The following is a 131,434-nucleotide window of genomic DNA, read 5'->3' as shown; positions in this document are numbered from 1 at the left end:
TTATGTTGAACAAGAGGGATTCATCATCCCACTTATCCTAGTTGTTCATGTCCGCGGGAGGCAAGAGAGCTTCACCAACACTTTCAGCTACTTTAACCCTGTTGCCTTCCCTCCAAGGCTAAACCCTATCCGTGGCAGGGAGGGCAACCCCATCCACCATGAAGGTGTGGACATAAGCAAGAGCCCCCGTAGCATCAACCTAAGAATCCCTAAGGTTACTGGGGGAGGGGGGGAGTTTTTGGAGCCAGGAGCTATAGAGGATTGGCCTGCCCCCTTACAACGCTTCCGGTTAGCCCTAGTCTCCCAAGTAGGAGTTACAGCTGCTGTAGTGACGGGAGTCGTTTGAATGGTCATGGAGTATTGGCAATTGGAGCAAGAGGCGTTTGAGTTTTGGGCACGGTAGGAGTGGCCAAAAGTTGTGCAAGAGTCACCCCACTTCATTGAAATGTCATCTCAACTGGAGATTCATCTAAAGGATGGCTTCTTGAATGATAGATTTTTCTCAGGGGGGTGAAGGGTTGTAGGGAGAAGCATTGCCTTTTTTCTTCTTCTTTGCTAATGTCAAGGATGGTCAGTAGGAGCAACAATGGTTACTCCTAGATCCGTAAGAGTGAAAAGGGGAAGAGAGTTGCTACCGTACCTTCCTTCTTTTTGGCAGGCACATTCAGAATGGGATAAGATATATCCCTTGCTGCAAACGTCTATGTATGGGAGTAATGGGTGCCTTAGGGTAATGGCCTTTCCCACGGCTTGGAAGCTTCAATACACAGGGGAGTAACCGAGTATCAAGTAAGTTGCATGAAGTTGACCGTCAGTGTAGGGTTAAATGGGACGTCTTAGCAGCCTATTCAAATCCATGGAGTTTATTAACTGCCTTTTCTTCTTAAAGGCGTGTTTTTATAAAAAAGAAACAAGCGAAGGTTAGTCATGTAGAATATGAAATACAACTCAGAAAAGATACAATAATAATAATAATAATAACTTAGAAAATCCTATTAAGTCTACCCACCTACTTTACCTGCACTAGTGGGGCAATGGATTTCGCCAGGGTACCAGTTCCCGAGACGATCAAGTAATCTCCCTCTATTTCCTTGTCGGAATCCAAAAGGCCTAAGATAAGCCTCACCTCCCTGTGCCGGATCTTAAAATACTACCCAGAGGTTTTACTGTCTTGAAAGCTATAAACATAGTTGATGTTGTGCTCGGTAAGCTTCAATCTGAGCCTCTTATTAAGGGTGTCTACACTACTAAGGATCCTAAAGACATTAAGAATACATTGATCGAGACAGACCTTAAAATGGCATAGGAAGTTGGTAAGGGGTCAGTCATAGGGATCCTCACTCCCCCTATACAATGGCAACAAGTGGGATTACCACCCTACCTTCCCCCCTCGAAAGTATTGCCTCGGATTCCGAGCAATAACTTACTTCTACATCATCTGGTAAGTTATATTTCCTCCTAAACTCAGCTAGTCTCTTAGGGTGCCAGCCACAGATTTAAAGTTCTCCATTTTAAACAAAAAAATAAATTAAAAGAAAAATATAAAGATAAGACTAATCTAAAGGAAGAAAAGTTGACGGACTTACAACAAGAAAGAGAAGCAGAAGAAAGAAGGGTCGCTAAAGGCCACCTAAGGATAGCCAGAAAAGGAAATGATAGAGAGAAAAGAGAAAGAAATTTTTTCTTAGAGTACTGATATAATGATAACGAAGGAGCTTGAAGAAGGTTTTGGAGTCTCCCTTATACAGGACAAGTGAAGGAGAGGAAGGGACAAATAAAACCCTTCCTTTTCCTGCCATTTTCTGTTTTCCAAAGGGTCCATCTAGCCGTCCATTCTGCTACACGCACTGATGATCATGGGGTGAGAAGCATGGGCGTGTTTGTGGCATTTATTGCCTAACGCCACAACTGTTCATCAATGCTAGTTAATGATTGCTGCATTCCTCTCAAACCATGATCCCCACGTCAATTATGATGACCTGGAGATCGTGGAGGGCTATTGTGGGGAGTGGAATAGTCACCTCTCGAGCTAAAAGCCCAAGAAGCAATTGGGCCACAGGAAAGAATTAGGTCAAGCCTGTGTTTTGAAAGGAAGGCTCAATGGGTAATAAACGCTGAAAGAAGGAAAGTTGGGTCATCCTAAGTATTACGGAAAAAATAAGTGACACAAGAGATTAGTTTTAAGGTGCCACCTTACCCAGGGTAAGGTGCGCGGATGATCCATGTGTGATTTCCAGGAGATTCTTGGAACCACAGGAAAGTTCTGAAACATACAAGAAGTTTGAAAATCTTTACCTCTACATCAGTGATGGGGTTCTTACCTCACCTCTGCCACATTAAACACAAGGGAGATAGTCTAAATAGTAAAAACAACCCAAAAGTCAGAGTTCCGAGATAAGGGAAGGAAGAAATCTGATAAAGCTGAAAAAAAAATATATATCCTTGAGGCTCTGGCATACAACAGGATAGTTGTAATGATAAAAGTAAGGATTCTATAAAGATAAGAGGTTGGAAAAAAAGAGAAAGAAATGAACATAAAGAAGAAAAATTAGCTAGAGAGAGAGAGAGAGTAAAGTTAACACCATGGGAACATGAAATCAATTGCTTGAGTTTCCCATTGTAGAGTGTTTTTCTCTTGTTGTTTACTTATATGTATGTTGTTTGAGTAGTTTAAGTAAGAATCTGTGATGAACTCCACGGGGACTAGTTTTTACGTCCCCACAGAAATTATCTTTTTACATGAACTAAGCAAGGACTTATCTAGCAATCTGCATCAACTTCCAGCCAAATTTATTCTCATTCAAAAGATAGGTTTTTCAACCAAAAAAAAAAAAAAATCTTCATGAAAAAACCCCATCTTCATCTTCATTTTCTTCACTTTCTGATAATGAACAAATCTTCATATTTCAAGAAAATAAAGGCAATTTAAAAATTAAAAATTAAAAATTATAAATTAAAAAAATAAATTAAAAAAAAAAGAAGAAAAAGAAAAGAGAAAATTCTCAAAAAGCCTTCGGACGGGGCATTGGGTACTTAATTTGCTCTCAATAAAAAATTCAATCAAGATATTCAATTCTTTCCAAATTTTCAAAAAGCCTTGGGATAGGGGCATTCGGTTCTTAGTTTGCTTTCAAAAAAATAATTATTATTATCAATCAAGATTTTCAATTCTTTCAAAAAAAAATTCAAGATTTCCAAATCTTTCAAAAAGAAATTTCAAAAGTCCCAGGAAAAATCTTCATTAAATTCTTCTTCAAGAACCAAGAACAAAAAGTTATAATCCTCTTCCATATTCTCCAGTAGTGCAACATCAAGTCAACTATACACACTCAGCATTCATCAAAGCATTCAAGATGTCCCAAACTAGGGGCATTGGCCAGGTATGTCCAATTATTTTCAATGAATAGCTCTGGTATTAATTGGAAATATTTATTTTGTAGGAACTAAGGTACAAAACCCATACGCGTTGGCATGAATAACACCCTACAAGAAATTTTCGGACTACTGGGAAGCACATTCAAAATTCAAATCATCGAACCTCTAGGAAGCATGTCCAAATTTCAAATCCATGGACCTCTGGGAAGCATGTCCAAACATCAAATCATCAGACCTCTGGGAAGCACGTCCAAAATTCAAATTCAGCAAACCTCTAGGAAGCATGTCCAAAATTCAAATCCATGAACCTCTGAGAAGCACATCCAATGACTACAAGAAAGCTAATGACTACAAGAAAACTCTCTGCGTACTTTCTATTATGTATGGTTAGTGCCATCAAATAAAGGAGGTATAATTAAAGATTGTCCTCTATCCATGACAACAGGGGTCAATGGATCACACAGCAAAGATTAACCCTAATCAAAGTGTGCCTACTCTGATACCACTTGATAGGCCAAGAATGTATTGGCCCCTTTGGTAACTTAATCAATTAATTTAGCCAAATTAATTAATTAAGTCAATTAACATGCAATAAGTGTGGTAACACAAACAAATCACCAAATAAACTAAATGCAGGGGAAATTAAATTTGATACGGGTGATTTGTTTACGAATGGGGAAAACCACTGAGGCAAAACCCCACCGAGTAAATTTAAGATCATCACTCCCGAGAATCCACTATTATCAAAACAAGTGGTTACAAGTAAATGAATTTCAGTATCTTATACCAACCTACAGTTCAACCCTTACCCCAATACACAATTGGACTTGTAATGTAGTGATAATCTTTCCTTTTCAATGCACGGCTCCTAGTACATGACTAACCAATTGATGTACGGATCCAAGTACGTGACTAACACACCAACTTGAGAAGGATGTTGGTTGCAAAGTTCTTTAGTTCATCCACACGATGAAGATTAAGAAGCTCCTTGGTTACAAAACCCTACGGCATGCAGCAGCTTCTTCAAGAGAAAGATGAACTAGGGCAAATCGTCTCCAGTCACAATATGCTTGCAACAACCTTATGACGGCCCTTAAAAAAATCCTTATATATGTCTAAGGTTATGAGAGAAGAAAACCTAAACACATAGCTTGGATATGCGTGAAAAACAGTTCTGAAAAACTAATTTTTGTAATTCTCGATAAATACAGCTATCGAGCTTCACCTTTTAAATCTCGATAGATACATCTGTCAAGATATTTGTCAATCTATCAAGCTTTAAAGAACAGCACTTCTTCACTTGATTCTTGAACAGATTTACATGGCTTCAATACTTGGACTTGAACTCTTGTTCCTTGAAGTATTAAACACATACTAGATCTACCCAATTACAAGTAATGTGCATTTTGCCAAAGGATTAGCCAATTCTAAATGACATATGGTCTTAACATGTTCCATATATGTCCTAAAAGTTAATTTTTGAATAACCGAAATCCCATTTTCTCTTGACCTTTGGTAAGCATGTCTTGTACCCATTTTTTTTAATAATTAAAATAAAAAAAATAAAAAAATAAAAAAAAAGAGCTACGTGCATGAACTACATTTGGACCTAATCCTCTCACCAAGAGGTACGTAAGCAATCTCCCTTAAGATTTGGTTTACATTTTGATCTGCATTCATCATACATTCACCATGACTAAATACTAATTGCAAAGTTTGGTGTCTTTTTCAAACATTGACATTTGTTTTTCAAGCTCTATTAATGATGGGCATTCTATTGACACCTCATTTTGCAACCCGCATTCAACCTCATATGGAGGGTAAAAAAGGGTAATTTCACCTTAGAAATAGGTATCTTAATTGTGGCCATTAGATCCTTAATTTCATTTCATCAAAATGATCTTGATGTTGTAATGATCAAATCGACTAGTCATAAGCCCTAATCAGAACATCATATTGAAAGTTATCATCAAATCAAGTTTTAATGGCCGAAATGCACTATCACAAATTGAGTGCGACTATATGTGATTATGAACAATTAGTTATAATTATAATCAATTTGAACTTAACGATGTGTCATAATTTGATTGATTAGGACTACATCTTATGGTAAGGTTGCACACACATTAAATTCAACATGCAAATTGATTAATAACATATTAGATGATATGATATGAATGTTGGCTACCATAGTCTAAAAGACCGGTTTCACCGGGCAAGGTGCGTGCCTAACACCTTCCCACCTTATAACATAGCCTCCAAGCTTAGATCAAGGGTTGATAGATCAATGTTTATCCTTGTAATTTTCAATTTCTAGATTGTAACTATGAAACAAAGCCATGTATTTTATCTTAGATTGTATCTAGGACCAAAGCCGTGTAATTTCTTATGATCAATGTAAATTCATTTACAAATCAATAAAATGAGAAATTTTCCAATTTTGGTTTTCTTATTAATTCCAATAATTAAACAAGTGGCAACTCTATTGTAAAACCCTTAATCTTAAGGGGAAAATATAATCAGTCGAATCTCCATTTTGAGAGGCAATTACAGGACTCCACCCATTCACGTGGGTTTGGCCTAATGCCAAAAATGGGCCGAGCGTGCAGTCTCTCACATTGTGGGAGCCTTATTATGAGTGTAATCGTTGGTTACCTCTTAATAGCTCTCTTGGTTGTTTTGAGTAACGTCTACCTGAGCTTAAATGGAGATTTGGTTGACTCATGATTGGCTTTTCTAACCGTTGGAGCTCATCAGCTACGAAACCATTAATGACTGCACCAAAAATACTGCATGGTCGTCCTCTCGTGACGACCTTATAGGTTGTATGCTCGTCATCTAATGAGAAGAGCTTGTAGATGTAACATTTGTCTGCTGCATGAACTAGAAAATAATTTCAGTACTCGTCAAGATTCAATAGTTTTATTTGACATTAAGGAGACTTAAAGTAGTTCCCAAGTTAGAATTGTCTCAAAAACTAATAAAAATCTGCATAAAAAAAAACCAATTAAGTTGGAAATCGCAAGCCAAAGTTCCATTTGACACTTTGGGAAGACTTTCATTTCAAAATCTCAACTTCAAGCCCTCAATTTCAATTTTTAGTCATTTTCTTCAGTTTACCAGCACTTAAGCAAACTTCATGGAAGATAAAAATATGAAAATTCGAACCTTGAGAAGTCTATAATCAGTCAAACTCATCAACCGAGATCTTTTCCTCAATAAATATAGGCTAAAATGCAAAATACACTCTCTAAGTATGATTTGAATTCATTTTAATTCTTTAACTTTACTTTCATTCAATTGACAAAATTTGACAAAAGGCTTGAGAATTGAATAAATTTGAAATTTAGAAGACGCAATTGAACAAAAGTAAAGTTAGAGAACTGAAATAAACTTTAATCAAACTAAGAGGGTGTGATTTTCATGTTAGTCATAACTATAACAGCCCCAAAAGGACTAGTTTAGTCACAATTGAAACTCCATATAGTCGTTAATAAAGCCCAAATCAACTCAATATATGTACGATTTATTGAACTTATATCTCTGACATTCTCGTCAAGACCCACTTTATGGGGAAATGTCTTTGAGACCGCGTAGGGTTACTAGACTAACTCTGATACCATTTGTAACAACCTAAATTTTCTAGCCACATTTGCGCTATTCCAAAAAAGAACTAGTCTAATCACAAAGAGTCTTAATTGTTATTTGACTAGTTCACACTTCCAAGAGTCTAATCACAATTAAGACTCTTTGTGATTATTAATAAAGTCTAGATTAACCCAATATATGTTCGATGTGGGACTCAAAACAGATCCACACAAACACACACTCAATCAATATCCAATCAAATATGGAGTGTCACATTAAATAGAGGAAGAGTTCTCACTTCCAATGAGCAATCAAGAGAAAATATTTGAGAAAGATCATAAGGAGGCTTTAATCCTTTTAGTTAGTTCACAATTCAGCAATCTCATTAAATTCTTTGCTCACCAACCTTATAATAGTCTCAAAACACTACCTAATTTTTCATAAACAAAAAAATTTAACGTAAGGTTCATCCCTCCAATTCCTAGCTTATCATTAAGCCCTATGCATACATTTAAAATTTCGCAAACCAATGTGTGTTAGATCTAAATTATTGTGTTTCAATTGGTTAAAAACATTTTTTTTTATGACATGGGCATAATTAGTACCAAACTTGCTAGTTTAGAATTAGGGTTCATACATGTTATTATGCTGCTTAAATATTTTTTTTTTTTTTCAAAACCCTAGTTATTAGATCTTGTTTTCCTATTAACATGGTGTCTTTGTTTATGAAGTGTTTGGATGAATGCATTAGGCCAGATGGATGCTAACTGTAAGTTCTGTTATCCATACCCCATTTAGATGACATATCAGCATGTTGATTCCTTCTCGCAAAGGCAAGGTGCATAGCACTTAACCTCCCTCAAAGTGGTTTTAGACTCAAAGTCAGCGCGAGCCTAGGAGTATGTAGTGCCTCTTAAAAAGAGACATATGGAGTTGCCACCTGGTTATAGGTTCAGGAACTAAAACATGACTCCATAAAGTTCTACCTACCAGATTGGGTCTGGAGTTAAGATACACGATGGAAAGATGTTAGGCACCCTAAGCCTACCCAACCATAGCTGTCCTTCATATATTGTTACTGGATAGTGGATAAATGGTGTCTATCTTCATCTATGGATCATGTGAACAGATAAAGTAGAAAGCTGGAAAAAATTATGTGAAAGGCAATCAATTGTGTGAATGTTATGAAGATATAAGCATACGACATCTGATCATGTGAATATGGAAGCATGTGAAGATATGAACATCCAAGCATGTGTACATGTGAGCACATGAGCATCCAAACATGTGAGCATCCAAGCATGAAGACATATCATCCAAGTGAGGCGCATGTAAGCAACCAAGTATTTGAATATGGAAGCATCTAGGCATGTAAGCATGTAAGCACACAATTATGTGAACATGTAATCATCAAAGCATCTAAACATATGAGTATAAGGATATACAAGCATACAAGCATGTGAGCTTGAGGGCATACTAGCATGTGAATATCAATACAAGTGAGCATATGATCGTCAAAGCAAGTGAGCATGGGAGCATGTGATCATCAAAGCAAGTAGACATGTGAGTATACAAGCATATGGAAATGTGAGCATGTAAGCATACATGCATATGGGCACATACAAGCATGTGAGAATATATAAGCATGTGAACATCTAAACACGTACCTCTTACCACCCAATCACCTCAAAATTTAAGCACAATCATCAAAGCACATGAGTGCGTGAATGTCCATCTACATGATCACCTAAGCATCTAGACATATCATCATCCAAGTGTGTGCACACAGATACAAACAAAGGGTTGATGCTTAATGAGAATTAATGACTAAGTCTAATGTAGGAGTGACACTTAATTGGAATGGAGTCTTCATTATTGTTGAATGTCTTTCCTTTATTAAACTCAACATCAATTATTAAATATGTCCTTGATTTTTAAATGTGCTCTTGTCTTTTAATGTGCTCTTCAATTAATTGACTTTTATTGCCTTAGGAATCAAATTAGTTTATATTCAAACATCTAAACTTTTTAGGAAGGATCCTCAAATTAAATTAACCATCAATATTTTTGTAATTTCTTTATTAACCTTTAAATTCAAATTTAACTATCTCTAATATATTAGGCAATATGATCTCCTAATTGTCAACCATTAATGTTTGTCAACTATTTTGGAATTAAACCCTTAAGTCTTTTAGGAAAGATTAGAATTTAATAACTCATTAATCACTTGTCTTTACCTTGATTAAATTTTAGGTTTAAATTCAAATTAGTCATCTTTTATCATTAAAGCTTGATCATCACCAATTTAGAAAGATTTTAATCTTAAATTAGACTATTAAGACTTTTCTTGTAAAAGAGAATCATATTTAAATATTGGCATTTAAATCTAATTGATTATCATCTTTTATAGGAAATCTTTTAGTCTTCTGTGCATATATGACCATTATCTTTTAAGAAATATCTCAAAATTAATGTTTGATTACCTTTAATGATTATCTTTCAAATTTTATGACCCTTGACTAACCTTAAAAATTAAAGAGGATTAAAAAAGGAAAGAAGGCTAATTAAACAATTTTTAGATATTTTTGGTATTTTGAATATATTTGTTAGGTTCTAAAGACTTAGGATTTGATGTATTTAGAACTCTAATGTGTAATGTTGGCAAACCATGATCAAACAATATGTTTAGTCTTGTTTAGGCTTGCTCAAAGTTGTTTAATTTATGTAAAGTTGGAATCGAGAGGCTGCAGATGCATTGGTGCATTTCGGCCTGGCTCGATCAATCGAAAGTTAAACTCGATCAATCGAAAGTCGGCCAGAATGTTTTTCTGCAGAATTTCCAACTTAGCCCTATCTCATTAAACGTTTTGGGTTTTCTGTTTTTGCCCTAGGTATAAAAACAAAACCCTAGCCATGTTTTTGTGAGTTGCTCTGATTGTATTGTTGCTCATACTTTGCAGTTTATGTGAATCTCTTGTGAGATCATTGAGGAGCTTTCCTTCACATAAACTTAGGGTTTTCAAGGTAGAGATTACTTCAACATCTTGATGATCAACTCAGTTGCTACCATTGGAGCTTAAAGAATAACAAGTGTGGGTGCTTGTATCTTGTGGAAAACCCAAGAAAGAAGGAGTCCGTGGATTCGAAGCTTGCACGTGATCGTGTCAATAAATTCTACTGGTGGGGTAGCATTAGGAAGTCAAGCGGGGAGCTTGTAAGTCCTTTTGTATGAACTTCGATTCTTTCAAGATAGTGGATTCAAGTTTATCTTGAGGATAGCTAGGTCAAATCCTCCCCAGGTTTTTACCGTGTGGTTTCCTAGGTCATCATATCTTGTGTTATTTACTTTTCCGCTGCTTTATATTCTTGATATAATTGTTTGATTGTGATAATCTAGATTTGCATAATTTGACTAAATTAATCACTTGGCTAATTAACTAGGTTAATCTGGTTGGTTTAAGGGGTCTAAAAACCGTTCAATATTACATGAGATACAAAAGGAAACAAGCTTATGTTCAATCACTTGGCTAATTAACTAGGTTAATCTGGTTGGTTTAAGGGGTCTAAAAACCGTTCAATATTGATAGGTCACAATCTGAATGACCCCTTGTGATTAACCCTAATTAATCAGTTTAGCCAAGTAATTAATTAATCAATTAATCATGCAATTTTATGGAAGCACAAACAAATCACCAAAAACTAAGTATGCAGCGGAATTTAAATAACACGGTGATTTGTTTACGAATGGGGAAAACCCTAACGGCAAAAACCCCACCGGGTGATTTTCGGGTCACCACTCCCGAAACTCCACTATTATCAAATCAAGCGGTTACAAGTAAAGGAATCCCAAGTACCTTACCAACCTACAGTTGAACCCTTACCCCAATACCCAATTGGACTTGATCTGTAGTGACAGTCTCTACCTTTGATGCACGGCTCCCAAGTACGTGACTAACCAATGCGCGGATCCAAGTATGCGACTTCAGAACACCAACTGAGGAAGAATGGTTGGCTGCAAAGTTCTTCAGTTCATCCTTTATGATGAATAGCAGGAAGATGCTTGGTTACAAAACCCTATGGTGCAAATACACAGCAACTTCTTGATGGAAGATGAACTAGGTCAAGAACTTCGTCTGTTGATCACAATTTGCTTGAACAGAGATTGCTCAATGATAATGCAACTTGTGTCACCCTTGACGGCTCTTAAAATAATCCTTTTATATGTTTAGGGTTAGAAGAAAAGAAGGCCCAAAAACATATTCACGGATCCCAAGAAAATCAGATTGGAAATCTGAATTTTTAAATCTCGACAGATAGCAGGTGTCGAGGTAGCTGTCGAGCAGGTGTCGAGCTTTAAAAACTTTGCACTTCAGCTTGCTTTCTCTTGGACAGACTTGATGACTTCAACACTTGACCTTGAAACATTGTTTCTTGAAGTATTAAAAACACCTAGAACTACCCAATTACAAGTAGAGTGCGTTTTGTCAAAGTATTAGCCAATATACATAAATAAGTGACATATGTTCTTAAACAAGTTAAAACATATATGTCCTAACAAATATTACATAAGATACAAAAGGAAACAAGCTTATGTTCAATATCACTTGGCTAATTCAAGAAACTTACATGATTGCAAGCTTATGTTCTAGGAGATGTGAGAGTTATATGATGTAACTCTTTAGGTGATAGTCTCTTTTGAATTCTATGTGATGGATTTTGTAGACTTTGTGATTGATTACTATTCACATATCGTCTCGCATGTATCTCAAGCTTTTGTTAGTTGCACACACTACACAAGTTACTCTTTGCTAAACACTATACATGTTATTGTGTGTGTTTTTTTTCTGACCAACCAAGTTTGAAAAATACCTTGAGATTTATGCTCAACTACTTTGTTGCTTTAGAATTTAAAAGGAGAATGGCTGAATTTTTCTTTGAAAATCTGGGCTTAAAAATTAGGTTTTTGAAAAAGTATTTCATCTCATACTCATGCATTTTGTTCATCAATTTTAATGCTTTGAGGAGTTTGTGTCAAAAATGTGTTTATTCTTTTTCAAAACTGTGTTCTTTTAAAAAAAAAATTTAAGCCTCTGCCTATTTCGATCGATCCATTCTATTTTTCGATCAATCAAAAATGTGTTTAAAATCCTTTTAAAAGTCTCGGGTTAATTCGATCGATCGAATGTAATTTTTGATCAATCAAATATCACGAATCAAGTTTTTGAAATATCAGACTTTGACTTGTTCAGATCACTTTTCAAAAAGTTTCAAACCTTTTTCTTTCTCTCTCCGACTCGGCAGGGCTAAAACTTCTATTTTTTATCGTTTTTCTCTGAATCTTTTGCAAGGTTTTTGCCTTCTAAGGCCTGTATGTCCATTTTACCCCTCCTTTGTCTTTTATTTTCAAGTTTCATGCATTATTCATTGAGATTTTCAGACCTATTCTTTTTTGGGGATTTTCATGATTCAACCCTTTTTAAGTAAAATTGATCATTGGGTTTTTATTGGGATATGATATAAACTTGCTGTTGATGGTTTAATTTGATCAATTTTGTGAATTGTAAAAAATTGAAATTCTAGGGTTTGAAATTGATCCGAATTGGGGATTTTGTTCAATTGGGTTAAATTTGATGAAATTGGCTTGTTGTTTTGATGAACTTGATCATTCTAATCTGTTTTCTAGCATGTGTGATGATCAATCAGTCAAATTTTTTTAAAAATATTAACAAGTGATTTTCAATTTTGGGGTTTTTGTTAGAAACTCTATGCTCAAGCAAATTTTGTGAAATTGAACTTAAATTAAACTTAGTTTACTGCATTAGAACATGTATCATGACATTGAAATTATTCATGCATCATATAGATTTTTGTTCTATATTTTTTTTATGCTAACTTGCAGTCTGCCCTTGGTTTGTGTTCTTTTTGTGTTCTTTTGGTTCTATCTTTGTGTCTTTGTTCTTCCCTTAGTACTATGCCTAGGAAGACTAGAGCTCGTAGGTCTGTTCCCTCACCTTCTCCTCCCCCACCTTCTCCTCCCCTACCTTCTTTTGACAGTGAGAGGTTTCCGAGTGAGAAAAACCAAAAGATTTTTGAAATACTGAACCTTAAGAGAAAGATTTGGGCTGAGCGTTTTGTTGTGTTAGATAAGCTTGATCCTGCCATTAGGGCAAATTTTAAGCGTCGAGGCTAGTTACCTCTGTTGGATATTTCTAATCCTCCTCCTCCAGCTACCCTGATTAGAGAGTTCTTTTCGAACATCTCTATCCGCATCTATGATTTCAACACTTTAGTAAAGAGTTGGATACGAGGTGTAGAGTACACCATTACTCCTGCTGTAGTGGCTGATGCTCTAGGGGTACCTTTGGTCTAGCATCCTGTCTACCCTTATGATGAGTCTCCTCTTTTGAGTGATGTCATGTCTTACATCACTAGGTCTTCTATCCAGTGGGGTTCTAATCCTCGGATCACCACTACTGAGCTATCTAAGTTGCACTATCTCTTCTTTAGGATAGCATGACATTTTATTTGGCTCATTTCTCATCTTCACACCATTCCTCTCGAACGGTGTGTCTTTTTGTATGCTCTTGTTACTGATGCTCCTATCAAATTTCCTCATTTGTTCCTTCGTTCTTTGAACGAAGTTTATAGGAGTTCATCTTCCTCTCATGCTCTTGTCCATCCTATTTTTATTCATAGGATTTTGTTATATCTTGATCTTGGTGGTTTCCCTTCTTTTGAGCCCATACATGTTATTGCTCCCATAGGTGCGTCTTTTCTTAGACAGAGGGCTACTCATCTTCTAGTTGGCTCTAAACACCCTAGGTCTAAGCCTTCTGGTAGCGCACCTCCTTCTTCTTCTTCTACAAGTCCTGCTAGTGAGGATGTTCTTGATCCTGTTGGTGATGCTGCTACTGCTGATGTTCCTCCACCTCTTTCAGATGACTTTGATATACGTCGTATCTTGGAGACTGTCATGACCGTTCAGGCGGCTCGTGGTCAGATTTTGGTCGACTTGCTTTATGAGATTCGTGCTTTGCGAGCCGACTTAGTGCATCTTCGTTCACCCTCACCACCTCCTTTTGATGATGGCATGTGATTGTCCTCTAGCATTCCGTCACAAAAAGGGGGAGTAGAGTTTTGATACTGTAGAGAAGTTTTTGTAGTTAGGGGGAGTATTTCTTTTGTTTTGCGGAGCTAGTAGAGATATTAGATTGTATCTAGGTACTTCACTTTGTATATCATTTTTTTTGGGGCTATTCATGATAGGGGGAGTTACATTGTTTTTGATATACGTGATTCTTGTTTCTTGTGTTCACTGCTTATTAATTTATATTTATGAGTTATTCATTGATATATTTCTTTATTATGTGTTGTGTGGACCATACAAGAATGTCATATTTGTTTATTTACTGTTTTCTGTCACACATGCGTTTATGCGTTTGTTGAGTGTTTCAAGAATATACAGGTTGATTCAATTGAGCTGTTGTCTACACTTGCAACTGATGGATAGTAGTTAGGATTGAATTTGTATTTATGAGCATTATTTTTGTAGAGGGCTTTTATTTGTAAACTTTGAACTTTTAAGTTGTGTTTTGTCACAAATTGTCAAAGGGGGAGTTTGTTAGGTTCTAAAGACTTAGGATTTGATGTATTTAGAACTCTAATGTGTAATGTTGGCAAACCATGATCAAAAAAATATGTTTCGTCTTGTTTAGGCTTGCTCAAAGTTGTTTAATTTATGTAAAGTTGGAATTGAGAGGCTGCAGATGTATTGGTGCATTTCGGCCTAGCTCGATCGATCGAAAGTTAGACTCGATTGATCGAAAGTTAGCCAGAATGTTTTCCTACAGAATTTCCAACTCAGCCCTATCTCATTAAATGTTTTGGGTTTTCTGTTTTTGCCCTAGGTATAAAAACAAAACCCTAGCCACGTTTTTGTGAGTTGCTCTGGTTGTATTGTTGCTCATACTTTGCAGTTTATGTGAATCTCTTGTGAGATCATTGAGGAGCTTTCCTTCACATAAACTTAGGGTTTTCAAGGTAGAGAATACTTCAACATCTTGATGATCAACTCAATTGCTGCCATTGGAGCTTAAAGAATAACAAGCGTGGGTGCTTGTATCTTGTAGAGAATCCAAGAAAAAAAGAGTCCACGGATTCGGAGTTTGCACGTGATCGTGTCAGTAAGTTGTACTGGTAGGTAGCATTAGGAAGTCAAGCGGGGAGCTTGTAAGTCCTTTTGTATGAACTTCGATTCTTTCAAGATAGTGGATTCAAATTTACCTTGAGGATAGCTAGGTCAAATCCTCCCCAGGTTTTTACCATGTGGTTTCCTAAGTCATCATATCTTGTGTTATTTACTTTTCCACTGCTTTATATTCTTGATATGACTGTTTGATTGTGATAACCTAGATTTGCATAATTTGACTAAGTTAATCACTTGGCTAATTAACTAGGTTAATCTGGTTGGTTTAAGGGGTCTAAAAACCGTTCAATATTACATGAGATACAAAAGGAAACAAAACAAGACAGAATATATACTTAAAGTAGATTAGGCAAATTAAGGAAAGATAATAAAGCAGTATTAAAAGCAAATAAAAATAAGAAGGAAAGAAATATGGGTTTTGTCCAAATTCGCGTACGCCATAAGAAAGATGGGTATGCATCCTTCTACCGACATATGCACCTAGGCTTCAAGCTAGATTTCTAAGAAAGCAGCCAAACAAGAACCCTGACCGTCTAAAACATGCAAACACGTACGCATCTTATCCCATGCATACGCATCTTAAGGCAGATTCGGGTTGTAAAAAGTTTTTAGCATAATCAAGAAAATAAACCAAACCAAAGACACAAAACAGATTATGTACACATAAAATAACATATAAGACTTAAAAACAACAAGAAACATAAAAGAAACAAGAATCGAGGAGGAGAGCATGGATCATGGGAAAGATCCATATCTCCTCCTTACAGTGATGCTATTTTATCAATCCCTCAGCTGAAATCAACTACTGTAGCTTTGTGTTTGAATCTACAATTTGAACAAATGTTGATTTTTTTGGGGTTTTGATGAAGAAACCTAAGACTAACAAAATGGTGGTTGAAGGATCTTAAAAATGATAAGTGTAATTAAGAAATCATAAGGAAAATATTAGTTTTCTAACAATAAAAAGTTAGAAAACTCAATCAAGTGCTCATAAAAACTGTCCTTACACTATTTGAAACTCACTAAGTATATTGGAGTGATTCTGAAAGAACTTCCGCTATGGGTGAAAAGTTGGGATCCTTTTGGTGGTGGAAAGTAGGGGTATTTGTAGGCTTGGTGGAGGATAGGGTTTGGTGGGACATTTTAATCAATCAATGAGCTAGATTAATTGATCAAAAGTCCCACCAAAAAGGGGAAGAAAAAAAATATCAATTTTAGGCTTCTGACCAAATAGTACATATGCATTCACATTGGGTGCATATGCATCCATACACACTCGTGCACACTCTTTGTAAGCCTTTTGGAAGTTTGGGCTTAAAAATGGGTATTGGGCTTGAAAATGAAGATTGGGCTTAAACTTGGTTTCTTGGCTACATTTTGGGCTCTATTAAGTCATTGGGCTCCATACTCAATGTTGATCATTTTGGTAGTGAATTAATTTCTCGTTATTGGGACTAGGGGGCTCGGATATAGATCGGAATGAAATAGATAGTCTACACTAATACTTTCCCACTTTATAACTTAGTCCTAGATCTTAGATCAATGTTTCTAGATTAGGTCTTATCAATTTAATTTTACTTTTTAAATTTATCTTGTTAAATGTATTACCGTATAGGATACTAGCCTCACACGATTCCACCCTTCAGGCCTTCACCGCATATTGCCATGTATTTGTGTTAGACAGAACAACGATATCCTTTCGATCAGCACAACTTAGAGTGATGCCTAACAATAATACCAGCAATCAACTGCAATTTGTTTTTATATCAACTCTTCCCGATGTCAGTGACATTACAAAGCTTTTTTTGCCATTGAACTTCCAAGTGGTTAGTGGATAGACGAGGTACATGAATAGAACGTAGAAGGCGAGGTACATGAACAGAATATAGAAGGCTATGAATTAGATAACCTCTGTTTGCATATTTGAATAAGATTTATAACTTATTATATCAGATGAACTGTCCAAGAATTACGAAAGTTATGTGTTAAGATTGTGTATTAGCTCACTGCATTGTGATCAGATGCACTACGAAGAGAAGCAAGAGCTTCATTGGTTGCAGCAGTGGCATGACTCTCTGCCATGGCCAAGGAGTGCCGAGCTCTGATACCAAATGCAAGGGTTCAATTGAATTACCCTTGTGTTGTAGCTGAACTCAAGGACAGCTAGGCCTCCTTAGAATAGAGAGGGAGAGAGAGATGTTAAGAGAGTAGTGTATGAGTAAGAGCAGTCTTTATTTCTTAGCTTTACAGCAATACTACCAGACCCTTTATACAATCCGCAACTAACTGGTATAACCAACTAGCACAGATGCATAACTAACTCTTGCACAGCTGGCCAACCCTACTAACTACCCTTGTTAACTAACTCTAGCACAATGCAGTACGAGTATACAAATGTAAAGCTAATGCCATCAATAGCTAATAGAATCAGCAACCACAATGCACTCAATGCCACAGCAGCACACAATGCAGTGAGCTAATACACAATACTAACAATTCCCTCTCCCTTAAAGCATCTTGCTCATAAGATGAGGAACGGAATTATCACTCAGGTGTTGATGCGGTGGCAAGGTGAGAGCAAGGATGATGCCACTTGGAAAAATTTTGTTTGATCTTCAACAAAAATTTCCACACCTTATGGGCAAGGTGCTTTAAGGGAGAGGGAATTGTTAGGATTGTGTATTAGCTCACTGCATTGTGTGCTGCTGTAGCATTGAGTGCATTGTGGTATTACTGATTCTATTAGCTGTTGATGGCATTAGCTTTACATTTGTATACTTGTACTGCATTGTGCTAGAGTTAGTTAACAAGGGTAGTTAGTAGGGTTGGCCAGCTGTGCAATAGTTAGGCAGCTGTGCTAGTTGGTTATAGCAGTTAGTTGCAGATTGTCTAAAGGGTCTGGTAGTATCGTTGTAAAGCTAAGAAATAAAGACTACTCTTACTCATACTCTCTACTCTCTCAACATCTCTCTCTCCCTCTCTCTGTTATAAGGAGGCCTAGCTGTCCTCAAATTCAGCTACAACACAAGGGTAATTCAATTGAACCCTTGCATTATGCGACTTGTCACATAGATGATCATCTTTCATGTCTTCACTATCAATACCAGAACTGAAGGAAAGACGTATTTGTTCTTTACACGTTTTTTATAATAATAATAATAATAATAATCCTTTTGATTTTATTAACAATAAATAAATTTTGAGCTGTATAATTATAAACTGAAGTAATAATAAATAAATAAAATATAAGGGATTAATGGTTAGTGACTCAATAACTTGACTATTGAGAACGTTTGCAACAAGTAAGCACACAGTCCTCCAGAAACTGGGTCAGCTGCAGAGTATACAGTTTTGGATCATTTCTAAAATGATCAACATGAGGTGTGGACACAAAGTTGCATGCCCTGACCTCACGCCCAGCCTTCCGCTGCTCCTTTATGAAAGATTCCACAGAACCTGCAGGAATGACTCTGTCTGCAGAGCTATAGATGTACAATTGTGGACAGCTTGGTTGTCCTGATGACAGCAAGCCCAATACATCAGAAAGCCTCCTGTAATTCAATGAAAAGTTTACAGTAGTTTAGAGACCAGTCAAGTCCAGCTTATTGATTATGCTAAACTGCAACAAGTCTCTTATAACAACTAAGTCACTGACAGCAGTTTGTAGCATATATTAGCATTTTCACCATTGCTGTAATATTACACTAATAAAACTCAACCTCCAAGCAATTTCTCAGTCATAGATGTTTGCATGCACAGGAAAATTTCAATAAATGCTTAGCTGCACAGGTGCTATAAAAATAAATAAATAAATAATATAAAAAAAAGAGGGGGGGGGGGTGTGGGGGAGGGAATGATCACATTCTATCTAGAAAATACTTATAAATGAATCATAAACGATGTTAAAATTTTAGTATATAATAACTACCTGTTAACTTTAGGAAGATTCAAAACCACCTCAAAGAACTTCTCCAGGACTAATAGCAAAGCAGCTTCAGTCACTGCTGGTTTAGGTTCCACAACTTCTTTGCTGCCAACCAATACCTTCATGCCTGATTCATTTGAGCAAATAGTTCCCTTCGTTGCAACACTATGCTTTTTGAGAAAAGCTGCAGAGAAACCTGATGCCCAGACCTAAATAGAAAAAATGAAGAACTAAATAAACATTGTCCAGTACATTCATCCAAAACTTGGACTGCCAAAATATAGTTGACACACACTTGAAAGACTCTGAATGATAACACAGACATCAAAATCTCCACCAACCATAGGGTCCTCTCTCTCTCTCTCTCTCTCTCTCTCCCCCCCCCCCCCCCCCCCAAAAAAAAAAGGAAAAAAAGAAATCCAAATGCTGATCTCTCAACTTACTGATAAAAAGGGTATTGTCTATCATAAAAGGCAGTGAGAATATACAATCAAAACCAAAAGAAGCATGTAAAAACAATCAAAATTAACACAAAGCACAAGACATGGAATATGTATTGAGTTCTTCTATAGACACATTTTGACACAACTTGCACATTTGTCAATGTGTGATTGGATTACATCACTTACACATGGAGACCACCATTAGTTCTCATGAAAATTAATCCAATCACCACTTGACATGTGTACTAGTTGCAATAAAGTGTGTGCAAGAATGCGTCTCTAGACTTTTTGATATTATATTGGAGTTTAAGATCACACAAAATGTCAACGTACAGCCTATAGTTCCACTTTTTAATGATTATTTTGGGCAGGATCTCCCAGATAATTAACTATAGGTCACCACTCATCAACAAAAAGCATGGATGAACATTTCTAATAGGACACAAAAATGCCACGTGTGACACACAATGGGATGTCAATGACAAAAGTCTACTCCTCCCTCCTCTTCAACATGAAAGCATGTCTCATTAAACAAGTCAATAAAAACCTCCATAAAAGTGGCAGTATCATTTACCTGTGGATCAGGTGCTGCCACTGGTGCAGAATCTACAATGCAACCCCTTATCCTTCCCATCAAAGAAGGATCCTGCTTCTTAAACTTCTCCAAAATAACCCCATACCTGTTTGCAAGATCAATTCAAGAAAAACAATTCTAGTGAGAGCAGAAAATAAGAAAAGAGCATAAGGGTGTATTCAAAAAGAGAGTGAACTCACGTTAACCATCCAGTGTTGCTAAAGGTATGAAAAACCAGGTTCTTTCCATGCTCCTCTTCTAACCAATCAGCCAAATGGTTGACAAGCAAATCTACATGCTCTTCAGCTTTCCCACCAACCTGGTAACTGAGAATCTCAGCCATTGGGAAAGTAAAGGTAATGGCATGAAACCCCCTGGAAGTATACAGCTCTGCATATCTATTAAGATGTTTTTGCTTTGCTCCCAACCATCCAAGCAAAACCACCAGTGTCCTAGACTCTGCGGATGAATAATTACAAGTACCCGAAACATCAATTGCATTCGGCTCTGGTAAGTGCCATCTATACATAACCTCAGAAGAAGGCGAGGAGGTAGTTATACACGCAGTTGGCTTAGCCAACTCTGCAGAAGGATACAAATTGACAAGAGCCGGAGAAGAATATAACAAATAGGGAACAAAATTGCGGCCCGAATCAGGAACCGGCGGGAAGTTAATGTTGGGAACAGGTACTCGAATTCTGGTTACAAAAGACAAGTTGGCAAGCTTAGAAACGGAGAAATGAGAAATCCATGATGGCTTGGGCTTGGGTTGTTGTTGTAAGGAATTGGAAGTTGAGGAGTTGACGAAATCTGATGTAGAAGAAGAAGAAGTATCAGAGGATCTGTGAAGGGGCAGTTTATCAGCAGAAACAAAAGCTACAGCAACTGTGGTAGCCGCAGCTAAAGGGCGTTGAAGGATTCCTGAGAAGGAACCCATATTGGAAATAAAGCTCAGAATCTCTCATAACAATAAATATATATATATATATATACCAAGCAAGCAAATTGAGGATTAAAATAAAAAAAAATGGGAATGAACAAATTAAAAGAGACGTTGAGTGCGAGAGAAAGAAGAACAAAAATATATAGGAAAAGCAGAGTGAGTATATTCGATAGAAAAGAAGAAGAATATAGGAGAGAGATGGGGAATATTCGTTAACCTGTGAGGGTGTTCAACAACAACAAAAAATAATAATAATAATAATCAGGCTGCCAACCGTTGTCGACAGCCTGATTCTCACTGTATATTAACTATGCACACACCCACCGACCAAAGAGAATAATCAAATTTGTACTAATGTAATGGGTCAAAGTCAGCCACCCCCCACTTCCTATTTTAACAATAACAACCTTCCTCTTCCTCTTCCCCTTCCCCTTCCTCTTTCTGCAACAAACAAAGTTATTTTTACCATCAAATTAAATAAAGATAGAAGATTAATTTTCTTCATAATAAAACATTGATGAATTAAGGGGGAAAAAACATGTGCCAAAACTTCATCTTGTTAATGGTGGCTAGCTTAGGGCAATTCCATAAAATGTTTTTAAAAAATAGTTGTTAGTTGTTAAAATGCATGCATTGGATTTCCTTTGTATTATTTAAATGGGTTTTACTAAGTAAATATTAGAAACCATTTTAAGAAATTTTTTAATGAAAAATTGAAAGAAAAATAATAATAACTAACTGATTTGCCAACCTTTTCAATTTTTTATAAAAAAATTTCCTAAAATATATGCCCTAGTTAAAGAGAAAAGAAAATGGGCAGCAGTAGGAGGAAGTAAGACGAATAAGAAAGTAATAGGAATGGGTCTTTTTTTCCGAGGATGAGTCATTTTCAAAGTGTCAGCGAAGAGATTGAGTGAATCGAGTTTCGCCTCCGATGATTTAGGAATAGGAGACCCACCCATGTCCACTTACTACTCATGCGCCAACTCAAACTAAACAAAAGAAAATGTATAACTTATTATTATTATTATTATTATCTATCCTACCAATTAAAGAGATTACCCTATTTGAAATCTTCAATTTTATAACTAAAATACCCTTAATTTATTCTCTTACAAGTAAAAAAAAAAAAAAAAAACTTGCTAGTTGAATTCTACTTTTCATGTTTTACTCCTAAAAAAGTGTTTTTAATATGTCAATAACGTTCTCCACTTTTTCAATTACCAAATTCATTTTTTTCACTTGCAACCTATTATATTTACATTTCACTTCCCATGTTTTACTCCTCTCCTAAAAAAATGCTTTTAATTTATTCTTCTTCTTTTTTCCTTTTACAACCAATTATATTTAATTATTAAAAAACTATATTTTAGGATTAAACAAAATTTATAATTGCCATAAATAAAATTTAAAAAAAAAAACACAACAACAACAACACTAAAAAATAAAGAAACTTGGATCTTAGAGCCTTTCCTTTAACAAAAATAAATAATTAAAAAAAAAACTAACACAAAAAATGTGAGCCACGGCAACAAAAATAAATAAAAACTATTAAAATTTTATACTTTGTTTTGTTATGGATCTGGACTAAGTGACTACATTTTAGGTCTATTTTAGAACTATCGTAAACACATAACACTGCTATGTCCAATTTTTTTCAAAAAAAAAAAAAAAAAAAAAGACCACATCCACTTTTACTTCCAAAAAAATTGTTAAGCAGAGTTTCTTGGTTTTATAGGTAATTGTAAAATTGAATTTAAGCTTTTTTTTTTCTTTTTTTAATTTTACTATTGTTATTATTATTTTTTTTTATGATCCATTTAGATACAATTGAAAACTAAAAATTAAAAATATTATAGTAAAATAAATTTTAAATATATAAATAATACTGTAAAATTATTTTTATAAAAAAATTATAAAAAAGTAAAATATGTAAGTCCGTGTACTGTTTACGGTGAAAAAATCAACAAATACAAACTGAACAAAAATAAAAAAAAAAAAAAAAAGAGAAAAATGCATAACAAAAACGTAAAAGCCACAATAATTTGAATCCAAACGGTTACATAAGATAAAATTTTACTTTACCATAATTTAAGTGTATATATATGTAATACTCTCTTCTGAAGATTTGAACCCTGACCCTTGTCCCCACACTTCATAAGTCTTATTGTGAAGTGATCATCCCATCAAAACCACCAAAAGTGTGCAATAATAATTTTACTATTGTTATAGATGTGTAGCAAGTCGCTAAATTTTAAAATCAAAGAGAAGTAGATAACTTCCCTCAATAAATCAAAATTTTCTCTTAAAAAAATATAATAAACAACCGTAGAAAGATTGGTAAATAAAAGTTTGGATAAATAAATCATTTAAAAATGAAGTATTTTTTTTATACTTCACTGAAAACAAAAACAAAAGTATAGATATGGCCATTGGCCAGGAATATGGGATTCCCAATTCCGATAACGTTACGTTATGAAGAAGAGTCAATAAACCAAACCGCTAATTACAGTTGTGACCGAGGAGGTTGAATGGAAAATCGAGTCAAACCCAAAACTCACCAAAATTTGTAATGAAAAGCCAAAACCCAATTCACAATTTCCGCTATTCTCTATCTCTGAAACCATTGTGTTGTTATTTCAAAAATACCTACTAGATCCGCAGCAGAAAATTAGGGAAACCCTAAAATTTGTATCATTCAAAATTATGTAGAATAGAATGGAATTGGATAAACTCACTCGGCCAGATAAAGAAAATTAAAATTTATAATAAGAATATATATGAAATCCTTTGATAATGGAAAGTAACACAAGAGAGAGAGAGAGAGAGAGAGAGAGAGAGAGAGGAAAAAAAAAAAACCAACCTGTGATAGAAAGAGGGAAGGGTCTTCTTCTTCTTCTTCTTCCTATTGTTTGGTTTGGTTAGGTTTGGACAAAGAATGAATGAAGAATTAGAGGAGGAGCAATGTAAATGTATTATTATATATAAATATATAGGAGATTGAATTTTTTTTTTTTTTTTTAATATTGTGTTTGGTTTCCTAAATAGTATATATAAAAAAAAAATACCAGTGGTTGGTGTGGTATGTTTTTTGCACCGTCTGCGGTTGTGGATGGCGTATCCTGTGTACCACCGAAAATCAAATTTTAAAAATAACTCTTCACCTTCCTTCTTTTTCCACTGCCTTTAGGCCCTTTACTCGTTTTCGTGCCTTTTCTATTTTTTTTTTTTAACTTAAATAAATAAATAATGATCTCTATTTTGAGGTCCCACTCCCATCCCAACTAATATTTACCTTTTTTTCTTTTTTTTCTTTTCTCCATTATTTACTTCTTCGAGGTTGTATTTACCCAAATTCCCAAGTCCCAAATTCAAATCACTCACACGCACTTCCATGAGTAGACATTTCCAAATCCCCAAGTCCTATAGCATATTGTAATGTGCTATATAAGTATGTAACCAAAATCCTTGCTAATAGACTCGAGGCTACTTGAATGAAGTAAATAGTTCAAATCAGACTGCCATGGTTAAGACTTAAGAGTAAACGTCCTACTTGCTCACGAGTTGGTGAAGGGCTATCATGGAAATATATGGAAGAGTAGGTCTATCAAAGTTGATTAGAAGAAGGCCTAGGATTCCATCGAATGATTCTTGGTTAGTAGAGTATTTCAAGGGTGGGAAAGGTATTAGACATGGGGATCCTCTTTCCCTATCTTTTTGTTCTTGCAATGGAGGCTTTCACAAAAATAATGAGGTTTAGAGTTGAAGAATCCCATAATTTTAATTTCCGTTCCAATTGTGCATATCAAAGAACCCATTTTGAGTTTAATTTGCAGACCACCTTTTATTATTTGAAGCTACTAGTGATGCCTTGAAGGAATTTAGGGGTCGTTCAACTAAGGTTACGTTTGGATTCGGCTAAAAGCCAGCTCGTCTGCGTTTGGCGTTTTTCTTTTTCTTTTTTCTTTTTTTTTTTTAATTTCTTGGCACGCATTTGAGAGACCAACACGGCTACTGTTCATGAACAGTAGTTGCAATGTTTGACTTTTCCTACCTTTTTCAACATATCAATAGGTCCCGTATACTGTTTATGAGACCCACAAATCTCAATTTTCAGCAACTTTTTCATTAAAAATAGGTCCTACGGTACTATTCACATATTTAAAAATTATTTTGCTATAGTGTTTTTTGATTTTCAATTTTCAACTGTATCCAAACGAACCCTAACTCTTGATCTCCAATTTCAAATTCTTTCTATTTAATAATTCAAAGCAAAAAATCTCCCCATCATGTACTTGGGAGTTGGGATTACCTCCTAAACTTAGCTCAAACGGCTACACCCCTCCGATTGAGAAGATCATTACAAGACCAAGAAAATTGTCCTTCTCAAGCAAGCAAGCATCTCCTAATCCAATCAGTGCTATCCTCTCTATATCATCCAGATGAATTGGTCTAGTGTGCTTATCCTCCTTAAGAAAGCCGTCAAAACTATTGAACAAAGATTCAACCCTTTCTTTCTTCTTCTTCTTCTTCTTTTTTGGTAATGGTCTAATGATGGTAGGGGAAATTTAAAAGTTTCTTAGGATCAAGTGTGCATTCCAAAAAAGAAAGGGGTGTTAAGACTTAAAATGGTGGAATATTGGAATAGGGCAGTGGTCACTCAAACTGGCTCCTTGTGGATAGCATAAGGTGTTGTTGAAGGGTAGGTGCTTTTTAAATACTGAATCTTTTTAGGAGAGTGGCTAGGCAATTCTTAAAGCCATGACGCTGGTGATGGAAAGAAAATCTTTTTGTGTTTAGACAGATGGCGTCCAGTTGAATTTTAGTATCAAACTTATGGATATAGAATAGTCTACATAGCAACAAGTTCTCTTGAAGCAAAGTTGGACAGTCACTATGTTGAAGAATAAGATGTGGTGTTACAAGCCAGCAAACTGACTTTGGTGTAGATAAAATATAATAAATAAGGATAGTGTGGTCTAGTCAGAATCTTCTTCAGGTATATTCCACCGAGGAAAGAATTTGAAGCAAGAAAGAAGGGGGTGCCTTGGTGGAAACTGATCTGGTTTCCTGTAATCCCCTAGCATAGATTTGTCATTTATTGGCTGGCTTGCTTTGAAGAATAGATTAGCAACAAGAGCAAGGATGTTGCAGTGGGGTTCACAGGGAATTGTGCATGCTCTTTTCTGTATAATAGTTACAAGGGAGCAGGAGTCATTTGTTCTTTGAGTTCTTTTGTACAAAAATAATTTGAGAGAATATTAAGGGGCTTTGCTTGGTGAATGATATTCCCTCCAAATGGGATGATATTTCATGTTGGGACACCAGAAATTTTAAAGGGAAAAGCGACCCTCCCATTGCCAAGTGGCATGGTGGACAACAATTTTTCATTTATGGATCCAACATAATTGTAGATTCAATGAATGAGAATTCAAGATAGAAGAGCAAATTGTTAAGAGTATTAACAGAGACGTCAAATCCAAGATGGAAGCTAAGGGCATATATTTGCTACACAATAATAGATCCTGTAATCAAATAATTGTTTGTGAAATAACTATTTGATTTTTTTTTTTTTTTTTTTGTTGTTGTATATTCATTGCAAGAAATAGTTTTAAAATTGTTGTAATAATTATTTCTTAGTAAGTACAACAACTTTTAAAATTTAATATATTTCCAAAAATACAAACCTTCCATGTGCATCATCCTTTACAAATTTTCCACAAGTGACAACTAATTTCAGAACCACATATAGGGGTATTCACCAAACCGCTTAAACTACAAGACCACACCCAAACTAACTAAAACGGCCCACAAAATGAAGTAACCACACCGCACAACAAGTGGTAATGAACCACATTGCACGACAAGTGATAATAATAGTAAATAATAATAATTTACTTTTTTTTGTATATACTTTATATTTGTGGCACTTTTAGTTTACTATCAATTTATCATTGTTTTTTTTTTTTTTTTTTTTTTTGTCTTGTATATATTTTAGTTACTTTTTAAACTTTTTGTCATATTGTCATGATTATTAATAGTAAATTAGAAATTGGTCATAACATCTTGAAAAATATACCATCTCAAAACCGACCAAATCGCACCTCGTACGTCGCACCGAACCGTATTGCACCACACATGTGATCGTAAAATTGAGGAGCGGTGCAGCTATGGTTTTGGCAAGCAATGTATGGTGCTTAAAATGACCTAAAATCACACTGAACCACACTACAAACACCCCCTCCACACGTATCACTATATATGAATAGGACTAGGACTAGGACTAGTTATTCCATTACAATATCTCTTAACTCCAGTAAATAAGATTACTATTCCAAGGAATGATTGCACTAAGAGTAATTTAGATAAATCCAAGAATTGATTGCTAGAGAAAATTGTAGGATTGAAACATTCAATATCCAATTCAAATTTATGTATAATCTCTATTATGAATATGGATTCCATTGTAATTTACTATCAAAAAAATTTGTACGAAACTATAGCCCTTTGGGCTCTTGTTATGTGGATATAGGCCACAAAGTCCAATCACATAAACTCTTATCTTTTTCATCACAAATTTCTATAGGGTTAACAGGCTCAAATCCAATTTTGTCAAGTCTATTAACCCCACTCCCAAGTTGGGAAGGAAACTACTAGAATTACATGATGGCTCCAAACCAACTCGAAGGGACAAAGAAAAACATTAAATGCCCTAAAGATATTCTTCTAAATTACTCATGATCTTTGAAGTCTCTTATTTTCTAAAATAGCTTAAAGCCTTCATTCTACATGCATCTTTAGCTTCCTCTTGCAATGTTCTTAATTATCTGTCATATCATTATATATAAGGGAGAGGACTTGCTGCATACCCATATGCAGCAATTGTTGCATACAGGATTAGGTGGCAGTAGAATGAAGCAATGAATGTCTAAAGGTCATGTGGCCATCACTTCACTTATATATCAGTTTTATATCACTAAGAGTAAAAACAATGGTTTTGTGTCCATGTCAAAAGAGAAGGATAATCGCGGGGTCTTATTTGTAACTAATGCTTTAGGTAGTTGATTTGATGTTTAATTTTTGCTCTCATTTCAACTAATGTCAAAACAATGGTTTCATTGGCTCTAGTTTATAGGTTTCACCTTCAAATGTCAAATTAATATTATATTCTCTCTCAATTGAAATTGTCAAAATGATTTTTTGAGGTAATATTGTTAAAACAATTGATGATGCAGGGAATTATCATTAAGTCAATCGTCCAAACTTATAGCATCAAAAAATATAGTGCCGGCCAAAGATCCTCCAATAATTAAGGTATTCCCCAAAAACTCTATAAAAGTGAGAGTTAGGAAATTTCACTCACACTCAAAAATGGAAGAAGCCTTGTATTTATAAAGTGGTTTAGGGTTAAGTAGGAGGATCTTAGCGTGCAAGTCCAGAGGACTCATGTTATTCTGAGGAGCCAAGTATCCTTGGTTGTCTGCCAGACCTGGTCATCTGTCAGCCCTGGTCGCCTGCCACCATTGGGTGTTGGACGACTGGTGCTGGACGGGTTGGTTCACTGCCACTGGGCTGGTGCCGATCAATTGGACTGACCAACTGCTATAACGATCCACAGGGCAATGAATTTGTGACTTTAATCTGTTTGTTATCACAGAATTGAAAGTATTTATTTAGGTACAACTACGGTCTATGGAGTAACAAAAATTGTGTTCGACGATTTTATACGCAAGACCCCACTTATCGTTCGGGTTTAAACAAACAGTTTATTTGGGGGTCTTTCAGTCTTTGACATGTAAAAAAAATAAATAAATAATAAGTCACAATAATTTTTAAAAAGCACATGAAGCATCTCAGCAATACAAACTTCCTGGAACGCTCACCGTAGATTTGCCCAAATTGCAAAAGGGTGAGAACAAGTTAGGAGCCCCAAAGTGAATGCTATACACAAAACAAATGGAATCAATCATTCACAAACCATATTGTCAGATATAAGTAGATGAAAGCATCATTCAAGACCAGTAGTTCCTATGCCTACGGTAGACAACTCGCATTTCATACTGAAGTAACTCTAACTATTTTTAAATTGATTTACATATTCGAATCACTAGGCTCTGTAGTGTACCAAATCGTGTGTAGCACCAAAAACTCTTCACAATTTCTCTATGCAGCAAACTCGCAACCATAAATATAAAAGAGCTAACAACAAATGATGATGAGACTATTAACCTGCTACAGTGGGTTGTTCCTCCTTAAGAATTTCCAGAGACAGAAATAGAAAGGGGCTCAAAAAAATATTCAGACAACTATAACCTTCTAATTTATCCTTGAGCTGTTCCTCCTTCCCCACCATTTCCTTTTCACAGTGGAACCATCTTCATTTCCAAGCTTATGCAAAACCACCTTTGTCTCCCGCAGTCTTGCCCCATAATCCTTCTTCCATGCTTCGAACATCTGCTTCAACCTTCTAAGTTCCCGGTCTGGATTTAAACTTGCTTCAACTTGACCAGTTTTTACCTCCACCAAGAACTTAGCATCATCACCAAATACTTGACTCCTCTGCTCAAATTCTTCAGCCAATCGGCTAATTACACTCAAACCTGCACTCATTGGTCTCAACCCATTGCTCTCAACTGATCTAGGATTACTTCCTATATCTGAGCTATAGTCTCTGTCATCACTTGCATTTACAGATGCATCAGAGTTTCTTTCAGAATCATCAATGGCTAGGCTCTTCTTTGCAATGGAGAGGCTAGATTGTAGGGATCTCATTTGTTTCTGCCACACTTCTTCCATGGATTTCATTTTCAGCTCATATTCAGACCAACGACTCTCATACTGTTGGAGACGTTGATGGAGAATGTCATTCTCCTCTTCTTTTTCTCTCAGAGCAGCCTCAGCCTTCAGAACTCGACGTTGTAATTCAGCAAGGAAAGAAGACTTTACCAGCACCTCATCTGACTCATTAGCCTGTTTGGAATTCATAATTGTGAACTTTGTCAAACCAAATGAAACAGTTGATAATTCGTGCAATACACAGGAAAATACTGGAAAGTTTAACAAAATATGTTTTTTTCCCCCTCTTTTACTTTTTTTTGTCTAAATATGAAATTTGATAATTATGATAATTAATAATAGGTATTTATTATGATTGTCTTTGTATATGGAATTATCTACTCTATCATTTAAAGAAAATATGATATGGTAAGATTCTAAAGTAGTCTTTAAATATAGGATAGAATTTAATCAATAAATATATATATATAGGCCTCAAAAACTTATATGGAACAATATGAAGAGGTCAACCAAAAGTCAAACACTTTGGTTTTATATATATTATAGATTATAGATAATAGATAAGAGGGACCATTGGATGCAAAATATGTTATATTAAACTACAACACCATCAAAAGACAAGCTGTCCATACAAGATTAGCAAAGATACTTCTATGGACATTAGTATCTCCACTTGATTTTTTTTTTTTTTTTTTTGGGTCAAAAAATTGATCCACATAATTGGATCTTGATATGTAATATTTTTTTTTAGGCGATTTAACACAGTAGCATAGAGGAGAAAATGGCTCATAAATTTTCCAGCAATTATTTTTTGTAGGGCAAAAAAAAATGTAAATAATTTGTGAATGATACAATATGCATAAACATTAATTACATACATGGAGATAATGTATAATTTGATTTGATAGCATCAAAATGAAGAGAAGCAAGCCGGTTCAGAAAAGTTGAGAAGTTAGAAAAGGAGCATTGTCAAGGAATATGGAGTACCTTTATGCCCCCAGAATTTAATAGTCCTATATCTCCTGAGCATCTTCTGACCAGCCAGCCACGAATGACTGCCAAAGAGCACCAAAAAAATATAATGTATGGGAACATTTGCCAAATGACTTTAATGTCAGCAATCTAGTTATAATTTCAAACTCAAGCAACCAACGTTAAACAGTTCCTACTTGGGTTGATAGAATCAGTTATTCCAGCCCCATTCCAGATATCAACTAAAAGGTAAAATTATAGATAACACCCTTGTGGTCGAACCAAGTGCACAAGTTCCCACTTTTGCGGGGTCTATGAGAGGATATTGGTAGATAGCCTTACCCCCAATTTTTGTTTGGGAGAGGCTAATTCACAGACTCAAACAGCAACCTATTGCATTTGGTGGAAGGCACTTGTCATAGCACCACCCTTGTGGTATACCCTTAAAACACGGAATTACTTTATGCTTTATTTTGTGACACTGCCCCTGTGGTTAGCTCTGTGAGGCATCTCATCTATAGTCTTGTGTTTTGTCAGTTTATACTTAGAAAGAATTGGAGGAAAGACCACTTTGTCATAACGCTTATGTTGTACAAGTGATTGTCAGACTGGGATAAGTTCATGTCACCTTAGAAGTTTAATGATCTCTACTAGCCTTTAGGTAGAATGGTCTTTTTCTTCATTTCTTTCTCAATAAGTGATGTTGGCACTTGCCACATCATCAAATTCTGTAAAAGCTAAAACAGAAATCCCTTACGGTTACCACGAGGGAGATTAGTGTCACAAAATAAAGCACAAGATAGATCCATGTTTTAAGGGTTCCACAGGGGTTGTATATGCAATTTTTCCTAATTTCAAATATAATTATGTACTTTCAACATTTCCATTTCAAATTATATTTGATTACGCATGCCTTAGGAATAAACCACAAGGGAGATAAGTGTCAGAAAATAAAGCACAGGATAGCTACATGTTTTAAGGATAGGGGTTGTATCTGTAATTTGCCATAATTTCAAATAAAATCAAGTACTTTCAACATTTCCATTTCTTAATTATATTTTATTACGCACTTGCTCTGAATTTTCTTTCTTATAAACAAATTGTTGAATTTGGGCTGAAACTACCCATATTGAATCTATTAAATAGTTCTGTGCAAATCATATCTGAAGTGAATATAATAATAACACTATTACCATGCATCGGAGGATTTGATCTACAACTTAAGAATTTAAATTTTTACCTGATTGTATCAGAATTGAGGCATCACAAAGAATCTTCAATTTCTTCCTAGAAATCCTGGCTTTCATCTGCTTTTGTATTACAATAGCAGCTCTATGTCTCTGCAGTAAGACTGCATATTCCTTTCTAGTTTTGTCTGACCGAACAACTGCATAAGTGGATGCAACAATATCAATTCTTGCAAGAAATTTCTTCTTAACAGAGAATGAAATATTTCAACAAAGTAGAGCTGTAAAAGGGAAATACATGACTGAAGGATGGAAATTCCTCTTCTAAGCTCCTTAAGGTAACAGCGTGCTTGGTGTCCTCTGAAGCAGCTTTGAACCCGTAGAATGCCGTGAAGCGTACGGTTTCTTGTATCCTCAAGTACTCCAATCTGCATCCATTGTCCTTGACACTTTTATATTGGTCATCAATGAAATTATATGGATTGCATTTTCACAACAGCATATCATCCACAACAAACAAACTAAGACAATGTTAAAATAAGCCTTTCACTACCAAAAAAGTTGTAACTTAAATAAGTTTTAATACCATTTGATTGGGACTAGTTACATAAATCACTTTAAGCTACTTAGCCCTATCTAGAGCCACGTGCCCAGTTCTCATTCTAATAATCACATTTTCTTTAAACCCACATCATAATTAAGGAACAAAGTTCAAAAATACTCTCCACATAATTATACCGAACAGAAGATTGGTTAAAAAAGCTAACTCTGACCGAACCCATAAAAACTTGTTGACTAAAAACCACTTTGTTGGTCGATGGTTGAAGCCTTTTACATAAGGATTTCTCTGGTTGATAACATGAGTTGCACCCTTTATGCTTCAAAAGATACCTGAACTTTTTTAGGAGAAAATAAAATAATAGTAATAAATTATTGCGCAGCATCAAATATTCTGAGTTGCGACTGCAAGACTACAAATAAACCAAGCTGTTTGCAAAATTTTAAGCTTAGTTCATAAGGAGGCAAATGGCTTGGGTGTTATGCCATGGAAAAGGAGACATTGTGGAGAACAGTGGTACACACCAGGTATTATGCTGACTGGGGTGGTTGGGTGTCTAAGATGACCAATGAACATTATGGTGCAAGTCTTTGCAATCATGTCCGTAATGGGTGGGTGTGTTTTTTACTTTCATCAAATTTGAAATTGGTGATGGCCAATGTGATCGATTTTGCATGATTGGTGGTATAGAGAATAGAGAGGTGATTCTTCATGAGGCTTTTCCTGCACTATTTAATATTGCTCAAGATATAGAGGCTTTTGTAGGAGATTTTATGCGTGGGAATAATGGCACTATGCTTTGGTATATCACATTCATTAGGCCTATTAAGGACTGGGAATTGGAGACATTGAAATCATTTTTTTTACCCTTCTTTACTCCTCCAAAGTTGGAAGGGATGAGAAGACCAGATAGGTTGGACTCCATTTAAAAGAAATGTTTTCTAGTGAAGTCTTATTGTAAGGTTCTTTCTCATGGTAAACCCTGTGGAAAAGAATTTGAAGGGTGAAGGTTCATCACAAAGTAGCCTTTTTCTAGTGGACAATAGGTCAACAACTAGAGGAAAGATGCTCCATTGTGAATATGCATCTCAGCCTTAGTTTTTGCATTTTGTCAGTTTGGACCTCTTTGGGCTATGCTCAAGAGGATTGTGAATTTGTTGGCCTGCTGGAAAGGGAATTTCGATGATGTGCTGCTTTATGGGGTGCAATTCCTTTATGCATCACGTGGACCATTAGGAGAGAATGCACTTTGTTGGATTTAATATTGATTTCGTTACATACTATGCATAATTAGATGGCTGATCTTTTTCCAAGTTGAAAGAATTTCTAGATGTCTGAGATCAGTGATGGTTTCGTATTACCCTAGTACACTGCCTATGTACAAGGGGTGCACTGTACTTTCTGTATTTCCAATAAAATCTTTCTTACTTTTCAAAAAAAGAAAAAAAAAAAAGCTTCACTTAATTTTGTTTAGTAAATGAACAGGTTTTGCAACTTGTGTAACAGAAAAGCTGATTCCAAGCAAGGAAATGTCAGCTCCTTTAGCCTCATGAAAAATGACCTCATAAACAAACTCATATTGGCCAAGCAGTAAGCTGAATTAGGAATTTAGGATCAGGAACAGAGATATGTAGATGTATTACGAATCTAATTATCCTTCTAACCATTTTTCTTTTAGGGAAAAAGGATGAGGGTTGTTTCACTCCATTGCCGCCATCATCTCAACAACACCCCCCCCCCCCCCCCCCCCCACAAAAACAACCACACCTTTTCATAGTGGGCTTTTTGGGATTAGGATTGATGTTTCTAAGCTATCTATGTGTTCCTAGAGTGTGTTTGGGAAGCGATGGAACTCACAGCTTATTAAGTTTTTAGCTTATTTTTGCTACTATTCATAAGTCTCATTGCACTTTTTGGTACTATTCATGAATCTCACTGTACTATTCAGTTAGCTTTTAGCATTTTTTTACAGTCCTTTCAGCAAAAAGTTTTCAGTTGCAACTAAATAAGCTGTTTCCAAACAAACCCTAGTCTAATTTTTTATCCTCAACTTTATGTTGCTGTTAAAAATTTATCTAACTATTGAGGTATAATGGACTTAATGCTGATATTTGCAAAGGCACTTCATGCTCAAGTCCAAGATCAACCCAAAAAACAAACAAACTTGAGCTTAGACTCAATTTTCCAATCAAGCTGACATGAGCTCAAGCAAGCAAGCTTTTCTAATGTGTTTTCCAACTGATCAAAAAGAGGTGTTTGTCCACACTCTAGATAAAATAAAATCACAATAAAGAGAGTATGCAAATCATAAGCATAAGAAACAATATTTTATTGGTTCAACACACCTTCTCTATGTTCACGGATGAGGACAAAATCCATCATCACCAATAAGGCTTACAAAATTCTCAACCCCTCAATTCAACTCAAGTCAACTAAGCCCATATTGAATTGTGTTACAATCTATGGAAAATTATCAACCAACTCAGCAGGCCATAGCATTCCTTTGCACCATTTTCAAAAATTGTAGTCCACACTGCACAAAACTTTTAAAATAAAAGAGACAGTCATGCCTCCTTTTTCTCTACTAAACTATGCAGTATCTTCATGTGGACTCCTGCTAGACCAAGAATTTCTTTTCCTTAACACAGTCACAAAGCTACTCTCCAACGACATATCCCTAAGCTTGACCCAAACAGTCCAAAGTTTTGTTCAGCTTAGCTCAATCACAGTCCTATGGGCTAAGACATTAAATCTTGGGAGCACTTCACACCACTCTCCAGAAATGTGATTGATCAATTACATGCACTCATAGTTATAAATAATTTGTCTTCCCAATTTATTTTATCATCCCAGTTGGAGGCAGGACTTGAATAACATTAAGAGCATTCACATTGGGCTACTCATATGGTTTTTTAAACCAAATTCTAGCTAGCCCAGCCCAAAACACATGTTCCACCAAGCTAGCTAAGTTTTAAAAAATCTACATTCCCTTGGCACACCTAGTAGTATCATAGCAAATTAATTTCTCTGGCTAGCTAAAATGAAAAAAAGCTACAGTAGCTCACCACGCCTAGCAAGATCATAGAAAATTAATTTCTCATTTTTTATTTATTACTTCCTCTCTTCTCTCTCTCCTCCGCAAAGGTAAACATCTTGGACATGGATTGTTGCAACAACACGATTGTTGCATCTTTCTCATGTGAAACCCAAATCAATTGACAACTACAACCAAACCCCATCAAAACCAAAAATCAGCACCAGCACCAATCACCAAAACCCATAAATCCATCACTGGCCACCACCCAAGGCCCATACACAACCAAAAGCAACCTGATCACTTTCAATCGACTTTAATTGGAGTAACGACATGGTGGGATGGCTTGGTGGAAGCGGAGAGCTTGCAATAATTGGAACAACTGGGTGAGTGGACAGCAATAATGGGATCTGTTTGGTTCAACCACAACTGAAGGGTATCGAGTATATGTGTTTCAAGGGGGCAATGGGTTCTGCGGGTGAATTGGCTCAATGTGGATTCAATTGGGTAAGGAGAGAGAGAGAGAGAAGATTTGTGAAGAGAGACAATTTTTTTTTAGATGTTAATGAAAATAGAAATTATTGATAAAGAGTTTGATGTAGGGTGTATGTAGCTACAATTTAGCCAAAATTTTGGCTAAACCAATATGAATGCTCTAAGAACCTACACAATTTTTATCTTCCATGAATTACCATATGCATAAATGCCCAGCACTACTATCCATTCCCTCTACCCTTTCAGAAAATTATCCTAAGAGAGGAAAAAAACCTTTGGTCAAAAACCAATCTCAAATATTACCTGTCCAGTTCGGAAAAACAATTTTGTATAGCCAACTTGATACATCTCTGGCAAGATATTGAACTGATGAAGAATCGCAACTGAAACACTAAGTGGATCCTGAGATGCGACATTCTCCAGCAAAAGAAAACCATATCTGATGCAAGATTCACCCCCCCCACCACCCCCAAAAAAAAAAAAAAAAAGAAAAAAGAAAAAAGGGGGAATAGTAGAAATCAATTAGATAATTGGAAGTGAAATAAATAATTTTAGAGCTGTAACTGAAGATAAAATATCTTTCTTTACCTTCTGGCAAACTTTTGGTGGGACATTCGGGTGGGAAAGCCAGATCTTGATATTCGAACTACTTCTAGGACTCCACAACATCTTAACTGCTGCAGTACAAGTGTTTGCTCGTACAATCCAGGAGATTGAAGGTTATTGGGCTTGATACAACGTATGAAATGTGGTGTGGTGCTTTCTAGGCGTTGCATCAGTTGGAATAGTTGACCCTAAATTACCAACAAAAGTGTAAATAAAAGCAATTCAATGGGCAGATGAACTAACCCTACTAAATAAAAAATAAAAAATACAAAAATTGGTAAATAAAAAATAAAAAATAAAATAAATTGGTAAGCTACACAAAGGATCATGAACCCACAACCTCACCCTCTACTTAAAATTATAAGTGGGTTGATATTGAGCTAGCCTTCCACAACAATAAATGAGCTAGCTCATTTGTAAGTGGGTCAAGAGCCTTGTGTCAATATCAATATAAATGATCTAGCTTTCCACAACAATAAATTTCATAAAAAGTTAACACTAATTTGTTGCAAATGTCGAATGCAAGATCAAGTAGAGGAACACCCACAACTGGAAAGTAGTTTACCTTAAATTTTGTTGCGACACTTAGCTTTTGGGAATCTGCTCCACCTAATTTATATAAAGGACCAACTACAGGCTTCTCAGATTGTGTTAGCATACTGGAAGCAAATATCTGAGGAAGGTGGCAAGAGCATGAAGACAAAAGTTGAATGGAATCCAGATGCAACAAGTCCCTGTTCTTTTCCAGAAATCCAGTCGTGTCATACGTAACCTGAGTGGGTGAGCAATGTGAACTATCTAACAGTCAGGTAGCAAGAACAGAATAAGCTAAAACAATTAAAGTTTTTCCTGTTAATTAGCATTTTTCTCAGTCAGAACAACGTTGTAGATGACATTTTTGTAAACTTGACAATCTAACAAACAGCACTTATGGCATTGGTTCATTCGAAGTTCCTAATACATATGGGATCAGACAAATGATTTATATCTCATACAATGAAACAGGATCAGATTGCTAGATCACCTCTAGATAAGAAGGTACCATGCACTTGAGACAAGACTGCCATTAACTATTAATGACAAGGTGAATACAACTATTAATGACAAGGTGAGTACCTCCCCTGCATAGTGACAGACAGAAAAGGCTTTTCCACGTTCTCCTCTGAAATAAGAATTAGAATTGAGATGCTGCTTAAGCTTGTTTGCAAAGGTCAAATCCGTGCCATTTGGAAAAGTTGACTCCTCATCTAGCAGGGACAATAATCCCAATGGTTTCTGCATATAAAGGATATGCAATTTATAAATCCAATTTGCAAATGATAGGCAGAATTAGCAGCTATGACAAGCATTAGAAATTTGGTTCTTATTTTCATTCTTTTACTTATGACCTTAACAACATCATTAAACAAGAGATTAGAAAAGAAAGGAAAAACTCAAGCTCTTTATATGTTTCATCAAGCCAAGAACAAACAAGAAGCTCCCCTCAGATCAGTTCAATTGCAGCCGCAGCAGCCCTTTCTTTTGAATATTTCCAGTGTACTGCTAGGGCACTGGCCTTTTCCATTTTTAGTAAATTCTTTTACTTATCAGAAAAATAAAAAAGTACAAAAGCTCTTATTCTTTTTTTCTTCTTTTTTTGATAGGTAAGAAAAAGTTTTATTAAAGGTCTACTTTATGCAAGAAAAACATAAAGCAGCCAAAAAATGCAAAAAATAGAAAAGAAACAAAAGCTATGCACAAGAAAGAAGAAAATCTACAAACATCAGGACGGATTCACTAAATGTGAGTCCCCAAACCCGAAACCAATCAAACAAGGTGCCAACAAAGGAGCTAGAAGCTGATCCTTTGATTTCTCCGCATCTTCAAAAGAACAAAAATTGTGTTCCTTCCAAATACACTACATCAAACATAACAGTGTTAAATTCCAAAATCTTTAATATTTTCGAAAAAAGCTTCAACCTGCACTCTCAATAATGTTCTCAAGAGCTCCGAAAGCAAACTGAATCACAAAAATTCAATAGAATTGCTCTAGTTATGACAACTTGAGAATCTACGTGATCAAGATTTCACCAGAGTTTGACCAAAGCACTGTACTTGATGAAGGTATGTTAATTAGAAATGTGATTAATATAGCATATCAACTTAGGCATAGCTGATAAAGATATAGACAAATAATCTCTTTGTCCAGCCTGTCCAGCCCAGTATGCAGGCTTGGAGCTACATCATGCATATTGAACATGATCCTCCCTGTATTGATAAATAGCAACCTTTCTAAGAAAATTATTATTAAAACAGGAATAACCTGCGGAAGCAAGTACAACCCTTTTAATGACAACTGGCTAACTTTTGATACATGAGCTGGAAGAAAGTGATGACACTCCAAACACAAGACTCACCCATTAGTAACATAAAAAACCTAGAAGATACCCTAGCAAATGCCAAAAAAGTCCAGAACTTTAACCAGTGTGTCATAAGAGGACACCACCATAGGAAACACAACATTTTTTCCCTAGCAACTGAACTTTTTTTTCTCGACTCTACATGATATATTTCTAAACAAGTCCTTTACTGCTATAAATTACCCAATCAAACAATATATTTCCCAAACATCCACTATCTACATTAGAGAGTGTCTATGTACACTTCATTATATCATACAACTAAAACCAAACTAACTGAATAACGACCAGTCCTCTACAATTGACATAAAACTGTCATAGCCAGTGACCATAATCTTTTTGTACAGAAGATAATAATGCAGATCTGTCTACTGCACAAGAAATATTTTGCAAACATCTACTGAAGATTTCGTACATACATAATATGAAGATTTAATAGATATCAACCTTTCCAAGTTGCCATCATAAATTTTTTAAGTATGGAAGACCATGCCATTCAAAACAAAGATAACATCTACCGCACTGTAGTATAAAATTTAATAATTACTTTCAATACTAAAGATAGGGAAATAAGGCACACCCAGAATCTAATGCATAAAGCTCTGTACCTTTTCAAAAAGACTAAGACAATCCTGGTTGTCTTCAAAATCAACTTTTGCCCAGTCAATGCCATCTTGGATATATTCCTGAAAATGAACATGGACAGTCAATAGAAGTAGCCATGTTTCCTGCGCTCTCTCAAGATAAAATAATACAAAACTTTATTATCACTATTTCTTCATACCTCAGAGATAACTTATATTTATATTCAAAATTACACCAACACCCTAATTGACAAACACAAATTAGCCTCATATATGATAATTGATAAATTACCAGTTGTCCTAAAAGTTTAAACTAATATGAAATTGTGAATTAATCACTAAATCATTAATCTAAACCCCCCCCCCCCCTTCCTTCATGACAATGCCTAAACTCACCCTCAATAAGTAGGGCCTAGCACTGATTTTTTAAGCAAAGACGGGCTCTGTAACACCTACTTTGAGACCAGGGTAAATTTTCATTTATTCCAGAAGCTTAAATTGATAAGAAATAGTGAATTTAATCAATTAACCATTATCCTAATAATAAGCAAAGAATTTTATCGCTATTTGTAGATATCCACCATGAAATAATAGGGTCATTTGCAATGTCCACCCTAAGGTTGCATTTGGCATTAGCTTAAAAAGATATTTTTTTTTACTATGTAGCTTATTTTTGCTATTATTCAACTTATTTTTACTACTATTCATGGATCCCATTGCACTTTTTGGTACTATTCATGGGTTCCACTGTACTATTTCAGCTACCTTTTAGCTTGATCTACAGTACTTTCAGCAAAAAGTTTTCAGTTTCAGCTAAATAAGCTGTTCCCAAATGGACTCTAAATCATTACTTTTTGAAATTAACACTCTACTTCGAAATTAATTTGTAATATCCACCCCAATACTTAAACTAAATATTAACATTAATATATCAGTGGGCTGTTAGGGGTAGATACTGTAACTTTTTTAGGGTAAACTATACTTTTGTTCCCTAAAATTTGGAGTAAGTTCGACAATTTTTGTCCTTCACATTAAAAAATCTCTAATTCAGTCATTTACATTTCAAAAATGGAACAAGTTCATCCCTCTGTCTGCTTTCTGTCCATTTCTTGCTTGAATTTTTGGTCCTTTAAATATTGGGGGCCACGTAAACAAAAAAATTAGATGACGGAACTAAATTGTTCCCATTTTGAAATTTGTGGAACCAAAATTGAACTTTCTAAATTTGAAGGGCCAAAATCAAACTTACCATATTTTTCACTGACCAAAAGTATTATTTACCCAATTTTGCATAAGTAATATCATTGAAAAAGCAAAATAAGGGCGCAATTAATGTACATGTAAAGCAGACATTACTTCTAGCAACAGGATACCGCAAAAATTAGTGATACTTGGAAAGATATACTAAAAGATATCCCGAGTGAATAAAAACAATTGAAGGTCCAATTATCTATGTTGGGATTCTGGTTTGTGAAAGTTAGAGAATCAATATCTTGGGGCGTTTTTTAGTGAGGACTCGATACATGTTAGGACACCACTTTAACCCTAAAATTTAAAACCAATGGTTTTCGATTGTTATAATAATCACTCTTGTCCCTGCTACTTGATATGGGACTCAACCACTTAACAACCATACCATTCAGACAGGGAACAAGCAAAACAATACTCCCATATCTTGCAGCTATCATGACAAAAGAAAAAAATCATCACTTCCAAATGGCAAGCATCTGACAACTGTCTTAGGCATCAATTTACAAATCCTCAAAAGCGAGAGCACCAGAGATCATCCTGCACAGCAACAGATGGTCTACTATGTAGCCTCATCTGTATATTTCTTACAGCAATTTTTTATACACCCGGGTACTGTGGCCATGATTAATTAAAGGCTAGGGTTTTGGAGCTCTTGTAATTCATCTTTTCTAATATTTTAAGACTAGTAAATGAGTTTTTTTTTTTTTTTTTAATCATTTGTCTTGTATTCGTTACATTACTCTAGTGGCATCATTGCTCTACTAAATCACAAATGAGTATTGGTGGTAAACAATGGAGAAACCATTTAATTTGTTGTTCATCATTATATTAAAAGAGTGGTTCATAGACATCAAAATGAGAATATAATCAGTTTCCATGGATGCATGTCTCAGCATGAATATGAGGTCTTTATTTATTGAGGCTAAAGTGCAAACTACACCCCTAAAGTTTGGGAGTCTTTGGATTTTGCACCCTGAAGTTTCAGAATTTGAAGTTTACCCTCTTAAAGTTATATTCTTTTTGCATCAGCGGACCCTCCATCCTTATTTTCCATCAAGTGCCACATAAGCTTACTACATGTGTATAGTTCATCCAATAAAATGATGCCAAATCATTTTCTTTTCTTTTTTTGATGAGTAAAGGAAATTTTATTCAAAAACATAATAATGAGTCACCCAAGTATACAGCAAGTATACAGTAGGGGACCAAAATAATCAAATACATAAATTACAAGCATCCATCAAATCATAGACCAAAAAAATGATGCCACATCATTTTTGTTTTAACCTTATGTGGCACTTGACAGAAAATAAGGATGAAGAGGCCACTGATGCGAACAGAAAATAACTTTAAGGAAGTAAAATCCAAATTCTAAAACTTCAGGGTGAAAAATCCAAAGACTCCCCAAACTTTAGGGGTGTATTTTCACTTTAGCCATTTATTAGTGAAGCCTTTCTCATATAAACTTCTCATTTTATTTATTAAGGAGGATGCCAACAATCTGATCCAGTTCACATTACAGTAGAAGTTGAGAATTTATTCTTCTTTTTTAAAAATTAAAAAATAATCATAATAAAAATCTAAAAGAATTGTGCTTGACCATTGCACTCTGCAAGGCTTGCATGTATTGGAGCTGAGTGTTAAGGTTCTTAGTGTTCACCGGCATCCATCCATACAGCCAAGGCATGCTAGTCCAGCAATCAATAATAAAAAAATAAACAAATTCACAGCCAGATTTAAAATACAGGTTTATGCCGTATATAAGTGCATCTATATTGTGAAGCAACGTTGACTGAGCAAAAAAATGATGAAGAGCTCAAATTAAAACTTTACTAACACAATGGATGTAATTCACAAGCAGATTCAGGTTAGAACACAAATGACTTCAGAGTTTGAAAATTCAAACAAAACAAACAATGTGAAATTTGAATTCTAACAAGAAATTAGAAAAGTTTACTTATAAATGCAGGTCAATAAGCTTTAGTTATCATTCTAGTTGGTTCCAGCATGTGTTTTAATAAATTCAATATTGACAAGAGCCTTGTGGCACACTGGCACTCTCCAGTATCCCATGTGGGGAGAGCTTGGGTTCGAATCCCTCTTCCCCCCACTTGTTGTAAGCCAAAAACAAGAAGAAGAAGAAGAAAGAATGAATGAATGAAACATACTTTCTAATCAACATAGCAGTGGCCTTTTTGTAAACACAAAAGTAAGAAAATTTCAGCACTGCACTTTCAGATTCCAAAGCTCATAAAGTTTTTATTCCGTTTCTCTCCTACCTTTTCTGAATAGTTGTCGAAAACAAGCAAGAAAAAAAACAAAACAAAAAGCTTTGTCCTCTTTTTTTTACTAAAGTACTATAGAGAATCGGGATGATAGTTTGGTTCTAAAATAGGGCATGTTTGGTATACTAAATGAAAATCAAGCAGGATATAGGAATCAACAGGAACAGGAGCTGTTGTAATAGAATAACCATTTTCTTTCATCTCTTTGGTTGAAATATTGAAAGAGAATCTTAAATTTGTTTCCACAATTTATTTATTACTTTAGATCCCTCTGATATATATAAAAATAAATGCTTTTTATATATAAACAAAAAAGTATTCCAACCAACTATTTTTTTTCAAAGATTTTATTATCAATATCTTCAATAATGCCAAGCATACACAATTTACCTACTATAATCCAGGCGAGGAGAATTAGATGAGGCAGGCCTGAGTAAGAATATCGACAATGGTGGAGGCTGTCCCTCCTTGTTTGATGTGGTGCATTTGGCAGGAAGAGAAACAACCGGTGTTATGAGGATTCTGAAAGGATGGTAATTGATCTAAAACTTTTCATTTTTAGAATGCTACCAAATTGTATGTCTATCATAGGAAGCCATTCTATTTCTTCGATTTATTATTTGATGGATGCTTATAATTTGTGTTCTTGATTGTATTGATCACCAACTGTATACATTGGGTAGAGGGTGACTTTTTTTTAAAGTTTGAATAAAATTTCCATTACTTATCAAAAAGAAGAAGAATATCGAGAAAGGTGGAGTAGGGGTTGCAGTTGCAAAAGGGACTTGTATTGGGTCCAGCAGAAGAGACTAAGCGCAAGGAGTAGGGTACTTGGGGAAAATTCGTCAAGATGGAAACTGTTACAGTAGAGAGAGTGAAGGTGGCTCCAATGGGACTTAAAATGGTGCTAGTGAGGATCAAATGACAGTTGAGATTAATGTTTTGGATGATGATAGGGTTTGATCAGACAATGGAGAGTGAGAAGAGAAGGCGATTTAGGATTGGAATGGCAATTAAATAGTAAAGAGAGAATGCCTAAGGAGCAAAGCAGCAATTGCTTAATTATTTCGCACATCAAGGAATAGTTCCTCACTTTAGGGAAATTATTGTTCTCTGAAATGAAAGTGCAACCAAATGACCAAATAGATATTCTCATAAAAGGTCTATTCCATGTACCTTATTATTCCACAGACTTTAACAATATGGATTCCATTTTCTTTTTGCAAATAATTGAAAGAGTTCATTCTATGAAAACCAAGGATTGCACAAATCTGTTTGGTTTTATACTCACATCTTTTCATATTTATACAAAGAAAATACAAGATAATACCTCTTGTTCTAACTTGAATAGATGGCGATTAAAGTGTTGCTGCAATCTCTCATTTGCATAATTTATGCAGAATTGTTCAAAGCTATTCCTCTGCAGAAACAAATTAAATCTGTATAAATAATTATTAAATAAAAGGGGAGAGAGAGAGAGAGAGAGAGAGAGAACATAAATGAAACATACATCAAATGATTCAAAGCCATAGATATCAAGAATGCTGATGGATCTGCCAGTACGCCGTTTGCCTACTGCAAGTGATTTGTTGATTTGTTCAACCAGCCACTCAAACAAACAAGCATATATTGACTTCGCTAATGCATCTCTCGTGTCAATGGCCTGAAAAAAAAAAAAAAAAAAAAAAAAAAAAAAAAAAAAAAAACATAATTTTTTCAATCATCAAGGAGGCTAGAATTGGTCAGACTCAAAGACAGTCTACCATATTCATATATTTTGACATGTAAAGAAAACTTCTACGATTCCGCAAACTTCAAAATTAGATCCAATACTAGAATGACAAGATTGTCACCCCATTTTCTAAGTACCTTGAAAACCTTGACTACAATTCTGGGGTAGCCAAAGAATAAATCTAAAAACATTTGAAAAAGATGAATAGATGGAGCTTACATGCTCTTAAAAAGAAAATATTACAATTGAGAATAACCTTGTGTAAGAATGTAAAAAACTAAACTAAGACACAAAAAATGAAGTTATATAAGAGTATATTTCAAAGCATCTAATAAGCCATAAGACAACCATCTTTGTTTTACTTTTTTTTTTTTAAATGTTTTTATAGGTTAATGTTAGAATAATGGTTTAAGTGATTAAATTCACCATTTCCTAACATGTTAAGCTTTGGGGGCAATCAATAATTCATCATGGTATTAAAGCAAGAGGTCTTCAATTCAAATCTAGTCTCCACTCTACCTCCCATTTAAAAAGTTAAAAATCCAAGGTGTTGAGTCTACTTATTAAGAGGGAGCTTGGACTCACACGTTAGAGGGAGTATTAGAATAATGGTTGAGTGATTAAACTCACAATTTCCTAATAGTTTAAGCCTTTGGAACAAATGGTAATTTAACAATAAATATAACAAGCGTGCTTATGTAGGATTTAACCTATGAGATCACCTTCCACTCATTAAAGAGGGAGCAGGTGCCATTTGGTCAAAGACCATTGGCTATCGCTGTATAAATAGATCAATTTGATATAATCATTTAATACTTGAATTTCAAGTTCAAATTTATATGCCTTGACTAATATATGCTAACACCTAATGAGCCACCGCTACGAGAAATGACCCAGTAATATATGCCAACACCCATGCCTCAAGTCATGTCAAATTAAGAAACAAGGAAATGCAGCAATCACAACTATATTATGTTCCCACTATAGGATATCCTTAAAGAGAGAGAGAGAGAGACTAAAACCGCACAATTGCAACTCAACATCCTTTTTAGCATGAGCTTCAATACTAAAGAAAGGCTTAAAATATGTTACATGCACCTCATGTGAGCCACAAAGCAGGTGGGTCAGAAAGGAGGAACCAGATATTTGATTAAAGACTCAAGGGAAGCCCAATGCATAAGTCTCATAGACATTTCATAACATGACACCACTCCAACATGATATTCAGATATGCAAATGGGTAATAAAACTCAACAGCTAAACTTTCAAGTATAAGTTTAGCCTGATCAAGTAGCCGACATCCATTTTGAGCAGTATTTACATGATAAGAGAGAGCTATAAAGTGATGTTAAAAGTCCAACAAAAAGAGAATTACAAAAGAATGAAAGTATTGATATTCATTAATAAGAAATATTGTGGAGATGAGTCATCTCTGCCTATTATCTTTATGCCAAATTTACATTGTGCACGATTTAAGTTTTACCATGGAAGTCTCCTTACCTGTGATAGAGTTAGCTTTTGGACAATATTCTCATTCCCAACTCTCATCTTGCGAGTTGACAAAGCTAACTTAAGCTCCCCAGCATCACATCCAATTAAATTAGCAACATTATGCAGACCTGAAAGTAAAACAAGTCACCTCACATTAAGAACATGTGAGCACTGATTAAACAAAAAATAAAACCTAGGAAGATCAGATTCATAGAATATTTTTTAAAAATAAGTAAATGCATGAGATTTAATGTATAATTTGCATATTACTCGTATGATAGAGCAAGAGGAAAGAGATGACTAAAAAATCACTAGATAATATAAAATGTCAACTGCAAGCATATGCTTTGCAGTGCCAAGACAACTACAAAGGATTGTTGACAGAAGAAGCCAGCCCAAATGCAACAGCTAAAGAAAAATCAATTTAGAATCACCATGTTTTCTCAATAAGATTATAAACAGTTCAAATCAGCTTCAGACAACACATTGATAGCAGAGAAATTGTTTCGACTCCCAGATTTTAGAGGTGTCGCCTCACTCTGAGCCCTGTACATAAAACAAATTAGATGGCTAGAAATTCTTGCACTGGATGAGATTTAGACCAACTACGCTATTTGCAAAGCCAGACAAGAGGAACAAAGAGAAAACATAGGAGTTTATACTATCTTCCAAAACCAATTCTTACTAAATTTTTCAGAAATTTAGGACCATGAGAAACAAAGATTTATTAACAAAATGGTCTCTTCAACTAAAGTATTTTGGTTAAATGCAACTACAGACAAAACTTGTCAAAAAGAGCAAATTATGTCTACCACAAATTTTGCTGTTACGGTACAACCTATGCAGTTGACTTTGCTAATGCATCTCATTGCTCAAGAACCTAGAATTCGCTAATGCATCTCGTGTCAATGGCCTCTTGGAATTTGGGTATGGCAAGAGTTTAGCGAATTATAGATGTTTAAGGATGGTTTTTGGTTGTAAATAGAACTAAGGTTAGGGTTTTGGATTTATAGTGGAACATGGATTGAGATGGATCTAGGAATGAGATTGCATGAGGGGGATAAGTGAATGAATGTTATAATGACTTCGAGAGAGAGAGCTGCCTTCTCCAATTGAGACTTCTTCTATGAAGCCTCTACCTCCAAGTAAGACTAACACAAGTCTAAGCGCAAAATACTATTCTTTATTCAATGAGCAAAATGAGAGTTACAATCCATTATTTATACAACCATAACCTTAATCTTATTGGCCTACATGGCTCCACATTATTGACTTACTAATCCCCCATGTGCGTGCTCTCACTAATTCAGCATGTGATCCTAAAGATTTACACATGATTAATGTGATTCATGTGCTTAAATTCTAACTAATTCAAGCTAGTCTATCTCTGAACAACTAATTTGTAACTAACAATGCTAATCATGTGCAACTCTTGAATTCACATCCATCTGAGCCATTTGTTGTTCAATAAAGGTTGTCACATGCACGGAAGTCATAGGGAGCTGCCACGCAACTTTGGGACCAAACTGACCATGAAGTGTTGATTGGAACTTGGGGATATGAGGGAAGTGTTGATTGCCTTCCAACCTTCCCTGAGTGTCAATCTGCATTCCCCCTAAATTAGGTTTTTTATTTTTTCACGTTTTTTCCTTTCCTTGCCAGCACTCCTCCTAAATTAGAGAAGTGTCTATCGGCCTTCCACCTTCCCAAAGTTTTTAACACTATTTCGTACTAGTCAATACGACCGGTATTTACCGTACTAGTACAAAACACTCCCATGTTCTGTATCACTATGAAACACTCCCCTTAAATTAAGGTTTTTCCTCATTTTTTCCTTCTCATGCCAGCACTCGCCCTAAATTAGGGAAGTCTCTCTCAGCCTTCCACCCTTCCCAAAGTTTTTAACACTATTTCGTACTAGCCAGTATGGCCAGTATTTACCATACCGGTACAAAACACTCCCATGTTTTGTATCACTAATAAATCATGACGTGTTTCAAGCGCTATGGCAAGTTTTGGTCATTTCAGTCAAAATGTGTTTCAACCTGCTTGAAACAGTTGCTTTTGTCCTCAAAAACTACGGACAGTTTTGTAATCCCCCAACCCAATCAGACCCTAAATTTCCAATTACACATTTCTTTAGTTCTTCATCCTGACTCTCTCGCCTCTCATCTCTCATCTCTCTTGCAGTCTTGCTCTCGCCTTTCATCTCAACAGTCAGCAGCACCCCACTCCTAGCTCACAGTGGCACCTAGCTACTAGCAACAAATATCCAAATTTAAAAATGGAATCTAAGCTTTATAGAGAGAGAGTCTGAATCTAATTTTTGGATATTTGTGCACGTGGTTGTTGTTATGACCATTGGATTAGGAGATATAGGTTGATCGTGACCGTTGGATTCATAAATGGGGGATTATACAGATTGCAATTATTGGGCTCTCCGCATTCTCTAAGCTTGGTTCGTGCAGGTTAGACCCAGTTTGGGAAAAATTGGCAAGCTGAGGTCACAGTCGCTCACAGTGGTGTCTCCACTGGGGATTTTAAGGGCTAGGCTCTAGTTTAGGTTATGGTGGCCAACCCCTGTCATTGTTTGTTTTATTGCTTTAATAAAATGTCATTTTTGCTTGTCATAACATTATTCACATGATTGAAATTGTGATATGAATTGTGTGTGCTGCCCAGAAACCTCGGTAGTAGTAGCCATGGATCGCAGTCCTCCTAGATTTGTGTACCCAATGGTGAACCTACCACCCCACCACCTAAGACTCCTGGTCTTTCTTGCGTTTCGTAAAGGACAAACTCTACCGCTTGGCACCTTGAGATTTTTTAAGGATTTAGGAATAACTTTTTATTGTTTCTAGCATTTATGATAGGCAGTTTTTACTTTTTAACTTCACATCATTTCTTTTCACTTTACCATGACAATCAATGATAGTAAATCCAAGAAGTACTTTGTTCTGAAGCAAAGGGAAAATTTTCCTAAGCAATCTGTGAATGATATATCCTATTAAGAAAATACAACTACAAGCTAGTGTTGTTTTATGAAAAAAAAAAAAAAGAACAAAAAAACAAACAAACAAGCATAACAGTTACATGTAGTTATGTTATTATATTATTTTGTTTTGTCAAATGTTATTTAATTTGGTTTGAAATTTTCTTTTTTCTTTTTTTTTGGGATAGATAACGAAAAATTGTATTAATAAAAAACAACCAACTCGAGTACATTGGGGATGTACTGTGGGGGCAAAAATCAAGAACCAAAATTACAATGATCAAGCAAAACAGGAAGGGAAAAACAAGAATAATGCAACAAAGCTATATTCCAATCAAGGAGAATATGTAAGAAAAAAGACTTAATCTCTAGCAATGACCGTTTGCATCCCTCAAAGCATCTAGAATTCCTTTTGCTCCAAATACAACACATCAAACAATGTGGCACAAGTCTCCAAAAATCTATATTGTGATGTCGCCTAAATTTACCTTGCCAAGACTCAAACAACTCAATTACCTTAAGGGGCATAACCCACTAAAGTCCAAACAAACACAACACCAAGGACCACATCTCAAAAGCTATAGGGCAATGAAGAAGAAGATGATCCACTAACTCCCCACACCTCTTACACATGTAATTATTATGAAATTTTATTTATATTTTTCTTTTTAATGTTACCTTTATGGTATTATGTTAGTTAATGAGATGGTATAAACTACTATGAACTTCTTATAAGTTGTTGTTATTGTTGTTATATACTAGAAATCCCAAAATAGTATACTAGTACATACCGGAACCGAAATATTCCGTTCCAGTGACCAAATCAAAATAGTCACCGGAACAGAATTCAAACATTGTTATGAAGTGCAAACCAGACTAATGAGTTCCAATTTATGGTACTTACAAATTCCAATTTCCCATAACTGTCAATCCTAACATGCTGTGTCTGTTCATCATTGTTGAATAAACCATTGCATTCTACAAAATCTGCTAAATCACAATTCATCCCCTATTGAAAAGATTCAATCCCTTAACTTCAAATCAACTAAAATCAAGGAATCATATATCTAATATCAAAACCTTAACCCCTAAAATATTATTTTGTAGACTTTTGGTTAAGTTCTATCTATTGGAATTGACAGAAAATTCATTGTGTAAAGGGAAAACAGATTTGATGCTGTTGTAATTCGAATAATTGGCGCTGATATGAATTTTGAGGGTGCTATAAGCAGTTGATTTGAATATTGGTGACTCTTATGTTTGGCGGGAGAAATTGGATGAGTTAACTTTCTTTTGACATTTAGAATTTGGCCACATTGTGCTTGATGCAGACCATATGGTGGGAATGAAATAGAAGTTTCTTTGAGGATGTGGAGAGTAGAGGGAAACAACTAATAGCCACATCCTGGCTCTGTATTTGATTGGTCTCTTGCTTGGGGTTTTACATATAGGGATTTAATTCCATTGTTTCTCACGTCTTTGTCCTTTGTATGTAATTCTTTAGGCTACTTTGTGTCCATTTTGCATGAACTAGTCTTTTTTAATGAAATTATTCTTACCTATCAAAAAAAGGGATATTATTAGGCTAAGACTTTATAAAGAATTAATTGGAAAGATAAAGGGAAAACAAGACTAAGGACTTGTCAATGATTAATTTCATATGTTTAATGCATACATACATATACTCATACATGAGTGTGCATTTATGTTTACATACGCATAACATCATACCAAAGCAACCCAGCTCAGCAATTTGATGAGAACCACAATCTCAAATAGCAAACAAACTAAGCCTAGACCCAGTAACCTGTACAGGATAAAGGAGTGTATCACATTCCAATACCTGTACCATGAACCTAAATATACCACATTCCAGATAACTTTTCCCAAGCCCTTATTATATACCCCAGGATTTGGTTTTTTCCCATTTTTGACTCTGCATTCTCTGTCCTCTAACCTCTAAGGTTCTTTAAAACTTAGTTGGTTTTATATTTGAGATTGGGTTATATCCCCATAACTAGTGGAGTGTCTCACATTCCCATACCTTTACCATGAACCCTGTTATGAGTAATAGGGGCAAAACAGTAATATTTTTTTTTTGATAGGTAAGAAAAAATATAAAAAACTGCTAGATGCAAAAAGCACCAGCAGGGCAAATTACAAAAAGGAAGAAAAAGCAAAGACAAAAAAACTTAAATTACAAAGAAAGAGAGCTAAGGAAAAGAGGAAGAGAGTCACTAGATGTGAGTCCCCAAGCCCTAGCCCAAACAAACAGAGAACCAGAAAAGAAAGCATGCATTTGGTCTTCAGATCTATCCAAATCCTCAAATGTCCGTCGATTGAGTTCCTTCCAATTACACCACATCAAACACAATGGAACTAAGTTCCAAATGTAAGATGAATGCTTCTCCAACCAATTCCACCAACTAAACAGAAAATCTGACACCGTAAATGAGGAAACCCATGAAATCCCAAAAATCTTAAAGACAAAGCACCACAGCCGATAAGCCTTTCCACAATGTAACAACAAATGATCCACTGTCTCACCATAGCAACGACACATAATACACCAGTCAACAAAATCAAAGCCTCTAAGCCGCAAGTTATCACCCGAGAGGATCCTATCCCATGCGGCTGTCCAAACAAAGAAAGAAACGCGCCGGGGAGCCTTAACTTTCCAAATACCTTTCCAAGGAAAATTAACAGAAGAAGGGCCATGTAACTTATGATAATATGAACGGATAGTAAAATCCCCGTTTTTGGTCAACTTCCATCTCAACCGATCACCAACAGTCCCTGAAGGTAAATTGGCTGCCAAGAATCGGAAGAAATCAACCACCACAGCAGCCTCCCAATCATTAGGACCTCGATTAAAACAAACATTCCAAGTTCTCCCATCCCCTGCTCCTTGACTTATCAAAGATGATTCTACTGAAGTCTCTCTGTTTGCAGCAAAATTGTATAAGGCTGGGAAAGCCAATTGGAGAGAAAGATCTCCACACCACCTGTCTGTCCAAAATTTCACTCTATCCCCCACCCCAACCTTATACTAGACATATTTGCTGAAAACTTCCCAACCCTTCCGGATACTTCTCCACAAACCACAACCATGAGTTCCCCTACCCAACTTAGAAGTCCACCCCCCCCATTCTTCCCCAAATTTCGAAGCTATCACCCTCCTCCAAAGCCTATTCTCCTCAATCCCAAAACGCCAAAGCCACTTACCTAGCAAGGCTTTATTGAAGGTAGTCAATTTCCTAATACCCAAGACACCATTAGCAATAGGTAAGCACACTTTATCCCATCCCACTAAATGATTCTTAGGGTCTCCCCACAAGAAATCCCTTTGGAGCTTCTCAATTTTGTTTGCCACATGTGTAGGGATGGTGTGCTTTTAAGCAAAGTCATCCTACCTCCTTTCGACAAATACAACTTCTTCCACCCAGCTAGCTTCCGTTCGATTTTTTCCAAAATAGGGTTCCAAATATATAAATAATATTTTAATGTGTTAAGGTTGACTTATCAAACCCTAAAACACTTTCACAGTAAGCAACATGGTATCAGAGCCACCAACCCGCCGCTGCCGTTAACCTTCTGGCCACCACCCACCGATATTGTTGTCGCCGGCAACCATATCCTTACCCACTAGCTCCGACAACCCTAATAGAGACTCCGACGATCTCGATTTAGTGGCTGAAGCAATTGTCCAGCGCCGGTGACCCTCTCTCGGGTCTCGTGACACCAAATCAACGTCACCTAATCGCAAGAGAGGCAGGGTTTTACCCGCCCTCCTCCGGCAACCATCCTAGCCTACTTGCCAGTCCTCGCACCGCCACTCTTGCACCCTAGCGCCACCGCCGGAGTATGGTCTGACTTTTTTTTTTTCTTCTCTCCTTCAAAACGTTCTCTGATTATCTGTTCAGGCAGCCTTAGGTTGATGTTTAGTGGTGGATTGGGTATGTCTTTTTGGTGTTGGTATGGATTTGTTGCTACCTTGTTTTTTGGAATAGTTTGGTGTTGATTCTTTGATTAATGAGTTGCTGTTGGCGTGGCTGATTGGTTGAAGTACATTGGTTGTTGGTTGGAGTTTGTTTTAATTCAGTTCAACATATTTCTTTAGTGTTAGTTTGTTCTTCAGATTGCTATTGTGGAGTCCAAAGACAGTGCTCAACCCCCTAATTATTTCTTCTCCCCTAATATGTTATCAATTACCTCCATTCATCTAAATGATAGTAATTATGCTCAATGGGCACAGGCAGTTGAAGTCTTTCTTCTTGGTAGAAAGAAGTTTGATTACGTGATTAAGGAACCTCCTGTACCTACAGACCCTAAATTTGCTGATTGGAGAGCTGAAGATGCACAAATTAGGAGTTGTTTGTGGAATAGCATGGAGTCTAAGATCAGTTGTAGTTTGGTTTTCTTGCCAACTGCTAAACTTGTTTGGGAACAAGCCAAGGAACTTTACTCTGGTGTTAACAATTTGAAGCGGATTTATGATCTTCATCAAAATTATTTCTCCTTGAGTTTGAGTGATATGTCTTTGGAAGACTATTATAACAAGTTTAAGGGTGTATGTGAAGAACTCAATATTTATCAGCCTATCTCCTCTGATGTTAAAATTATGAAGAAATAACGAGATTCTATGCATGTTGCTCGCTTCCTCTCTGGATTGCCTAAAAGTTTGAATCCAGTAAAATCACAAATTTTAGCTAGTCCAGACCTCCCTTCATTGAGTGAAGTTTTTGGTAGACTTCGACAAGCCACATTATCTGATTCGAGTACTGACCCTTTCTCTTCCTCCAATACTGATGCATTACCTTCTGGTGATAAATATGCCTTTACCACTTATATGGGGAGTAATAGAGGTGGTCATGGAGGTTGAGGTCGTGGGGGCTGAGGTTGTGGAGGTCGTGACCAAGGGGGCCGTAGTAGTGAACAAGGGGGTCGTGGTAAAGGACATGGCCTCTGTAAGTGTACTTATTGTCATGGTGAAAATCATATAGTAGACTTTTGTTGGGAGTTGTATGGTAAACCCTCGGCTCACCAAGCTAGTTTTCAAGTTCAAGAACCGCCTTCACAGTCACATCCACCAACATCCAAAGTAGTCTCTATTCCTGAGGAAGAGTACAATCATCTCTTGTCTCTGCATTCCAACTCTATTAGGTCTAATTCTACTGCTACTTTGGCTCAACAAGGTACTTCCACTGTTTGTCTTGCCACTCACAACCCTTGGGTCATTGACTCAGGTGCTACTGATCATATGACAGGTACCTCAGGTTTACTCTCTGACCTTGAGCAATCTAGTAGTCTTCCCAATGTTACATTAGCAGATGGCTCAACCACTACAGTTTCTGGTTTGGGCACTGCCAATCTCAGTCCTAATCTTTCTCTCTCTTATGTTTTATATATTTCTGATTTTCCTTTTAACCTTTTGTCAATTAGTAAGCTTACTAAAATTTTGAATTGTGCTACCATTTTTTTATCCACTCATTGTATCTTTCAGGATCTCAAGACAGGGAAGATTATTGGTGGAGGGCATGAAGCCGGTGGACTTTATTACTTGGATCGATGTGGTTCTTCCCGTTTAATGGCTTCTCACTTGTCTATCTCGCCTCTTCAGCATCATTGTCGCCTTGGTCATCCATCTCTCAAGAATTTGAAGTCATTAGTTCCGTTGTGTTGTCAAATTGAGTCTTTACATTGTGAAGCATGTCAGTTGGGTAAACACCATAGGGTGCCTTTTGCCTTTAGGCGTGAGAGTCGTGTTAGTAGTCCTTTTCAATTAGTTCATTCTGATATTTGGGGTCCAATAAACACTCCCTCATTGTTGGAATTTAGATATTTTGTCATTTTTGTTGATGGTTATTCTAAAGTCACCTATCTTTATCTTATGAAAGAACGGTCTGAATTGTACTCAATTTTCAAATCATTTTATATGGAAATAAAGACTCAATTTAATGCTTCAATTTATATTTTTCGGTCTAATAATGCTCGTGAATATTTTCATACATATTTGTCTCAATTTTTTGATGATCATGGTATAATTCACCAATCTTCATGCCCCCATACTCCACAACAAAATGGTGTTGCTGAACGCAAAATGCGTCATTTGTTAGAGGTCACTCGTGCCTTAAAGTTTCATATGCATGTTCCCAAATCATATTGGAATAATGCTGTTCTCACTGCTTGTTACCTAATTAATTGTATGCCTTCCACTGTTCTAGGTGGTCAGATCCCTTATACTGTGCTCTCTCCTGATGCACCTTTGTTTCATCTACCTCCTAAGATATTTGATTGTGTGCTATATTCATATCTTAGGTCCAGAGAGTGACAAACTTGATCCTAGATCCATTAAATGTGTTTTTCTTGGGTATTCTCGTACTCAGAAAGGATACCGATGTTACTCACCTACTCTTCGGCGTCGTTTCATTAGTGCTGATGTCACATTTGATGAATCTCAATCATATTTCTCTCCTTCGGTTGCTAGTGACAATTCTCCTCCTTGTCTTCCTCTCCTACCACCTGTGTCTCCTATTGAATCTCCTCAGAAACCACTCCTGGTATATTGTCGTCGGCAGAAACCTCCAACAGAGACCTCTACCCTGCCTAGTGATCCGACTCCTAATCCTGCCTCTCTTCCAATTACTTTGCGCAAAGGTAAGCGTTCTTGTACCTCTCACCCTATCTCTCAGTTTGTCTCTTATGGTCACTTGTCTTCATCTCTTCATGCCTTTACCGCATCCTTGAATTCTACTGTTGTTCCTAAGTCTGTCCAAGAGGCTATGTCCATCTTTGGTTGGAAACCTGCTATGGAGGCAGAAATGTCTGCCCTATCTGAAAATGCTACTTGGACTTTAGTTACTCGTCCTCCAGGGAAAACTATTGTTGGTTGTCGTTGAGTGTATACTGTGAAGTATTTGCCTAATGGTTCTATTGAGCGTTTGAAGGCTTGCTTGGTTGCCAAAGGGTATACCCAGATATACAGTGTTGACCATGCCGAGACATTTTCACCTATTGCTAAAATTTCTTCTGTCCGGATTTTGATCTCCTTGTCTGCTAATTTGGGTTGGCCATTATTTCAATTAGATGTTAAAAATGCCTTCTTGAATGGTGATTTGAAGGAAGAGGTGTATATAGAGCAACCACCTGGGTTTGTTGCTCGGGGGAGTCTGGAAAAGTGTGTAGGTTGCATAAGGCCATCTATAGTCTTAAACAATCTCCCAGAGCTTGGTTTGGTAAATTCAGTGAAGTAGTGTTAAAGTTTGGATTGCGACGTTGCCACTCTGATCACTCTGTGTTTTCTTATACCTCTGATAGAGGAAAGATTTTGTTGATAGTATATGTTGATGATATTATAATAATCGGAGATGACAAGCAGGGCATTGATGATTTGAAAAGATACCTTCAAAACTCCTTTCAAACTAAGGATCTGGGTAAACTTCGTTATTTCTTGGGTATTGAGGTAGCACAATCTAAAGAAGGCATCAATTTATCACAGAGGAAGTATGTGTTGGATATTTTGGAAGAAACTGGCTTGTTAGGATCTAAACCAGTGGAGACTCCTATGAATCCTAATGTCAAATTGTATGAAGATCAGGGGGAGTTGTTATCTAATCCTGAGAGATATCGTCGTTTGGTTGGTAAACTAAATTATCTCACAATTACTCGCCCAGATATATCATTCGCAGTTAGTGTTTTGAGCCAGTTTATGAAAGATCCTCGCCTTTCACATTGGGAGGCAGTTATTCGAATTGTGAGGTATCTTAAAGCACATCCAAGCCGTGGTCTTTTGTATAAAGCTAATGGTCACCTATGGGTAGAAGCCTACACTGATGCTGATTGGGCTGGATCACCGTCAGATAGAAAATCTACTACTGGGTATTGCACTTTTCTGGGAGGAAATCTAATTACTTGGAGAAGTAAGAAACAAACTGTTGTTGCCAGGTCTAGTGTAGAGGCTGAGTATAGAGCCATGGCACACATCATGTGAGCTTATGTGGATTAAGCATTTACTTGAGGAATTAAGATTCATTGTGAAGCTGCCTATGACTATGCATTGTGATAATCAAGCAGCAATTTACATTGTCTCCAATCCTGTGTTCCATGAGCGAACCAAGCATATTGAAGTAGATTGTCATATTACTCGAGAGAAAGTAGAAGATGGTGTAATTGCTACTCCATATGTTTCTACAAGAGTCTAGATTGCTAATATGTTTGCTAAAGCTTTATGTAAAACTCGTTTGGGTTTGTTATGTAACAAGCTAGGATTGTATGATATATACTCTCCAGCTTGAGGGAAAGTGTTATGAGTAATAGGGGCAAAACAGTAATATCATGTACTTAATATATAAATAATATTTTAATGTGTTAGGGTTGACTTATCAAACCCTAAAACACTTTCACAGTAAACAACAAACCCAAATAGCTCAAATAGCTCTATACAAAGCTGCTTTGCCTCAATGAGCTTCTCATCTCTCCACTAGTTACAATCTCTCAGCATAATTGCCATCTACAACCTCTGATCCTTTTTGGACTCTTCTGAATTTAGAAGTTGATAATATACTAAGAACAACTTCTGTGAATTCACAGCTCAAGTCTCATGGCAAAGTGACACTTGAGGGGACCATGCCAGTTCTATAACTATCTTGCACTCTCTTTTTTTCAATGAGTAAAACTATCTTGCACTCTTGATGTTATTCTGTAAACTATTGATATGTTCGTTTATTATCTAGGAATCCAATTGGTTCTAAATGTGTTTTAACATAAAGTATGTCTGCTTATAGATGTATTGACTTTCCTAGTTATATTATATCCTAGGCTTCCTAGCTTTCCAAGAACTGTCATGGTGGCATATCCAATCAGTCTATTCACAGTACATCCACATTGAGAATATATCACCATCCTGAAATTGTTTTTTGCTTTTAACTTTAAGAAAATTCTTACCTTCATCTGTCACAGCTTCAACATGGTTTTCATTATCAATCACAGAAAATGAGATGTCTCCTAGCCACAAGACAGCAGCAAGCATTGCAAATACACTTTGTTGGTCTTCTTTGCTGATATGGACCACATCCAGAGCTTCCTAGAAAACATTAACAGCCATAAAACAAAATTCATTTGCAAATGAAAAAAGTACAATAAATCTTGAATGTACGCAGGAGATATAATTCATGATAAGAGAAAGTACCACAACAATGCGAAATTGTTCAGCATCATTAACCCCAGAAATTGAATAACAATTGCTCTGCATCAGATAATTATACTCATCTGCACTCTTCAAATTTAGTTTCTCTGTGTTTCAAAGTCAAAAGGAACCAAAATATAAATAAGGCAAAAGAATAAAAACTGATTAAGCATAAAATATAGGTCTTCAAAACAAAATTAAGCAGAAGGCCAATCCAAGGCAACTAACACAGTAAATGGATCAAAAGACTGACATTTAGCTATAATGTTTACCACTTGCTGACCTCAAAACAAATTTAAGCATAAGGCCAATCAGGAGAAATCAATTTAATGTGTACTAGGCCAAAACCGTAACAGCACAGTGGTGAAAGCACGGCATTTACAAGGATAAGTCATTGTTTTTTTTTTTAAATAAGGATAAGTCATTGTCAATACTTGTCATCAGTCCATTAAAAAATATCAGTATACATTCAGGAGAAATCAATTTAATGTGTAATAGCCCAAAAACGTAACAGCACAGTGGTGCAAGCATGGCATTTACAAGGATAAGTCATTGTTTTTTTTTTACAAGGATAAGTCATTGTCAATACTTGTCATCAGTCCATTAAAAAATATCAGTATACATCTTACAACATTCACACTTCCTGAAGTCTTACACAACCAGTTTTTCATTAAAGACCATTAGAAATATAAATGTAAGATTGCCTTCACTCCATTATTCAGAATTTGGTCAGTAGTAGCAATAAACATCAGTTTCTTTGTAAAAGTCAAAAAGTTGTACTAAAATCTAAAAGAGTACAACAGATCCCGAAAGCAATTATCTATGCTGGATACATACTCAATCATCCCTCAAGAAAGACTCAAAAGTACAATAAATCTATAAAATCTACAAGATTAGATGTCCTACACTCATCTAATAATAACCAATAGAACAAAGAGCTGACAAAGATTGATTTTATTCTCTCAATTGACAACTCCTATAACACAAAAGTTCTTCCATGTCTCTCCCTCCACAAGGTTGACATGAGATCTATATCAATTTATTGAATGCTTATATTAGCATATTAAACCATTTCCCATATCATATGAGAAAATTTCTTGAAAATGACATAATGAAATAACTGACAATAATTACCTCTAAGAGCAGATGGAGCCCCAGCACAAAGCTGATAAAATATATGATATGACCTCTCTCCCTCTGTGCATTGGACCACTCGAGACTGTTGATTTAGTAGAATGAATAAGTGACTTGAATAAAAATCAAATGGGTCCATACAAAAGGCCAGAGAAAAGAATTACCTTTTCAAGCAAAACTGTGAACAATAAACAGAAACAAACAAACATGCAAAGTATGGTCAGTTCCAATTTTTTCAGAAAAAATAAATTAATGAGCTAAAACTTTATCCCACGACCTCAGTAATATAAGTGAACTCACAAGTTTGAATGTTGGCACCAGATATTTTTCCAGTTTCGCTAAAGTGAATTTCTATCAGCTTTCCCTGTGACATTTCAATTAGATTATCAACACTCATAGTATAAAAGGAAATAACCTCAACACTTTTACTTCCAGAGGTCATTACTATTGCCACCTCATTACATGTATGTTAAGGTAATTCATGGGAAGAACAGGGAGCTTACAAAGCGACTTGAGTTGTCATTTCTCAATGTTTTTGCATTACCAAAAGCTTCTAAGATCGGATTAGTCTTCAATATTTCATATTCTATTCCACTTCCACCACCAAGAGCAGCCAAATATTGCATCGCGATCTTTGCTGTCTCAGTTTTCCCAGCTCCACTTTCACCACTGTACAAGTAAATGTAGTCAATTATAAATATGGTAGTTGATTAAAATAGCACAAATTCATTGTATCCCTACAAGCATATTCCATTCCTCATATTTCATGATAGATAGAAGCAGTTCCTAAATTGTTAAAGTTTTTTCAGCAGGGACTAAGCACAAAAACAACAAAACACCCATTGATCAAAAATGTTTGATGGCTCAAGTTATGATCACACATTCAATTTCTTGAATGAAGTACAATTCAAAGGAAATTAGAGCTCAGTCCAATATCAAAAGATGTCCCAAGGTGAACTTCAATAGAGAAGATGCAGAAAATACATAAATAACTTGGTTGTATGTATATAACTATTACATGCAGGATTTTTACAACCAAATGGATTGCAATTTTTTGAATTAAGAATTTTAATGTAGACATGCAATCAGAAAATCCAATCTTTTAGCATACATAAAAGAAAGTCCCAATTTACATGGTTATAAGATATTTCAAAATATTCTACCCCAAAAAAAAATAATTCAAAATAAAATTTGCATCAAATACTTCTGGGATGCCCATTTTAATCTACCATCAAAGCACCCAATTACAACAGGTTCTGAATCTAAAATCCATCCCCTTGGATAAATGCATTCTACATATTAGATAACAGCTTCCCCGACAAAGGTCTCCACCAACTGGTTCACAATACAATTGTTGTAGATCTGTACAATTTCCTCTAGTCACCCCTTGGTCAGATACGATCCCCCCCACCCCAACCAATAGATCACAAAAAAATACTCCAATGAGGATTCACCCATTAGTGGAAGAATATAGTATTTTTGCGTCCTTCCCAATAGCCAAATAGCCCTCAAATTTTTGTCACAAACAAATCTCCTCCATGAGCATAATTATTTCTAATTCAGCTTTAGTATCTTCTCTTTATTCTCCAAAGTGGATAAGGACCCCTCCTCATCCCTAGTATCCAACACCCAAATCCCCCCAATTAAAGATTGTTTACAAATCCTTATATCTCCAAATGCCACCTTATTCCACCCCATTAAATCTGCTTATAGAGCTTTAAGTTCATTTACCAATGCGAAGCTTGGTGTGCCATAGAAGAAATTTTTTGATTAGTAAGTTACAAACCTAATGAGGTGTGAACCCACAACCTCACCCTCTACCCGTTCTTATGGGATAAAATGTCATTAGAGAGCTCATTGGTAAAATTGAAGTATAAATTCAAATGCCAAGTTAGTATTGGCAGCATCAATGATGACAAATTTAAGCAGCCATCCAGTAAATAACTCCATGGATCTTATAACAAGGACATTGATATGGGTTTTGGCATCTAGCGCAAATAGGATGTGTCTGACAAATGATTTGCACTTAATACAAGAATGAAAGTGATTCTACATGGGCATCAACCTCTCATTTTGTCTTCTTCTTTTATCCTGCATTGAAGATTTCCTCTAGATTGCACAATTTATCAATGCAGCAAACATGTTGACACCCATATGCACAATATTCTAAATATCCAAATTGAAAAATACCATATATTTGATAAAGACTCTCCCTGTAACATAGTCAAAGATCTTTGCATTGGGAAAAATGGAAATTTCAATAGCATAATATGTTTAGCCTTTAAAGCAGAAACCTCCCCTTGAAGTCTTTATTGTGACAATGACAACCTTATGATTAGAGAGAAGGAATAAACACTTTCTGGTACTGAATTGAACGCTTTTAGAAAATTACAATAATATCCTCACCAAACGTATCATATCATGAAACTTGACTATCTCTCTCTCTCTCTCTCAATGGGATCTCCAATTTTTGGCTAGATCATTTCCAACAAGATCTCCAATTTTTGTAGCCAGTCAGATCTCACTACTGAAGCATAATGTACTCTTTGATTCTAAAGTCATCTTCTCTTCTCCAAGAACTTTCAAACCACTAATATGGTTTAATTAGCAAATCTCTTCCAAGAGTGTAATGCAATTTACCAGAAGGTGCGCAACCACGCAAGTTTTACCCAAAAAACTAAAAAATAAAAATAAAAGGCCCTTGTTTTAAGGTGCTACTGTAATCATACCCCCCACCCCCACCCCAAAACAAGGAAAACAAATTCAACCAAAAGTGAAACTGAATGGAGCAGATGTTCAAAACTGTAATATTCGTTGATTTGTTCCTAAAGCAGATCCATGAAATCCTTTTCCCATGCAATTTTCTTCAAATTCTACAAAAATACATTGCCAACAACAGCTAAATGGGAGATAAACAGGAGAGGTAGATTGCATAAAGCAGCAACTTAGAACACATACACAACAGTTATAATAAAAATAAAAATAATATAGAAGCCTATATCTATAAGAAAAACAACTTTGAGCAGACATACAGAATATAATCAATGTGACAATTCAACTGTTAAAAGCTGTAGACAAAAGATGCACTCATCCATACAATAATAATGATTGACAGGAATTGCAAAAGGATAGTCAAAATCTACTGACCTTATTATGATAGATTGATTTACTTCATCTGGAAGAAAAAGAACCAAAATAAGAATTTCAGACACTAAAGACAATTTGTAGAGAGACAAGTTGTAGAGAATATCTTAACTTTTGAAAACTCAATCTTTCGATGTAATTAATAGGTGAAATTACCTCGTCTCATTTCTCGGATGGCCGTATCCGTAATGGCATATACATGTGGGCTCTCAACAGATTTACGCTTATATGCTTCAATGTAACCATTTCCATATAAGGGAACTTTCTTAAAGGGATTTATAGCTACCAAAATAGGCCCTGCTTTTGTCTGAAAGTACAGAATTCCACCCATAAACCCATTAGGTAAAAAGTAGAATACTATAAGCAGAAAAACAAAATATAAACACATTCAAAACCAAATTATATAAATACTTACATATATCATATCTTGATTGTATCTATACTGAAGATTGTATAACACTGATGGTTCATTTAAATAACTTAGCTGCATCAAATCATCTACGCCATCAAGTATATCAGGATTTGCTGGTATCAAGCTTTCTGTTTTAACATTTAAAACCTACAATAGAAATATGAATTAACCATCTGAATGCAATCCAGAGCAATCACAATTCACAGTTCCCAAAATTTCTCTTACTTTCCCATCAGGCAGTGCAATAATAGACTCAGATGATGAAGTTGATAAATTCTTCCCCAGCACCCAATCCCCGTTTGGAAGTTGAATCCAAGATTGAAGTTTCTGTAATAGTAAACTTCAACAAGTAGGTAATAAATACTAAATAGTATGTTAAAAATGTCAACTCAAACTGATCATAATTTGTAAAAAACTTACAGATTATGGGATCTACTATGCAGTTTTTTTTTTTTTAATTTAATTTCTACAATTGCAGTATTTTTAATCTATCACGCAAAATGTAAGAAAACAAACCAACAGAGCAAAAGCACAAATGCATTAAAGCAATACTGAGAAATGCACTAGTAGTAAGCAACTAAGCATTAGTGAGCCGGAGTTACCTAGCATGACATATTGTTGCTTATGAGATATACGAGCCATATCAACATGTAAAAAATTTACAAATAACTAAATCCATGATATCCTTCCAAGTTAAAGAGCATAATCATAACCCTTCAAACTACCCCATGAGATAAATTAGAGAAACAAGGGCTAATGAAGCCAATACTGGAAAAACATTTGTAGACCAAGGAGCTCTAACATTGTAAGTATCAAATTTTTAATATCTTGAGAAACTGTAAAAATATAAGTTGTATTTTTCTCCAATTCTTAACTTCCAAAATATGGCCTTGACCCGGTAATAACTCATGAGCAACAAATAATAGAAGATATATGGCAGCACCTCAACCAGCTGAGGGAGTTAAACAAAAACACATAATATAAAAAATAAAATGCAAACATAAACAAATAAACAAAGAGAAAAATTAAGATTTTAAGTTGCAATAGCCATAGAGAACTGTTTCACTAACAAACCACTGGTCCGAAATGGAAGAATAGACACTACCACTGGTCTTATTACCATCTTTTTCGATAAATACAAACTAAGATTCATTGGATTCGAAAGTTATTTACCTAAAACTTGACGTTAGTGCTCAATCTAATCATGTCTTTGCGTAAAAAAATTACTTAAAAAATGTCATACCAAGTGCACAAAACTCCCAATTCTACAGAATCTAGGAGAAGTAATTGGTTGGCAGCCTTACCCACATCTTTAATTTTTGAGAGGTTGATTCCGGGAACTCTAACCAACAACATGTCACTTTTTAAATTGTACATATGTACATAATGAATTAAATGAGAAGCTAAATACAAATTTAAAACAAATTTGTGGTACAACCTAACGGGCTTTTAGTACAAGATAATAAATTCAGTCAAACATTAGTCATACAAACCCAAAAGAGCATAATAGGTACCATTAGTTTATTGATTATTATAGTCTAGATGTGCTAACTACTATTTTACAGCACTTTATTCAGTACTCATCAATGTATGTATTAGATACAAATATACAAATAGATTCTTGAAATTGTGCAACAACCCAGCAATTGATTAGTTCCATTGGCATTAATGGGTAAGTAGCCTTTGTTCTTAATTCAACAGGTGAGGAAATTCAATCCTTTCCTACCAAGGAAAAGTTCTAAAATCCTGCCTTCAATCACAGAAGAGTCACTATCCCTAGAAAAGATGGCCAAAATTATTAATTATCTTGAGCCAAGAATGCATCTCATTCTCTTATACATTTAATCTGTTCGCCCATTTTTGCAATGCTAAGTATCGTAAACATGTACATAATTAAGAAATACATTAGTAATAAAAATGTACTGCACAACACAATAAAAAAAAAAATGCAACAAAGACAACCAATAATAACAAGGATTTCTATGACATCCTTATAGACAAATTAAATTAAGCAATTCAATTGATCAAGAAAATAAACCACAATAATACCATGTATCCTTAACAGATATCAGAGCTTGGCAGGAAAAGAAAACTTTAACCTGAAGCCATAAAATACCTTCTTGGCAGCATAAGGAGTGGTGTCACCCCACCTACGCTCACTACGAGATGTTGAGATTGAAGGCAAATGTGAAGCCACAGAATCCAACTCTTCATCACCCATTGAGGGCCTGTCTTCAGCTAATAGTGCATTCCCACAATACGGCGAATCCTCAATAACCTGATGATCCATGTTGCCAACTGTACCCTCAACAATCGCATCCCCTAACTCACCATTTTCAGGAATACTAGATGACATCACATCAGTGTTTCCCGAATTCCCAACATCTGATTTTTCGAGATGATCAGAAGTACCTGCGAAGTGGAAATCACCAGGCAACGATCTGATGGACTGGAAAGAAGGCTGGACCCGAGAACGTGACATCTTCCCTGAAATGTCTTTACAACCCAAAAGCCTGAGACTTCGAGTGTATGGGCATATGCAATGTGCTAAAAATAGAGATAAAAAAGCTTGCTTTAAAACCAAAAAGGCCAATCAAACTTTATCAAGGTCCCACTCAATGACTTATCTGATGAACTTAATGGCGGGGACCATCGTTTAAGATACAGACTCTAGTGCTATTTACTGATCAGTCACCATTGACATGTTCCAAAACCCAAAAGATTGCTAAAATGTGCAATTATCTCAGACCCATATTCCACTCAAATTTGGGAGTCCCAAACAACTTTCAAATGGCTAATACAACTTAAAATTATCATTGGAATTTAACTTTTCAATACAACATGTATGTATCAGACTTCAATTAATTGACAATGCCCCTTTCCAGAATAACAGATCTTTCACTTGGACGCATTGTTTAGTTGATAAGAAAAGGTAGGAAAATCAAAGAAAATTAAAATTTTTTGAGTTAAGAACAAGCAGAATAAACTAGAAAATTTATAATTAAAAAGCTTTAAAAAAATAAAATAAACTAAATAAATTTTAGTTTTCTCAGTAGCCAAACTAGGAGGTGAAAAATGAACTAGCAGTACTTAAAACGAAAACACCACTGAGAATCCAGATGAGCGATTTTTTTTTTTTTCTCAGCAACCAAACAGAGAGTTCAGCTTAAAAAGAGAAGACAAAATTCAGAGAAAACTAATACCGATCTCTTACTTACCTCAGAAAAGAACTCACTTCAGAAACTTTCACTCAAAGCAGATGACTACTATAACTCCGATCGATCAACAAAACAAGCTTACTTCTCAGAACTCAACTCAATGAGAAAAATGTAAGTGGAAATGAAGGCTTTAAAGTGAAATATTGAAAGAACAATCAAGATGGTCACGGTGTGAGTCTGACACACACAGCTCTGTTTGGATTCCGAGAAAAAAAAAAAAAAAAGTTTACTATATTCCGAGGCGTGTTGAGACGATTCAGCTTTTCTTTTCTTTTTTTCTTTTTTGTTTTGGTTTTTTGGTTGGTTTTGCCTTTTTCTTTCTTTCTCTGCTAAATCTGCTTCACAGACACTGATACATTAAATCCATTAATATCATTTTTTTTCATACTTTAAATCTTAAATTAATTTATTGCTGCTTTTCAAATTTTCTTTATTTTACTATATTACCCTTGCTGGCTTTGCATAATGACGGAAGTATCCATATATTAGGTAGTACTGGCTATTCACCTAACCGAAATTGTGGCCCTGTGTTTTTTGGAATAATACCTAAAAAAGAGAATAAAATAATATATTAAAATAATTTTTTTTGGAGAAAAAAAATATTAAAATAGTTATTCACCATTGCTTCCCTCCAATTAAAATATATTATATTATATATTTAAAAGTTTACATGGCAAAGGAAAAAAGGAAGGCTTTTTGGTCAAGAAAAAGACAAACTGAAATTAATTAATATAAAACCTTGACCATGAGTTGTTTGATCGTGATCCAAATTAACCATTAATTGCTAAATCTTTTGTTTTGTTCTTTATCCATTTTGTTTTTGATCAAAATGAAGATAATCATAATCTATAGGCATCTTGATTTCATAATATAATTCCAATTTACTCAAAAAGTAATTTACTAAATATCTTATCAATATTTTAAACTATATTTGTTTAAGAACAAAACTTAGATACAGTACTTAGGTACTATTTCTCCTGTTAAAATTTTGGTATATGAATTTTTTCTCATGAGATGGAAGTGTAGTTTTTAGTTAAATAATTACATTGTTGAATTTTAAGAGGGGAACCTGAAAAAAAGCACCTAATGTACTATATCTAAATTTTGTCTTTTGTTCAATTATTTAGAACTGATAATCTGTAAAGCATTGTCAATGATATTACCAATTATGTAATTCAATAAAATATGAAATTAGCCATTAAAAAATCTTTATTAATAAAAACAAAATACAATTAGAAAATGCTAATTATTGTTACACATTGTCGTATACACTTCACAACTTAAATTATGTTTCAATAACACAATTTTACACTAATTGTTTCATACACGGCATGTATAAATATTACTACTTAATATTGAAAATTACAAATAATAGCTTATTCTAAACATTGAAGTGATTGTAGCAGATTTATTTTAAAGACCAATATCATCATTTTGATAAAGTGTATAAAATTATGATGCATACTTGTTTTTATCGTTAAAAAAAGTATGGACATAATTTAAAACAAATTGAAGGCATCCAAAAAAAAAATACTATCATTTATGCCTTTCTCTTTCATAGCAATCTCTTGTAAAATGAAGGGGAAAAGGGGGATTTGGAGTTTGAAAAGTGAAAAGAAGGGCAAATTAGACATTCTAAAAAAGCAGTTATAATCATTAGGTAGACAAAATGAGCGAGAGAGAGAGACTGCAAAAGGCGTGGAGGGAGGGAGTTAAAACTCAAAACTCAAAAGTGGTTTTAAAAATAAAGAGGCAATTTTAAAATAGAACCGTTGGATAGAGATTGGACAGCCACAGATGGCATACAAAAGTGAGACTGGGAGCACGTGATAACGGCACCATCACTAATAACATATTCATACACTTCTCTATCTTCCAATCTAAAAATAATAAGTTCTAACTTATTTAAAAAATAAAGAGGGCCGGCAAGGCAAATGTCTGTTTCGTAAGGTGTAATGCAAACAATGGGACCGTTTGGTACATATGTTTAAACACATATTTTCAGTTTTTAAATAATATTATACGTATTTTTATACATTTTTTTTACCTACACGTATTTTCTAAAAATACAAATAACATTACTAAAACAACATTACTAAACGGATCCAATTGTCTCCCTCTGATAGTCATATTGAGCATTAGCATTTGGATAGGATGTTTTCCATCCCACTATTACCAACCTTTGACTTGCCACGTGTCTTTGTGCCAATCAATAGCAAGTATTTCACCGTTTGCCCTCCAAAATATCAAATGATACTCATATGCCCAACATATGAGTCTTATATATCACTGACATGTGAGCTTATTAGTTGTATGCATACAAAACTTTCATCCAAAATACACCCCTTCTCTTTTCCTTTGGTATTGATACACTTAAATCAAGTTTTGAGACAAGGTGTTAGTTAAAATTATGATTTTTTTTTTTTAAATCATGATTTTAACTATAGTGCACATAATCATGTATAAATCAAAAAAAAAAAAATATATATATATATATATATAAAGAAAATGTTGAAAAACACACCCTTTTTTACAATACAAAGACACAACTTTTTCCCACCATATGAAATCAATAACAGTTTGTCTTCATCTAAAAATAATATTAAAAAAAAAAAACAGTTTGGCCTACTTAGAAATTTCAACTATTTAAGGAAATACCATTAAATGTTTTATCTCTTTAAAAAAATTCAGAAGTTTCCTAAATTTCCCTAAAACAAATTTATCAAAAATTTAAACAATTATGCATATAATTTTTTTTTGACAAAGTTTACCTACAAAACTAGTTGTAGTCTAAGCCTATAACCTTACTCAATATCATTAACATTACTACATATTTAAAAAATCTAACTGTTAAATTTCACGTTTTTTACACTCTTAATACATATCTTAAATTTTGTGTCAATCAGATATTATTTACTATATGATCTATAAGATTATATTTTATGCATAATTTTAAACTACAAAAACTTGTAATTTAAACAATTTATTGATGACATAGTTATTGATCTTTAATTTTCTATAAATTTTGCAAGCATAAAGAATATAAGAAAAAAATGTAATATAATGGTTGATTTGTCAAAATTCACCTCTAATAAAAAGATATTAAATAATGTTATAGCCTTAAGTTACAACCAATTTTCTTTTTATGTTACCTTATTGCTTTTCTTTTTATTTAAGAAACATTCCAGTCATGGTAATTATTCAAGTTGCCGTAAATCAGCTCGAGGGAAATAAGCGATGTCTAGTGGAACATACTCTAGATTTTTGGATAGTTATATTTGATTTTTTTTATTGGTTGTTTTACGGTTGTTCCTTTATTTGGGTGGATGAGTGCTACAGTATCTTGTTGGAAACAATGGAATGTTGAGAAAGACAATAAAACCAGAAGATATTATGGAGAAGTAAATATGATACTCAGTTGGCTTCCAAGTATCAATTTTGCCTCCGTTTTAGGTAAGGAATTTAGTACATTACTTACTTCAAAACAATCTCTGCATTGCTGGCGATAAGATTGATATTAAATATTTTAATTTATCTATAAAAATAATAATGAATTAAAAATTTTAGATTATTTTATGACTTGTTATATAAATATAATAAATTGTCACAATATTTTCATAATAATTGAGGTATCAATCCCTCGTAAGTCAAAATAAAATCAAATCAAATCAAATATTAGACCAGAACCTACAAGAATTGAAAATAAAAGTATTATGAAAATGTTGTGATATTTTATTATGTCTTTAGACTCTCTCTTATTTTATAGAATCACACAATTGTGACCTCATTAAAAAAATTAAAAATTCAATATTTGGAGTAGCAAAATTTGAATCTTAAATGCCTCCATTAGAAATACCAAGAAGTACCAATTATTACAAAACTATTGCCTCCTTCATAATAAAAAATTATTAATACTAAACATCTATTTTATAATTGATAATAATTAATCCACTTAAGCAACACACGCATAACAATTTCTTTTGGTGAAACAATTTAGGGGTTTTAACTTTCAATTGGGTTGTATTTCTATTGACACAACATTTTTGGGGGGCTTTCTTAGACGTGTGAGAAAGAATGCAAAACTTACATATATTTTTTCTTAAGAAAAAAAAACTTAACTATCATTTTATAATTAACTTACTTTTTGTACAATTTTGGGGGCTTTTTTTTTTCAACGAGGTGGCCTTGGGACCCTTTTATAACTTTTTGGGTGCAAAGGGGGCCTTAGGCCTGGGCCTTAAGCCAGCACTGCCCACAACCCACCCACACCTCGATAATCTTGGGGGCAAAGTTAAGCTTTAATTCAAAGGATGAGATTAAAACAAAAATAATTAAAAATATATATTAATCAGTGTCAATAACAAAATAAATAAGCAATAAAATATAAAAATATAATTAGCATTCAAGACATAATATAAATGCAAACTGTAATTTATTTTTTCAAACACACACACACATATATATATATATAGAGAGAGAGAGAGAAGTATATGTTTCATATAATGAAAATAAATTTACAAAAATAGTCTATATATAATTATTAATAAAAAAATTAGCGCAAGATATATATGGATGTATATATTGAAAATGGTTTTTTTTTTTTGATGAGAGATAAAAAAATTAATTAAAAATATATATTAATAAGTGTCAATAACAAAATAAGTAAGTAATAAAATATAAAAAATATAATTAGCATCCAAAGCATAATATAAATGCAAACTGTAATTTATTTTTCCAAACATATATATAGAAGTATATGTATATATGAAAATAAATTTACAAAAATAGTCAATATATAATTAACAACAAATTAGCACAAGATATATATGGATGTATATATTAAAAAGTTAAAAAAAAAAAAAACTGTTAAACACACACACACTTTTTTTTTTTTTAAATCTTAACACGCAAACACTTAATTACACTCTCTTACCAAGCTCAAATACATTACTTAACCCAAAGTACTACTACAAAAAAGTCTAACTCTTGCAGTAGTAAAGTGAGTTTAAATATATAATTTGATCACTTTTTTTTATAGAGAATTTCAACTTATAGCGCACACTCCCGATGATAGCTTTTATATTATCTAACCGAGACACCAATTGGTTTTTGGTGTAAACGGAGATTGAATCTCAAATCTCTTATTCAACCATAAAAAACTTTACCAATTAGTTTTTGTTTACTTAACCTACTTTAGCATCAGGTTTTTGTATGGACGAATCTAAGATTTTAAGCTAGCGGGGGTAGAAGTACAAAAGAAAGAAAAAAAAAAAAACTCCAAATAGGCATCATATAGTATTAAAAAATTATAAATACTCAAAATCGTTATTTCTAAATACATTAAGATACAATAATTTACCAACAAAGACAAAAACAAAAACAAAATAATGTTTTTTTTTAATACTAGGCAGCCTTGGATTTTTTTTTTTTTTTTTGTTGAAGTTAGAGCATTCACAGTGTTGGTCCCAAATATCTTAGCTTTTAATACTTCAAAAGTTACTTTATCTATTTTATCACCTCACTTTACAATACACCTAATATCAAATGTTCTATTTTTATCACTTCATTTAAAATAATATAAACAACTTATTAAAATAATAAAGGAAGAAAGAGAATTTAAGTTTTTTAATTGATTGAAGAGATATAATCTTAATAAAATATTGTATTTTATTTTATTTTTAACAACTTGCTATAGTCAACTAATAATTATATTAGTTTATTGTAGTTGTAAAAAACTTAGCTTTAGCTTCTCTAATAACACATAATTTTTTTTTTGGTTTTTAGTGGTAAAATAGATTTTTTTTTTTGGCTAAAATACAATCACAATTGTGAACGTTTTTAATGTTTTTGTTAAGTTTTTGGGTTGAATATTTGTCATTTGAGTGAGGTTAGTTAGGCTTATTGAGAAGAACACAAATGTAAGATTTTGAAAGTGGGGCCAACTATAAAAAATAATATTTAAAAAAAAATTGGACCCAAGGGGGTCTGGGCCCATCCCTGAGATTTTGGTTTAGAAGGTTCTTGCAACTCATTATGAGAGTTGCGTGATGAAAAACGACTTTAGCATCTACTTCAATTTCGACAGTTGCCAAGTTTAGCTCTAAGCATAACGGCAAGCCATCTTTTAGAGCCTATAACTCTGCCACAGTAGGAGTCGGTACATTATGAAATAGGTGAAACCTCTAATCCAAACCATTATGGTCTTGAAAAATTCTCCACCTTCAGCTAGTCCGTATTCCCCCATAGAAGAGCCATTTGAATTGAGTTTAACCAACTGTTTACATTGACTCTTACGAATAGGAGTAGAAGAATAGAAAATTTTTGTGGCAATATATGGATGTATTTTCTATAAAGATCTATCATATGGAGCCAAAGTCTCAAAATAGCAAAAGTGAAGAAAATCTTCCAAGGGATTACGCATACGGGCCTCCTGCAGGCAAACGGCAAGGGAGGTTGCATTATTTATTTATTTATTTTCATGCAATTACATAAATCCACTTCGTAAAACCTTAGAAGCAGCCCGGCAACTTGAGAGTTATCCAAATATGACTGTTCAATTAAAGTTTCGGAGTTCAACTTTTTGATAGGATTGTTAAATTATATTATACTAGTATGTAGCCTGTGCTACCACACGGGAATGGATATATTATTAATCATGAGTTTATTCATGTTTAAAAGGCATATTAAGTCTAAATTCATATTATTAACAAGAAAATTTCATTAACAAAACTTAGGGTCCGTTTGTTTTGGCTTCAAACGGTTTCCGGAAATTATTTTCCAGAAAATTGGGTGTTTGGCTGTTCCGAAAAATTTGGTCAAACTGAAAACCATTTCCGGTTGACCGAAAATAAGGCCAAAAACGGGTGAAATTGATTTCCGGCCTTATTTTCACTTCAAATCAAATTTTCCGGAAAAGAGAGAAAGGAGCACGAAGAGAGACCCAGCAGCTTCGACCCAGAGAGAGCACGAACCGGCGCTCCAAGCCCAGAGCCCATCGCCGGCGACCTTCGAACCACGAACCCACCAGTCGCACCGCGTCGGCGAGACCCACGAGTCGCGCCATCGCACCTCGTCGTCTCCTCGATCGCGCCATCGCACATCGTCGACCAGTCGATCGCGCCATCGCCTCCTCGATCGCACCATCGCACGTCGTCGACCAGTCGATCGTGCCATCGCCTCCTCGATCGCGCCATCGCACGTCGTCATCTCCTCGATCGCGTCGTCTCCTCGATCGCGCCATCGCCTCCAAGCCCAGAGCCCATCGCGATCGCGCCATCACACCCATCGCCTCCACGCTCTCTCTTCCTCGATCTCTCAGATTTTTTTTTTTTTTTAATTTGATTGTTGTTGTTGTTGTTTTTTTAATTTGATTGTTGTTGTTGTTTTTTTTTTTTAATGAACTGATTATTGTTGTTGTTGTTGTTGTTGTTGCTGTCGTCGGAGTTTGGTTGTGTTGTTGCCGGAATTTGCTGCCGGAAAATAGCATTTTCCTAATAGAACCAAACGCATAAAAATATTTTCCACAACAATTTTCATAATTCAACCAAACACTTAAATATTTTCCTTTTCCAGAAAATAGCATTTCCGGAAAATATGTATTTTCCGGAAAACGTTTTACACGAAACAAACACAGCCTTAGCTGTATATATATACATATGTGTGTGTGTGTGCGCACGCGCGCTCGAGGTAATGGATATATTATTAATCATGAGTTTATTCATGTTTAAAAGACTCAGTTAAGTCTAAATTCATATTATTAACCAGAAAATTTCATTAACAAAACTTAGCAGTATATATATATATATATATATTATTTGTTCCATTTTTGTGGTTTGAAAATGATATTTATGTGTAGATGAAAGTTGTTGATGAGAATGAGTGGTGGGGTAAGATAGAGCAAATGAAAGGAGGAGGGGAAGAGGAGATGATAATTAAGCACAATTTCAGTCGAGTAGGCTAACAAACCTTATATGATATAGCTTGTACCTTAATTCAGTTTTCACATCACATATGTACTTCCATTCTCCAATAGACCATTTGGTGGAACATATAAAATGAGCAACCACCACTTTTATTACTTCCATTGCATTTAAATGAGTTTGAATGAAGGGAATTCTCTAGAATGCTTCTCTATTTTGCATGCAAAAATGCAATATCTTCAAAGCAATTAAAACTTGACTTACTTTAACATCATAACTTACTTAGAAATAAGGGGAAACAAATAATAACAATTTATTACAATGAAAATCATTTAGAAAATAGTTCAAATATATCCAAATGAGTTGGTATAACATAATTGTCTAAACATTTGGGACTAATCTTCAAAGTCGAGTCAGTACATTGAGGAGGATATTCATCAAGGGTTTGTTGTAAATAATATTATGATGGGACATTTGTTCTTAATCTTTGAGAGCCTATTTCTAATAAGCCATCTGAAAATTAAGCGAATCCAAAATATCACTGTAAAAAATAGTTATAGCACCAAATTTGTCAGGAGTTTGATGAAACCTAACACAAAAAATGAACACAACGATTACATAATGGCAAGATAATTGGTCTGTAATTTAGATATATAATATATAAACCATCAAGAAAATATATTAAAAGGATTACAAACTCATATAATGTGTCATCTCCTATAATTCCAATTCACATGAAAATTGCTCTAGGTATTATAAGTTCTATTGCAATTTTGTTACAAACCGATTTGGAAGCTGAATTATGATGCCATGCATAACTGGTTGGCAAGTCCACATCAATTCACAACAGAAATGTACTTAATGTCTAGTAGTATAGATCATTGTGAATTAAGTTCAATACACAATTAACCATTATTCCTTACTAAAACAACCACAATATGCTCAAGAGTTAATGAACATAGAAATTAGCATCGATCAAAACCAAATGTCAAGAAAGCATGCAATACCAGATTATCATTAGCTTGCATCCACAATGAAGATATCATTATTAAAGTAAGTAATCATGCAAATCATAACCATTCAACAAAAATTTAATTGCAACTTATATTCTTTGAAGCAACATGTATATAACCAAATTGAAATCCTTCTTCTAGTATAGAGCAATGCAAACTGCATGGTGATTAACTCTTCCCACTCTACCTAATTCTTGATAATTAGACATTCTAATGTGCATGACAAACCACTAAACTTTGATGATAGAGGTTTATAGTTCATCAAAAAAAAAAATAATAATAATAGAAGTTTATAGTTACATATCTTTTAAGTAAATCAAACACAAAAAATAACTTTGTTGTAAGCATATAGTACTGCTATCAAATGTTGAAACACCAATGTAACACACACAAACAAAGATAAATAAAGAACTTGAATAATGTTCAATATTCACCTAGTGTGAGTAGCAACACTTAGAGCTTTGGTGTGATTCCTAATTGACCAAGTCATCTATTAAATCTAATGCTTTTCTAACATAAATCATGAATGCCAATTTTTAAGTCAATTACCAATCTGTTGATACTATTTTTACTAAAAGAACTCAAGTTTCATTATAATACATTATGAATTATTGTTTACCAAGAATTTAGGAACATACCTATTTTGCAATGAATTGTCTAGGTCTTCATTTCCTTTGCCTTTGCTCTCAACATCACCCGCCACATCTTTCTACATAAAAGAGAGAACCAATTGTGGTAGAATATAGATGCAAAAATAAAAAGTACAATGAAAAAAATATTAAAGTATTAACCGTACGTATGAGGATTCTATAAAAGTGTAAATAATTGATACATAACATGATAGAGTTGAAATATTAAATAAATCCGAAAAGTTTATATGCAAAAGAAATGAAGTTATTGTAATTAGTAGATAGATACCCAAAGTACCAATTCATTAGAACTACAAACTTTGAAACACAAATTGAAAGGGATTTCAATAAAGGGAAAAATAGACCTAACTGTACCCATTCTTCTTGGACTTTGGGTTGCCTCAAAAGCTTGGCCTTTCCACATACAAACCCATAAATAAATAAAGAAACATTAACAAAGAGTGCAGTCAAGATCTCATAGGGAATCTATACTTGAAATAAATCAATGATAAATCATATTAAAATCGAATCAACAGAGAGTCAAAGGAACCTACCAATAATGGCTCTGGCAATGCGACAGTAGTAGAATTAAAGTTTCACAAAAAAGGGTAGAAATAGACCTTTGCAAGAGTTCTGCTATATGTATGGAGTGCCTCGTTCTTGTCCCCTGTAGACAAATAGAAAAATAAAATAATACAATTTTACATTCCAAACAACAATAATAATTATAATAAGAAAAGGGTAATACAAATCAAATAGTTGGCGTGCAATACTTAACCCAGTTTGGAGTATTCATTAAATTAGAAAGTTAACATTGACACCCGAACCAGTAGATACGAAAATTTGAAGAAAAAAAAAAGACACCAAAATCAAAAGGAATTAAAAAACAATTGATAAAAAAAAATGAAGAAAAAAAAAAGACACCAAAATCAAAAGGAATTAAAAAACAAATGATAAAAAAAAAAAAAAAAAAACTAAATAAAATTCAAAGAATGAATTGAAATAAGAAGAAGAAGAAGAAGAAGAAAAGAACATCACATAGGATGACAACTAAACCACATTTAAGCAAAGAAAATTCCTTGTTTCTCAGCAATACCTTCAATGGTTGTCAACCCTAAGCTGGATTTTTTAGAAAATAACTACAAAACCCAAATAATATTATTAGTTAGCCAACGTTTCAAACATATTGCATTTCTAACAATTCGACTTCAGAGGAGTCGATTTTACTGTTCATATCGCCTATTTTTGGGCCACGTAGATAAATAAATCGAGTCCAGTGGAGTCATTGCTTATACACAGAAAACGACTTCAGAGAAGTCGTCTTCTATACAAAGAAGACGACTTTAGTGAAGTCGATTTCTTTGTATAGAAACCGAAATCCCAGCGACCCAGACAAACTGCAAATCCCCTCAGGAGACCAATTCAATTCCAAAAAAAACGAAACCCAAACCCACGAATGACAAATTTGATCTGATCTCGAAATGGAGTCGTCGTCGATGTTTGTGGAACTGGAAGACTTCGGTCAGACGGACCTGACTCGGTGGATCCGTGAGGTTTTGTTGCCGAACGAAGAACGAACCCAGGTGAATGAAGAACGAAGAACCCAGGCAAATGAAGAACGAACCCAGGCGAATGAAGAACGAAGAACGAACGAACCCAGGCGAATGAAGAACGAAGAACGAACGAACCCAGGCGCTTGGGTTTCTTGCCGACGAACCCAGGCGCCGATTCTGACCGACGAACGAATGAAGGAACCCAGGCGCTGATTCACCAAACCCCGACGAACCCCAGCAACACCGACGAGCAGTGGAGGAGAAGAAGAACACGCTCGGGAAGTGGAGAAACCCAGGCGCATTTTGGGGAGGAAAGGAAGAACAAGAAAATCGTTAAGTGTTTAGGCTAGGCATATCAAAGAAAACGACTTCAGAGAAGTCGTCTTCTATACAAAGAAAACGACTTCACTGAAGTCGTTTTCTTTGTATAGAAGACGACTTCTTTGAAGTCGTTTTCTGTGTATAAGAACTGACTCCACTGGACTCGATTTCTTTATCTACGTGGCGCAAAAATAGGCGATATAAACAGTAAAATCGACTCCTTTGAAGTCGAATTGTTAGAAATGCAATATGTTTGAAACGTTGGCTAACTAATAATATTGTTTGGGTTTTGTAGTTATTTTCTAAAAAATCCCACCCTAAGCTAAATGGGTTTCAAATGTCTTTGATCATGCCCTTTATTTCTTCGTCATTCAAGCTTAATCAAAACCAACAACCTAAATACCTAAATTAATGAAAATCAACCCAAAATCTTGAACAAACATCAAGCAAATCTAGATGATCATCAAAAAGAGTTGCAACCTTAAAATTGTAAAACAAAAACCACTAAGAATATTAAAATCCAGCCCATTAAGACTACTGAAAGTTACATGAATAAGAAAACTTTAGAATTAAAAAAAAAAAAAAGAATAGAAGAGAGCCATAACACGCTAACCTTGTTGTAGGCCTTAATTGTTATGCCCTCATGCTCCTTCTAGCACACATTCATAATGTCTTGGAATGCTTTATAAACATGTTCATCATTTTGGAAGTGTTTCTGTACCAAAAAATAAAAATAAAAATAAAAATTCAACATTAAACTGCAAGGAACCAACATTTTCAGTTGAAATTCAACAAAGCAAAACAATATCTTCACCTTTATCTTGTTCACAAAGCTGATAGCTTCTTGAAATTCAACCTTATTTTGTTGAGGACCTAGAAATTCAACTGTAGACTCACTCTTTAAGGTATCTTTGTCATCATAAGAAGCCAAATTTGCGTTCACTCCAAAACCTTCACGTGTCCTTCCCCGCCTTGAGATAGGTTAAGGCGTCAGTCTTTTTTAGTTTCCACGTGGTAACACCAAGACCACTACCTCCTTCTCCACCCTTTGGGACTTGGGATTGCCCATAGCTTCAAATCCACAAACACATATACCAAGAGCACAATTCAAACTCAAACAATAGTACAGAAATATTACATAACCCATATCTCTTTTCCCTCACAAAGCCCCATATAAATTCAGCAAATACCATCATATAAAAACTCTCTAAGCAAACACATTAGAGAGGTTAAACCAAAAATTTTGAAAAAACAAAAAGCTACAAAGGAAGAAACTTACGAGTCTTCAGGAGAAGAACCAAAGGGTCTCTTGAATTGCGAAGAGTTATCATAAATTTTGTCTCCTAATCTCTTCATCTCTGAACTAATCCACCACGAAAATCACAACTCACCAACGAAAAGAAGAATGAAAAAGACCTATAATGAGACACTATTTCAAGCCTAATTTATTTTAATTAGTTTTGGATAAACATTAATGATATGAATATGTTTTGTTGATTGAAATAAAATAGTTTTAAATTTGGATAAGTTAGAGGAGCTCGGATTACGATGAATTATATGATTAGTTTTGCTGATAGAATCCACAGTGCCTTACAACTCTCTCCCTCCCCTGTCTCTTGTGAAATCAGTGATTTCATTGTGTATAAAAATAGCCTCTTTGGTTTTCACATTTGACTGCAAAATCAATAACAAACTTAATTAGCACAGTAACTCACTTGACCCGATACATAAAAGTGGTTTTAATGAAAATGAGCCCACATACATTTAGCCAAATGGAGAAAAATTCAACTTCAATTTTAGATTCTAATTGAACAATTGGAAGGATAATTATGAACTGATCGCCATATAGATATAGACACATGGCACAAAATTAGAGTTCTAATTTGGAATTGCAATTTAAGTTTCTCTCTGCTTCACTTATTATTATATATATAGACTAGCTGTAGATATCTATTTCATAGTACATGTTTGTATCGCATACAAAACATATGTAACGGAAAATTAATGGATTTACTTTATTTGCAATTGATAACATATACTATATAAATTTCAGAATATAAGAACAAGTGAGTGTACCTTGGTGTAGTGAATTTCAAAACCAAAGATCAGAAATTCTTGAGAACACTTTTAATCTTCACTCCAATTCTACTTGATGCCCAAGAAGTGTAGTCTTTCAATTAGTTATATGTGTATGTTTTAGAGAGAATGAAAGAGTGTCCAACACTCACATACATACTATTTTATCTTCTTATATAAAATTTTATATGTTTCTCTCTTTATAACTGATTATCTAATTGGGCTAGCCTTTTGGGTCTTTTCAATTGAGCTTTAGTATGTGGTTTGGAGTGAGACTAAAGGGAACAAATAAGACACTAGCTTCAATGCGACTTGGGCTTTTCTATCAACTCTTGACAAGTCCAAAGTTATCATTAATTATATTTAATACTACTATAAAAATATAATTGCACTCTGGGCCTTATTAATAAATTATATCCTAAGACTTTATTATATATGCAACCCCTTCATAAAATATTCGTAGTAATATAAAGTCATGAATGAAGACTGCCACTTTATAGATTATTACATCTAAATCTTTAGGTTTAATCCTTATAAGTTATTTATCATATATTTATGAAATTCAATTTCATATGTTGGGAAATTTAGACCCCGGTTGATAGAATTAATAAGCTTTAAATCCAAGTTGTTAATTAGATTTATTATTAATAAAACTTGTTAAAACAAACAAACATCAATATCATGTCAAAATCATATGCAGCGGAAAAATAAATAAGACAAGATATGATGACTTAAGAAAACCAATGAAACCAACCAGTTTTACAGTAAAAAACCTAGGGGGAAACCTTCCCGAAAAACAATCCACTATAGTAAAGAGAAGTTTCAGATCTAGTATAAAACCTTTGTCCTTAGACTCTACAATCCCTGTAGATGAACTGATAGCAGAAACCTTCTACCGCTTTAGAACCTCTGAACTCTTCAATATATGAACGCCACCCTTTGATGATGCACGAATCCCAGTACGTGACTAACCAATTGCGCGGATCCCAATATGCAACATAATCACCAACTAGAAGAAGATTGTTGGCTGTAAAGTTCTTCACTTCATCAACAATGAAGATCAAGAAGCATTTGGTTACAAAACCCTAAGGCGTAAAGACGCAGTAGCTTCTTTCAGAGAGAATAAGGCATCGGTCACCTTTTGCATATGTTCTCATTGTATTCTCTTATATGACAGTCTCTAAAATAAGTCTTATATAGGTCTAGGGTTGTGAGAAAAGAAACCCTACACAAATACATAAGTCTGGGCTAAAAATCAGATTTGAAAATTCTGATTTCCGTAACCTCGATTGATCGAGAGGTGTCGAGCTTTAAACCTCGATAGATAGCTATTTGTCGAGAAGCTATCGAGAAGACAGAAGATTTCTCGATCAATCCACCAGCTGTCAAGAAGGTGTCAAGATTGCGATAAGAAACACCTTAAGAGCTCGATAGATAGCCAACTATCGAGAAGGTGTCGAGAAGTTTTAATGAACAACTTTTCTTCATTTGTTTCTTGGTCCAATCTTCATGGTTTTAATACTAGACTTAAACAACATGTTTCTTGAAGTATTAAACACATCTTAGATCTACTCAATTACAAGTAAAGTGCGTTTATTAAATGATTAGCCAACTACATAAAATATGTCCTTAACAATCTCTCCCTTTGGTAATCTGTGACAAAACCACAACAAACAAATGAACATATGAGAGAAGTCATAAATCACTCAACTCATATTCACTTGTTCAATACAATAAAATCTATCCTAGTACAAACTCTTGAAAAACATTGCAAGAAGAGAGTTCATAGCATGGAAGACTTTGATAACCTGTATTTTTGAAACACTTAAACAAAACTCATCAAGGCATCTTAGATAGCTATCTGTTGAGAAGCTATCGAGGAGTTATCGAGAAGACAGAAGATTTCCCGATCGATCCACCAGTTGTCAAGAAGGTGTCAAGATTATGATAAGAAACACCTTAAGAGCTCGATAGATAGCCAGCTGTCGAGAAGGTGTCGAGAAGTTTTAATGAACAACTTTTCTTCACTTGTTTCTTAGTCTAATTTTCATGGCTTTAATACTAGACTTGAACAATATGTTTCTTGAAGTATTAAAGACATCTTAGATCTACCCAATTACTAGTAAAGTGCATTTGTCAAAGGATTAGCTAACTACATAAAATATGTCCTTAACAATTTCCCCCTTTGGCAATCCGTGACAAAATCACAACAAACAAATGAACATATGAGAGAAGTCATAAATCACTTAACTCATATTCACTTGTTGAATACAATAAAATCTATCCTAGCACAAACTTTTGAAAAAAATTTGCAAGAAGAGAGTTCATAGCATGGAAGACTTTGACAACTTGTATTTTTGAAACACTTAAACAAAACTTATCAAGGCATCTTAGTGTTAAACAAAAATAATAGATTGCATACAAGTAAAGAAACATGTGTATAAAGAAAACAAAAGAAACAACACATGTAAAGATAGGTAAAAAAACATACATCAGCATATAAAGAAGATAAGCACAATGTATGTAAAAATGGTTACAAGACCCAAGGTACAAGAAGAAAGAAGTAAGCACTCCCCTTAACAAGATGAAACACATCTCCCCCTTACAAAAGAATGTATTTTTCCTCCTAACATGTAGAATCTAAAAAAAAAATCACATCACAATTTCTCTCCCTTTTTGTCATGATTAACAAAGGGTATAAGAAGCTAAAAGAGCTTCACCTGAGAAACATAAAGATAATCAAAGATGATCAAGGAGGTACAAAGAATCCATATAAATGTATGAATATAATGAAACAAGATGCTATGGATGACAAAATAACAGAAAGATGCAAAACATGTGAAAAACAAATCTCTCAATAAGAAAAATGTTAAGCACTAGATCCCAACACACACACACACACTAAACAAGTCTAATCAATTTTATATTTCAAAAATAAGTCAAGACAGTTTAGTGAGCATACATTAGCACATGTAAAACCTTTGTGATGGCCAAATCGTATTGTACCTGCACATGTATCAAGAGTAGCAAAAAATATTGCGTGTTGTGTGTGAAAAAACATTGCAAGATTGCATAAGTGTATACATGTTATGACGATTTAAGATATGAGAAAATCACTTTAACTCACACACAATCATAATTGTTTGATGGAAACTATCACCTTTGGGGTACATCCTATAACTCCCACATCTCCTAGAAAACACGCTTGCAATCATATTTAAAGCATTTTAATCTTTTGACTTTTTATTTTCTTTGCATATTTTCTTTTAAGCATATCATGAATAGGCATATAAAAGAGAGAAAAGAAATACCCAACATGTTAAGCATAAACATTGCACTTTTGCTACGCCGAAGCATACGAATGTTTTTGACACTGCACTTTTGCTATACTGAAGCATACATGTGTCATTCATGATTGGCGGGTAACAGTGGTGAGATGGTTATTTATACCTTTCTCTTAAGATTTTCTAGTCCTACTTGTAAAAAAGAGTGATATGAGTATTAAGTTCAAGAAATAACTTAATATTACTCATCACAAACAAGAGCCACAAAACTCACTTACTTAGTTGTGCATAAAGATACTCTTCTAAGTTACAAAAGATACAAAGTTTATAAAATTTCGTTTCAATGGCCATCCAAGGTACACAAGTACCAATGTACACAAAACACACACTATTTTTGTATTTTTCTGATTTTTCAAATTTTTTTTTAAATTTTAAGGACAAAACAAAATAAGAACTAAACAACCAAACAAAAACAGACAAATAATATGAAAGCATGAAAGAAATATGCATATGCATGAAGGCATGATAGAAGGATGCAGACGCATGAAAGCATGAAAGCATGATTCCAAAAGCAGATAAAAAATCAAGCAAAGAGAGTCCTACTTTAGATAGAAAGAATTAAAGTAGAGGACAAACAGAAAATACATTTAAGTCTTAGGCTCCTTTCTCACCCACACAGCACGAGTCTTTGACTGTGAAAATGAAAAGGCACGTGTCCTAGTATGTCTACTAAAGGACATAGAAGAATTAGAATTCTCCTAAAAGTGAGTTAAAAAACTCAAGACTTTTAATAACTCTCCAAACAAGGGTGTAGGTCCTTGAGAGGAAACCTGTGACCGTTTGAACAATTGTTTATGAAGATACAACTTAAAGCAATTAGGACGAATGTGTCTAGAAACACCACAATGGTGACAAACATAAGATCTAATAGAGGATTTAGAATTAGACAAATCAGTTTTGGATTTCACACCTTTATTACCTTTCTCAAATTGTGGCACAAACACAGTTTTTGATTCAGAAACTGTGGAAGAGGAGGGGTTGGAGGAAACAGCATATCCTAAACCAGTTTTATCAGAAATAGGCTTTTGAGCACTCAAGATCTCATCAAGCTTTGCACTAGATATTTTCTCTATTTGAGTTATAACTTGACTAAGCTCAACTTCAAGATTCTTGACCTTCTCTTCTAATGAGGCGTTCTCCACAATAAGAGTCTCAACTAATCTTGTAGTTCTATCTAGCTTGACTAAAAGATCAGCTTTTTCAGTTTTTACCTCATTAAGCTATTTTCTACAAAGATGAGAAGTCTTTTCAGATTTTATGAGTTCAGTGCATAGCTTATCATAGGTTTCTTGAAGGGTCATCTTCTTGGATACTTCATCATCAGAAGAATCCTCATTGTCACTAGCACTCTCCACAATCACCTTATCAGTTGAGGCAGTAAAGGCCATAACGTGACGACATTCATCCACAAACTCATCAGAAGAGTCATCCTCAGTATCACTCCAAGAAGCAACCAACCCTTTATCTTTTGACTCCTTGGTCTTTTTCTTCATGAGGTAGTTTGGACATTCTATTCTTATATGACCAAAACTTTTGTATTCATGGCATTTGATGAGGGGTTTCTCATTCTTGCCCTTCCTAGATGATTTAGGTTTCCTAGGAGGTTTGCCCTTATTCTTTTTCCTAAACTAAAGAAACTTGATAATCTCATCAGTTATGAAGGTTAGATCCTCATCCTCATCTTCACTTTGATCTTCATCTTCAGAGTCCTCAGTCTCTTCCTCTATACCCTTAAGAGCCAAGTTTTGACTCTTTTCACATTTTTCCATTGAGCCCAATCCCATCTCATAGGTTTGAAGGTTTGTTACAAACTTAGTCAAAGGAATATGATCAATGTCCTTTGCTTCTTCAATGGCGGTGATCTTAGCATGGAATCTTTCAGGTAAGGACCTAAGGATTTTTCTAACAATCTTAGATTCTGCTATAGATTCTCTAATGTTGAAAGCGGAATTCACAACATCCTTAAGTTTAGCATATAACTCATCAAAGGTCTCATCCTCCTCCATCCTTATTTCTTCAAAACTACTAGTGAGTTATTGAAGCTTCACAGTCTTTGCTGCCTTGGTACCTTCATAGGTGGTCTCAAGAATGGTCCAAGCTTCCTTGGCAACTTCCATGGATGATATTTTTTTGAATTCCTCATTGGTCACCCCACAAAACAAAGCATTCAAGGCTCTACTGTTGAAATTTGCGATTGTTGCATCATCCCAATTCATCGGCGCTTCCTTTGGCTTAATCCAGCCAACTTCAACAACTTGCCATACCTGTTCACCTAAAGCCTGCAAAAAGACTTTCATATGAATTTTCCAGTAAGCATAATTAGTTTCATCAAATAAAGGATGTATAAATAAAGATTGTCCACGATCCATGACAACAGGGGTCAAGGATCACAATCAAGAAATTAATCTAATCAGAGTAAACCCGCTCTGATACCACTTGTTGGAAAATTTAGACCCCGGTTGATAGAATTAACAAGTTTTAAACCAAAGTTGTTAATTAAATTTATTATTAATAAAACTTGTTAAAATAAACAAACATCAATATCATGTCAAAATCATATGCAGCAGAAAAATAAATAAGACAAGATATGATGACTTAGGAAAACCAATGAAACCAACCAGTTTCACAGTAAAAAACCTGGGGGAAACCTTCCCGAAAAGCAATCCATTATAGTAAAGAGAAGTTTCAGATCTAGTATAAAACTTTTGTCCCTAGACTCTACAATCTCCGTAGATAAACTCACAGTAGAAACCTTCTACCGCTTCAGAACCTCTGAACTGTTCAATATATAAACGCCACCCTTTGATGATGCATGAATCCCAGTACGTGACTAACCAATCGTGCGGATCCTAGTACGCGACTTAATCACCAACTAGAAGAAGATTGTTGGCTGCAAAGTTCTTCACTTCATCAACAATGAAGATCAAAAAGCACTTAGTTACAAAACTCTAAGGCGTAAAGACACAGTAACTTCTTTTAGAGAGAATAAGACATCGGTCACCTTTTGCATATGTTCTCCATGTATTCTCTTATGTGATGACCTCTAAAATAAGCCTTATATAGATCTAGGGTTGTGAGAAAAGAATCTCTACACAAATACATAAGCCTGACCCAAAAATCAAATCTGAAAATTCTGATTTCTGTAACCTTGATCGATCGGGAGGTGTCGAGCTTTAAACCTCGATAGATAGCTATTTGTCGAGAAGCTATCGAGAAGACAGAAGATTTCTCGATCGATCCACTAGCTGTCAAGAAGGTGTCAAGATTGTGATAAGAAACACTTTAAGGGCTCGATAGATAGCCAGCTGTCGAGAAGGTGTCAAGAAGCTTTAATGAACAACTTTTCTTCACTTGTTTCTTAGTCCAATCTTCATGGTTTTAATACTAGACTTGAACAACATGTTTCTTGAAGTATTAAACACATCTTAGATCTGCCCAATTACAAATAAATTGTGTTTTGTTAAAAGATTAGCCAACTACATAAAATATGTCCTTAACATCATAAATATATACTTTAGTAATTTCTTACTAAAGTGGTTAGACCTAACTCTCTGAATAATCAAACCAATTAAACTTATCTTAAGGGAATATTTTATATCTCCGTTAAGAGACCATGAATTCCATCTTAAGAATATATGTTTCATCAACACTAAATTTGGCTGCTCAACATACTGAGGTTTTAACCGTTATTTTAGATCTCACTCCTGATATATCAAAGTAACCTACACTCCATGATTAGGTCCATCATTCTCTCAGAATTAAGAGTTCAAGTAAATATAAGTCGTGAGATTTATTATTCATTTGACAGTCGTTAAGAGAATAATAAATCTCATAGTGATTCAGTTCAATATGTCTTAATTCTTAAAACATATCAACACATCAACTGGAAGTCTTTACTTCCATGATTAAGAATCATTTTAGTTGATATGTTATAGTCTTCGCAGATGAAATGCCCAATTTCCTTACCGACTATGAACTAAAATTATAAGTTTATAAAGAATTTGTGATTTATGTCCTCTGTAACTTTTCATAAATCACATACTATACATCTCATGGACTATATGATAATGTCTGAATATTTATGTTACTATTATTTTAGATAATAATAGAATAACTTTATCAATCACAATATTAAATTATACATAATGTCATACATAATATCATACATAGCATCATACAATAGGTTTTTAGGGTACTAATTCTAACAAAATCAATGTAGCTAAAACAATTAAATAAAATAGTAACAATTATAAACAAATTTCAGTAGTTAAAATACATTAGTATAAGCAAAATAAAACCAATTAGGATAAGGTTACTTACCTCTAAAAGTTATATCAAAAGGAACTTCTCCCTAAAAATTCCTCTAAAATCCTTAGAAATCACCTAAATTTTTTTTCAAATATCATTTACTCAATAATCTAATATTTTTAAATAAAACTTATATGAATACCCGGCTAGAAGAGAGACTGTTAAAAATATCCAATAATTTTCCACTATTATCTCATAGTTAAAAATCCATGTATTCATAATATATATATATATATATATCCTCCACTTTTTGCCACTAACAATACCTAGGGATAAAGCCTATAGATACACCATACCCTATAGCCATATAGGGTCAAAAGTACACCACCTAATCTTCTATACGTGTGCTCATATTCACCCCTACTTTTACACTTAACGCAACACAGGGCTCAAAGAAAATAAATCAAATGCCTTCTTCAGTTACATCGTTAATCTCATTGGACATATAAATAGTCTCACTATTGGCCAAAATACTCACATAAAAAAATATTTTAATTCCATATAAAGCCCAAATTTGACAAAGAACGAGATTTCTTAGGTCTTACCTCAAGTGTGCCACCAATCTTTCACTACTTGAACAAACTCAAAAGCCTTCCTGCAAAATATCTATTGTTATACTCTAGCTTAATTAGCTTATATATATAGTTAGGGTTTCAACCTAATTTTCTAAAAGCTCCCTTAATAATATTAATTATAAAAATTGACCCTTCAAAGTGATTTACTTAAATGCCCTTTGTTTTAAATCTTTTTTTTTCGGGTATTACAACTACAATCTACACCTCTTGCTTTATCTATGTTTATAATATGCTTTATTAATTTTCCTAACTTGTTTCTTGCTTTATCTTGCTTTCTAGCATGTTCTATAGCTTTTCTAGCATGTCTACTTGCTTTTTATCCTGTTTTAATGCTTTGATGATGTTGGCCTTGTCTTCTTGGGCTAGGACATGCCTAAATATTGTGTTTGTGCTTAGATCCATGTGCCTAGGTGCCTTTTTAGTATACTTATGCTTAGATCCATGTGTTTATGTGCTTTTTGCCATGTTTATGCCTAGATCTATTTGTTGAGTGTTCATTGTCATGCTTGTGGTTAGATATATATCTTTGAGTGCTTTATGCCTTGTTCATGTGTCTAGATGTACATGTTGGTTGCTATGCTATGTGCTTCTAAAGCCTTTCTATCTCTTATTATCTCATTTTTCTTGTGTTTTGGCCCTTTTGGTAGGGTGTAGATCTAGATATTGTGGACTAGGCCTACATCCGTACACCTAGGCAGATATTGTGGACTAGGCCTACATCCGTACACCTAGGCCTATATCAAAAGGTTTGGATCATTTCCTTTACGCGTGTCTATGTTTGCTTGCTTTCTTCTATGCTATATATCCATGTTTGTCTGTCTAGATCTAGGCTTTGCCATGCTTTTGTGCCCTTCGTGGGCTTGTGCTTGTCGGTCTTTGGGACCACTTGCTTATATGGTTGCATCCGTCCCTCCCAGGGTTTGTTTAGATGTAACCACTTGTAAGATACACCTTCGTGGTGTTAGTGTGCTTGATTCACACCTTTCTCCACTCTATGCGATGTTCATATGCTTGTTTTGCTTGCAGTGTGCCACCCATTTGGCTTTCTCTGCTTTTTTGCATCTTTGCACACTTGCCTATATGTTCATGCATAAGTTTGTGTGTTGTCCCTACTCCAATCCAATGGAACTATGGAAATTTGATCCAAACCTACACTTGTTCTCCTAGGACACCTTCTTTTGTTTGATAATATATTCGTTTGCCACTTCATGTGCTCAACATGTTTGATCGCTCCTGTTTGGCATCTTTTGTTAGCTTATCTTTTAGCACGCTTTCCTTATATTTGTTTCTTTGCTTGTCTGCTGGCTTGTTTCTTTTGTCATTGCATGTACACACATGGAGCATGTACACTTGGAGCAAGGGTGCGACCTCCTAGGCACAAGCAAAAATGGCAATGATGCAAGCAAGAAGATACAAGCCCATAAATGGCAATGTTCAGTAGATTAAGGGGCCTAGCCCCTTTGAGTGGTTTTCTCTCTCTCTTTAAACCTCTTCTTTAGAGCATGTATTAGGGTTTCCCCTCTCCTTGTACCTTTTATTTTTCCTGCTCCTTGCTTGGGCCGCGTTCCTTAAGTATGACAATGTTTGTTTTACATTTTCGGTACCTTGTTAGGCATACCCTTGGAACGTTGGCAATATCTGTTTTATTTTTCTACTCTGTGTGATAGCATTGTGCATGATGCATGTGTGTGTATATATATAGATATATATATATATATATATATATATCTGCGTGTGTGTGGGTGATCGTGCACTTTGTATGATGGACTCTCATGGCTATATGAGTAACCTTCTCTAGCCATGAGTGCTCTTGACCTTGTGGCATGAGTATGTGCTCAAGACATTTGCTGTAGGTTTATATTCATGTCATACTGTGTGCATAGTCACCGTGGTGTGACCATCCTGATCCATGTCACCAAGTAACATTGATTTTCCCATGTATGTGTCACGTATCAATGTGTTTAATGCTTTGAGAGGCTCCGAGTTGTTCTAGCACAAGCATGTTGGCACGCACTATATACACAGGCATGAAACCCTACGGGTGTGCCATAACGCAACAAATGCAAAACTTTGCCGGATTTTTGCCGTGAAAATGGGGCATCCCCATTGCCATATTCTCACGTCGAAAGCTTGGTGAGAATAGCATTTTGTGTGCTATGACGTATCTGAGGTGAAGCACTATTGGATTTCTACCACAAAAATAAGGCGAAATGCTGTCGGATTTTCACGGCAGAAATTGGCAATGATTCCAAACACACTTAGGAAGCATCGATCGAGACCGCACCCTTTCCGAATCCAAACCTCAAAGCCTAATTTGCATAAATCCCTGAAAGCTAATGCCAATAGCTCGTTTTCAACTACCAATGTTCGAAAATGATAATTTTACCAAAATAAAGGACTATCTATGGACAAGCTTTGTGGGATGCCTAACACCTTCCCCTCAGGTAACCAGACTTCCAAACTTAAAAATCAAGATTTTTTACCCATCCACATTAGATTAGGAAAAAAGCCATTTTTCTTAGCCTAAAATCGGTAATAAAATCAAATAGAGTCAAATGACCAATCACACCTTAGAAAAATCCAATGATTGGTGGTGACTTCACTTACCCTTGGTAATTTCCTTAAAATTGACTCATATTCTAGTCACACACTCAAGATAAAATATTCCTCTATAACACCCGAGCTTTGAGCTTCATATGCATGTGCATACCTTTCCTCTCTTTTCCCAAAAGGAGTCAAAGCGTGATTGTCACCGTAATTAGTGGTCGAGTAGGCACAAGCCGTTGACAGACTGGTGACTCCACTGGGGACATTTAGAGAGTTTAGCCTTTAGAGCTTTTGATAAGATCCTAATCTTTGGACATTGGCTTTCAAAAACATTGAAATTGGCATTAGCCTCCGGGGCTTTCCTTTTGAAAAATGCTTTTACTATATCCTAGTAAACTATTTTCAAAAAATTGAAAAAAATATTTTCCAAAAATGTTTTTCAAATGGTTTTCCAAAAACCAGCTTTAAGGCATTTTCGTGTATGTGAAGTTTTACTGCTTGCCTAAAGCATGCTTTACAGCTTTCCTTCACATGTGTGAATCTAAGGTAGTAAGATTTAATTTTTGCTACACCTTTATCTGTGCATATATCTGTTGTTCTTGGAAAGTCTTTCCCCTTTCATTTCAAAATACATGACATCACCCTTCATATTGGGTCGAACCTAGACTCAGCGTTGAAGGCAAATGCTGGATGCCCTTAGATAGTTACTGGACTCTAAATTGTAGGCTTTCCTAGGTCCATGAATGGACAGGGTTATGTTGAGAAGGCACCATTGATTTGATCTATCCTACAACTTCTATGAAGGGAAGGATTAGGTGATCGAGGTCCCCCTAAGAATAGGACCAACTTACCAGTTAAGCCGTGTCTCATATAGTTGGCCTAGACTAACTTAAAACTCGCGAGAACTAGGAAGAGCCAAAAACGAGTGAACATCCTAGACTAGGGTAGGATATCCTTCATTTGATTGTTTTCAAAATGAGTCAAGGGGAAAGTGTCAGTTTCAGTTTGTAGGTTTGCCCTTTTACTTGTGTCGAAGAGTTGTGCTTTACTCCAGGTTCTATCCATCCTATCTACACAACATCTATTGTTAGGGACATATTTTTATGTAATTGGCATATCCTTTGACAAAACGCACTTTACTTGTATTTGGGTAAATCTAAGTAGGTTCTTGCTGCGTTTCTTGCTGCTAAGTAGGGAAGAAAGAGTTCTTGCTGCGTTTCTTGTACGCCTTTGAGTTCTATAACCAAGCAAAGTTTCTTGCACCAACATTGAAGATCTTATTAGTGTTTCTATGTGAAGTTGCTGCAAATCAACTAAAACAATCAAAGGGTTGCTATGGAGTTAGTCACGTACTGGGATTCGTGCAAAGGAGTAAGCCGCGTACTGGGATCCGCGCATCAAATTGGTTAGTCACGTACTTAGGAGTCGTGCATCAAAAGGGGAAACTGTCACTACAAATCAAGTCCAATTGGGTATTGGAGTAAGGGTTCAACTGTAGATTGGTAAGGTACTTGGGATTCCTTTACTTGTAACCACTTGATTTGATAATAGTGGAGTTTTTGCCGTAAGGGTTTTCCCCATTCGTAAACAAATCACCGTGTCATTTAATTTCTGCTGCTTATTTAGTTTATTGGTGATTCTTTTGTGCTTCCACGCATTTGCATGATTAATTGATTAATTAATAACTTGACTAATTAATTAATTGGTATAATCACAAGGGATTATTCAGTTTGTGGCCTATCAAGTGATATCAGAGCAGGCACAATCTGATTAGGTTTTAATCTTTGCTGTGTTGATCCATTGACCCCTGTTGTCATGAAAACTCTTGATTGTTTTGATTTGCATGATCTTATGTTGAATGATAATGATGATATTCAAGATGCCTATTGCAAGCTTTATAATTTTTGTATGAAATCTCTTGAATGTTCTACAAAGTTAAAAGCTAAATTTAAAAAGGTCAAACTTGAAAAAGATGATTTGATTGCAAAATTAGATGAAGCCAATAATTTGAATGAGAATTTTAAAAATCAAATTTCATCTCAGGTGGACAAAATTAAGAGTTTGGAAGAGCAACTAGTTGAATTTAAAACTGAAGTTGAAAAATTAACTAGTGCTAAGCTTGTTGTTGAGCCTAACTTAAAAGAAAAAGATTTTTATATTGCCCCATTTAAAAGGAATAATGAAGAGTTGAAGGCTAATATTGCTAGGATAGACAAAGGTAAAATTTCTGATGTTAATGCTGAAATTTCTAAACCTATGTCTAAAACTCCTCCTAGGTTGAATAAAAATTTTGAATTTGTCCCAATTTGTCATCATTGTCATATTGTTGGTCATGTTAGGCCAAATTGTCCTAGGTTGTCAACCTCTAAGGTTAGGCCTCATTCTAGGAAGCTGAGTAGCTCTAAAACTACTCATGTTTGTCACCACTGTGGTGATTCTGGTCACACTAACCCTAATTGTTTCAAGTTGTTTCCTCATAAGCGAGTGTCCAATAGGTCTCATCCTTTGTCTAAAGGCTCTGTACTTATTTTTGGTGAGTTATTAAAAGCTTTGAGCTTTTTGACTCAATTTCAGGGCAATTCTAATTCCTCTATGTCCTTTAGTAATCATACTAGGACACGTGCCTTTTCATCTTCACAGCCAAAGACTCGTGTTGTGTGGGTGATAAAGGATCCTAAGACTTAATTGTCTTTTCTGTTTGTCTTCTACTTTAATTCTTTCTATCTAAAGTAGGACTCTCTTTGCTTGATTTCTTATCTGCTTTTGGAATTATGCTTTCATGCATCTGCATCTTTCTATCATGACTTCATGCATAAGCATCTTTCTTTCATGCTTTCATGTTTGTTTAACATGTTTTTGTGTGTTTACTTTCAGTTTTGTTTATTTTTGTTTTTGATATGAAAATAAAAAAAGAAATTGAAAAATTAGAAAAATACAAAAACAGTGTGTGTTTTGTGTACTTTGGTACTTGTGTACCTTGGATGGCCATTGAAACAAAATTTTCTAAACTTTGTATCTCTTGTAACTTAGATGAGCATCTCTATGCACAACTAAGCAAGTGAGCTTTGTGGCTCTTATTTGTGATGAGTAAGATTAAGTTATCTCTTAAACTTAACACTCATATCACTCTTTTTGACGGGTAGGACTAGAAAATCCTAAGAGAAAGGTATAAATAACCGTCTCGCCACTGTTGCCCGCTAATCATAATATGACACCTGTATGCTTCGGCATAGTAAAAGTGCAATGTCAAAGACATTCGTATACTTCGGCATAGCAAAAGTGTGATGTTAATTGCTTAAAATCTTGGGTATTTCTTTTCTCTCTTTTATATGCCCGTGTATGGTATACTAAAATAAAAGAAAATATGCAAAGAAAATAAAAAGCAAAAAGATTAAAAATGCTTTAAATATAGTTGCAAGCGTGTATTCTAAGAGATGTGTGAGTTATAGGATGTACCTCGAAGGTGATAGTCCCCATCAAAGAGTTATGATTGTGTGTGAGTTAAAGTTATTTTCTCATATCTCAGATCGTCATAATATGTATAACATATACAATCTTGCGATGTTTTTCACACACAACATGTAATATTCTTTGCTACTATTGATACATGTGCAGGTACAATGTGATTTGGCCATCACAAGTGTTTACATGTGCTAATGTATGCTCACTAAACTGTCTTGACTTGTTTTTGAAAAATAAAATTGGTTAGACTTGTTTAGTGTGTGTGTATGTTTCTGAGGATCTATGTGCTTAAAATGTTTGATGAGAGATGATTTTGAGAGCTTTATATGCTCATTGGATCAATGGTTGAGGTGTATATTGGATTGCATTCGTGTCTGTGTTTTTCACTTCTCGAAAAATGCTTTTTAAAGCTAGCTCGACACCTCCTCGACACCTCTTCGATACCTTGTTACCTATCGAGCTTCTCAAGCCTTTTTCTTATCACAATCTTGACACCTTTTCGACACCTGGTGGATTGATCGAGAAATTGTTAGAACATATGTGGTTCACTTGTTAGGAACATATGCCAACATTTTATGTAGTTGGCTAGTCCATTGACAAAATGCACTTTACTTGTATTTGGGTAGATCTAGGATATGTTTAATACTTCAAGAAACCTTATTTCAAGTTCAAGTGTTAAAACCATGCAAATTTGTCCAAGAATCAAGTGAGAAAGTGCTGAATTTTAAAGCTCGATAGCTGCTCGATACCTCTTCGACACCTGGCTATTTGTTGAGATCTTCAGCTGATACTTATCGCAATCTCGATAACTTTTCGATAGCTGGTCGATTGATCGAGAAAGTTTTTGACCTCTCGATAGCTTCTCGACACCTGGTCGATCGATCGAGCTTCTGTTCTTGTGTCCTTGCCTTCTTTCTTGACACCTGTCTTAACACCTCTCGATCGATCGAGATTCCCTTGCATGCATTTCATTTTTTTTTGTCCATAGCATCTTGTTATTCTTTTTCTTGTAGGTCTATGGTTCCTTGTTCTCCTCATTTCCTTCTTTGTCAGTTTTCTGTCTGTTTCCTGTCATGTCTTTTGGCTTTTTATACCCTTTGTCAATCATGACAAAAAGAGGGAGAATTTGTGGACAATATGTGGTTTCTTTTTAAAATTCTACATGTTAGGGGGAGAAATACATTCCTTTGTAAGGTTTGTAAGGGGGAGATGTGTTTCATCTTGATAGGGGGAGTGTTTACTTCTTTCTTCTTGTACCTTGGGTCTTGTGACCATGTTTACATACATTGTGCTTATATTTTTTATATGCTAATGTATGTTTCTTTCACCTATCTCTACATATGTTGTTTCTTTTCTATCTTCATACACATGCTTCTTATTATTGTATGTAATCTATTATTTCTGTTTTACACAAAGATGCCTTGATGAGTTTTGTTTAAAGTGTTTCAGAAATACAAGTTGTCAAAGTCTACTTGCCATAAACTCTCTTCTTGCAAAGTTTTTTAAGAGTTTGTGTTAGCATAGATTTTATTGTATTCAACAAGTGAATATGAGTTGAGTGATTTATGACTTCTCTCATATGTTCATTTGTTTGTTGTGGTTTTGTCACGGATTGCCAAAGGGGGAGATTGTTAGAACATAAGTGGTTCACTTGTTAGGAACATATGTCAATATTTTATGTAGTTGGCTAATCCTTTGACAAAATGCACTTTACTTGTATTTTGGTAGATTTAGGATGTGTTTAATACTTCAAGAATCCTTGTTTCAAGTTGAAGTGTTAAAGCCATGCAAGTTTATTCAAGAATCAAGTGAGAAAGTGCTGAATTTTAAAGCTCGATAGCTGTTTGATACCTCCTCGACACCTGGCTATTTGTCGAGATCTTCAGCTGATGCTTATCGCAATCTCGATAGCTAGTCAATCGATTGAGAAAGTTTCTGTCCCCTCGACACATTCTCGACACCTCTTCGATAGCTGCTATCTGTCAAGATTTATAAAATCTCGACACCTTCTCGGCGCCTCCTCAATAGCTGCTATTTGTCGAGGTTACAGGAATTCAAATTTATGTTTTTGGGTCAGGCTTTTGTATTTATGTAGGGTTTTTTTTTCTCACAACCCTAGACCAATATAAGGCTTATTTTAGAGGCCGTCACATGAGAGAATACAAGGAGAACATAAGCAAAAGGTGACTGATACCTTCTTCTCTCTGAAAGAAGCTACTGCGTCTTTGCGCCTTAGGGTTTTGTAACTAAGTGCTTCTTGATCTTCACTGTTGATGAAGTGAAGAACTTTACAGCCAACATTCTTCTTCCTCAAGTTGGTGAGTGAGTCACGTACTAGGATTCGTACAAAGGAGTTAGTCACGTATTGGGATCCGTGCAACATCAAAGGGTGGTGTTCATATATTGAAGAGTTCAGAGGTTCTGAAGTAATAGAAGGTTTCTGCTGTGAGTTTATCTACGGGGATTGTAGAGTCTAGGGACAAAGGTTTTGTACTAGATCTGAAACTTCTCTTTACTATAGTGGATTGCTTTTCGGGAAGGTTTCCCTCTAGGTTTTTTACTATGAAACTGGTTGGTTTCATTAGTTTTCCTGGGTCATCATATCTTGTTTTATTATTTTTTCTGCTGCATTTATTATTGACATGATATTGATGTTTGTTTGTTTTAACAAGATTTATTGATAATAAATCTAATTAACAACTTGGATTTAAAACTTGTTAATTCTATCAACCGGGGTCTAAATTTCCCAACATCTATGATTAACCCCTAAGGTAAAGCAACCTCGTTGCTTACACATTAGATCATACCCAATCCTTAAGGGTTCCCAACCTTACAAGGGCATGCATGTATACACTAATGGCTCCGTCATGTAAATGTGTACATATAAAATTTATGGTAAGTAGTCGGAACTCCGCACCAAGGAGGACATTGCCAAGAGCTTAAGATCTTCTCCAAGAAGGCAAGACCATTCAGAATGAAGCCTTTTCATTGTAAATCTGAACTTTCTTTTATTGAAAAATACTCACTATTGGATCCATTGTCTATAGCCCATGATTTGGGGGCATTGTAAAAAGCCAAAATTTTGTAAAAGAATTGCTTTCCATGTAATCAAAAGAGAATGGTCCATCCCGCAAATTCAAGCATGATATGAAAGTTCTGGTTACTTGCCAAGCTTGTGCATTAATTCTGCATCACTAAAGAAATTCACCACGATAAAAAAAACCCACTCAAGGGTTCAAGCCAATATTTTCAAAAATAATAGGTGCATTTTAAATGAGTAAGAACCTAAACTAACCACCTGTTTGTTTTGTGTTTTCACTCTGTCAAATTTTCAAATGTACCCTATCGCTTTCCTATCCCGTTCTTTTTTTCACCAGGATTATAAAGAGAAAAGATTGCTCAAAGGAAACAGTCCAAGTTACCATCATGTCGTGATCCTATCACCACTAGGTCTCGTACTAGAGAGATGTCTACTAGTGATCTTGTTAGAATTAGTGTCCTTAAATCCTATTGTATGATGCTATATATGATATTAAGTGTGACATTGTGTATGACATTATGTAGGACTTAATATTGTGTTAAATAAAGTTGTTTTGTTATTATTATTATCTGAAATGGTTGTAATATGAATATTCGGATATTATCACATAGTCCATGAGATGCATAGTATGTGATTTATGTGATTTAGTCACAAAAGATATAAGTCACAAGTTCTTTGTAAACTCAGAACTATAGTTCATAGTTGATGATGAAATTGGGCATTTCATCTGCGAAGACTATAACATATCAATTACGATGATTTATCTTGATCATGGAAGTGAAGACTTCTAGTTGATGTGTTGATATGTTTTAAGAGTTAAGACATATTGAACTAGACCGCTGTAAGATTTATTATTCTTCTAAGGACTGTTAAATGAATAATAAATCTCACGACTTATATTTGCATAGACTCTTAATCCTGAGAAAATAATGGACTTGATCACGAAGTGTAGGTTACTTTGATATATCAAGAGTGAGATCTAAAGTAACGGTGAAAACCTCAGTATGTTGAGTAGCCACATTTAGTGTTAATGGAACATATATTCTCAAGATGGAATTCATAGTATCTTAACGAAGATATAAAATATTACCTTGAGATAAGTTTAATGAGTTTGTTATTCAGAGAGTTAGGCCTAACCACTTTGGTAAGAAATTACTAAAGTATATATTTCTGAAATTGGATTTCATAAATATATGATAAATAACTTAATAGGATTAACTGGGTACTCAAGGATTAAGATGTAGTAATCTACAAAGTGGCAGTCCACATTTATGATTTTGTATTATTACGAATATTTTATGAAGGGGTTTGCATGTACAATAAAGTCTTGGGATATAATTTATAGATAAGGCCTAGAGTGCAACTATATTTATATAGTGGTATTAAATATAGTTAATGGTAACTTTGGACTTGTCAAGAGTTGACAGAAAAGCCCAAGGCCCATTGGAGCTAGTGTCTTATTGGTCCCTTTTGGTCCCACTCCAAGCCACACATTTAAGCCTAATTGGAAAGGCCCAATAGGCCAGCCCAATAAGATAATTGGTTAGGTACAAAAGGAAAAACGTACAGAATTTTAAGTGAGTGAAAAACATCATTGAAAAGTGGTGTGTATGAGAGTATATGTCACTTTTTTAATTCTCCTTTTTGTAACTAATTGAGAGTCCACACTTCTTGGGCATTAGTTGAATTGGAGTGAAGATTAAGACTATTCCCAAGTGCATCGATCTTTGTTTTGAAATACACTGCTTCAAGGTACGCTCTCTTAAACTCGAATTCTGAAATTTACATAGTGCATGTTATAGATTGAGAATGGAGTGGATCTGTAATTAATTTTTCCGCTGTGCATATGCTTATTTCCATCAAATGGTATCAGAGCGGTCTTCAATTTCCAATCTGTTTAACATGTTTTGTGAGTTTTAGAATTAGAGATGATAATTTCATATTGTTAGAAGATTATGTTTTAATTTTCTGCATGTTGTTGAAACTATGATTTGATGAAAACTGAAATTGATGTTATGATGTTGTTTAAATTTAAATTTAAGTACGTTTAATTGAGTCTTAGGAGTATAGCATCAATAGAATTCAGTTTTGACATCAATCCCTATCTGTAATGTTCATATGTTGAATGTTTGTTAATGAAAAACGAAGAAAACTGCCTTAGAAAATTTCTGAAAATTCGAGCTTCGCGATTTTTGATCTATCAAAAATCACTTTCGATCAATCAAGTGAAATAGTGATTAGACCTTTTGAATAGATTGACTTTCGATTATTAGTCGATTGATTGAATTTATTTTTTCGATCGATCGAGAAGCAATCGAGTATCAATCGAACAAGTCAGGAGGTCAAGTTTGAATTTTTTAATTTTCTCTATCGATTGAGGGGCTCATTCAATTGATCGAAAGAAAGAAAATCAGAAATTTTTTCTAAATGTTTTCACATGTAAAAGTACTAAGACTATGTGTAATTAGATTATGCATGTTTTATAATTAAAAACATTTTCTTTAAAACATCTAGTGGGAGAGAGATACAAGGGTTGGATCTCACGGCTTCCATTGTCGGTTCATAGTAGTGTGAGATATATATTTTGTCTTTGCTTCAAGCTTAGCATTCCATGTGGAGAGTATTTATTTCATGGTTTTACAAATTTGAATTTCTTGGTTTATAGTGGTTTGATCAAACATCTTGTCTTAGCCTCGAGCTTTGCATTCCATGCGGAGGATGTTTTGTATCATGGTACTACAAAATAAGCCTATTAAGGGGATGAAATGTGGCTACACATGATTCTAGACAATGGTATACACTAGACTAAATATTACCGTATCATCTATGTTGAGTTCTTACTATCATTATTTAGAGGCCAAATGTATAACGGCATATTATTAGTATTTGATAAGAGTTGTCATAATAACACTAATAATGAGAATAGTTCTCAATCAATCATAGTATTTTATATTCACTCTATACTGAGGGATATTAAATATGGGATTGGGTTGTTGTTGCATATATTATATTATGGTTTTATTAAGGTTCCATACTATATGTTTATATGCTAAATTGATAATGTCCAGTTTACTTATAATATTCATGTTTATTGTTTTCAAATTTGAACATGGCATCTTTTAGTCCATTTGTTACTATTCTTAATCAAAACAAACTTACTGAATCCAACTATGTTGACTGGAAAAGAAATTTGGGCATTGTTTTTACTGCTGAAGAACATAAGTATGTTCTTACTAAACCATATCCTAGCTTTCCTTCATTAGATGCTCCTTCTGAGGAAAAATAGTGATATGATCATTTGCAGAAATCTAATGAAATGGCCAAGTGCTATATCCTAGCATCTATTTCAAATGTTCTACAGCATCAAATGAAAGATGTAAAACTAGCTTCAGACATTATGCTAAGTCTGAAGGAGATGTTTGGTGAGCAAGGCCGTTCTGCAAGGCAAGAAACCATTGGACAAATTTATAATACCAAAATGACTGAAGAAAGTTTAGTAAGGGAGCATTGTTTTACAATGATCTCTAATCTGAACACATTGGAGGTTTTAGGTGCCGATATTGATGGAGAATCCCAAGTGAATATGATACTCCAGTCACTATTGGAATCATTCAAGGAATTCAGGCTTAATTATAATATGAACAAAAAGGTTTATACATTGTCTGAATTGATGAATGAATTGGTAGCGGCGGAAGGCATCCTTGGTACTTCCAATGTTGAAGTCAATGTTGGTGAAGCTTCTACTTCTCAACTTAAGTCAAAAGGCGAGGGTAAGAAGAAGAAGAAGAAGAAGGACTTCACCAAGCAAAAGGGTAAACAAATTGCCTTAGGGGTTGCTGACAAAGGAAAGAAGCTCAAAGGAAAATGTTTCCATTGTGGTGAGAAAGGACATTGGAAGAGAAATTGTCCAATATTCAAGGCTACCAAGAATAAGGGTATGAATAATACATTCCTTCTAAAAATATGTTTGGTACAGAATCCCACGGACTCCTGGTGTGTGGATTCAGGTTGTACTAACCATATCTACAATTCCTTACAGGGGTTCTAGGAGACCAGAAAGCTTAAAGAAGGGGAGTTGTTTCTTACTTTGGCCGATGGGAGCAGGATTCCGGTTGTAACTGTTGGAGTGTTCAATTTATGCTTTGAGTCAAGAGTTTTAGTATTGGAAGACTGTCTATATGTACTTAATGTTCGTAGGAATTTAATTTCTGCTATTTACTTAGGTAAACATGGATATTGTGTTATCCTTAAAGACAATGTTGTAATAAAGAAGGGTAAAGTGTTTATCTATTCTGGCAATATTATGGATGGTTTTTATATTTTAACTCCTGATAAACATGAATTATATAATTCTGAATTAGATAATAACTCACATGTGAAATTATTAAAGAGAAAGTTTCCTTTTACTAGTGATGCATATCTTTGGCACTTGCGTTTGGGTCATATTCATTCAAATAGGATTCAAAGACCGATCAAAAATGGAATCTTAGAGCCCATGGACTTTGATGAATTTCTAGTTTGTGAATCTTGTTTGGAAGGTAAAATGACAAAACGATCTTTTAATGTAAAAGGTAGAAGAGCACAAGATTTGCTAGAACTAGTGCATTCTGATGTATGTGGTCCTATGTCAATCTAGGCAAGAGGTGGCTATGAATATTTCATCACATTTATTGATGATTACTCTAGATTTGGTTATGTGTATCTAATGAAACGGAAGTCCGAAACCTTTGAAAAGTTCAAAGAGTTTAGGGCTGAAGTTGAAAATCAATTAGACAAACACATAAAGGCCATTCGATCTAATCAAGGTGGCGAATACCTTCTTGGGGGTTTTAAGGATTACTTAACTAAAAATGGGATTGTATCCCAATTGACTTCACCTGGAACTCCACAACAAAATGGTATAGCGGAAAGAAGGAATAGGACTCTTTTAGATATGGTTAGGTCCATGATAAGTTATTCAACTCTACCTATTTCTTTTTGGGGATATGCCTTAAACATTGCAATGTATCTTCTGAATTTAGTACCTTCGAAGTCTATTCCTAAAACACCTATTGAATTGTGGAATGGGCATAAGCCTAGTATGAGACATCTCCATATTTGGGGTTGTCCAGCACATGTGTTAAAAGGAAAGTCTGACAAGTTACAGTCTAAAACAAAAGTAGTTTTCTTTGTAGGGTATCCAAAAGGAACTGTTGGAGGTTTATTCTATAGTTATAAAGATAATAAAGTGTTTGTTAGCCTAAATGCCAAATTCTTGGAAAATGACTATACGAATAATTTTACTCCTAAAGTAGAGTTGTATTATTTGAAATGAATGAACTTGTAAATGAACAACTAATAGATGGAACTAGGGATGATGTGGTTGTATTAGATACACCACAAGATACTACCCATGATATGTCTAGTACACAGGTGCCTCGTCGTAGTGGAAGAATTGTTAGGCCTCTTATAAGATTTATAGGTTTAGGAGAAACTTATGAAGCTATCTTAGAAAAGGCTGAATCGGATACCTACACTTATGAAAAGGCAATGAATGATGCAGATGCATGTCATTGGGTCCAAGTTATGAAATTTGAGTTAGATTCCATGTATTCCAATCAAGTATGGGATTTTGTAAAGGCGCCTAACGGCATTAAACCTGTTGGTTGCAAATGGGTTTACAAGAGGAAGAGAGGGATAGATGGAAAGGTTGAAACCTTTAAAGCAAGGCTAGTGGCGAAAGGGTATACACAAAAGGAAGATATTGATTTTGATGAAACATTTTCTCTACTAGCAATGCTTAAATTTATCAGAATTCTCTTATCCATTGCTGGACATTTTGATTATCAGATTTGACAAATGGATGTCAAGACTGCATTTCTTAATGACAATTTTGAAGAGGAAATCTATATGATGCAACCGAAAAGTTTCATAGCTAAGAACCAAGAGCATATGGTATGCAAGTTGAAAATGTCCATTTATGGACTTAAGCAAGCATCTAGGTCATGGAACATCAGATTTGATCAAACAATCAACTCATTTAGTTTTGAGCAAAATCTTGATGAACCATGTGTGTACAAAAGACATCGAAATAAAGTAGTAATGTTCCTAGTGCTTTATGTGATGATATTCTACTCATTGGAAATGATGTAGGGGTAATGTCATCGGTAAAGGTTTGTTTGCCAAGCCAATTTGATATGAAGGATTTGGGTGAGGCTAACTTTATTCTAGGGATCAAGCTTTGGTGAGATCGCAAGAATAAGATGTTAGGCTTATCACAAGCTGGATATATAGATAAGGTTCTAGAACGGTTTAGCATGCAAAACTCCAAAAAAGGATTACTTCCTTTCAGACATGGAGTTCCTCTGTCTGATGACCAAAGGCCTAAGACTTAAGAGGAAGAAGATTTGATGAGACAAGTTCCTTATACTTCTGCAGTGAGAAGTCTTGTGTATGCAATACTTTGTACTAGACCAGATATCTGCTATTCAGTAGGCATGTTCAGTCGATATCAATCAAATCCCGGACCAAAACATTGGCAAGTTGTAAAACATATTCTCAAGCATCTACGGAGAACGAGAGATTATATGCTTGTTTACCAAAGTGAGGATTTGATATCTGTTGGCTATACAGATTCAGACTTTCAATCATATCTAAATTTCAGAAAATCCACATCAGGATGTGTTTTCACCTTGGGAGGTGGAGCCATAAGTTGGCAGAGTATTAAGCAGTCTTGTATTGCAGACTTCACCATGGAGGCAGAATATGTTGCTGCTTGTGAGGCAGTAAAGGAAGCTGTATGGTTCAAGAAATTCCTTTCTGACCTTAGTGTAATGAGAAGGGAGCATGTTTCAATCACATTGTTTTGTGACAACAGTGGAGCAGTTGCACAATCTAAAGATCCAAGGAATCATAAGAAAGGAAAGCACATTGAGAGGACGTACCATATCATTCGAGATATTGTTGCTCGTGGAGATGTGGTGGTATCAAAGATTGAAAGTGCAAATAATCTAGCAGATCCATTTACTAAAGCCATGCCTCAAAGGACTTTCGAGTCACATTTGGAGGGAATGAGAGTTAGATTAGTGCACAATAGTCTTTAGGGCAAGTGGGAGATTGTTAGGATCAGTGCCCTTAAATCCTATTGTGTGATGCTATGTATGATATTAAGTATAATATTGTGTATGACATTATGTATGACTTAATATTGTGTTAAATAAAATTGTTTTGTTATTATTATTATCTAAAATAATTGTAACATGAATATTCGGACATTATCACATAGTCCATGAGATGTATAGTATGTGATTTATGTGATTTAATCACAGAAGATATAAGTCATAAGTTCTTTGTAAACTCAAAACTATAGTTCGTAGTTCGTGATGAAATTGGGCATTTCATTTGCGAAGACTATAACATATCAACTATGATGATTTATCTTGATCATGGAAGTGGAGACTTTTAGTTGATGTGTTGATATGTTTTAAGAGTTAAGACATATTGAACTGGACCGCTGTGAGATTTATTATTCTCCTAAAGATTGTCAAATGAATAATAAATTTCACGACTTATATTTGCATGAACTCTTAATCTTGAGAGAATAATGGACTTGATCATGAAGTGTAGGTTGCTTTGATATATCAAGAGTGAGATCTAAAGTAACGGTCAGAACCTTAGTATATTGAGTAGCCACATTTAGTGTTGATGGAACATATATTCTCAAGATGGAATTCATAGTCTCTTAACGGAGATATAAAATATTCCCTTGAGATAAGTTTAATGGGTTTGTTATTCAAAGAATTAGGCCTAACCACTTTGGTAAAAAATTACTAAAGTATATATTTATGAAATTGGATTTCATAAATATATGATGAATAACTTAATAGGATTAAACTGTGTACTCAAGAATTAAAATGTAGTAATCTATAAAGTGGCAGTCCATATTTATGACTTTGTATTACTACGAATATTTTATAAAGGGGTTTGCATGTACAATAAAGTCTTGGGATATAATTTATAGATAAGGCTTAGAGTGCAACTATATTTATATAGTGGTATTAAATATAGTTAATAGTAACTTTGAACTTGTCAAGAGTTGACAGAAAAGCCCAAGGCCCATTGGAGCTAGTGTCTTATTGGTCCCTTTTAGTCCCATTCCAAGCCACATATTTAAGCCCAATTGGAAAAGCCCAATAGGCCAGCCCAATTAGATAATTGGTTAGATACAAAAGGAAAAACGCACAAAATTTTAAGTGAGTGAAAAACATCATTGAAAAGTGGTGTGTAAGAAAGTATATGTCACTTTTTTAATTCTCCTTTTGTAACTAATTGAGAGTCCACACTTCTTGGGCGTTAGTGGAATTGGAGTGAAGATTAAGAGTATTCCCAAGTGCTTCGATCTTTATTTTGAAATTCACCGCTTCAAGGTACTGTTTCTTAAACTCAATTCTAAAATTTACATAGTGCATGTTATAGATTGAGATTGGAGGAGATCCGTAATTAATCTTTCCGCTACGCACATGCTTATTTCCATCAGATCCTTCAGCTTCTAAAGTAAGTGTTGCTGAATTTATATAGATGAAAGAACAGATGGCAGAGATGATGCCCATGATGTTATAGCTAGTTGTACGAGGGAATCGAGATTCATCTGGTCCCACTCCAAAGGGCTCTAGACCCTAGTCTAAAAATGAGACCCAACTGCCACCAGATCCAAATCAAGGCCAAACCACACCTCCATTCATCCCACAAGGGGGTGACTAAAAATTGAATCCTCCTAAGGATAAAACCTTAAAGTTTGGTTATAGTTAGATCAAAAGTCAAGTGGAGACCCTGATTGAGAAAATCTATATCATAAAGGGCTTCCATGCCCGAGGAAATGTCGATCTGGATAGCCTGACCAATTTTCCTCAGGTCATTATGCCTCCCAAGTTCAAGGCACCCGAGTTTGTCAAGTACGATGGCATTGGAGATCCTTGCACCCATCTGTGCATGTTTTGTAGGAAGATGGTACCCTATGGAGACAATCATCCTTTGCTCTACCAAGTTTCCCTTGATAGCTTAAATGTGAGATTGGAAAAGACCTCCAGCTGGAGAGAGATGACCAATGCCTTTTTGGAGTATTATCGGTTCAATACTGAGATAGCTCCTGACCGCACAGTTCTTCAGAGGACAGAAAAGAGGAGTGGGGAATCTTTCCACAAGTATGCCTAAAGGTGGTGCAAACTAGCTGTCCAAGTGCTTCCTCCCATGATGGAAGACGAAATGATCAAGTGGTTCACTGATAACCTTAAGCCTCCTTACTATGAGAAGATGATTAGTGCCCAAGTCATTCATTTCGCAAGCTTGATTCCTATTAGGGAGCGCATTTATGTGGGTATTAGCAGCAAGAAAATAGTCGATATTGAGGCTTTGAATTCTATGATAGAACAACAGGTGAAAAAGGCAATCAAACGCAAAAGGAAGGAAACCGATGTTCATATGATTGACAAAGCACCTGAAGGACAAAAGGGTGTTGCTTTTGCTTATACAGCCCCAAATTCTCGGCCTTATCAGCAATAGGTTTAGCCAGTCTAGGCACCTTACCAAGCACCATTTTAGGGCCGAAGGGCACACTTTGGAAGAAAATATACATTGGAGACACCAAATCCAAGATCTCCATGGACAACAAGTTAGTACAGTTTGACAACACAACCGGGCCAAATGTCATTATTAATCTTGCCTCCTCATTCGAAAAGGAACATGAATGCTATCTCTACAGTGGAGGAGAAGATCCTAGATTTCTTATCCCTCTCATTCCCTTGGAAAGCTATGTTGCAGGCTTAAGCTCGAGAAAGTCACATTGTTCTGAAGAACATAAAAGCCTCAGGTTTCGACTGGGAAGTTTTCTCATTCTGTGACAGTGGGGATAAGCATACCCTATTCGATTATGTAAAGTTGTGATTTACAACTATGTTTTATATTGGCTTTATTCCATGACAAAAAGTGTTGTATTTGCTTTAATTTTATTCCTTGTATTTTGTGGGATTTTATTGTATTGGGTTTAGTATCGAGTTGGTGAAGACTCAAGCTTAAATGAAGAATCAGTGAATCTCGCGAGTGTCTCGCTTGAAGCTAACCCGCGAAAGAGCCATGTGAGGAGCACATGACTGGAAGCTGAAGAATCGTTCCAGGCTATCGTTTTCGCGAGTGTCTCGCGAGTAAGGCTTTCCCGCGAGATAGTTGTGAAACATTCTGCTTGGAGGATTTTTAATGTGTGACTTTCTTACCCTTTACTCATACTATATATACAATCATTACCCACAAATGTATATGAGGCCATTCAGAGAGAAAAACCCTAGATAGGTTTTCTGTAACACACACACCTATCTTTTAGAGAGAGAGCTATTTATCCTTAGTGAGAAATCATTGTAGCCTCTTCTCCATCCCTCTCCCATTGTCATACCTTGAGAGGAGATTTGTACCCAAACACAAGCCACACCTATTCAGAGTGTAGAAAGTGTTTTGGAGTTGCTGGGAAGCATTGGAAGAAGTCAAGGATGGCAGATGCAACATAGAGCTTGTTGCGGGATCCGAAGAACTAGACAAGACATAGTTTCGAGAAGCCTTATTGGAGTAGGAGCTTGGAGGGCTTAGGTACAGAGGGTAGATTAGGCTTGGAGGGTCTCTTGCTCACCCTTGTATCCCAACTGATTGTCTAGTGGATCGATTTCCGCTTGGAGGGCGACAGAGAGGTTTTTCACTGAGTTCATCGGTTTCCTCTTTGATAACACGTCTCAGTGTTATCTATGTTTGCATCTCTCTTCCCTACTCTTGTTCATTTCATTTTTACTGCTGGGTTGCTTTAAATATGGATTAAAGTAGTTGTCTTGCTTATACGCTTGCGTTTACACTATTCCGCACTTAGTATTAAGTTAGTGTAAAATCAACCAAGCCGTAACTTTTATTTGGGGGTCTAAACAGCTCTTGTGTTTTCAACACATTTTCCGAGCTTTCAGATTATAGAATGCTAAGGGCATAAGTTCGGAGTTTAGCTGACCATGGAATTATCTGGATCGAAAGAAAGGTCATGTGAAGGAGTGACTGCATGGCAACCAGCCTACCCTTTAAGTACCCAAGTGGGAACTAGCCACATCATTGTGTTAATAGGATCAAGGAAAGATGGGATGAGTACTTATAAAAGCGCCTTTGTGAGATTCCTCTGGGGATGAGTACGCCAGCTCCTCTGACTTCAGTCGTTATCGAAGAGATTATAGAATTACCCATGGATTTAGGAGTGCCAGCTCTGAAGAAGGAATAAACCCTGCCAGCCATTGAGGGTTTTGCTCCTTTAATCTTATCTTTTCTTGGGATTACCGAGCCAGCTCCAAGATTTGTCTAGAAGGAAACCCCTATCATCCCTACTATTTGAGATTTCGATCCTTTAGTTTTGTCAATGCCTATCCAAGGAATCTCTAGGGCTCTTGGCCCAAAATCTTTGTAAGTTGCTCTGCCTAACCCAGTCATCATCAATCCAAAGAAATTCTCCCTGGCACCAAATCTGTAGACTCAAGAAGGCATTGTCATCTGTATGTTGAAGCCCTTCCCTTACAAAGATAGACATCGTGTCTCATGGAAGTTCAATGTGACTTTGATCTCCTTCTGAATTAGAAGGGAAGAGGTTTGCTTAAATATCTCTTCAAGCCTAGTTGGACTTACAAGGAGTGGTCGATGTTATACTCTTGATGAACTAGAAAAAATGAGGAAAGAGATTAGCAAAGGCACAGCCGAGCCAGTCAGGAATAAGTCACCACTGAAGAAGCCGAGGAATATCTAAAAACCTTCTGAAAGGTCAATTATAGTGTGATTTAGCAGTTGAAGAAATCTCTAGTTCAGACTTTTATTTTAGCCCTGTTGCTATCTTTCGAGGTTCATTGTGAAGCTCTATTGAAGGTATTGAAGGAAACACATGTTCCTACCAATATTACAAACTCCTCCTTCAAAGGTATGGTATCATTAATGTTGGCCACCAAACAAGTCTCATTTTCAGATGATAAGTTACCTCTAAAAGGAAGAGTCATGCCTTGGCCATGCATATCGTGGTCAAGTGTGAAGACATGATTGTCGCAAGGGTATTAATCGACAAAGGATTAGCCTTGAATGTCTACACGATGGCCACTCTTGAACACCTGAAAGTGGATATTTCTCTTATTATGTCTAGCATTATGATCATCAGAGCCTTTGACAACAGGTGTTTCAAAGTGCAAGGCAAAATCGAGCTAATGATTGAGATCAGCCTAAGATCCTTCATGGTTAACTTCCAAGTGATTAAAGTGATAAGAGATTTGAGAGTAGCCTGTAAGGGCCATTCAAGGGGCACTCGATAGGTTGATAAGCGTTCTGAGGAGTTCATACAAATGAATCTCGAGTGACGTTTTTTCATCTTGATGAGTCAAAGAAGACTTCTTTATAGGACAATAATACCCTTATCATAAATAAATCTCAATTTCGTTCAATATAAAATTGAGATTCAAATATAGAGTAAGTTATAGAATTTTAATTATTATATTGATAAATTTTTCATTGAAATTCTTAAATTCTTAAACCGTTTATCCACAAAAAAAAAAAAGAAAAAAAAAAGAAAAATTCTAATTTCATTATATTGCCTCTAGTCACCTTCCGTCGTGGCTAAGCCTCACAGATTCTGCTATAAGTCTCATCAATGACCTCCAAGGTATGGAAAGAGCCTTCATAATTAGGGGGCCCTTAACGGTCACTAAACTGTCTAGCAATGCGACATGTGGAGTAGTAAAAGCAATAGTGAAGCCCCACTAAAGGAACATAGTTGTCCTTGAGGCTACGGTGAGCCATGCTTGAGATGCACCACCGCTCTACCACCCATTGGATGTCTGTGGCATTAATGCGCTCCATGAGCTCAGTAAACTCTTCAAAGCTCATCTCAGCATACTTAGGCCTACGGTCAAGATAATGCTTAGTGAGATATTGTGTAATAACCCGAAAAAATTAAAAAAAAATTAAAAGAAGGGATATTAAGTAAATTTGTTTATGGGGTTAACTTTTATAATTTGTTAGGATTAGTGCCCTTAAATCCTATTGTATGATGCTATGTATGATTAAGTTTGACATTGTGTATGACATTATGTATGACTTAATATTGTGTTTAATGAATTTGTTTTATTATTATCTGAAATAATGGTAACATGAATATTAGAACATGAATATTCGGACATTATCATTTAGTCCATGAGATGCATAGTATGTGATTTATGTGAAAAGTTACAGAAGATATAAATCACAAGTTCTTTGTAAACTTGAATTATAGTTCGTAGTCGGTGATGAAATTGGGCATTTCATCTGCGAAGACTATAACATATCAATCACGATGATTTGTCTTGATCATGGAAGTGGAGACTTCTGGTTAATGTGTTAATATGTTTTAAGAGTTAAGACATATTGAACTGGACCGCTGTGAGATTTATTATTTTCCTAATGACTGTCAAATGAATAATAAATCTCACGACTTGCATTTGCATGAACTCTTAATCCTGAGAGAATAATGGACCTGATCATGAGGTGTAAGTTGCTTTGATATATCAGGAGTGAGATATATAGTAATGGTCAAAACCTCAGTATGTTGGGCAGCCACATTTAGTGTTGATAGAACATGTATTCTCAAGATGGAATTCATAGTCTCTTAATGGAGATATAAAGTATTCCCTTGAGATAAGTTTAATGAGTTTGTTATTCAGAGAATTAGGCCTAACCACTTTAGTAAGACTAAAGTATATATTTATAGAATTCGATTTCATAAATATATAATGAATAACATTAAAGGAATAAACCGGGTACTCAAGGATTAAGATGTAGTAATTTACAAAGTGGCAGTCTACATTAATGATTTTTGTATTACTACGAATATTTTATGAAGGGGTTGCATGTATAATAAAGTCTTAGGATATAATTTATAAATAAGTCCTAGAGTGCAACTATATTTATATAGTAGTATTAAATATAGTTAATTGTAATTTTGGACTTATCAAGAGTTGACAGAAAAGCCCAAGGCCCATTGGAGCTAGTGCCTTATTGGTCCCTTTTGGTCCCACTCCAAACCACACACTTAAGCCCAATTAGAAAGGCCCAAGAGGCCAGCCCAATTAGATAATTAGTTAGATACAAAAGGGAAAAACGTACAGATTTTTCTATGTAAGAAAAACAACATTGTAATGGTGTGGAAGTGAGTGTAGTCACTCTTTAATCATCCATTTGTAACCAATTGAGAGTTCACACTTCTTGGGCGTTAGTGGAATTGGAGTGAAGACTAAAAGTATTCCTAAGTGCTTCAATCTTCGGGTTTTGAAATTCATTGCTTCAAGGTACACTCTCTTGTTCTCTAATTCTAAAATTTACTTAACGCATGTTATCAACTTCGAATGATGTAGATCCGTTATTTTTCCGCTGTGTATATACTTATTTCCATCAAATGGTATCAGAGTGGTCATCAATTTCTAATTGTATAACATGTTTTGTGAATTTTGGAATTAGAATTTATAGTTTCATGTTGTTTGAAGATTATGCATTTAATTTTCTGCATGGTTGATGAAACTATGATTTGATAAAAACTGATATTGATGTTATGATGTTGTTTAAATTTGAATTTAAGTATGTTAAATTGATCTTTAAGACTTTAGCATCAATGAATTTCAGTTTTGATATCATTCTCTAGCTATCATGTTCGTATGAAAGTTGTTTGTTCAAGAAAACCCGTAGAAAACTGCCTTAGAAAAATTCTGGAAATTCTAGTTTCATGATTTTCGATCGATCGAAAATCAGTTTCGATTGATCGAATGAGACAGTGATCAGACTTTTTAGAACGATTAATTTTCGATTGCTGGTCTATCGATCGAATCTGTTTTTTGATCGATCGAAATTCAATCGAGTATCAATCAAACAAGTCAGAAGGTCAAGTTTGAATTTTTTAATTTTTTTGCTCAATCGAGGGGCACATTCGATCGATCGAAAGAAATAAAATTAGAAAATTTTCTAAGTGTTTTTACATGTAAAAGTACTAAGACTACGTGTAATTAGATTATGCATGTTTTATAATTAAAAACCTTTTCTTTAAAATATCTAGTGGGAGAGAGATACTAGGGTTGCATCTCACGGCCTTCATTGTCGGTTTAAAGTAGTGTGATTAAGCACCTAGCCTTGGCGTATATGCCTTGCTCCCTTCGGAGGGTGTTTGATTCATGGTATTACAAGTTAAACTTCTTAAAGATAGATGAAATGTGTTTTAACATTGAGAACGACCACGTTTCCGTGGAGTTACTTGGTGATTCACATTGATTCTAGGCAATGGTGTACACTAGACTAAGTGTAATGTTAACCTCCCTTCGGAGCTATGTCATTATTACTTAGAGGCTAAAGGGAAAATGACAAATTATTTTTGTTTGGTAAGAGTTACCATGATAGCATTAATAATGAGAATGTTTCTCACCTAATCATAGTGATTGGTATGACCTCACTTCCGAGGAATATTAATTGCGGGATTGGGTTGCCGTTGCATATATTATATTATGGTTTTATTAAGTTCCATACTATATGTTTATATGCTAAATAGATAATGTCCAATTTATTGATTATATTCATGTTTATTGTTTTCAGTTTTAGAACATGGCATCATTTAGCCCACTTGTTACTATTCTTAATCAAAACAAACTGATTGGATCCAACTATGTTGACTGGGAAAGAAATTTGGACATAGTATGTTCTTACTTAACCATGTCCCTGCTTTCCTTCATTAGATGCTCCTCCTGAGGAAAAACAACGATATGATCGTTGGCAGAAATCTAATGAGATGGCCAAGTGCTACATCCTAGCATCTATCTCAAATGTTCTACAACATCAAATGCAGGATGTAGAACTAGCTTCAGACATCATGCTAAGTCTGAAGGAGATGTTTGGTGAGTAAGGCCGTTCTGCAAGGCAAGAGACCATGAGGCAAATTTATAATACCAAAATGGCTGAAGGTACTTCAGTGAGGGATCATTGTCTTACAATTATCTCTAATCTGAATACATTGGAAGTTTTAGGTGCCGATATTGATGGAGAATCCCAAGTGGATATGATACTCCAGTCACTACTAGAATCATTCAAGGAATTCAAACTTAACTATAATATAAACAAAAAGATTTATACTTTGTCTGAATTAATGAATGAATTGGTAGCAGCAGAAGGCATTCTTGGTACTTCCAATGTTGAAGCCAATGGTGGTGAAGCTTCTACTTCTCAACCTAAGTTGAAAGGCAAGGGTAAGAAGAAGAAGAAGAAGAAGGACTTCATCAAGCAAGAGGGTAAACAAATTGCCTTAGGGGTTGCTGATAAAGGAAAGAAGATCAAAGGAAAGTGTTTCCATTGTGGTGAGAAAGGACATTGGAAGAGAAATTGTCCAATATTTAAGGCTGCCAAGAACAAAGGTATGATTAATACATTCCTTCTTGAAATATGTTTGGTACTGAATCCCACGGATTCCTGGTGTGTGGATTTAGGTTGTACTAATCATATCTGTAATTCCTTGCAGGGGTTTCAGGAGACCAGAAAGCTTAAAGAAGGGGAGTTCTTTCTTACTTTGGCTGATGGGAGCAGGATTCCGGTTGTAGCTGTTGGAGTGTTTAATTTATGTTTTAAATCTAGAGTTCTAATATTAGAAGACTGTTTGCATGTACCTAACGTTCGTAGGAATTTAATTTCTGCTACTTACTTAGGTAAACATGGATATTGTGTTATCCTGAAAGAAATGTTGTAATAAAGAAGGATAAAGTGTTTATCTATTCTGGCAATATTGTGGATGGTCTTTATATTTTAACTCCTAATAAGCATGAATTATATAATTCTGAATTAGATAATAACTCTCATGTAAAATCATTAAAGAGAAAGTTTCCTTCTACTAGTGATGCATATCTTTGGCATTTGCGTTTGGGTCATATTAATTCAAATAGGATTCAAAGACTGATCAAAGATAGACTCTTAGAGCCCATGGACTTTGATGAATTTCTAGTTTGTGAATCTTGTTTGGAAGGTAAAATGACTAAACGATCTTTTAAAGCAAAAGGTAGAAGAGCTCAAGATTTGCTAGAGCTAGTGCATTCTGATGTATGTGGTCCTATGTCAATCCAAGCAAAAGGAGGTTATGAGTATTTCATTACTTTTACCGATGATTACTCAAGATATGGTTATGTGTACCTAATGAGACGGAAGTCCGAAACCTTTGAAAAGTTCAAAGAGTTTAGGGCTGAAGTAGAGAATCAATTGGGTAAACGCATAAAATCCATTCGATTTGATCATGGTGGTGAATATCTTCTTGGGGTTTTCAAGGATTACTTAACTCAAAATGGGATTGTATTCCAATTGGCTGCACCTAGAACTCCCCAACAGAATGGTGTAGCAGAAAGTAGGAATAGGGCTCTTTTAGAAATGGTTAGGTCCATGATGAGTTACTCAACTTTACCGATTTCTTTTTGGGGTTATGCCTTAAAAATAGCAATACATCTTTTGAATTTAGTTCCATCAAAATTTGTTCCCAAAACACCCATGGAATTGTGGAGTGGGCGTAAGCCTAGTATGAAATATCTCCACGTTTGGAGTTGTCCTGCACATGTGTTAAAAGGGAAGCCTAATAAATTGGAACCAAAATCAGAAGTGTGTTTGCTTGTAGGTTATCCAAAAGAAACTAGGGGTTATTTATTCTATAGTCGTAAAGATAACAAAGTTTTTGTTAGTACAAATGCTAAATTCTTGGAATATGACTATATGAATAATTTTACTGCTAGAAGTAGAGTTGTGTTGGCTGAAATGAATGAACCTGTAAATGAACAACCAATGGATGAAACTAGGGATGATGTGGCTGTATTAGATACACCACAAGATACTACTCATGACATGTCTAGTACACAAGTGCCTCGTCGTAGTGGGAGAATTGTTTGGCCTCCTATAAGATTCATAGGTTTAGGAGAAACTTATGAAGCTATCTCAGTAGAGGCTAAATCAGATCCCTACACCTATGAAGAGGCAATGAATGATATAGATGCACATCATTGGGTCCAAGCTATGAAATTTGAATTAGATTCCATGTATTCCAATCAAGTTTGGGATCTTGTAGAGGCGCCTAACGACATTAAACCTGTTGGTTGCAAATGGGTTTACAAGAGGAAGAGAGGGATAGATGGAAATGTTGAAACCTTTAAACCAAGGCTAGTGACGAAAGGGTATACATAAAAAGAAGGTATTGATTATGATGAAACCTTTTCTCCAGTAGCAATGCTTAAATATATCAGAATTCTCTTATCCATTGCTGCTCATTATGATCATGAGATTTGGCAAATGGATGTCAAGACTGCATTTCTCAATGACAATCTTGAAGAGGAAATCTATATGATACAACCGAAAGGTTTCATAGCTAAGAACAAAGAGCATATGGTATGTAAGTTGAAAAGATCCATTTATGGACTTAAGCAAGCATCTAGGTCATGGAACTTCAGATTTGATTAAGCAATCAAGTCATTTGGTTTTGAGCAAAATCTTGATGAACCATGTGTGTACAAAAGACATCAAGATAAAGTAGTAATGTTCCTAGCGCTCTATGTTGATGATATTCTACTCATTGGAAATGATGTAGGGGTAATGTCATCAGTAAAGGTTTGGTTATCAAGCCAATTTGATATGAAGGACTTGGGTGAGGCTAACTTTATTCTAGGGATCAAGCTTTGGCGAGATCGCAAGAATAAGATGTTAGGCTTATTACAAGCTAGATATATAGATAATGTTCTAGAACGTTTTAGCAAGCAAAACTCCAAGAAAGGATTGCTTCCTTTCAGACATGGAGTTCCTCTGTCTGATGACCAAAGGCCTAAGACTCAAAAGGAAAGCACATTGAGAGGAAGTACCATATCATTCGAGATATTGTTACTCGTGGAGATGTGGTGGTAGCAAAGATTGAAAGTGCAAATAATCTAGCAGATCCATTTACTAAAGTTTTGCCTCAAAGGACTTTCGAGTCACATTTGGAGAGAATGGGAGTTAGATTAGTGCATAATAGTCTTTAGGGCAAGTGGGAGATTGTTGGGATTAGTGTCCTTAAATCCTATTGTATGATGCTATGTATGATATTAAGTTTGACATTGTGTATGACATTATGTATGACTTAATATTGTGTTTAATGAATTTGTTTTATTATTATCTGAAATAATGGTAACATGAATATTAGAACATGAATATTCAGACATTATCATTTAGTCCATGAGATGCATAGTATGTGATTTATGTGAAAAGTTACAGAAGATATAAATCACAAGTTCTTTGTAAACTCTGAATTATAGTTCGTAGTCGATGATGAAATTGGGCATTTCATCTGTGAAGACTATAATATATCAATCACTATGATTTGTCTTGATCATGGAAGTGGAGACTTCTGGTTGATGTGTTAATATGTTTTAAGAGTTAAGACATATTGAACTGGACCGCTGTGAGATTTATTATTTTCCTAATGACTGTCAAATGAATAATAAATCTCACGACTTGTATTTGCATGAACTTTTAATCCTGAGAGAATAATGGAACTGATCATGAGGTGTAGGTTGCTTTGATATATCAGGAGTGAGATCTATAGTAATGGTCAAAACCTCAATATGTTGGGTAGCCACATTTAGTGTTGATGGAACATGTATTCTCAAGATGGAATTCATAGTCTCTTAATGGAGATATAAAGTATTCCCTTGAAATAAGTTTAATGAGTTTGTTATTTAGAGAGTTAGGCCTAACCACTTTAGTAAGACTAAAGTATATATTTATGGAATTCGATTTCATAAATATATAATGAATAACATTAAAGGATTAAACCGGGTACTCAAGGATTAAGATTTAGTAATTTACAAAGTGGCAGTCTACATTAATAATTTTGTATTATTACGAATATTTTATGAAGGGGTTGCATGTATAATAAAGTCTTGGGATATAATTTATAGATAAGGCCTAGAGTGCAACTATATTTATATAGTGGTATTAAATATAGTTAATGGTAACTTTGGACTTGTCAAGAGTTGACAGAAAAGCCCAAGGCCCATTGGAGCTAGTGTCTTATTGGTCCCTTTTGGTCCCACTCCAAGCCACACACTTAAGCCCAATTGGAAAGGCCCAAGAGGCCAGTCCAATTAGATAATTGGTTAGATACAAAAGGGAAAAACGTACAGATTTTTCTGTGTAAGAAAAACAACATTGTAATGGTGTGGAAGTGAGTGTATGTCACTCTTTAATCATCCCTTTGTAGCCAGTTGAGAGTCCACACTTCTTAGGCGTTAGTGGAATTGGAGTGAAGACTAAAAGTATTCTTAAGTGTTTCAATCTTCGGGTTTTGAAATTCACTGCTTCAAGGTACGCTCTCTTGTTCTCTAATTCTAAAATTTACTTAACGCATGTTATCAACTTTGAATGATGTAGATCCTTTATTTTTCCGCTGCATACATACTTATTTCCATCATAATTAACATTACTAAAGGGTTTTTTTAGAAGATAAGGTTGAAACCCTAGTTATACATAGTCTAATTTTTAAGTCAGCATATAATGACAGAAATATTTTGAGAGAGGAGACTACTCAAAGGACTAGAGTAGAGAAGGATTGATTACACTCATGAGGTAAGAGCTTAAAAAATCTTATTCTTTTGTCAAATTTAGACTGTATGAGGTATTAGAATATTTTCTTATGTGAGTATTTTGGCCAATAGTGAGACTTTCTTTAGTCATGGCTGCATGGGTGTGTTCTATGTAATTTCTTAAAGGAATTGAATTGGATTGATGGAGAAAAAAAAAAAACGCTTGATGAAAAGAAGGAACACCAACTTCTTTCTAATATATTATTATTTGTTTATTGACTTGGTAGAGGAAGAATAGAGTTTCAATAAGAGCTTGTGTCAGAGCTTGATTTGTCCTCATGCCAAAAGAAAACTAGAGGTGGAAGTGGCAGGAGGAGAAAGAAAAAAAAAAAAGATAAGAAAAAGAACACGTGTAGAACTATAGAAGATGGTCTAGGTGGTGCTTTTGACTCTAAATTATATGTAGACTACTAGGTTTTGTTAGTGGAAGTAGAGGATATATATATATATATATATATATATATATTGAATACGTGGATTTTTTATTTTGAGATAATAAAGAGAAATTATTGGATATTTTAGTAGTCTCTCTATTGGCCGGGTACTGTTATAAGTCATTTTTAAATTATTTGATTATTGAGTAAAAATATTTGAAAATTGTTCTAGATAATATCTAAGGATTTTAGAGGAAGTGTTAGGGAAAAGTTTTTTTTGGAACAGTTTTTGGAGGTAAGTTACCTTATCTTAATTGGGTTTTATTTTACTTATATTAATGTATTTTTAACCACTAAAAATTGTTTATAATTGTTAGAATTTTTATTTCAATACTACTGATTTCAAGTAAAGGATTATTACAAATATATTTTAATACTGAGTATATGATTTTTATATGCATGCTTGAATAAGATATATTTTTGTTAGAAACTATGAATTCTTATATATGATTATGGATAATTTGACTATGAATTGATTTTGATACCCAGCCAATGAGGGTTATTCATTGATACTCTGATATCCAAACTAATGGGGGTTATTCATTAGTATTCTGATACCTAGCCAATGTGGGTTATTCATTGGTACTCTGATACCTAGTCAATGAGGGTTATTCATTGGTATTCTGATACCCAAACCAATGGGGTTATTCATTGGTACTCTAATACTTAAACCAATAAGGGTTATTCATTGGTACTCTGATGCCCAGTCACAGGGATATAGCGTGACCATAGTCATAAGATTATTAAGAATATGAATTACGTTTGAATATTTGAACTATTTTGAATCACTAAAACTGCTTATGTGTTTTTAAACCATCTATGATATATTTGTAAGATTTAAGTATGTGATCGATTTGCAACTTATTAATTTAAGACTATGAAACTTCTTTAGTTATTTTTGAAAACTTATAGCATATTATAACTTTTGAAGACTCATATTACATCTTATTACTTTACAGATTTATTGCTTGATAGAACTTATTAGGATTTTGGTTACTTATTGAGTTGTCAACTCACCCCATCTTTCTCCTTTCAAATTTTGATCAGGAAGAGTAGCATATATTAGGGCTTCCGCTGGGATGTGTGCATCAGTGAAGTTTAGGAAATCAATGGAATAAGATTTGAACTTTTATGTTTAAGATTTCCATATGTGTAGACTTTTAGATTTAAATGATTTAGTTTATTTTTATTTTGATGTTGGAAGATTAATTTTTGGAGATCCTTTATTAATGAAATTTTCTTTGAGGATAATTCTTTAATTGTTAAGAAGGCCTTACACACTTGTAGGGTGTAAACTTTATAAGTGTGTGGTTGTTGTCATGTGCCTAACTCTTACTTGGGTTCAGGGCATTACATATTGATTGGCAGGCATCTTACCATCTATTGTGATAATACCAGTGCCATTAACATCTCTAAGAATCCAGTTCAACACTCTCGGACTAAGCACATAGAGATTCAACATCACTTCATTCGGGAGCTTATTGAAGATGGTACTCTTACTCTTGAGTTCATTCACACTGATGATCAGAAGGCTGACTTGTTCACCAAACCTCTTGATAGCAAACAGTTTGAATTCCTTCGCCAAAACATTGGTATTATCTCCATGGATTGATTTCCTCTTCTCCTTCTCCTTCCTCTTGCATTTGCTTCTAGTTTTATGCATTGCTTTGTTTAACATGTTTTTTTATTATTATTATTTATTTTTCAGTTTTGCTTTATTTTGTTTTTCATATAAAATAAAAAAAAATGAAAAATCAGAAAAATACAAAAACATTGTGTGTTTGTGTTTATTGGTACTTGTGTACCTTGGATGGCCAATGAAACAAAGTTTTATAAACTTTGTATCTTATGTAGCTTAGACGAGCATCTCTATGCATAACTAAGCAAGTGAGTGTTGTGGCTCATGTTTGTGATGAGTAAGGTTAAGTAATCTCTTATGCTTAACACTCGTATCACTCTTTTTGACGGGGAGGACTAGCAAATCCTAAGAGAAAGATATAAATAACTATCTTACCACTATTGCCTGCCAATCATGAAATGACATTTGTATGCTTTGGCATAGGAAAAGTGGAATGTCAAATGCTTAACATCATTGGGTATTTCTTTTCTAACTCTTATATGCCCATGCTTGGTTTGCTTAAAATAAAAATATGCAAAGAACAACAAAAAGCAAAAAAATCAAAATGTTTTATATATGATTGCAAGTGCGTATTCTAGGAGATGTGGGAGTTATGAGATGTGGGAGTTAATAAATGTACCTCGAAAGTGATAGTCTCCATCAAACAGTTATGACTGCATGTGAGTTAAAGTAATTTTCTCATATCTCAAATCATCATAATATGTAGACACTTGTGCAATCTTGCAATGTTTTTCACACACAACATGCAATATTTTTTGCTACTTTTGATACATGTGTAGGTATAATGTGATTTGGCCATTACAAGAAATACATGTGTTAATGTATACTCACTAAACTATCTTAACTTGTTTTTGAAATATAAAATTTGTTAGACTTGTTTAGTGTGTGTGTATGTGTTTTTTGGATCTATGTGCTTGACATTTTTCTTGTTAAGAGATGTTTTTAAGAGCTTAAAATGTTGTTTGGATCTTTGGTTTTGTAGCATGCTTGATTGCATTCATATATTTGTTTTTCTCTTCTTGAAAAATTGTTTTTAAGTAATCTCGACAACTATCTTGATACCTCTCGATAGCTAGACTATCTATCAAGACCCTTCAGCTGCTTTTTATCACATTCTCGATAGCTCTTAATAGATACTTTGATCCATCGAGAAACCTTCTGGATGCTCGATAGCTTCTCGATAGCTACCTAGATCCATCGAGAATCTTTGCTGTGGACACTCTCATTAGATCCTCAATAGATCTTCTTCAGCTAAAAAGTGCGTTTTTAATTCTCGATAGCTCTCGATCCATTGAGAATTATAAAGTTTCTATATAAAGGATCCTTGCAATTTCAGATCATTTCTCCTCGATCTCTCTCTATTGTTTTCAGTCTTTTCACCTCCCAAACTTTTCTCTCTCACTCCAGACTTCATTCCCAAGAGTTTTTCGACCTTGATCTTGTTCTTCTTCACTGGTAAGGTCCTTAATCTCTCACTTTATCACGCATTTCATTCCTTTTGACCTAACTTTTAGGATTTTTGAAAATTTATGAGTTTTTTCCAAAGTTGATGAGGTTTTTGTGAAATTTTTGGGATGAGTGTTGCTTAAATGAGTTTAAAACTTCATGCACTGCGTCACATTTGCATTATAACAATGTTTCATGCATTTAGATGTGTGTTTACTTTGTTGCAATGTTGTGTGCTGGTAGGTTTGGATTGGGTTAAGCCCATGATGTATTTAAATTTGCAAGTCACATGCTCAACATTTTCATGCATACGTACCTTTATTTCTTTACATTCTTATATACTACTCTGTTGGTACTTTTCTGATTGTCTCTCTCTCTCTCCCTTTATCTCTGTTTCTTGCATTAGTTGCTTCATGGCACCCAAATGTAAATCCACTCCGTCCTAGAATCCTCTTCGTTCTAGGGTATCCACTTCTTCTTCTGATCCTACACCTTCTTCTGTTCGATTCTGTGATAAGAAAGCCCATAAGGACTTCTTCGAGAACTTCCCTCAACAAGGCTTTTATTTGGAATACCAAGTCATTTTGTCGAATTTTTCCAATGCTGACCTACCTACTATTATCTATAGTCGGGGTTAGGAGTCACTGTGTGGCGCCCCGGTCACTTGTCCTTCGTGATCATATAGGAGTTCTACTCTAATATGCATGGATCCTATACTTCAGTACATTAGTTTTCTACTCGCATTCAAGGTACGCACATTGTAGTCACTATGGATATTGTATCCGAGGTACTCCATGTACCAAGGGTAGCGTATCTTAACTACCCCGGTTGTGATCGTCTGAGGATTGTGTCCAAAGACGAGCTTATGTCTCTATTTTGTGAGACTCCTTCTTCTAGGAGTGATCGTTAGAACACTCAATGCTCGACCTTTGCTAAAGGTTCGAGATTCTTGAACATGGTGATGGCATTTATTCTTCATCCATTGTTACATTATAACACTATCATAGAGCCTCGTGCTCAATTTTTGTTATCCCTCATTGAGGATCTTCCTATTGACTTCCCTTCTCACTTTATTGTATCCCTTATAGATGTCTATAGGGATATGACGACCCATGATAAGCTTTCTTTCAACTGTCATGAGGATTCTTCGCCATTTTTCTGCCTCATTTCCTTTGTTTGATCACTTCTTCATCATAGGTGTCATTGACGCTGCTACCATTAGAGGGAGTGACGCTTAGCTTCGCTCGAGGTAGATGCAGACTGAGATGGTAGCTCCTACAGCTTCTACCACTCCATCCACTTTTGCTCCTTCGTCTTCTGCGGGTGGAGTGACACTTGAGGCCATCATGGCACAACTTGTGCACATGGATGCTCACCTTGACATTCTCAGTGATGAGTTGTGTTAGGTGAATACCCGTGTCGGTTGTATCGCATGACGATAGGCTGTCATGGGTGGTTTCACTGTTGCTTCCTCTCCATCTCCACCGGCATTCGAGGATGACAGTTATGATGTTTCTGGTAGTAAGGATGCTGATAAGGATGATAATGCTAGTTTGTCTAGTGATGATGAGATGTATACTTGATGTACTTGCCCTTTGTCACTCATGACAAAAAGAGGGAGCAGTTTTGACATGAGAGTAGTTATACATATAAGAGGAGGGTTAGCATAGGAGATTTTTGTTAAGGGGATGTAGTGAGGACTTATGTATTTTTCTTTTCTTCTTTTAGAGATACATTGTTCTTACATTGTGATAGCAAACCTTGTATTCTTTATTGATGTTATATATATGATGAGGTTGTTATTACAGTTCTTTCACTTATCTCTTCATGTGTTGTTTCTTTTCTATCTTTATACACATGTTTCTTATATATTGTATGCAATCTTATATTTTTGTTTCACATTAAGATGTCATGATGAGTTTTGTTTAAAGTGTTTCAGAAATACAGGTTGTCAAAGTCTACTTGTCATAAACTCTCTTCTTGCAAAGTTTTTCAAGAGTTTGTGTTAGGACAGATTTTATTGTATTCAACAAGTGAGTATGAGTTGAGTGATTTATGACTTCTCTCATATGTTTATTTGTTTGTTGTGGTTTTGTTACGGATTGCCAAAAGGGGAGATTGTTAGGACATATGTGAATCATGTTAGGAACATATGTCAATATTTTTATGTAATTGGCTAATCCTTTGAAAAAATGCACTTTACTTGTAATTGGATAGATTTAGGTTGTGTTTAATACTTTAAGGAATAAGGTTTCAAGTTCAAGTGTTAAAACCATGTAAGTCTATCTAAGAAACAAGTGAAGAAGTACTGGATTTTAAAGCTTGACAGCCAGTATCTATCGAGGTTTAAAAAGCTGCTGAAACCCGAAGCTCGACAGCTAGCTTAATAGATACCTTATCTGTCGAGGTTTATGAAATTCAGTTTTTTAGAGTTGATTTCACTCTAATTAGTATATGTTTAGGCTTTCTTTTCTCACAACTCTAAACATATATAAGGACTATTTTAAGGGCCGTCAAAGGTTGCACAGTTGTGCAAGTATAAAGCAAAGTTGTGTTCATGCAAATTGTGACCAAAGACAGAATTTGCCCTAGTTCATCTTTCTCTTAAAGAAGTTGTTGCGTTTGTACACCTTAGGATTTTGTGACTAAGGAGCTTCATGATTTTCATCGTGTGATGAACTGAAGAACTTTACAGTCAACATCTTTCTTAAGTTGGTGGTCAAATCACGTACTGAGATCCGTACATCTATTGGTTAGTTATGTACTAAGAGCTGTGCATTGGAAAGGAGAGATTGTCATTGCAGAACAAGTCCAATTGGGGATTAGGTAAGGGTTCAATTGTAGGTTGGTATAAGGAATTGGGATTCTTTTACTTGTAACTGCTTGTTTTGATAATAGTGGATTCTCGGGAGTGGTGACCTTAAAATCACCCTGTGAGATTTTTGCCGTATAGGTTTTCCCCATTCGTAAAAAAATCATCCTGCCAATTTAATTTTCACTGCATTTAGTTATTTGGTGATTTGTTTGTGCTGCCACGCATATTGCATGCAAATTGAATTAATTAATTAACTTGGCTAATTAATTTGTTAATTCATCACAAAGGGTTAATACATTCTTGGCCTATCAGAAAAGATGATATAAGGTACCTTGATGGGTTGAAAACTGAAAGGCGATCCATGCAGAAATTAAAGAAATCTTGTTAGGTTAAGAACCTAGGCAAAAATTAGGGATCATACCTGAAGGAGGAAAGGGCTCCCAGCAAAGAAGTTTGCCTTTTTCCTATGAAATGAATCCAAACCATTAAGAGTTTTAGCAAAAATCATGCCCACAAGGTTTTGGTTCCTCAAGTCGGCAACCACTAAGCACATCCTAAGATCTACACAAGGGGTCCCATGAACCAAGAAGTAGCTTGCAAGGATGCATAGATAGAGAGCATTAAGAAATTGGGAGCACGGTATATCAGTCATTGGGATAGTTAGCTGAGAGAAGTGTGCAAAGATGAGACAAACATTCAACTTACCAAAACCATACCATTGCTTTGCCTTTCCAAGAGGAACACCCAACAAAGCTGGAATCTAGGTAGGAAGATCACCACCCATGGTAGGAAAGACGAGGTCATTCACTGAAGGTTCACCCATGATTGCACTAAACTCCTTAAGAGTGGGGCATATCTCTACACCATTGAAATGAAAACATGCCAAGTAGGGATCCAATAGTTGGCAGCAGCATGAAGAAGAGGTTCATCCAGCTTGATTTGATGGTATGGAAAAATACAAGAGATGCCATAGGAATGATAGCCTCTTCGAAACTAGGGCTAAGCTTCTTGATCCAAGCCAAGACTTGGAAAGCCTTAAAAGAGTGTTTTCTAAGAGGAAAATACATTTGGTAAGGTTTAGGAGTCCCTAATGGCTATTTTATATTAAAGGAGGGCAGCTAGGGTTTTTTCGACCTGTGTTGTGCGTACGCATGGTCAAGGCTACGTACGTAGGCTTATATACACACGCACAATGAGAGGCAGAGACTTAGGTTTCCCCTATTTTGAGTATGGTTTTCTTCCAAATGCTTTTCCTATGGATCCTATGGCCCAAAGGACTATTCAAGACACAACTCAAGCTCAAATTTTCAAGCATCAAAGACAAGAGAAGCATAGAATTGTGCATTTATTCTCATAAGTTGTAAATTAAGTACATATCCCAAATAAAAGCATGAATGTAAAAGATGTTCTTAAAATACAACCCAATGGCTCAAATCAAATCCAAAGTGCAGAAATGTGTGCTAAAAAGAAAAAGAAAAAATAAAAGCAAACGAAGAAGAAGATATGCTATGCTATGTTGTGTGTTTGTGTTTGTCTGTTTGTCATACTGGGATCACCGAATGCACCTTTTCCTTGGTTTCGAGTCTTCACCACCATCACCATCACCGTCGTCATCATCATCATCATCATCATCATCGTCATCATTGTTAGGATAAGCTGGTCCTCCCAGGGCCATACAAGTCCTTCGAGTACTGAGTCACCTCCAACTTGAGATTCCCAGCTAGCCAAACCAGCTCCTCATACTCCTAAAAAGTGGGCTAAAATTTGAAGGAAGAAGGGTTAGAACAAGCAGTTGAGAAATACAAGAAAGGAAGAAGCAAAGAAAGAAGTGAAAAAGAACTTGCAGCTTATGTGCTCGGAGGGAAGGGATAACCCATAACATTAGGGTTCTAAGGCACAAGACACTTCCTAGCAAACCATCAAGGCCATAAGCATAGACCGTCTAAGGCAGATGAGGAAGATCGATAGGAACACTGGGAGTAGGGGCAGCTTGGTACAAGTGTTTCATTTGAGCTCACCATATTCGAGAATGGAAAAGAAGAGAGTAGGAATGAAAAGAGATGGAAAAAAAGGAGCATACCTTGAAGTAAGGAAGGGCATAAGGCAAGTACAATTGAACTCATCATAGTCCAATTCCTCCTTAATCCAATCGGTGTAAGTAATGCCACACCTTCATAAGGCATACTCGGCATCAATCATGGAGAGCGGGGCAAGCATGAACTCTAGCGAATCCATAGGCACACGTGCGTCATCCTCACCCACCAATTGGCATAGCACCCGCTCCATCAAGTAAAGCACCCTCAAACCTACACACTCGAAAGGCTGGGTGATCCTGGAGGTGACAACAGCAGATGCCTCTAAGTCAGGAGTTGTAGCAGGAAGAACACTGGCCCATGGGTTCCAGTTGATCTGTAACAATGCAAGAGGTTAGAAGCAAAACATAAAAATCATGTGAAGAACATAATAGAAGGCATTAAATTTCACACTCACATCATTGGAAGACAACCCCTCAAGATGGGCCCTCACGACAATAGAGCCCCTTAGACTCGAGTTTGTCCCTTGAACGATAAGACCATATTGAACGACCCAGCACTAAAAAGGAAAGGGAGGCATGAATACGGTGCACAAGTGAATATAGTTTGCATGAATATAGTGTACAAGATGGGTACAATTTGCAAGACAAGAAAATATAAAGACAGTTTACAAGAACATAAGTTACAGTTTTCTTTAGCATGTACAAAAGCTACAAAAGAAAAGAGAAAAAAGCTAAACTCTAGAAGCTTCCAAGGCCCTACCAGCTAGCGCAGGGTCCCTTGGCTGAGTGTATCCAAGCACAAGTACAAATAGGCAAGACATGCCTGTCCCCAGTTAGCTTCTTGAGCATCCCCGAAGTCATGGAAAAGTGCTAACCACCTCAAGGATGCTATTTTCCCTTTATTGGCAGAGAGATACGCCCCCATAATGTACAACAAAAATGCTTTAGCCATCCAATCACAGTCCTTAGTTGTCTCCTATGGAAGAGGCCGATAATCCGCCTTAATGTCGAAGAAGCGGATCGTGTCTGTGGAGTACCTCCTCCCAAGCAAGTCAATTGCCATCCGGGTGCCTAACTCACCCCCCAAGTTTATAAGAGCACCATCACACCAAAGGCCGGTCATACGATGCAAGTCACGGGGAGTCACAGTTGTCTCCTGGTTAGCAATATGGAAGGCGTGGGTAGTGTCCCACCATCTCTCGGCAAGAGATTACACTAAGCTGGCGCTAGTTGACCTCTCTGGAAGTAGACAGATGATGGGCTTGATGCCCGCAACATGAATGTAAACCCTTGTCTCCATAGTGAAGGCCCTATACCACCTAGCCATGTAGTTAGTACCGCCCCTACCAGAGTACGGGGACAAAGCCTGCAAAAAGGAGTATGATGACATTAGATTCACAATTTGGATCAAAAAGTAATGAAAAGAGAGTTTTAGACTTCCAATGAGGTGCAAAATGGTGTTAGAATCACATTCAAATGCAAAAATGATGAAGAAAAGTGTTAGATTTGCAATTGGATGAGAAACAGATGAAAAAGGAGTTTAAAATAGTCAAGATAGGGTTTTTGCTTGATGATGTACGTGCGTGCATGAGCCCAAGTCTGTGTACGTAGGTACTAAGCACATGTACGCAAGTTGAAGCCCACAAATGCATAATCTCAAGAACAAGCCTGCGCACACATGAAGATAGGCTGTGTACGCATGAACACAAGCTGTGTATATAGGCTCGAGTCCAAGTACATAAGAACCCAGACAGAGAAGTGTTCTTCGACATTTTCAAGCACATTTCAATCAAAACTCATCCTAGATATGCTCTAACCCCTCCTAAGATATCATATTTTCATCTAAACCCATCCCATAGCAAAACCCAAACATTTACATGTCCAAAAATAGATTAAAATGGAAGATCAAAGGAAAACTTGAAAATGAAAAAAGTTGGAAAGACTTACCAATTTGGCCCGTGCATTGGCTGAGAGATGATCATCCGGCTGGTATATCAATGGAGGGGGCTCAATTAGCCTAACCACTTCACTCCAACGAGTAAGATTGAAGACATCACTTGAGAGCACATAGGAGGACTTCTTAGACTTGGGTGCCATGGAGGTGATGAGAGGATTGGAGGGTGAGAGAGTTTCTGAGAAAATAAGAGAATGAGAGAGAGAGGGGAATCAGACGGTAATAAGGAATAAGAGAGAGGGAGGTTTTTTTAGAGAGAAAGAAGAAGTTGAAGAGTCAGAGAGAATATGAAGAGGTGAGGAAGATAAAGAGAAGGAAAAGAAAAAAAGAAATAGTTAGTAACCATTGAGAAAAAAAATGAAGGGGCGAGAACACACTTGGTGGCTAAACTACATATAGTTTAGGCCCCTACTAAACTATGTATAGTTTAGTTAAAAAAAAAAAAGAAAAAAAAAGAAAAAAAAAACCTTTAAAATCCCTAATGGGTTCTTGGAAGGTAGAAAGTGCAAAAGAAAAATTTAGGAACATGTCAAAATAACCAAAATACCCTCAGTTTGGTAAAAGAAACAAAGACCACAAAAGCACTCCCAGTGGATTAAGGCCCTTAAAGCATTCACAACAGATTGAAAGCATCAAGAGCATCCCTCAATAAACCATAAGTCACCAAAAGAACTCCCCCGTGAGTTCAAATTTTCAAACAAATCCCCAATAAAGTACAAAATCATGAAGGGACTCCCCTGTGGGTCCAAGGCACAATGGCAATCCCCTCATGAGTTGTGAAGATGATAATCCCTATGTAGTTTATGAAACCCTTTCGTGGGTAGAGTCAACACAAGTTTCTCAGTGAGCCATAAAGAAAAAGAAAATCTTTCCCACTGGGTCATACATCTTCAAAGACTTTCTCGTAGGTCATAATCACCACCAACCTTCCCAACAAGTTCTTTTTCCCCAGTAAACTACACACCAAGGAGGCTCCCCTAAGGGTCACCAAAACTTTAAGCAAATCGTACTCCCCAGTGAGTTCCCCTTATCATCCCCAATGGATATTTCACCTATGACTCCCTTGTGGGTCAAAACAAAAAGAACTCATGCATATATCTCAAGGGAATTGAACATGTAGGATAGTGAATTGAACATCATATAGACTTTTGCACATATCCTGAAGGAATTGAATATGTAGGCACATCATATAGACTTGTGCATATATCCTGAGGGAATTGAATATGTAGGCACATCATACAAATTTGTGCACATATCCTGAGGGAATTGAATATGCAAGCACATAGAAGAGGTAGGGATAGATTGAGTCCGAGCTCACCCCGAGGCAAGAGCCTTACCAAAACAAGTAGAGATAGAGATAGAGATAGAGAAAACAAGAGGTGCAAGCCACCCAAAGAAGTTTGAGGCAAAAGCTTTAGATGGACACCACAAATTTATATCCTTTTGAGCTCATAAGAGCACCCTTGTTTGTTTGATTATTTGAGCTCGTAAGAGCACCTTTGTTTGTTTGGTTGATGGTTATGGCTGTTGGCCTTGTTTGTTTTTCTTTTTAAGTGACTCTAGGATAGTGAGTCACTCGCCTTTTGCTTGCAATTGGCAAAACAGGTTCTAGGATAGTGACCCTGTCATTGCTCATTTCTCAAGCAACAAAGGTGGGAATTTGAACATATGAATCCCACACGACTCTGCGAAGTTGCACCCCGCCCCGTGTATGCATGTTACAGTGTGCGTGGGTTAGGCCCAAGCCGTACGTTGAAACAAAATGTTTTGTCTCTTATTCTTTTGATTCCATGAGCAAAGCTCATGAATTAAAAGAAAGACATCTGTAGATACCGTATTTTGTACCCTAATGATGCTGAAATTCTAAGAAAAAATATTGGTTTAGGGCCCAATCAGATTAGAAATTGACTGCAATGATGTCGAAATTCTATGACCTAAGGTTGGTTTAGGGCCCAATCAAATTACAAATCGACTTGAGAGGTGATAAAATGGAAAATATCTTTTTAATGAGCAAAAAATCTATTTTTGGAAAAGAAAGGCCAAAGAAAGCCCTCGACTTATGTACGTAGGCATGAACCTGCATATGCAATCTTAAAGCTTGCGTATATAGGCACAAGCCTAGGCACGCAGGTACGGTTTTAGAAACATAAAAAGAAAAAAAAAAAAAACACAGTTTTTTGCATTAATGTTGAGGTTTGGAATCAATCTCACATCGTCTGGGAGCCGTTCCAAACCCCCATTTTCACAATATAAATAGCCATACATGGTACCTTTTCAAAGGACACACAGAAAATCCTAAGGGAAAACCTAGGATTCACTGAAATAGTGAATCAAAAAGGGAGTTTTTCCCCAAAACATCCTCAATTCAATTTTATTTGATTGGGGTCTTTTCTGGCTTTGATCTTTTGAATTTAAGATTACTAATCACATTTTGACTTGTGAATAGATTTGACTGAGGGGAACGATAAAAAATCATGCCAATGAGCTTTTTGCTTTGAGGTATTCACTTTAAACTTTTCTTTACTTTTGCTTTTAGTTTATGTTTTAATATGTTCTTTTGCTTTATTTACGACTATAATATGTTTGTTTAGATTAGGTTTACGTTTTCCTTATGTTTTGAGCATGTTAGGTTGTTAGATTTAAGTTTTTAAGTCTTTTTTTGCGTTTCTGTTTCTGGGTTAGGGTTTATGCTGTGTCTGCGTGCACATGCTTCTTGCATGTGTACACAAGCTAGAAGTATGCATATGCATACAACTGGCCTATATATGCACACGCATACTCGTGCCTAGAAACTTTAATTCAAGTTTTCTGCTTATGTTCCTTCATTTATTTTACATTATATGTCTTTGTTTTTACCTTCTTGTATGCTTTTTGAGTTTTCTATTTCTCTGTTCACAGTTTGTTTGTCATTGTATGCTAAATTAGGGTTTTCTCTTAAAGTTCTTACTTTGATGCTATGCCATTCATTTACATGCCCATTCATTGATGCCATAAGTGCTGTGATGCAGTGAGGTAAGTAAGGTAAGACACGCATTGGTATGAACATGCATTATATAGATGAACATGCTTGTTGGGATGATTTGTTCTTAATGCAATCACATGTTTATCTTGTCATTTTGT

General features: G+C 35.2%; 2 protein-coding genes and 1 long non-coding RNA gene across 5 annotated transcripts; all 3 read right to left on the bottom strand.

Annotated features, from left to right (window-relative positions):
- Nucleotides 1-18,358: 18,358 nt before the first annotated feature.
- LOC112038908 (uncharacterized) lies at nucleotides 18,359-24,048 on the bottom strand. The gene is made up of 5 exons (XM_065778258.1): nucleotides 23,918-24,048; nucleotides 20,312-21,495; nucleotides 20,112-20,217; nucleotides 19,098-19,303; nucleotides 18,359-18,720 (listed from the first exon to the last, which is right to left on the bottom strand). The coding sequence occupies exons 2-5, from the start codon at nucleotides 21,046-21,048 to the stop codon at nucleotides 18,450-18,452; spliced, it is 1,320 nt and encodes a 439-aa protein (XP_065634330.1). The 5' UTR covers nucleotides 21,049-21,495; nucleotides 23,918-24,048; the 3' UTR covers nucleotides 18,359-18,449.
- Nucleotides 24,049-28,848: 4,800 nt separating this feature from the next.
- LOC112038910 (myosin-1) lies at nucleotides 28,849-66,884 on the bottom strand. Of its 3 annotated transcripts, none has more exons than XM_065778256.1 (24): nucleotides 66,530-66,884; nucleotides 65,428-65,858; nucleotides 63,537-63,638; nucleotides 63,315-63,458; nucleotides 63,056-63,206; nucleotides 62,903-62,930; nucleotides 60,259-60,424; nucleotides 60,056-60,119; nucleotides 59,920-59,933; nucleotides 59,756-59,840; nucleotides 58,625-58,728; nucleotides 58,381-58,519; nucleotides 46,455-46,573; nucleotides 44,733-44,885; nucleotides 44,553-44,642; nucleotides 39,711-39,788; nucleotides 37,820-37,978; nucleotides 37,269-37,475; nucleotides 36,686-36,891; nucleotides 36,401-36,536; nucleotides 32,308-32,437; nucleotides 32,063-32,209; nucleotides 30,838-30,905; nucleotides 28,849-30,024 (listed from the first exon to the last, which is right to left on the bottom strand). In XM_065778256.1, exons 2-24 carry the CDS (start codon nucleotides 65,791-65,793, stop codon nucleotides 29,371-29,373), a joined length of 3,510 nt encoding a protein of 1,169 aa, XP_065634328.1. In that variant the 5' UTR covers nucleotides 65,794-65,858; nucleotides 66,530-66,884; the 3' UTR covers nucleotides 28,849-29,370. The 3 variants fall into 3 exon arrangements, with proteins under 3 accessions (XP_065634328.1, XP_065634327.1, XP_065634329.1); XM_065778255.1 differs by having other exon boundaries at nucleotides 65,428-65,807; XM_065778257.1 differs by having other exon boundaries at nucleotides 65,428-65,798.
- A 7,841-nt stretch (nucleotides 66,885-74,725) lies between these two features.
- LOC136069542 (uncharacterized) lies at nucleotides 74,726-79,342 on the bottom strand. The gene is made up of 7 exons (XR_010630765.1): nucleotides 79,244-79,342; nucleotides 78,779-79,035; nucleotides 78,578-78,679; nucleotides 76,645-76,757; nucleotides 76,461-76,504; nucleotides 76,100-76,170; nucleotides 74,726-75,037 (listed from the first exon to the last, which is right to left on the bottom strand). It is a non-coding gene; the product is annotated as an uncharacterized LOC136069542 (long non-coding RNA).
- Between the last annotated feature and the right edge of the window lie 52,092 nt (nucleotides 79,343-131,434).

This window comes from Quercus suber, unplaced genomic scaffold (assembly GCF_002906115.3).
Source record: "Quercus suber isolate HL8 unplaced genomic scaffold, Cork oak 2.0 scaffold_176, whole genome shotgun sequence".
In the NCBI taxonomy this organism is placed as follows: domain Eukaryota; kingdom Viridiplantae; phylum Streptophyta; class Magnoliopsida; order Fagales; family Fagaceae; genus Quercus; species Quercus suber.
Note: the sequence above shows the minus strand (reverse complement) of the source record. Positions and strands in the feature narration are given on the sequence as shown.

Bases quoted from the DNA above. Each gene is read 5' to 3' on its own strand.
- LOC112038910 (XM_065778256.1), bottom strand. From the start codon at position 65,793: ATGTCACGTTCTCGGGTCCAGCCTTCTTTCCAGTCCATCAGATCGTTG. The intron at 62,931-63,055 runs GTAATTTCACCT...TTTTTCTTCCAG, and splicing joins CATCCGAGAAATGAGACGAG to ATGAAGTAAATCAATCTATC. The intron at 60,425-62,902 runs GTCAGTAGATTT...TTACTTGTACAG, and splicing joins AATCAATCTATCATAATAAG to TGGTGAAAGTGGAGCTGGGA.
- LOC112038908 (XM_065778258.1), bottom strand. From the start codon at position 21,048: ATGGGTTCCTTCTCAGGAATCCTTCAACGCCCTTTAGCTGCGGCTACC. The intron at 20,218-20,311 runs GTGAGTTCACTC...TCTTGCAAACAG, and splicing joins AGCAACACTGGATGGTTAAC to GTATGGGGTTATTTTGGAGA. The intron at 19,304-20,111 runs GTAAATGATACT...TTTTCTATTTAG, and splicing joins TGGCAGCACCTGATCCACAG to GTCTGGGCATCAGGTTTCTC.